This window comes from Grus americana, chromosome 7, assembly GCF_028858705.1.
Source record: "Grus americana isolate bGruAme1 chromosome 7, bGruAme1.mat, whole genome shotgun sequence".
NCBI classification, from domain to species: Eukaryota; Metazoa; Chordata; class Aves; order Gruiformes; family Gruidae; genus Grus; species Grus americana.
In genome coordinates, this window is record NC_072858.1 from 30627166 (window position 1) to 30770331 (window position 143166).

The 143166-nt window shown below is 42.1% G+C and overlaps 4 protein-coding genes across 10 annotated transcripts; 2 read left to right on the top strand and 2 right to left on the bottom strand.

Moving 5' to 3' along the window:
* Nucleotides 1–7506: 7506 nt before the first annotated feature.
* GHITM (growth hormone inducible transmembrane protein) lies at nucleotides 7507–19577 on the top strand. 3 transcript variants are annotated; one of them, XM_054832828.1, is made up of 9 exons: nucleotides 7507–7648; nucleotides 9637–9796; nucleotides 11373–11472; nucleotides 12724–12835; nucleotides 14181–14322; nucleotides 15404–15512; nucleotides 16624–16812; nucleotides 17390–17561; nucleotides 18373–19577. In XM_054832828.1, exons 2-9 carry the CDS (start codon nucleotides 9668–9670, stop codon nucleotides 18458–18460), a joined length of 1041 nt encoding a protein of 346 aa, XP_054688803.1. In that variant the 5' UTR covers nucleotides 7507–7648; nucleotides 9637–9667; the 3' UTR covers nucleotides 18461–19577. The 3 variants fall into 3 exon arrangements, with proteins under 3 accessions (XP_054688803.1, XP_054688802.1, XP_054688804.1); XM_054832827.1 differs by lacking the exon at nucleotides 7507–7648 and adding an exon at nucleotides 8073–8219; XM_054832829.1 differs by lacking the exon at nucleotides 7507–7648 and adding an exon at nucleotides 8101–8200.
* A 141-nt stretch (nucleotides 19578–19718) lies between these two features.
* CDHR1 (cadherin related family member 1) lies at nucleotides 19719–102720 on the top strand. 5 transcript variants are annotated; one of them, XM_054832826.1, is made up of 23 exons: nucleotides 19719–32959; nucleotides 35403–35465; nucleotides 38010–44551; nucleotides 45416–52556; nucleotides 52633–52792; nucleotides 54803–55192; nucleotides 55959–56054; nucleotides 64802–64947; nucleotides 65758–65808; nucleotides 67146–67235; nucleotides 67734–67820; nucleotides 69525–69641; nucleotides 71322–71465; nucleotides 74284–74362; nucleotides 77238–77338; nucleotides 79059–79262; nucleotides 81998–82150; nucleotides 86090–86254; nucleotides 88275–88342; nucleotides 90938–91166; nucleotides 92102–92356; nucleotides 100027–100561; nucleotides 101628–102720. In XM_054832826.1, the coding sequence occupies exons 6-23, from the start codon at nucleotides 55132–55134 to the stop codon at nucleotides 101639–101641; spliced, it is 2595 nt and encodes an 864-aa protein (XP_054688801.1). In that variant the 5' UTR covers nucleotides 19719–32959; nucleotides 35403–35465; nucleotides 38010–44551; nucleotides 45416–52556; nucleotides 52633–52792; nucleotides 54803–55131; the 3' UTR covers nucleotides 101642–102720. The 5 variants fall into 5 exon arrangements, with proteins under 5 accessions (XP_054688801.1, XP_054688796.1, XP_054688798.1 ...); XM_054832821.1 differs by having other exon boundaries at nucleotides 19719–29196; nucleotides 100027–102720; XM_054832823.1 differs by having other exon boundaries at nucleotides 19719–29196; nucleotides 44429–44551; nucleotides 100027–102720.
* Nucleotides 102721–106162: 3442 nt separating this feature from the next.
* Nucleotides 106163–109731, bottom strand: LRIT2 (leucine rich repeat, Ig-like and transmembrane domains 2). Its single transcript, XM_054832446.1, has 3 exons — nucleotides 109619–109731; nucleotides 108453–109234; nucleotides 106163–106968 (listed from the first exon to the last, which is right to left on the bottom strand). Exons 1-3 carry the CDS (start codon nucleotides 109729–109731, stop codon nucleotides 106163–106165), a joined length of 1701 nt encoding a protein of 566 aa, XP_054688421.1.
* Nucleotides 109732–116979: 7248 nt separating this feature from the next.
* On the bottom strand, nucleotides 116980–128783 carry LRIT1 (leucine rich repeat, Ig-like and transmembrane domains 1). The gene is made up of 4 exons (XM_054832170.1): nucleotides 128662–128783; nucleotides 125625–126091; nucleotides 121818–122123; nucleotides 116980–119329 (listed from the first exon to the last, which is right to left on the bottom strand). The coding sequence occupies exons 1-4, from the start codon at nucleotides 128781–128783 to the stop codon at nucleotides 118344–118346; spliced, it is 1881 nt and encodes a 626-aa protein (XP_054688145.1). The 3' UTR covers nucleotides 116980–118343.
* Between the last annotated feature and the right edge of the window lie 14383 nt (nucleotides 128784–143166).

Below are 143166 nucleotides of genomic sequence, written 5' to 3' on the forward strand. Positions count from 1 at the left end.
ATATAGTTAAATTTGCATTTGAAAACTGTTTAACCGTAATGGCCCCTTGTCAGTATTCTCATTCAGAAATGTTCTTCTGATTCCTTGGCATCTCTTTCTCTCCCAGTTCATGGGGATTTTGGTCTTTAGCAGAAACCAGCAGAGAACAAACTAGCTAACAGAGGCTAGTGGAATTTGAGTTGCATAGGGATGTTAAATTAATTATGCATAAAGTGTCTACTCCTTTTTTTCCAATAAGTCCATATGTTCTTTTAAATATACAGAATGATGGCATTAGATAGGTAATAATCCTTGATTCCTCTCAGTAGCCTTAACTGAACTGTGAGAGAGAATTGCTCCTCTGGAAGCAAACTGCCTATTTTAGCTTGGCAGAAGGAAGTACGTTGATCCAGTCAGGCAACTGCAGGAGCAGGACAGAACAGGAATTTGACCAGTAGTTTCAATAGTCCTGGTTTTTAACATGTAGAAACTTCTCTTTTCCTTTACACACATCATCAAAACAATGTCTCTAGCTTGGAATTTATGTTTGGTTTTTTTTTTTTTTTTTTTTTGAGGGAATGAGTTTTGGAAGTTCTTATGCTATTCTGAAAACTGAGAGAAATATTTGTAGTGCATCTTTTTTCAAATTTAAACATTTTTCATTTGTTAGCAGTACTCCTTAGAGCCTGAGGAGAAAGGCGTATGTGAGCTAGTCTAACACAAGTTATTTTATTCCTACATATCCATAACGTAATCTTGTTCTCAGTTCAGGTGACATCCCTGTTAATTGTTTTGCCCCAGTGTATCAAGCTATCAGACTTTCAGTGTGGAGACCTCAAGAAAACGGATATTGGTCAACAGAAACTTGATTATGTGTATGATGTTTATGTGGCTGTGCTTAAAGTTAAAAAAATTCTTTAAGACAGGATAATGCCCACGTTACGGGGAAACTTCCCTCAGTAGTGATGCTTGGTTTACAGTATTTTGAGAACATGTGTTTCTTTCCCTCAGTCTTCATTAATAGCCAGATGTCAGGGAGTGCTGGAAGCAGATAGCCAAGAGTAATTACAGGTATCCTGGTGATAGTCCCTGTTACGACTCTGATTGTAAGAATATTTGAAATTTTCATCAGATGTATAACATTAAAAGCATGCTGTATAAATTATGAAAAGAAAAATGGAAAGTGGCTGACTGGTTTAACACCTTAACTAAAAGGAGAAAAAGTAAGTGCATCAAAGAAGCCTAAAAAGCAAATGTGTTTGCTGTTTTTTCATCAAATATTAACTGGATCCTGAGAGGTTTTCATCATCCAGATGAAAATATTTGGCTTATTTATCAGAGTGCAGAGGCTTACATTGAAATGATAGTCTTGTATACAATCATACGGAATGGTATACATCAGAGACGCTGAAACTGGTGAGCTGACTGAAGCCTTACATTTGGCTGTGATCCTGGAAGCCCTGGTAGCATGTGTTCAACTCTTCACACTCTGTTTCCGCAGCACTTCACTGAGAATAGGGCCTTTGTAAACTCACTTTGCCAGGATCTTTGATTCCTTGCATGCACCATGTGGCTGCTATCAGTTTACAAATAAAGAAAAATTAAAACTGGTTTATGAATTGTTGTTATTATAACTGAGTTCTGCTATTAGCTAGGTCTAAATATTTTCACATATTCCACACCTCTGTTGCCCTTTGAGATTTTTAACTGCTGTTTTCTTGTACGTTCATAATTTCCTGGTGTAATTGTTCCCAAGAGAATGCGCTGAAAGAATTATGAATTAATTTGCATCTTTTAATGTACTAATAAACTTCCCAAGAAGAAAATTTCACTCCAGCCAGGTGGAAACCAATCACTTTAAATCAAAGCCTACTGAATTTCAAAGAGGTTGGGTTTGTTGTATTTTTTTTTCTCTCAAGAAGTTGCAGAAGAACAGTGTCGTGCATATTAAAAGTGATTAGAAAGCACAAACAGCAATTTTAGAAAAAGCCCTCGGTCATTTTTTTGCTGCAGTAGAGTTCACAGGCATTTAAGAAAATTAGTATTTGTTGTATTTAAACAAAATGAATAGCAATTTCTTGGCAGTTGAGAGGTCTCATACTATAAATGTAGATTTCACCATTTCATTGAAAAACATTTTTAAACTGTTTTAGCTTTTTTATTGTCTGATGTAAATAAATAATTCATGCTATAGACTCTAAAACATGGATCAAGAAAAAGAGATGTCCTTTTATGTACAATTTATTCAAATAGAATCTTCAGTGAACAAAATGTTCTATCTTATGTATTCATTTAGAACTGTACAATGTCAGGTCCTTGTTCACCAAAGCACTCATCTTCATGTATCTCTGAGCACTTGAGTAGCCAAAGCACTACTCCTGAGTAACTGAAGCAACAGTTCTGAGCATGTGCTTTAAGTTAAATACAGAGTGCTGTTCCAAGTAGTATCAGTATTGAACTTACTTTTGCTTAATGTAAAAATACATGCGAGTCCTCAAAATACACAAGCTGCAGTCCAAATTTCAGTACAATGCTCTTTAAAACTAACAAGGTGCAAACTTTGTAATGGAAATGAGTGAAGACACTAACCTCAGTGTCAGCACGGTTTGGTACCACTGTAATGAAGCAACTGTCTGAAATGTTTTGAGATAAGGCTGAATAAACCAAGACCCCAAAAACTGTCATACCTGTAGAAAATATTGATGCTGCTTCACTTTTCGCACATCCCAGCCTGTTCTTGCTGCTCTGATTCCTGCATGGAAGGAGCTATATCCAAATACTTTATTCTTCCATGGTAAAGTAATATTCTGTTTAATGGCATTTTTTTCTTACCAGGCTTTGAGAAAGACATCAGTAGTGTCTACCTAAATTCCCTCTGCACTGTTTTATGATATCTAATCTAAGAGCATGATGCTTAATGAATGTGTTTGTCACATGAATAGCAGGAACAGATTAAGTCCAAAAGTCCCCTGTAATCTGCTGGGAGAGATATCTGGAGTGCTAGAGTCAGCACAGCCAGAGAAAACCTTCAAAATATTTTTCTTCAGATCTAATTTGAAAAACTTCAACAGCAAAGTTTACCCTAAGGAGAAACTGTGGTAACCACAGATTTATTTATTTTCTGCCGATGAACACAGCCATGTGAACAGCTGACAGAAATGTCTTTTTCTTGCAGGAGGATGCCAGAGCTGCAGAGTTAATAGCTTAAGCTTCAAAATTGACACTGACCTTATTTATTAACACAGTAATGGGCTTGTTGTGGCTGATGTGGCTTTCCAGGATTGCACTGGGCTAAACATAAGTTTTTTACTGTCCCATTTCAGGTGGCTGGCAAGGCAGAGCACACGGCTGAAAATCTCATGTGGCATCTCCTGGAAGTGATTGCATTGCTTGCAATCCTCACTTTCATGGTAAGACAACAAAATCCCTTAAGAAACCTTTTATCTATAAGAACAGACTGACTTTATTGTTTGAAAATATATGTTTCTCATACAAGACTTGAGGAGGGGAGCTTGGAGTAGTCTCTTTGGGAGTCAGATCAGCCTTCCCCCTGGGGCATGGCAGCCAGAGACCACCATCCCTTATGATCTGGCAGCAGCCGTTTATGGGAAATTTCACTCCCGGGAACTAGCAAGGCTGGGAAGCAGCAAAGGGCTGCTCCCTCACCTGGCTCCTGCCCGGCAGAGAGGCAGGGCTTGGAGCCTGCCCCGCTGCCTGCCATGCAACTTCCTTTTGGGATACCCAAGTCCCTTCACAATGCTGTTTTCTGATCTTGCAAAATTTCTAATTAGACATTCACCCTTTTAATATCAAACTGTACTTGATCCTGCCTAGAGAACTATAAGATTTCCTGCAAATGCAAAACGTGTTGTAGGTGAAAATATGGCCTATTAAAATTGTAGGAAATTTTTATGTCAGTACAACTTTTCCTGTTTATACTTTTCATTTCTGAGGAATTGTTCTCCTATTATCAAAACCCAGTATCTTTGTGTTTCTTCTTTTTTGGTATTTTTGTTTCTTTGGAAATACTGTTTTTTTACATACCACCTGGAGAAAATGTTTACTGTTTTCCAAACACCTCTTACTGGTGCATATCAGTCCTGAAAAACCAAAAGTGCTTCAGCCCCTTCAGGAATCATTATGTTAATACTTCATACACTGATAGAATAGCTGAGGCTGGCAGGGACCTCTGGAGATTATCTAGGCCAAACTCACTGCACAAGCAGGTTGCTCAGGACTGTGTCCAGTCAGCTTTTAAGAATCTCAATGGAAAAAAAAAATAAAATATATTAAAAATTCTTTCTTATGTTTAAACAAAATATCTTGTATTTCAGTTTGTGTCTATTGCCTCTTGTCCTGTCACTGGAAATCATTGGGAAGAGTGTGGCTCCTTCTTCTTTACTCCCTGCCATCAGGTATTTATGCACATTGATAAGATTCCCTAAGCCCTCTCTTCTCCAGATTGAACAGTCCCACCTCTCTCAGCCTGTCTGCATATGAAAGATGCTGCAGTCACTGAATCACCTCTGTAGCCCTTTGCTGGTATCTCTCCAGTGTGCCCACATCTCTGGTGTACTGGGGAGCCCAACACTGGACACAGCACTCCAGGTGTGGCCTCACCAGTGCCGAGCAGAGGGAAAGGATCCACCTCCCTTGACTTACTAGCAGCGGCCTAACGCAGCCCATTGATACTGCTGGCCGCCTTTGCCGCAAGGGCATGTTGGAGGTTCATGTTCAACTTATGTCCACCGGGACCCCCATGGCCTTTTTAGGGGGGTACTTTCCAGAAGGGTGGCCCCAGCCTGTGCTGGCGGATGTTCCTCCCTAGGTGCAAGGCTTTGCACTCCCTTTTGTTGAATTGCAAGACATTCCTCTTTGCCCAATTCTCCAGCCAATCAACGTCCCTCTGGATGGCAGTGCAACCATCTGGTGTATCACACACCCCTCCCAGATTTCTGTCATCTGCAAACCTGAGGGTGCACTCTGTCCCATCATCCAGGTCATTAACAAAGATGCTAAAAAGCAGTGGACCCAGATCCAGGTGTTGGACACACAGTGCATTTGAACACGATCCCATGAAGGAACAGTGCATCAGAGTTAAAAAGCAAATTTTTGTGTGTACATTTGGCTGCCATCTCACCAACGAGCCTCACTGTCATGCTGTTATCCATGCTTGAACTATTGCAAAAGTACGGCCAGCTACTTTGAGGCTCTGCAGTGGTGGCACAGTGACTGAAGCTATTGCCTTCCTGTCTGAGAGAAACGGTCATGTTACAGCGGCGCCAACAGATAGGATCCAACATGCTGGGTTTAACTCAAAAACTCTTACGTGGTTTGGGACTTCTTTACGTAAGAGGCGACTGTTTTCCCACTCATGCACTGATTTTGCTAGCTAGAGCATTTACATGTTGACCATCTAGTAGAAAAGGAGGATCTGCTAGCAGGCAAGTTTCTGTGAAAAAGCCTCAACAGCTGAATTTGCTGCAGTGTGGGCCCCGTGTGGATTTAGGTTGCTTCTGGCAAAACTATCTATTTAAGAAACAATTTGGGACGGAGATGGATTGAGGATCTCATTTGAAAGTCCCAAGAGATTTTTTTACATGATTACATGCTGTAGTAAAAGAGGTAAGTTTGATTCCTTGCATAAATTATGGCTATTAATAACTGAATTACAAATTTAAATATTATAATGAATCCTTTAGTACCTAACAATTATAAAGTGTTGCAAACTCTGAAATAAACACTAGAAGTCTCTAAATAAACAACATATTTGTGGCCTGAAATGGGCATTTTTTTCTTCCATTGTAGGAGACCTCGGGGTAATAGACTTCAAAGCTCTGGATTTTCATTTACTCCAAAGGAAAGCAAACAAACGTCAGAGTGAGTAAGAATCAGACCTTGAATCCCATTAGATTCACCCCCCCTCTGATGGAATTGCTACCTTTCTGTCCTGTGTTGTTCTGCTTCCTTCTTCTCATTCAAATTCTTCTTCAAGACTCTATGTGCTAGTGCACTTTTAGACCTCTCCCACATCTGATCTCTCTTATCTGACTTTCATTTTGTGAACTAGCGGTTCACTGTATTTCCTTTCTTATAGTTTAAACAAGGAGGCTCCAAGATATAGGAAGGCTAATCTCACAATCCTCAAAAGTGTATCTGTAACTCTCATTCTATTTCTGTACTTAATTCTATATTCAACACCTTTTTTTTTTTTTTTGTTCTATTTGTCTTTGATCTTGCTCAAGGCTCTCACAGTCTGTTTTACTTGGCTGTGAAGAACCATGCCCATATGTACCGTTAAGGCTGAAAGAAACTACAGAGCTGTAGCTAGAGTGGGGCTGGAAAGGGGCTGCCAAAGCAAACACAGGGCTGCCAAAGAGTTCTCCTCTGAATACTGTGTTTCTCAATAGTACCTGGCTCATAGCTTGAACTAGGGTTAGGAGTAGCACTAGCATAGAGAGAAGAAGAAAGCCTGATAGGCAGCTGGGATGGGGCTGGAAATGGGCTGGCAAAGGAGACACAGGGCTGCCAAAAGAATTCTTCTCCCAGTAATATTAAAGTGCTGGACTGAGCCATGTCACAAGCCTTTGGCTCAGCCTAGGCTTAGGTTAGTGGAAAGGAAAAGCCAGAGCTGCAGTTAGAGTTGAGCTGCCAAAGGAAATGAAGGGCTGCAAAAAGACTTATCCCCCTGAGGAACTGATGCACCAGGGAAGGGCTGCTGTGTCTTTCCTAGGGCTCAGTTTAGGGTTAAGCTTGGAAAAAACTTCAGAGCTCCAGCTGGAGTGAGGCTGACAAAAGCTGCCAACAGAGAATTAGTTTAGCCAAAAGGGGAACGTTTAACCCCTGCAAGGGCTGGAGTGCCCTTGCAAAGCTCTGCCCAGGGCAAGGCTAGGTTTAGGGCTGGAAGCATCTATTTCTGTAATTTATGTACACAATACTGTATTTTATGCTTATCTGACATGCAGGCACCTGCCTTAACACAGGTAATATATCTACATGGAAGAGAGGTAGAAGTCCAAGAAGTTAACAAAGGGGGCGATTTACCTCCCAGTTCAGACTAGCCGGGTCTGTCATAAAGGGAAGGAAAGGGAAAGGTCTGGAACTTTCTGATACTTCTATTAACATGCAGCAAGCAGCAAATGTGACATGAGGGCCACGAGCAGGTCCAAGGCATGAAGACACAGGTCACAGATGCTATCGGCAGTCTGGCACGCCTTCAGCCACTGCTGGTGGATCACTGTGGTCAAGCCGATGTCACTGCGGCCACCACAGCCCCCTTGGGTGCACTCGCTGCCAAACGTCTCCTCCCTGCATTTTAAACTCTGCGTCAGCAAAGGGAGCGGCTGACAAAATGGAGGGAGAAAGTGCAGAGAAGAAGATGGATCGTTACACTCCTTGGAAGTAAAGTTAACTTTGGAGGCCTCGCTCGGGTATTTTCACACAGTTCGTGCCACCTGCTGGCAAGCCGCAGCAGCTGCTGGCGGGCCGGGAAGCTCACAGACCCTGCGCCCAGCCCGGCCACGCCGCCTGGGGACCGGCGAGGCGCAGCCCTGCCTCAGCGGCAGGGGCGAGCCGCCAGTGCGCACCTCGCGCTCTCCATGTGTGCATGGGGTGCACCGCGGTTACGATCTCCAGGGGGGCTGGGACGTCGAGACCGTTATCTGCAGAGGTCAGGCCCGTCCGCTGCCAGCTGCAGCTCGCCCTGGGGGTGGGGGGCGGCCTCCCTTCCCCTGCCGGAGGGACACGGGTGGCAAGGGGGGTGCGATCCGCCGGCCCCAGCGCGCGGCGGAGCCCCCACTCGAAATGGCGCCCCCGGGCCTCCGCGGCGGCGGGTGAAATGGCTGCTGGTCGCGGCTGGTCAGCGCCGTCCGCACCGTGGAAAGGGCGGCGGCTCTCCTCCGCCTCTCGGTGGGAGCGGCAGCTGCACCGCGGGCAGCGCCTGTGACTTGCAGAGTTACGTAAGGCAGAGCCCGGCGTGAGGTGGATTCCAGAAGCTTCCCTGCCGTCATCAAAGATGGCTCCCGCGCCCGTCCCGGAGACTGCAGCGCGTCACTTCACCGCGCCTCCTCGGGCCAATGGTGCTTGCATGCTCTGGAGTCACGTGGGGTTGGCGAGCCAGTCACAGGGAGGGCGCAGGGCAGCCTGACATCACTTCTGCTCCTGAGGCGTCGTTCCGGTTTTGCGTGCGCAGTGGCGGAGCGGGGTCGGTCGTGCTGAGCGGGTGAGAAGCAGCCACGCAGGTGCGCGGGGACAGGCGTGGGGTGGCCGGAGCTGTGGGCGCTACGCTGGGGCGCAGCGGGGGGCGGGAACAAGGCCTTGGCGCGGCCCAGGCCTGAGGTGAGCGCTGGCCGCTTCCCTGCCCCCTCAGAGGAGCCAGGCCGCCCTGCCTAGGCTGGAACGGGTTTCCTTGTGCTTTGGAGCAGTGGTGACCTCGCAGTGTTTTCTTTCTGCTGTGTTTGCCAGTTAACGTGCTGGAATGTTGGTGTTTTGTTTTCTTTTTGACGCTCTGCTGTCATCCATCCTTGTTCTTAATCTAATCCTTGAAGTTGTCTTGCTTTGAATATCAGTTTCAAAAAAATAAAAATCACAGAGTTATTGCTGTAAGTTCCTGCAAATGGTATCATCCCAGTGGAAGAGTGGGATTTTGCGGCAGAAACAGGCTGTGTCTCTGAAACTACTTTTCTGTATAAAAGCAGGATTTCATGACTAAGCTGCAAAGCAAAGTGACTTTTTCTAGCAGCAAGATTATTTTTTCACTTTCACTTTGTTGTTAATGCTAGCAGCCCAGTGCTGTCGGTGCTCATTTCTCATGCATGTTTAAAGTTACCTTTATTTAGAATGCTCTCAAGTTATTTTGGGTACTGTATATGTAAGCTCTGAGCAGTTGTTTGAAAAAAATGTATTGGTAGTTGGGGTGTCTTGGATATCGTAGGTACGCATAACTAAAGTGTGTGTAACTACAAGGACTAGGGTTTTTTTATGTGTGACGTGCACTGTTTGTGGAAGTAAGTTAGCGTTTTTAATATTACCTATAGAGTACGCAGGCTGATGTCTGCTTACGCTGTCAAATTACCCATGATTGGTGTCATCGTTCTCTGGTCAAACCTGCACAGGTTGACCTGAATGTGTTTTCTGGGTTGTGACCTTGACTGAATGCTGTGTCCACGAAGCTAATTCTTCAAAGGATAGCTTAAAACCTCTCTAAAACCTTTTTCCACCATGTGTGTTATGCTATTTACTCATTTAGGTTTATACTTAGCTGAAGTTTATGTAAATTTGGAGCATTTTTCTGAACATCTGTTTGCAGGGCAGAGTAGTTACGCAGTGTTATGTTTCAAAAATAAAGTTAGTTGCCAAAGTAACTCAAAAATAAGTACGTAAAGAGTGTTGATATAATTTATGTGTATGAAGAGTGGTATATCCTCCTGTTTTCAGGAAAGTTTTGAGAAAGAAGTCTGCTGGGAATGGGAGACAGATATAGATAGAACAGAGTTAAGCTACATATTTAAGAAGGTTCTAGCTCTTATTACAGTACTCTAGTGATAACACCATTTCTATTACAGGCTGTAACATAGTTGAGAATAAGTAGTAAGTATATATTGTTGTCTGAAAAACATGTAACAGAATAGTAAAGCATATTTTCTTGTGCATTTGCAGGAACACAGTGTATTAAATTACCAAAGCAACCATGCTGGCTGCAAGGCTAGTATGCCTGAGGGCATTATCATGCCAGAATATCCGTCCCACCATTACTCAGGCTTCCCCAGCTTTGAGGAACTCCAATATAAAAGCATATAGGCTGTGGCAGCCTAACCAGGTATGGTAATTCTCTTTCTAATGGTTCTGAGTGTTTTGCAGAAGAATCGCTTTGCACAGAGTACCTGTTTTGAATGATCACAAGCCTTCTGCTTGTTTGAGATACCTGCTCTAATTTATTGAAAGAAGAGCATTAATCAAAAAACAGGAGTTTTAAGAGCAGTTGAAATAACGTCTTCTGTTTCAGTGATTACTTCCCCATTGAAATTACTGGAAAAAAGACCTTAAAGGAGGTAGGTAGGTAGTGATGGACAAGCCTTACCTGTGGGAGGAGCAGAAATTCCTGTCTGACCTCCTCCTAGCTCCCTGTTTCCAAGTAAGAGCCTTAAATATCATAAAGTGAAAACTTTCTTTTCAAAGACTTTAGTCCCAATACGTATTCAGAGCTGTAGCCTAGGTTAGAGCAATTTCTGAACTATGGTAGAACTATCTAGCAATTTTAAAAACTGGAGTGTTGTTATTGCAAGATACTATCTGTTTATTCTTTGTTGAGAGAAAATGTTTCATTTTTGCTTTCTGCCCAGGTAACTCACAACTATTAGGACGTATTGCTGTTTTGTCATCATTTTGGTGAAAGCGCTAATAGAAAATTTTTCACGTCCTTTGTGTTTTCCTCTTAAACATAGAAAACCATTTTAAGCATCCTAAGTTTGTAGGTGTGTTGAGGTTTTTTGTGCATATGCGTGTTTTCTTGGGGTGGCTTTTTTGCGGTGGTAATTTTATTTCTGTGGTGAGTGCTACATAATTACAGTGTTGGGCTAGATTTAATTAAATGCAAAGCACAACAAAACTGAAGTGCTGTGGTAAACTTGCTGAATTTTGTTGCTCTAATGGCTGACAATAGCAACGCTTATACCTTACAGGTTTTAGTGTTAAAATAAACTCACAGCTTTAAGTGAGCCCTTGGTTGCTCAGGTGCCTGTATAATAATTTAGAAACTCCTGGAAAAAATGGTAAGGAAACTTCAAAAGTTGTTTCTGAACTTAAATATGAGTTTATTCTGAGGTGTTCTCTCAGCTTACTAAGACTGTGGGCAGTATGCTATGTTTATTTGGAGTTTGTCAGCCATAAAAATCTAAAGTTTATAGACCTTCATTCAAAGTTTGCTCTCTAAATCAAGGCTGGAGTTCAAAGCAAAGATTTCATGCTGCTTTTCCAAATTTAGTGTCTGTAAAAGTGTAAGTATTATACAAGTGGGGTTTTTTATGTGTTTTTGTAAAGAGTGTTTTTACATGGAAAGCAAAATTACTTTTTTACAACATAAGAGTATGTTTTTATATTTAAAAAAAAGCCTTATGGTCTTGTTTAGTATAGTGGGACTAGAGTAGAAGAAATGCAAACTGAAAACTTCAGCCTCTGAAATCCACTGCTTTGGTTCTGTGCTTCTAGAATGTGTGAATGTTATTCACAAAGCTTCCTAAACTTCAGTGTTCAGTTGTTTTCTTTGGGCACAGTTGCTTCACATCTTTGGGAGATAAGTGCAGATAAATAAGAGACTATGTAGCAAGTAAATTGATAAGAAATGTCTTCTGTTTTATTTCATTGAATCTTTCTTATGTTATTTTTTAATCTAACAGTGTTATGCTACCAGAGTAAGAACTGGTGCAAGGCGTGGAAAACTTGGCCAGGAAATTAAAGAAGCAGCATTTGAGCCATCTGCAGAAACGGCACTTAAAGGTAATTAAAGCATTAAAAGAGACCGACAGTATTGTTTTCTGTGGAAGTTTGCTTAGTGATCTCCCTTGAACAACTGGAGACAATTTCTCTGCCTGTCTTTCCTTGTAAAGTTTAAAGCTGCAAATATGTTACAGTATAGAGAAATTTCTTGTTGTCTGTACTTTAAGCTGCTGCTGCGAGCTGTTAAGTCAGAAATGGTTGTCTCTTAATGTAGACTTGGTTGCAGATATTAACAAATACACTAACACTTGCTTTACTATATCTACTTTGTATATTGTTTAAGGGAAGGATCTTTCCACAGTGTGTACCGTTCACAAAAAAAGTTTCTGGTGCTACGGTTATGTAAGGCGCTGATTTACTATGTTTGCCAGTACATCTAGTGTGGATTGTAATTTCAGGGGATTACAAAGGCGTTTTTCAGATAGTAGTGTTCGGCTGAACAGGCTTGTAAATGTCCTATAGTAGCATTGAATTGATAAATGGAATATATGTAGATAGGCTAGACAGTGTCTTGGCAATAACGCATTAGGAAAAAGCGTAGTCTTACAGAGAGTTACACAACTGAATGTATTTGGTCTCAGCTGCTCTTGCTTCAGTTATAACGATACTTTATGATTGATATTTGTATTTGTAGCAGTAATCTGACACATGGCATGCAGGTAGTATGTCTTAAAATCAGACAGAAGAAACCAATAGTAAATAATGCATGGTAGTCCATGAGCTTTGGAAATCTCTTTTTAAACTGATTTGGATCTGATTGCTACTAAAGAGTTCTTGAAGGAGCAAGAAATAATGGCAGACGAATGAGAGGAAAGAACAGAAGGCCTAGTTTTTGGCCTGTTTGATAGTGAGTTGGATAGTGAAATGGTATACTAAATGAGCTGACAGGTGAACTCTTCCGTTGGAGAACCTGTTAGCTGGTTTTGTGTTGGAATTCCTGTCATAACAGCTGGCTTTGTGTTGGAATTCCTGTCACTGTTACGAAGGTCAGTAAGCCTGGTGTGTTACTACTTGGTCTCTTATTTCTTACTCTATTTTATGAAGCTATATTGTGTTAGTAGGCTGAATCTAGAGTTTTTCACATGTAGCTCATTGATAATCGGTAACACAGTGACTTGAAGTGGAGCTTTAAGAAAGAAGCCTAACATGGATCAACTATTGCAGATACAACAAAACTTACGTGAGGATTTTATTAACTAGTAAAAAAAAAAAGCATTTATAAGAGTGAATTTTTTTTTTTTCTTTATACAGTTGATCGCCTGGGGAAATTTATTGTTGCTGGAGGGGCTGCTGTTGGCTTGGGGGCCCTCTGTTACTATGGAATGGGCATGTCCAGTGAGATTGGAGCTATTGAAAGAGCTGTGTAAGTAAGATGGCTTACTCTTTTAAGTAAAGAGTGCGTTAAGCGAATCTCCCTCTTTATATCCATCTCTTCTTTAGCTGGTGTCACCCAGTGTACACAGAGCTTACTTCTTTTTTTTAAGCTCTGAACAGAAAGCCCTTGCCTCTGTGCAGCATTTTAAAAAGTATAACTGAAAACGAGTTTTAAATTACCCAAGTGTAAACGGATATTGACTTAAGTGACTTCCTTTTTTTTGCTAAATTTGAAATTTATTTACGAAGAGTATATAAATATGTCTTATGAGGTGTGCCACAGATAATTTATAAAGGGTAGTCTTCTGTAAAGCATATTGTTAAGACCACTTTGCCTGGTGTTCTTGTGAGACTGTTCATTAAACTTTAATACAGCATGTTGGAAAAAGCATCTCCTTTGATCACACTACTTATCTTGGCATAAGCCCTGCTCTAATAAATATGTTTTGCTTAAAACTTTGATGTATTGCTTTTTGGCCAGCAAAACCCTGACTGATGGCAAAACCTTGTAGTTACTTCAGCTTAAAAGGTGGTTAGTGATAAACACGGGCTTGGGAGAAATGAGTGCTGAGGACATTTTGCTTTACTTGCCCTGCATTTATATTTGGAAGTGACTGTCTGCATTCATATTGATACAATATACATATTGATACAGTATTCATATTGTGTCTATGAGAAGCTTTTCATTGATATAGCTATCTGTATTTTTTTTTCTCCACAAGCCTTGAAGTAGTGGGTCAAAAGAGGAAAATGGGAGAAAATGTGTGCACTGTGTTTAAGTTTGGTATTAGCAGCAAAAGCTTCCTGTCCATAGTATGACCAAATCATACTGTAGACACTCATTCATGTCTAGGTCTGTTGCTATTGTTAGAGCTCTCAAAACGACATTTGTGTCTTGGGATGTCATATAGTCATGTGTACTGTGACTCAGCAATTTGTGAGCTGCTCAGCAGGCTACTTAGTGCCCAGTACACATTCTGTAAACATTTTTCCTTAAATCAGTTTGTTGACCGTCCTCTATTTTTTCATAGTTAAAAAACATTCGTTATTCTGTTTCCTATGTATGCTTCCTCCTTAGAAGTGAACTATAATTAGCATTATTTGTAATTTGCAGTGTTTTTGGAGAGTTACTTTACATTAGACCAGCAAGGTTTAAAAGTTCACCCCCCTGTTATAAGGTAAACTCATGGCAGAAGTTGCTAGACCACACCATTATTATGAAACTTCCCTTATATCTATAGCTATGAATATATTTAACAGCTCAATTGTGTTTTAGTTTGTCTTCGTTCTGATACTGGTAATTGCACAGCTATGTATGACTGCTTATTTTTCAGTATTTGGCCACAGTATGTGAAAGACAGAATTCACTCTACTTATATGTACTTTGCGGGAAGTATTGGCTTGACAGCACTGTCTGCTGTAGCAGTAAGCAGATCTCCGGCACTCATGAGTCTTATGACAAGAGGCTCCTGGCTGGTAAGCTTATGTTAGAAAAATAAAAACATATACTGAGAAAAGATCCCAAAGGTGATGGTTGATATAAAAAATGTGAAATGTAAACTACTTGGTGAAAAGTAAGGCAAAACCTCACTTACACTAGAGTACTTATCCATAAAGACTACTTAGGTATCCTAATGATATTTTGTGATTTAAGATTTAGTGATTCTAATTACATGCTGACTACTTCTGTACTATTTTGATAGTTTGTCAAAGACAAACTGCATGAGCAAAAAAAGTGCTATGCTATCCTTACCAGCTATGTGCAAGTAAGAACCTGTTATAAATAGCCGTCTGAGGGTAGCGACACTTTCTATCGCTTTGTACAAATGGTAACTGAGGTCTCTACGTACTCTTAGTCCTCCCTGACCTCTTCTGTATAGCTCCTTGAAAGCTGTCTCCTGTTTGCCAAGGCTGAAACAATACTGGTAGGCAAATGATCTAGGCACACTGCTAACAAAATGTGTCTGCTTAGTACATATTCAGTGTGTTAAGTGGAGTGGAATGAGAATAGTTAAACGCTAACACCTACATAATTTTATGGAGATTAATTTAATAATGCATCCTCAATGATAAACCAAAGCTGTACATTTCTGACCAGTTTGCTAGCTGCTGGATGATTATCCCCGAAATCATCAGTGAGAGGAGACAATGCAGTTTAAAAATCATTGGTAGCAAAAGCATATGAACTGAGTATTGGCTTTGGGTGGAGAAACGTCTGAGGAAAAAATTAAGGCTAACATTTCACATACCTTAATGAGAACTAGAGAAGGGGGTGGAACTGCATGTTTTCCTTCTCTTACCTTACGCAAATAAGAGATTGTTGTAATCTTACCGCTAAACTTGGATTCCAGGAAGACTGAGTAAAAGTAAAATGGGAATTACTACAAGCTAGGATCTGCAAAGATTTGACTGTAACCAGGAATAAAATTGACAAATGCTCCAGTTACGAATTAGGTTGCTCTTTTCAGAATTACGCTATTGACTTTTAGACTAGGAGGTTAGAACAGAGACTGTATGTCCTAATGCTAACTTGAGCCCTATGATGCTGTTTTTACAGGCAATAGGTGCAACTTTTGCAGCTATGATTGGTGCTGGAATGTTGGTCAGGTCTATATCATATGAAAATAGTCCAGCAGCTAAACATTTGGCTTGGATGATGCATTCAGGTATGTGATTTCAGTGTTCATTGTAGTGATGTCTGTGCTTCGGTGTGACCAGATTCTTACTTTAACAAAACTTTGACTTTAAGGTAAATTTTTGTATACTGTAGGAGAGTTCAGATTTTTCAGAGACCAACGAGAAATCTTGAATGTCAGGACAATTTCTTAAGTGTCCTTAACACAACTCTAATTTTTTTTGTAATCTTCTAAAAGCTGTGCTTGACTTAAACTTGAGATACGTATATGCCAGATTGGATAGAACTAATTGGTTTCATAGCTGCTTTGGTTTTGTGACTGCTTTCTGGCACTATAGTTTCTGTAACCACTATTGCCTACACTTAATGTTCTTCAGCTGTACAGGACAGGAAAGTATTCAAAAACTTAACTAGAAAAAGGAGATTTTAGTATTAAACTGTAGTTTCTTAGATACATGTTCACATCAGGTATGTAAGCCGTGAGTACAGATCAGTTTCTCTCTGATGATACTTACTTCAAATAATGATGGCTATTATTTTTCAAAACTGTTCTACCAGAAATAATTTATGTTTCAGGAAAGACACATGGATGTTGGGCACTAGAATCACATTTGCCTCTCAAGAGCTAACATTTCTACCAAGAGGAAATTGTGTTTATTGATTGTTATTAAGTTAAAGAACCTAATGTGATATTAATGAACTAGATAGGGGTTTCATACAAGACTCTAACAAAAAGTCAAACTTGCTTGCCTAACTGATTATTGTAGCAGAAGTCTGTCCTGCTTTTTAGTGTTGACTGCTCCTGTGGCTATTATGTAGTTGATTAGTCCATGCTAAGTATCTCTCACCTGCTCTGTTGTGCTGGTCAACGTGTTGACTTTTGTTACTCTGTCTTCCAAAGCCCAGCTCCCTGAAGTACTCTTCAGAGCTAGATAAAAGTAGGGCATGGAATTTAAGGTTGCCGATTTATTGTGCTCCCTTCTAGATAAGTGCACAATCAAGTGCATTGGTATTTTGTCATGTACGTAGATTAGTTTGAGCCATGTTATCTGACTGGGGAAAAAAAAATTGTTTTGGTGGGCGGTGTCTTTACCAGAACTGTTCTAAATCTTACAGGTTGTGTTTTGTTTTCCTTTGGCTAGGTGTCATGGGTGCAGTGGTGGCTCCTCTAGCCTTCTTGGGTGGTCCTTTGCTGATCAGAGCTGCCTGGTATACCGCTGGAATTGTCGGAGGACTCTCAACTGTGGCCATGTGTGCTCCAAGTGAAAAATTTCTGAACATGGGAGGACCACTTGGAATAGGCTTAGGCTTTGTTCTGGCCTCTTCAATTGGTAAAATACTATTTTAATACTGTCAGATAAAGTAGGTTATAAGCTTAAGCTGCTAAGACAAAGCTTACGTTTAATTGCAGACTGGTCTATCCAGTTAAGATTTGCCTTAAATAGCCCTTGTAACTCTAGCACAGCAGAAAATACCTGTTAAATTTATTCTTGAAAACAAACATGAGGTTGCAGTTCTGGCAAGTGTTAATCTGACAAATGGCCGGTAGTGGTGGCTTGTATTTTTCATTACTGCCAGTGACTAGGGAAGACAGTTAACGTGATCTTAGTTCTTGAGGCACTTGTTCCTTCTCCTTTATATGTTTCTAGGCATTTTTGTAGTCCTAGGGACAGAAGTACTTTCACATGAAGAAAAGTACATGATTCCCTAGGGTGTTCAAAGTTACTGCATCAGGTTGTATATGTGACAGCTTCAGCTCATGTATTGAAGCTCTTGGTATCAAAAATGCACCACAAATTGAGAACTGAATATTCGTTGAAAAGCGTGTAATACAGTAACTGAAGTTTGACCCAGTTCAGAGCAGATACACAGTAGCTTTCTTTAACACTATGGTACATTCTTCTCCAGGATCCATGTTCTTGCCTCCTACTTCTGCTTTTGGTGCTGGCTTGTATTCAGTAGCTGTTTATGGTGGATTGGTACTCTTCGGCATGTTTCTGCTCCACGATACACAGAATGTTATCAAGCGTGCAGAAACTATTCCATATTATGGAGTAACAAAATACGATCCAATCAATGCGTAAGTATTCTATGTTAACACAGCTGATCTCAGTGTCTGTGTAAGAATTTGCCTCAGGCTATATCAAAGTATGATTTAAAAACAGCTGGACCTTTTGTTTACTGTTGAAAAGTGTATTGCTGTTAAATGTGAAGAGTGACAGGGTTTAAAAATACAATGCAAAAATAGCTAGTGGAGTTAAAACTGAAACCATCTGCTTGAAATGAGCATGGTGTCACATGCTTCCAACAGTACTTTCTAAAATATTTTTGTTTTCTAAAGCATTGCTGGGAGAATTTATAGCTGCTTTCTGAAAATTCCTGTCAGTATCAGCTGAGCCAAAAAATCTTAGCTCTTTCATAGTCACTTAATATTCACTAGTCTTTGTCACTAAATAAAAAAAGCTTCAACAGTGTGATAGATAAGGAAAGAAGGATTAATTGACTCAGTGAAGACCAGGTCTGACTAACAAGTAACTTGCTTGTAAATGTTGTCTGTCTGATCTTAGGTGAATTGTTTACTTCCTTGATTCTGGTTTTTGATAATTAGAATAATACTGACCTTCTTCAAAATTCTTGGAGATAAACAGATAGAAGCACAGCATAAAAGCAGAGGGCTACTGTATGAGAACAGTATGCTGTCTGTTAAGACTTCTGTAAGTAGTTCCTGCTGGCAGAGATGGTAGAACAAAAATACAGGGTTTTTTTCCTATCAAGCACTGAGGACAGTCATAGTTGGGTTTTTTAAAAGCCTTCATGAAGCAGAATGGTGTGAAACACTAAATAATACTATTTGCGTTCAACAATATTAACTTTGATTTCCTGTTTCCTAGATGCATGGGTATCTACTCAGATACACTGAACATCTTCATTCGAGTGGCCACCATGCTTGCCGGTGGTGGAGGTGGCAGGAGAAAGTAAACGAAGACTCCTCTTTGCAACTGTCTGACAGCCTATCTAGTGCACATACTAAATAAAAATTCATGGTTACAAGCAGTTTTGCTGCTAGCTAGAAATTTAAAGCATTTCAGCATATTGTTTAAGTGCAATGTGATTCAGACTTAGTAGTTTTTCTTCAAACACTTTCCAGCTCTGTGTTTAAAATAGTGTGAACTGCTTCTAATTGTACATTGTTTTGGGAAAGTAAATTATTTTTAATATATGAGTAAAATAGTCTATCTGCTTTTTAATGGGTTTGACAGCAGTTCAACTTTTTTTTACTGTTACTGCGTAGTAAAGGTAGTAATTTCTAAACTGGTATCCTATATGCAGAGAGGGAAACAAGCTACTTCGTGAAATGCTGTTGAGATGCATCACTTTTCAGTTAAGATTACATAAATGATATTTTACACACATTAAGAAGAACTGAACAAATTGGATATGGCACTAAATACAGTAATGACTTCTATCTGGGCAGAAATTTCAGAAAGGTTTAAGCAATTGTCAGAAACGCATTGGATTTGACAGGTGAGGTGACCAAAGAGTATAAAGGAGGCATTTGTCCCATACGAACTTCGGTCTCTTTCTGGAGTACATATCAGAACTCCTTGCTTTAATGTTGAGTGGACATAATAGCCAGGTTCTTTTGATACTAGATTAATTGAATTGTTGAATAGCAATAGAGGTATATGTTTCTTCCAGTGACTACGTTTCAGTATTGCGGATGAAGCCTCATCCTTCAGAAGAGCTCCTAGTGCTCATCTCTTACAAGCTTGTACAGTTGGCACAGAAAGAGGGGTTTGAGGATGGCCTGCTGTAAATCCAAGTATGAATTTACCATACTGTTGTATGCTTTAGTCTGTTTCTAACTCTTCTCTAAAATGATATGTTTAGTTTGGTATAAAAGAACTGTTCCCTGTCAGTGAAGTTGATTTAAATTTAAGAAATTTATACTTACCAAACTCTGTGTGGAATAAAAGGTGAGTTCTTGGGCACAAGAAGGTTTTGAGCTAATGTCAACAACTCAGACTTTCAATTTCTGGTAAATATGCTATGTTATGTACTGACTGATGGAACAATAAAATTCTAGCCTCACAAATTGACTGCTCTCACTTTCCCTGTGTTAATAGAAATATTTTAGTACCCCTGCACTAATAACATGGTGAAGAGTACTATAAATATTTTTTTTTTTGCTACGATTTCCTTTGTAAGAGAGTGTATATTCCTTTGTTAAAAAAATCCACACAGATGATTTCCAGTTCCACTGGCTAGCGTCTTTTTGGGGATGTTTCCGAGAGGGAAGATGCTGATCTACACTTAATTCAAATGGTTCGGTTAGTGTAACCTGTTGCCTACTGAGTACAGCCAGTGTTGCTTTTATGTCTGTCATACTGTAATATTTTTAGTCCCTTCAATCGTAGGGAAGAAACAGTGGATTGTGAAGAACCTTGTTGCAACTCCTTTGTGCCCAAAGGTAATACGGCACAATCTAGCTCCTGTCACTGTTAAAGCTGAAGGAAAATCTGTAGTACTTAGAAGAAATCTCTGGGTCACGTAAAGTGTAAGTAGCCTGTTTAGAGGTTTTTATCTTTTTAAGCAATTTCATACCCTTAATCAATTTCTACGTACTGTTGCTGTAGCTGAACAAATTCTGAAATCTACAGGCAACTGTCTTACAACAAAATTCTAATACTTGTCTGTAATTAAATTGGTAAAACTCCTTTTGTCTGTATTCTGAGCAAAGTTTTAGAGGTTGACTGTGAACCAAGAGAGAGATTCTGGACTGTTCTAAACAGTAAGGTGTAGAACACAACATTCTACTTCAGGGAGGTGTTTGCATGGAAAGGGAGACCAACAGGAAGGTCTAATGACCTTTTAAGAAAAAAAAAAAAAAAGGCCAAATAGTGCCTGAGGAAGGATAAGCATTCATTGTATCAGTAGGAAAATACTGTTAGTGCTGTCTAGTGTGGATCTCCAAACAGGGAAGAACAAGATTAAGAGTTGTTCCTTCACGTTTGAAGTCCTAAATGAAAAATTAAGATTTATCTTAATTAAGACAGCTCTAATTTGGGGCAGGGGAAGGCATGAAAATCTAAAATGTCATAGTTTGGTAGGCACAAGAGTGCACGTTTTTTTCAGGGAGAGCATCTGTGTGAGAACTTGTGCTGGGTTACTGTCAGGCTACTCTTGGAATGTGAACAGACAACTTGAAAACTTTCTAGAACTAAAAAAAATGTTTAGATTTATCAATAGAACTTACTAGGGTGATGTTCCTCTAAGCAATTTATTTTGGGGTTGGTTTTGTTCCTCAATTGAGAGGTCTAATTGTAAAACTTGGGAGATTCTTTAAGTAGGTATTAGGGTCCATTTAAGTATGTTTGCTCAGCAGCTTTGAGAGCAAATACAGCTGAGGAAGCTGTATTTTTTTTGATCGTCTAAACACTAAATACTTGCAGAAGGAAATGAGGTGCTTTATATCCTGAATTTCAGATCTGAAAAAGCTGATAAACACTGTGGTTAGACTTTTAATGCACTGTTTCATACGCTCCTCTAAACTAGGAAGGGAAAATGGTTGTTATTGGAAGGGTATAAACTCATAGAAATCCAAAACTAGCTGAGGAGTAAAACTTGGGGTTTTTTTTCTTGAATAAGGAATGTTAAATTTATTTTGTCCTGTCCCTAGGGGGCCCTTCATTGCCACGTTTTAACAGTTGGTTATAAAGTCCTGGGTTTTCCCTGTTTTGATTCACTGTTGGATCAGGTTGAAGAGGGTTATATGTACTTGGATTCCCTTATTGACTTTTAGTAGACACTACAGAATTTTGCTAGGTGTTTTTAAATAACTACTTTTAAGGGGATTGAGAGAGAAATGGGTCACAAAAGCAAGCGAGATCAGATGTTTTAATGATTTTTCTCTTTCAGGTAAATTCGTATTTAAGGAAAACAGTTTTCATGTTTTCAAGTGAGATTTAAGAAGTTTGGTATTGTTTAGTGAGAAGAAGCTTGAGCAGCTACTTAACTGACAACAGATACAGGAGAAATACATGTTTGTGTGTAAGCACAGCAGGAAAAAAATGAATTGTAAGTTTCCTTAGCCAGAAACAGGACCATATTAAAATCATGATAAAATAGGATAACACCCAGGAACACAGTTCAAGGGGGAAAATTCAAAACTTGCTACAGGTTGATGAGGGTTGTGGTTATTTCAAAGTCTTCAAGTCATTGTTGGATCTCATGCTATAGTGCAGTGGTTACTAGGAATAACGTTTTGGTAGAAATTATGCAGGATGTTGGGCTGAATGGTCAAGTTATGGCCATTTTTAGGCTTGAGGTATGAAAGTCTTTAGTAATTACATAGTAGTGGCACTTGAGTGTCTGTTTCATCAGATAAGCAAGGCTGTCAAAAACTTTATTCACTTTGACTGTAGTTGCGTTAATGAATTACAAGGGAAGAAAGTGGGGGTGAGGTGGAAAAGATTTTCTGGTTGTTTTTTTTTTTACAGACAGTAAGACTGAGAATCTACAATTTAGTGGCTGCAGTGGATTCAATCACATTGGTAGCTCATACCAATAAAGGTGGACAAAGATGTGTGCCGTGTTTCCAGGTTGGTTAGTCAGGTAATCCAAGGCAGCAAGAATTGCTTCAAGAGCAACATCTTTTGCCCGTGCGCCCTTTCATAGTGGAGTATGTGTGTTGGTGGCGCCCAACTGGGGCAGTGAGGCAAGTGTGGGTGTTGAGTGGGAGTGGTACTTTGTGTCCGTTGTGCCTATTCTCTGACAACTAAGAGCTCCACAAAAAAAAGCCAGCTGAGAGTGTAGTATTTGCAGCACACACATTGGTTACAAAGCCAAGAGCTCCTTTTGTCCTCAGGTTCTCTGTGGTTCAGGGAATTAGGTAAAGTTCACTGTAAATGCTACCTAAGATACAGTGGGAGAAGTGGGAAGGTATAAAATGTTCTTAAGCAAACTGGAAATGGAAGACTAGAAGCAATGAACTAGGGTCATCTTCAGGCTTGCCCAGAAGGAAAAGTCTTTAACAAATAAGGTTGAAGAATATACAAAATTTTGATACTGAAGTGTGTCAGGGAAGTGGTTGGACACAGGAGATGGAATGAAAACACAGATTACTATATAGCCTGCTAACCTGTGTCTTTAGAGTCCGTCAGCTGGAAGATTGAGGCATTTGTACAACAGTAATTTTTAAGGCACTAATTTTATGAAAGGAGCAGTAAATGTATTGCGTCTTTGCAGTCGAAAAAAGGGTGTTGCTGTTTGCCAAGGTGAGTTGGGGGCTGGGAAGGAAATTGAGTGCAGGGGTAAGTATTTCTGAATCATCCAGGGAAATAAGGGATGCATCCTTAGATTCGTGTTACTAATGTTTTATGTTCAAAAGCCATAAAGGATGTCTCTCAAATCTTGAAAAGAGTAGTTTGGGTTCTTATCAATAAATTAAGGCATGCTCCAGAGTGTCTTTTTGCACTTGCCAAAAAGAAACTAGATAAACTCTTAAAATTGCTGTCTTTGAGGAGTCTCATTTCTGGAGGCGTTATGCTAATATAAGATTTGTTAATATTTTGTTAAACACTCATGCCACTCTAAGAAGAATCTGTATTTTGTATGTGAGAATTTCTTATAACCAGGTTGAAGCAGCTGCTTGTGGCTTAAGGAGAATAAGACAGTTGGAACAAATGGTCTTGTTAAAATTGGAGAGAAATGAGCTTTTGAGCTGTGAGAAGGCAGGGAGCATTAAGCACTTTCAGGATACAAAGTTAATTTAATTCAACCTAGACTATTTACGGTGAACCAAAGTAGTTGTCTGGGAATATGTGCTGATCTCCATTTTCAAAGGGGAAGGGTATGTTGTGTGAAAACTGCAGGCTGTAGTTGTATTCACTGTATTAAAGGCAGTAATGACAACTTCTGGGATATAGTAGCTGCGAGAGACCAGAATGAAGAGCAAGGCTGAGATTATAGTTTCTCCTAGCAGTTTATGGTGAGTTGATAATCACTTAGGAGACTGTCCTGGAGCAGGGTTTAAAACATCTTTTGCAGAGCTTTTTCAGCAGGTGTCCTGCCACTACTCAGTTTGTGCCCTACAACTAAAGCCTCTGCAGAGCTGGCAGCTAACATGCCTGTGAGTTTTGTGTGGTGGTTGTGGTCTCTAAGCTCTGTGTGTTCCCTCTTCTGTCTCTTCACAGCTCACTCTTCTGGATAGCCTTGCTCTATTAAGTTGGGGCTGGTAGCTGTACTTACTTTGCTTAGTTTTAACTTTCTTCCCACAGGCAACATGGTGAAGGTAGAATAACAGATGTGTCCCTTTTCTCCTTGGTTTCTTACGTGATTTCTGTTCCCTTGTCTTTCAAGGCCTTGAGTGTGATGATGGACAGTTTATTTGGTAGCTGTAGACTCCTAAAGAGAGAGTGCGCTGAAACAAAGTGAGGCTTCAGTCCAAAAACATTTACATTGGATGCAGTGTGAAGTACACTATGCGTGAAGGAAATGTTTTCTTCTTGTGGTATTCAGTCCTCTAGTTCAAGCAAGATGTGATTTAGGAAAGTGTTCTTGACAACTAATCTGCCAGAGCTCACACCTCTGTGACAGGGTGATGAGAGGAGCTGCATAACAACCTCGTTATGGAAGCAGATCAGTTCTCGTTCCATGTCCCCTCTTCTTCCAGAGTGGGGAAAAACATGCCTAAACAGGGAGGGTTATCCGTCTTGCTATTTACCATGGCTCTAAAAGATTTGTCCTTCTTTCGCTCTCAGTTGCTGCTTGAGGAAGCACTTTTTCTTTGGTTTTTTCCTTCTTTCAGAATGATGATAGAAGAATACAAGACACTATTGGGTCTTTCATACAAAATAACTAGTCTGGTTGCCCAATGCTTAGTTCCGGAAAACTTAGTATGAGGAAATGAAGTGATACAATGACACATGTCTGGGCAGGCATTTCACTCTTCTTTTTCCTGGATAAGGTGTTTAATTCAGCTGGCAAGCCTCCAAAGCAGAAAATACCGTGCAGCTGTCAGCCTTTAGGGCTTCTGGAAAGATTTTGTGATTGATCTGTGTATTGATATCTATCTTAAAAACATAGATAAACCCTGCCTGTACTGATCCAATAGGAGGTGGTTTCAGGGATATCAGAGGGAGTTTGTCATTCTGACTGGGTAAAAATGCTCTTATTTTGTGGCCTGTTCCTGGTTCTGTACCTTGTGGATACTCTGATCATTTAACACAACCAAAATAAGTTGGTAATACGAAGTCCAGAACTTCAACTAAGTCGTTTAGAGGCTAAGGCTGTCTGCATTTCTATAATGCTACAAGTTTCAGCATCTCTTCTTCCTGCCACCTCGTACAGAGAGACGTTTGTCCAGAGAGAATGTTCCATCATTTGATTTAGTGTCAGCTACTTGTGTCAGCTTGTACAAGCTAAAATCCCGTGATCCAGTTCACTGGGCACCATTTCAATGCAATGAACACAGTCTGTCCCCCAAAGCATTTATGGTCGCCTCAGCTGTATTTATGTGACTAGGAAGGAGTGGAAGAAAAAACACATACTTCATCAACAATGGTTTTACTTTTAGCTAGAAATTTGGTGGGGTAGCAGAACTCAAGCTTTTATTGAGAGCCCAAGCTTTGTCTGAATCCGTCTCTGTAAAAGACATAAGTGATGGGAGAGTGAGCTTTTTGCATTTCAGCTCAGCTTGTACTTCTCATTCCCTTGGGGCTCAAATATAACTTGGAAACATACCTGGAATTTTGTTTCCTTACATTATCTTGGGCGGGGGGAGGAATCTGATGAGTTACTTTTGCTCTTACAATTTCTTCAGAAATCCTGAAGGGATTTATTGCTTTAAGAAATGTAGTTGTTCTTGTTTGGTTTTGCAGTTTGGAGATTTTTTTACTTTTTTGTGGTATCATTTTTCTTAGAAAAGATGGTGATAGATGATGGTGTATTTGTACTGCTGAGGAGGAATAAGTGATCTTCATCCCTGGATGGACCATCACTGCAGTCAGGAATAAGATGAATACATAATATATCGAAGTAGGAATACATAATATTTTACAAGATTACTCATTCAAAAAAGAAAAAAAAAACAAAACCAACAACCCATTGTCTTTCAGTTTAGCTCCTGTGTACAAGTTGGTAAAAAGAAATATCTTACAATAGCGCTAAAGATTTGTTCAGAAACGTAATGACAATGTCTGCAAGAGCAGACCAAATGGCATCAAAACCAAGTGAAGGAATTAACAAAGATAGCATGTCTTTCTGAACCTATTCCCATTCATCGTTGGCAAAGGAGAGGTTGTTAGATCTAAAAGTCATCACTCTGAGACAAGTTGGGCATGTGTGAATGAGACATTTGTGTTTCTAGAGTGTGTTGGTTCTGCGTTATACTTGTGTTCAGAGGCTGTTCTTGCTTGGTAAAATGGGGGTGGGTGAATGCTGGGTTAGTGGCTGAGCCTTGTGCCAGTGGGTTACTTGCCTTTGTAGCAGCTGGCCTCCCAGTGCCAGATTACAGGTCCAGGCAGCCATCCTCACTGAGGGTTGCCACAGACTGATGTACTGTTTCTTGTGTTGCAAGAACCCATCTCCTCTATTATGATGACTAAAAGTCATAAATAAAAATCCAATTCTTACTTAAATACTATGTGTAAGGGTTATTTAAATGCATTTTTCTTTTGTCAAAATAAGTCCATTTCAAAATTTGAAGTGAACTTATGGCAACCATTTTTAAATTCTAAGATTGCTGTAAACTGAACATCATTTATCAAAGTAAAAATAAGCTGCCTTACCAAATTCTTATCAAATATTGAAGAGTTAAAAAAATTGTCCTGCTCTTTAACGTCAGCAGAAATAGGGAGAAATCATCTTTGTCTTCTGGAGTGCAATTCAAGTTTATAAAGGCACGGTAAGTGTTATTGTTTTATAGGTGTGCTATAATATATTGGTTTCATGAAGGCCAGTGCATATTACCTCGCACCTTCCAGCAGCGGTACAGGTGGGGCAAGTTGGATGAAAATTGTAAAGCTGATTACACTAAATATTTTCATAAGGTAAGAACTAAATTTAATCTTGTATTCTGCTGTGCGAACTGAAAATACATGCATGAGTCAGGTCTGGCCTTCTTGCTTATACCAGCTGACTGTAAAGTATACTTTCTTAGGAAAATAACCGATTTATATGCTTGTTAACAAAGTTGAAGTAAATGATGCAGCTGCTTATTTAGATCATGATTTAAAGTAGAATTACTTGAAACATAATGGAAGTCCTTAGAAACATCAGCTGTAGTCAATATTTAGGATCAGATTTTAATTAATTGCAGGATAAGCATATGCTTTGTCTTTAATGTTCTTTGACACGCATAAAAAGGAATTCCTGTAAAAGGTGGGGAATTTTTAGCCATGGTCTGTTTACATATCATTGAGTCATGCCTGGACCTGCAAAAAATCCCACAGTTTCACAGTCATAATCGGGTGTGCCAGTTGTCCTTTTTGTATACGCATAAGTACAAACACAGAAGCGCTGGCTGTAGTGCTGAAAAGAAGGAAATGGAAAATTAGTAGGCATAAGAAAGGAGCTGAACGTACTTCCAAGAACAGCAGTTACAGGACTAGGTAGAGCAGGATTGATGGCCAGCTGGGTGTGTGCCCTTTGGGAAAGAAGGCAACATAGTCAAGGGCGTAAGGCAGAGGAAGAGCTCTGACAAAGACTGAGTCAAGAACCCCCCCGCTACCGCTATTCTGTGACTTATGAAGGAGCAGCAGGGATAAATATTGGAAGAAAGAAAAATCAGCCCTTGTAAAGGCAGGCATTTGTCCTATGGGTAATGGATAACCAACACCTGTATAGGATCTTAGCAATGGAGGGAGGAAGGAAGGGTAGAGCTGTTAACATCAAAGAATAAGTCGCCTTACCACAGCAGCAAGGAATTCATGAGTGCCAGGGAAATGAGGAGACTGTCAGCTGTATTGGCAGGAGTTACGTGAGCAGAGCCTAGCAAAAGTCACAAATTTAAAACTTACCTAATTCTCTAGTAGGTGAATCTAGTGTATTAAAATGATGAATATTGAAAGCAGAATAAGCATGTACTGAGCTCTGAATGTGAAAAGAAGTGTTTGTACCTTCTTTGGGTATGCAAAAAGTAGTAGTGCCTTGTAGGCAAGGGCCATATTTCGTAAAAATTGATATGGCAGTTATGGTTATATCAACCAACTTTGAACCTTTCCTTAAGGAAATAATGTGTACAAATATGAAATAAGATCAAGAGTGGATACTAAAGTCTCCTTTTTAAATCATAATTTAAAATTCATTATTTGAGGCACTTTAAATCAATGTCTTCCGTAGTGCACACATACTACAGTTCCATTGTAGTCCTAGTCTATGAAATGCTAACTTAATTACAGGCTCAAGTTTTGCCATAGCTGTAGTGTTCCTTAGTATATTTGTCATACTAAAAGTCCCCTTGAAAAGCAGGGGATTTTAACGAACACTTGAGTAAATAGCAACAAAAGCCCATGTTAACTTGAGCCACTTTTGTCCTTCTGGCCATAATTAGGCATGTCAGTCAGAAATATGTGGATATATTTGTTAGTGTATACAGAACACAAAGCTTGCTTATACAGGAAAGGAATGGAAAACTACAGTCATGAGGAGGGTTGGGGAAGTAGTCTTGGAATATATGGGTTTCAGGAAGGCAGTTGATGATGGGAGTTGGCATGGCTACAGCAAGGTGAATGTCATGATGAATAGGCGAGGTAGCAAGGGTGTGCTGTGAAATCGAAACAGGGCTGTCACTGCAGCCAGGGAGGGTTTGGGCTTCCTGGCAGTGGGCGAGAGCTCCTTCAGCTCAGTGGGGAGACTGGTGATGGTAAGACAAACCCGTCTCTCAGTGGAGGGCTCCAGCTTCTTACAAGATTTTGAAAGCTAACTTGTTTCAGCTTGGCATATGCATCAGCAGGTTTCTAGCCACAACGTATTATGTGAAATTATCCTGAATGGGCAATTTAGCCCATGTGACGAGTTGGAAATTTTATGCTTGAACTTTCTCTCCCATGAGGAATGATGGTTGAGTCTAAGCATGTGTATGATTTAAGACTGGTTCAAAAAAAAGAACACTTAGGTTTTCCTGCACTTGTATTTTATTGAAAAGTCAAAATATTTCTGCCAAAAAGCAGACTCATTCCTTGGGAAAAAAAAAAAAAAAGCTTAAGTTGGGGGGGGGAATTAATTAAACAGTTGCAATAAAAAAGATTGTTCCCCTATTACCAGGTTATAATAAAGGAAAAAGGACAGTGGGGCAGAACTGGATGACAGAGAAAAAGGCATGGGAGTGACAGAAGGGAAAAAAGTAGTGTGAAAAGAGAACAGACTAAGGGAAAAAACTGGAGGTGACTACAAACAGCAGGTGAGGAGATATTTAAAAAGCTAACCTAAATAAGCGTAATTACTGGCACAGATATGCTAAGTAGGGGACACAGGCAGCCAGCAATGGCAAAGGTTATGTGTAGATTATGTGCAATAAAGATTAAAAATCAACAAGACTAAGGATAGTTTCTCTTACAGAAGGTGATGTGTATTCAGCAGAATGGATGAGAGTATCTAGGCTGCAGATGCTGTACACATTGGAGAAGAGAAAATACAGAAACTGACTGTTCTGCCACTCTCTGGAGTAGCGATCACTGATCCTCTCTGGTCTGAGGGCCAAAAATACATTGCAGGTAACATCTTCTATTGGCTCAACCAAAGCTTTGGAGATAGTGGCGGCCTCCCTTGGCAGCAAGCAGACTTGGAGGTTTGTGAGCAATACTGCAGACTTATCTGGCGAAATCCTCCGTGCTCTTTTTGGCACAACAGCTTTTAAGCAAGTAGTTGGTTTGGCTTCTCCAAATTCAGAATGGGAAATACAAGAGCAGGCTGAAAGGCAGAAGTGTAAACCGTGTAAAACTATTCCTCTGGGCAGACAGCAGAGCTTCCCACCACCTGCTCCATTTCCCCTCTGAGGGGTATTTGGGCATGCAGTGATAAGTATACAGGTTTGCCTCATTTCCCATCACAGTAGCTGCAAGGCTTGGATTGCTGTAACAGAGGAGACCAAGTAGCAGCCTGCCTCTTCCAAGCAGAAAACAGCTGGGGCTTCCAAGTAGTACGTGCTGCTTTCTTGCTTGGGGTCGATGGTAAAGTTACAATGCAGTTATCCATATTTAGAAAAATAAGTCTTTGTAAACACTCTTGTCAATATTTTGTTGTAAATATTTTAGAAGAAAAATGTTTCTTTTTTGAGGTAGGTGTTGGCAGCAGCTGTAACGCATTTAACATTCCAACACTTTTTCAGTTTAATTAAATGAACATAGCTGGAAATGACAGTAGCCATCATGTGATGAGGTTCTCTTACACAACTCATTTCCCATCTCACCTGCTTACCTTTCTCTTCTGTATTCATTTTTTATTTCTTATTGTGCACATAGGAAGAGAAGGCAATGGTTCCATTCAATGCTAAAAAGAGATGAAAAATTCTTTGAGTATAAAGTCTTAGTAGGTTTGAGTTAATATGTGCCTTTTATGAGATTTTTTTAGTTTTGGTTGAACTTTATGTTTGAGGAAGAAAGCCAGTTGGGTGAGGCAGCTGCCATTTTAGGAGACAGATGAGATACACACAGTGATGTGATTTTTTTTTTTCCTTTTTTATTTTTCTGTTATGAACAAAGATATCTTAATATCAACAGAGTCATTCTTGGTGAGGGGAGAGAAGGGGAGAGGGGAAGATATTAGTTTTTTGTTAACAGAGAAGCATGAGAAGACCTTGAGTGTAAGTTTCAGAAGTAACCACCTTAAAATCGGTGAAATTAAAATTGTTTGAGTTTTTTTGGCATGAAAGCTTTAACCATTTATCCCTGGAGACACTATGTCTTTCGATTATAAACCAGGGGGTCTTTTTCTGGGTTATCATTAAAACATTCTATTCATGTGGTTGCTACCTATATATGGTTGTTATGCTAAGTCACAAAATTGACTTGACTGCAAAACAAGACCTTTCCTTGGTTTTTTGGTTTGGGTTTTTTTTTTCCCCTCCAGGAAAACAAAAGCAACACAGCTTTTGGAAGAAATCTTTCAGTCATGCTCAATGTACAATTTTTGTTTGTAAAAAAGCCAAATTAATTCAACTAGAAGCATATGTAGTGATATATCTTAAAACATGTTATTTCCTTTCCTGCTTTCAGACTCCACACATGCATCCCTTGTTGCCCCATCTTTCCCAGATATTTCAGTAGGACCTGGGATTCTAAAAAAAACATATGGAGAATTTGGTTTGGGGTCAACTTGGTAGAAAAAGCCTCACTGACCAAAATTTAAGACATTGTAATTTTCTAGGTTTTCACAGGCTTAAATATGTAGGACAATTAAAGACTTCAAGATTTAAGTGATATTTGATTCAAGATTTAAAAGTGCAGTGGGTTGAATTCTGTGGAATTAGGCTTATATTGTTTTTTACTTTCTTAATTATCGTAGCCATACTGAGAATCTCTGTTAACTGCTTATATCTAGACTCCCTTGCGATGATAATTATTGTCCTGTATTGTGGAATGTCATCATGTATACGTCAGCTTGCCTAGAACTTTTCTGAGAAAGTGTAATAGAGATAAAATACTGTAGTCATTAAGTAAGATAAGTACTTGCTTCAGTGCTACTACTATTCAGACAGCCTGATTGAAAGTTGCGGAAAAATTACTCTCCTACCTGTCCTTTCACGTTCCTTATTGAGATTTCAGATCTTCGGCAAACCTTAGCAAGTAGGCTGACTAGCCTGCTAAATTTCCTAGTTCAGTTTAGGTTATTTGTTTGTTTTTTTCCTTGAAAACAAATCATGTCTACTTATTCTACGCTATCTGTGCAGGTATTTGGTAGATGCAGTAAGATTGTCACTGCTCAAAGTCTCTCGCTGGATATTTTGAAAGAAAAGACGTAACAAAACCAGCAGAAAACTGTCTTGCTTCTGTTGTCTTCAGTCACCATTAAGGAGATAATTGCAAGGGCTATATGCTGTGCTTAGACCTTCAGTACAGCTTGCCTGCCTGTACCTTTCCTCCTTATGTTTTGGAGTGGCTTTGCTGGCAGTGAATTACTATCTAGCCTGCTTTTCTTCTATTTAATAACATTTGGCTTAATATGTGTAAGAATGAAAATAGTTTGTAAAGTCATATGTCCGATCTAAAATCTCATTTTCTTCCCCATGCCCCCTCTCATCCTTAGCTTTGTTGTCAGGTACTACAGGAGTTAAGGGGTAACTACCACATCTTTACAAGAGTATTACTTAGCCAAGAGAACTGAGAATTTCCATCTTGAGATCTTGTAGTTTAACACACTGTAGAGGAAAGTCGCTTGCCATATTGTTAAAATCAAGTGAGTGTTTTCCTGAGCAAGACTGGACAGGAATACAGTCAAAGGTTTTACTGAATTGTGGTGGGATGGAGTGCACCATGTAACTGACATAAATGCAAGTTTGAAATTCTTTGGTACTAAATCAACCTTGGTCTGCTAAAATGGAAAGTTGCTGATGAAATGGAAGATTATTTCAGGAAGGCCAGGCTGAAGAGATTCTGCTGTTACCAGCTTAGATTTCATTCTGTGCTCAAAGCTGTACGAGCCACACTTTCTTCTCCGTTTTGAGTTCATCCAAAGCAATGTAACATTTCTGTTGGTACACTGAAGCTGTAAATTTGATTCCGTTAATAAAGTGAACTTCGGAGATGTTTCTATGTCAGAAAGTCTTCCTATAATGCTTCTAGTTTATATGTTTTATGTAACTAGTTGTCTTTATAAAACACTTAACTGATAAAATCTACTTTGGTAATAGTAATTACTGTTCCCTTTTTAGAGGGGAGAATAGAACTTTTCTACAAATTAAAGGATTGATTCTGTGTTAACCAGCAAAAATGTTGATTTTAAAAGTACAAGATGAGGGCTCACATCCATGTTTCAAGTGTGACAATTAGATGCTGCCAAACCTAAACCTTTGCTTTATTTAAGAGACTCAGCTCTGCAGCTGATCCCTGCTTGAAGGATCTTTTCTTTTTCTTTTTTGCATGCTCTCTGAACCTTGATACTGTGTTGAATTTGATGGACTTCTTAATCTTGATAGTTAACTGGAATATCTGTAACAGACTTAATTATCCAGATATAATAGATTGAGAAGTTAATAATAAACTCAGAAATCTGCTGTTTAACCAGCTGTCATGTTAATTATGTTAACAATACATTGGCAATTGTGTGGTTGGTTTGTTTTTTTTTTTTTTTAAAAACACTCTGGGTTGAGTTTGGCTTTTTGGTTCCAGTTCACTGTCCACACCACTGAAATGAAGCTGTGCTCTCTGCCTTTCCAAGCAGCCAAAGGAGCACACAAGGTCACCTAAGGAGGCTGCTGTGAACCACAGGACAAACACTCTGCATTGGAGCATCCATATATACTCTTATACTCAAAGCCAGGTGCTGCTTTTTAGCTGGTAGGACACTCTCTAATGCAGATAACTGCTGCCTGATTTTGAGTAAACTGCTTCTTGTAATAGGAAGGGCTGTTTCTTTTCATCTCTTGAAGTGCAATACAAAGGCCAAATCTCCACCCATTCTGAACACAGCATTCCTTTCAATCTACCTTATAAAAAGGTAAGATTGCGCTGGAGGCAGACCAGAGTGCTGCTTCAGCCTCCTTGAAGACATCTCGTGACTAGTTGGAAGGATGAAGCTCCTGGCGCTATGTGGCTTTTTGTTTGTCTGTCTCTTGTGTCTCAGTGCCTTTACTGCAGAAGGTACAGTATATCCTTCTAACAAATTTGTCTCCCTATTTTTTGCTTATTCTCTGCGTTGATTTTAATTAAAGAAAACAAACAGAGCTTGACAACCGGAAAGGAGAGAATTAATTTAGGAAAGGACTTAGACTGCAGAATGTGGTTGCATATCAATTCTTCAGTTTGTACATTAGTGTTTCTTCTCTGTTACTGCCTGTGGCATGTAGCACAGAATGATTCATTTTTACCTTAATCAGTGTTCTGAAACCCATTCCTCTGAAAAAAAATTTCCTGTTATATTTTTCCAGTAGATAACTATCTGCCAGTGTAAAAATAATATATTTTCTGAATGGTGAGAAGCGCATTAATGGAAAAAGTTTCTACCCTTATGGAACAAGGGAATATGAAACAAGTCACCAGAACTGGATTAAATGCTAAGTTCTTTGTAAAGTAGTGAAAGTAGCCTTTCTGACCTTCAGCCAGTCTAGACTTTTCTTTAACCACTGATGTTCCACACTTTAATTACTGTATTACTTTATGGCACCCAGTTAACATTTTGCAGTATTTCATAGCACACAAATTCACAGAGCAGTTTAAATCTTAAAAAAGGAGGTTTTTGCATCTGTCTGTAGCCGCATCTCTGTAGATGTCATTCTGGGTTTGCAGGGAACAGTAGGATTTTAAAATTGAAAGGTGTAACTTTTAGAGCTACCTATTCAGACTTGATGTTTGATATTGTAAATCTCAGAGACCCACCATGAGTGTTCGGCGGTGATTATTTTACACAGATGTAGAGACTGAATATGAGATAAGGAAAAACAAATAAGCTAAATGTCCAAAGGTCAGGAGCAGCAGATTTGTCATACTTCGTATTGTCTAGAAACCTTGTAAGAATCACTTTTTGTGTAAATATGAGTGTGGAGAAACATGTGGAAGCTTTCTTTCAAACTGGTCAAGTCAGCTGCCTGGTTTTCTCATTTACCAGAGTCTGTTCCAAGTGGAAGAGCTGTTTGCCAGAGCTGTGGTGAGGGGGAGTGAACACTAGAGCAATGTCATCATATACCTGAAGTCTTTCTGCTCCCGTTGCATTTTCTATTTCTATTTATTCAGGGTTCCTAGGCCCCTTGAGGCAAACGTAAGGAACAGTGCAAAAGGAGTGGGAGAATCTAGATGTGTTTTCAGGAGCATAGCAGAAGCCTGTCCAGGAAGTACCAGAGACAGCAACACCAAATAAAACCCAAATGAATACACATGGGATCCTGTAATAACATTTCCTTTTGTTAATGTGAATCCTAGAGGTTTGGTGCTTCACTTGGTCAGAAGGTGGGGAGGAAGTGTGCAAAAGATGCTGTCCCTTATCCATAAACACACTGATGGGAACAAAGTGGTGCCTGGGTGTGCAAGATGAATATACTTTTTTTATATAAAACATGCTACATCAGAATGAAATGATGGTGACAAGACACCTCAAACCTCTTGGATGCTAGAGCAGCTGCCAGCACTAGCCTTGGCTGTAGAACTGTGCCACAGGGATTTCCAGAAACATTGAGCCCATGTGAGATTTTGTTGATGATAAATCACCTACTGCTGTCCTTTCTGCTCCAGGGTCAACTTTTCTTCTCTCTTTAATGTGTCCAGCATGTAATATGTCAAGTGCAATCAACAGCTCACTTATTTAGGTCTAATAGGGAGGGAATATTTAAATGGCTTTGCCTGTCCTTTGCATATGGACACAGAGATACTCTTCCCTCCCCCTTGGTAATCTTTTATATTCTCATTAAGTGATGTAACGATAAAGAGTGCAGAGTCTCTGTCTTAGGTTAAGACACCTGGAATTTGCTGCTTATATTGCCTGCTAACATGTGACACTTCAAAGGGTAAAAATCTTCACATTGTATCTGGCATATCTGCTAGTAATGATGGAAAAGAACAAATTAATTTCTGTTCTGTGGCAGGGACAAAGCTATGTGCAAACGTAAAAATCAGTCATGATGATCCTTTGTTTGATAGCTTTTTTTCCATTCAAGGATTTCAACAGTAAACATGGTGATCAAAATGTCTGTGGACTCTAACCCATTTGGTATATATGTACAGCTATTTGCATTATCTGTCTCCACTGGTAATGTTTTATTTTTCACCCTTAGGTTGGAAGGTTAAAAGAGTCTGCTGCCCAAAACTACCTAAAATCAACAAAAAAGCGCATAAAGGTAATAAGATTTACAGTTTCATTACATTAATTAGGTAGTCATTATAGATAAATCACAGTACCTAGACATTTTTCCATCTGCAAACTTGACAGAATTTTTCCATGTGGGTGAATATTATCTTCATTGTACCACTGAGAAATTGTTCTCTTTTCTCAATCACCTTAGAGTAGAAAAGAATCCATTTAATGCTCACAGTGTAAAACAATCAAGAGAAATACGATCTAGTCTAATCAAAGCATAAAGTGTTTGTATCAGTTCCTGCTTTGTAGGTCTTACTCTTTGTTTTGAGGACAGGAAGAATGGTATCATAGCGTAGTTCCTCGCTGATAAGAACAGAGGCTGCAAAAAAAATGATAGTTTTAGCAATCTTGTGCACTTTCATATATCCTTACTATGGTGATTCCACACTATCACTAGTCAGAAAACACCCAGTTTGCTTCTTTCTGTATGTCCATACTATTCCTGGTTTCAGTGAGACCCCAGTAAAAAAAGCTAAACCATGAAGAAGTCTAGGATAAGGGGTTAGGTATGCTCTTTAGAATAACAACATTTTAAATCTTAAAGTTTCTAAATTCATTAAAATGGCCAGCTGATAAATTTCATTAGATTTTAAAGGTACAGAATTTGATCTAAAATAGTCTATTTCCTATTTATATATTTACCTTCTAATCTTTTCATCATAAAATTACTAATTTGGAGTTCCCAGCAAATTCATTCCAGCTGATAAAGTACCGTAAGTGCTTTATTCCTTTTTGTATTTAGGTAGCCTAGGTGGAAATCTGTGTGTTTCTCTGCAGTTTTCCTTTAGCCTGATGCTTTTCCTCCCTTTCCAGTCTCCCAGTGCTGATCATGGACTTTGTTTTATAGGCAGAGTCCCATTGGTATCAGGAGCAGTGAACACATTGTAGAGTTATGCCTGTGGGTCAGGGGTTTTATAGCTGTTTGGGGGCTTCTTATTTAATTGACAGATGTAGTAGCAGCTGAGGACTTCAGCTATAAACGATCCACAGCAACAACAGTGAGTTCCCAGCGCATCCAGAAGGATCGGGAAATGCAATGCTGAACACACAGAGTTGGCTCTTGTTACTTTTGGCCTGAGATGGATTGTGTGTCCTCCCTGGCTGAACCTATAACCTTTCCAAAGTACTGAGATTTCAGGTGATGAGCATAGCTATTACTTTTCAATCCAAGGTACCTATTGCTATCTGACAAAATAGCAGGCATTTTAGGCTTTTTTCATGCAACAGGCATGAAATCTCTCTCATTAAAAAGTGCTTCCAAAGAGAATGTGCCTTTGAAAGCAGGCTGCTGTTTCCTGTGGGTAAAATACAGTGATACTGGTCTCACAGAGCAATGGAAAGTATTATGCTGAGGGCGAGAAGGAAGTACAAAGGAAGCACTCTAATAAAACCTGTAAATTCACCACAAAGATCTCCTACAAAGGGAATCTGAAATATCTCCTCTGTTGCAAACCCGATAATGCTTGATGATCTTTGCTTGTCCCCTGCTAGATGCTTCCCTGGTTCTCTGAGTACTCCAACCTGCTTACTGTAATGATCTCCTGTCCCCAGCTGCAGCCAAATCTTTATTTAGGTCAGAGATTGCTGTTTATTTGCTTTTCTAGAGGGCGCCCCTGTCTGCTGCACATGAGTGGTTGTCTCTGATAAAATGCTTAATCTGAATCTGTTTCGACTCTTACTGAGAGGCAGATATAAAAGCTTAGGGCTAATGAAGCAACTGCGCAAAACTAAACACTGTTTTGTTTCATGTGCAGTTCTGGACTGGAGTTGTACAATGTTTGCTTCGTTTTGTATTGTTGTTGTTAGGAGATTTCTGGGTGACTCATGCTTCCATGTTGCTGTCTTTTCTAGGGTAATGTTACTGGCTTTATAGAGTCTGCAGGCAAAGCACGCTGTTTCTCAGTGGTGCTCTGCGCTGTTCTTTGTGCTGGGCATGTGCCACGGGGAAGCTGCAAAGGCACTCAGAGGCTAACTCAGAGTGGCTTAGGAAGGGGGATAATTTAACCATACTGGCTGCTACTTTTGAAGCAAACCCACTGATTTCCTAGAATGTTCTTCCATCAGAAACAATTACTGTCTCAGAAAGCAAATGTTTCAAGCCAATGCCAGCCTGTGGCTTCTGTCCAGGAAGGATGGTGAACGTGAGGAATAGTAAGGGGAAAATTTTGTGTAATGTGTTGATTGTGGGACTTGAGCTCTGGAGAGACAGTAATACTGCCCCTGTGTCTACGAAGACCTTCATCTGACTGTGGAATCTTCCAGCAGCAGCAGTCATACTTTCAGTGATTGTGCACCCTTGGTACAGGGAAAAAAAGGCTGCTGGGAATGGGTGATCTTCAGCAATCTAATGAAGGGGTGCGGGGGAAATTGCCATCACATCCCTTTTTATTTTCAGATCACTAATAATCTAAGCCTGCCCATACAAACATGGCTTAGCTTCAGGGATTAAAGTTTTGTATCATTCTCCACACTCCTGATTAAACAACACTCTCTATTTTCTCTCTTTTCCATCTTTGTTTTAAAGGTACGAATTTCAAAAAGGCTCCGATGGAAATAAGGAAGTACTGCAAGCCTTGTCCTCAGCTTCTGGTGGTTCCTGGACCCCTTCCACAGTTAAAATGAGCAGACTGAGAGCAGAGTGAAAAGTATCTGCCTGCCAGTGCATCTCACAGTGCTTTGCTTGGTTGAGGGGCCTCCTTTCGCAGATAGGGCATGAGTGTATATTACTTTTGTTTGTTTGTTTGGGAAGGGCTTCAGTCAGTACTGTTCATTCAGTCAGTACTGTTCATTCATTCACTCAGGCTTCTTCATCTTGTTAATATTAGCCTGGCAGCTAAAGAGTCAGGCAAAGCTGTCTGGCTGCCATGGGACTTTGTGTCACTTGCATGTTCCTCTACACCAAGTAGGGATTTAACCCCTCAAATTAGAGGAGGAGAGCTGGCTGAATCACTTTGGTTTGCATTTTTGGATTGCCTGAAAGGTGGGAAAGGGCTGATGTTGTTTCTAGTTATCAGTATATATGCATATTTAACCTTTTCTATGAATGATTTGTTTTATATTGGCAAAAGGATTTTGTTTGTAGCTAGGCACATGATGATTTTTCCTGCAGCCTTTGCTCTCAGTGCTTGAAATCCACTTGGAAGTAGATTTCTAGCAAGCAAGAAAGAGCTCATAATTTAGAAAGCACTGAGAAACTAGATAAGCAGGTTGTTAAAATAGTAGTAAAGGACCAGATTCAAGTACAGTTGTAAGCTTTTCGGTATCTCCTCTGGGGGTTTAAATCTGGCTTTAAAAGCAAAGAGGCTTGTTCTTTAACTTTGTAGAAGAATGTCATCAGGTAGCTATTAAACAGCATACTGAAAAGGTGTTAAAGCTAATCAGATTAAAGCTCTTCTTCCTGAAGCCAGAAGGCAGCTGTTCTTTTAAGACACCTGAGTTGTGTGATCACCTCAATAAACAAAACTTACTGGAGTGTGAAATAAATGCTAAGAATAATACCAAAGGGCTGAATAACAGAGAAGCTGAAGCACCCTCTACTGATACCATTAGCAGTGATTGGGGTCTTCACTCATGTATCTTTTGTCCTTTCCTAACTGTCCTCTACATATGTTGCTACTTCTCTGCCTGGGGGTGAGCCCTTAAAAAAGAATTACTTGGTTGTTCATAAATTCGGTTTTCCTTCTAGTGAATATGAGGAGGAGTAGAAAGCTTTTCTGCTGTTGAGCGAATTGCAGATTGCAAGTAATTTTTCCCTCAGTACCCATAGTACTTCTGTTTCTCTTAACATAATTTTCAGTACAATAGAAATGGTCTTGTTGCCCTTCAGAATTTGGGGGGGTTGAATGGGGACAGTCAGAGGCCTGTGGTAAACCACACAGGCAAATGCAGTTGCCAAGGGTCAAGTTCATGGGCGCTTACATGTGGCCATTCTCTCCTTGGCAATGTTTCTGTTGTGTTGGGCAATTGAACCTATTTCTGAGTCTTCTGTGTGCTTGTTATTATTTTCTTATTGATTTTGAGGTTAGATAGATCTGACTTCTCAGCTTCCTATTTTTGAAGAGCTGGCCATGCATAACATTTTTATATCAAGGATAAAGGAGCTGCCAGTCCTCCTCGCAAGATCTGAGTCGGGAGGTTGTTGAAGGAGCTGTTTGATTGTTCTGCTGCTGATCACTGGGCCAACATATTTTATTCCTATTTTGTCTTTTTTAGCTTGCAGAAGGAATCTGTAGAATACAAATGACAAGTAAATGTAAAAAGCATTTTTGGTATTAAATGTGTTTGCAGCAGGGTTTTACTTTGTAAAATATGGCCATGTGTGTTTACAGCTCTGTAAAAGCATTGCTAACAGGTATGAAGATTCTGTTCTCTAAAGTGAGCATAAGCCCACTTCTTTTATATCTGAAAAACACTGTATGATTTTTCTGTTTGCCCCACACCCTCCAACCAGCGTGCTCCACACTCTCCAATCCTCCTTCGGGCAAAATGTTCTCTCTGATAGCAAAAATATAAGCCCCGAAGACCATTAGCACAATTACAGAAATACTTTGGGTCTCTGAAGGGATCCCAGGAGATCATTTAATGCACTTCAGTGTTTTTACTCACTAAGTTTCCCAGACTGGCCTCAACCTAAGGTTCAGGGCTATTCAAGTTAAAGATGGTACTTGTGTGAGGTCCTAGTCGTGGCTGAACAAACTAAAGCAAGAATCCTCAAATTATTTCAGTTTGGATTGTGACCACTGCCCAAACGTGCTTTTTTTGCTTCATCTAGAGGTATCAGGATGATGTGTGTCAGCCCTCGAAAGTGATTCTTCAACACAGTTTGACTCTTAGGTACCAGGCCACTTTCCTCATGTGGTAGAACAGAGCTACTGTCTGATCATGGCTTCACTTAAAGGAATCTGTTCTTTTGTTTTCCTTTCACTTCTATGTGTATTTGTTTGGCATTACCTGAGGAGAAACGTATTTGCTCAGTGGCTTTTCAAAGTACACAAGCTGCATGCTTATATAAAGTAGTAAATTTAGCTTGTCCAAGCTGACAAATGCATTTTTTTGTATCTTGTTTTTACGTGCATTTGGCTGTCAAGCAAGAAAACTGCACAGCCTTTGAGTTCCAATAAAGATGTTTCTGAAGTATCTCTATGCCTGCCAGAACAGATGTTGGATCCTGGTCTGACCTAGTCAACTACGTGAGCCAGGCCAGGTGGCCCCTCACTTTCTTTAGAGCTTAATAAAACCAGCTAATACCAAATCAATCATATTTGGCTCTATGACTGAATTGTCAGGAGCACGGGAGAAATGATCCCTGCTGACAGGGAGTGTTGGCACAGATGCAGGTTTTGGGATCTCTTCTTTCAAAGTGGGTAGTAGAAGAAATAAAATTATGTATTCTTTATGCAAAATATGATCCCAAAAGGTGTAATGGGGGCTCTTGCTGTTGACTTTTTAGCCCTCTAGACTGTGTGGCCCACAACTGATTCAAGGGCCTGGGTATAGTTGAATAATTCAGGATTTTAGCTCTGGAGAAGTTCTGTTTATCCGAAGCATGGACTACAATGGCAACTTCTTGTGATGGCATTTGCCAAGGAAATCTAAAATCCTGCGTGGACAATGTCATTTCAAATAATAAACTCAGGTGAAACAAAAGCGGAGGGATAAATACTTCCTGTTGTATATGTAGGATATAGAAGATTACTCTTGCCAAAACTGAGTGGAAGACTTATGGTGACTTCAGTATTCATTGGATCAGGTCTGGACATCTGTTGCCTGATTCTATTTTGTCCGACATTGTTGCTAACTACTCCTTCATGAATAGCTTTAGGAAAGTGTTGTCAGATGGTGAATGCGGATCAGATGCATATTCACCTTTTACTGAAGTTTATTCTGAAAAGAACTTGTCCAAAGCTTAGCACTGACTTTCTCCTCTTGTAGGTTGAAGGTGAGGGGAAAGTCCCCTTACACATTAGTCTTTTTTTGCCTCGTATCAACCTTATTAGATGTAAGCAGTTGTCTCTACTGCTAATTTCTCAGCAGGACTCATCAAGTATTTTTTTAATTGGTGATGGGGGAGCAAAGCGAGCTTCCTACTCCTAAATGAAATGACATGAGCAAGGATGTTGATTCTAACCCATGTATGTCTCTGGTTCCCAGTAGCCCTTCGCTGTTATAAGACTTAACGGCAGCCATTGGATGACCTACATTGGTTTTGAATGCACAACTGTCTTACCATGCTTTGCCTTTTGATCTTAGAGCAGGGCTATCAGCACTGACGGAATTCCCCAAAATTACTACTGTTTTCAGTGTCTCGATGGTGGGGGTCTCTGCTAGAAGAGTTCAGTGTCTGGATATGGATTTGTCTGAGTTGTCATTCAACCTTTCTGCCGACATTTATTTGTGTGTTTCAGATGTGCTGACCATGAATATCTTCAGGTGTGGGGGATTTAATTCCACATTTTCAGGTTGATGCTCCACAAGGGAGTGGCTAAGGCCAGAGATTTGCTGTAGGATAAGCACCTTACATTCACAATGCCATCTGGTCAGCCTCTGAAAGCATTATCAGAGAAATCAGGTCACTATGTGCCTACGAGAGATCCTAAACCGAACGTGATCCTAACCTGGACAGTCTGTCTTCTGCAGCCTGACACAATCAAAAAAAAATCTCTGTAGTAGCAAGAAGCTGTCATATCAAGCCCAATTTCTGTCGGAGACTCAAACTGTATCCAGGATGTTAGTTCAAGAGCTGATTAATTCCAGCTGGCAGTATGGCACAGATGATCAGAGGTAATGATTTAAACCTTATATAGGAGGCATTCGAGCCCAAGTATTCAAAAGTTCAATGCACACAAAAATGCTTGTTCAATATAGATGGCTGTGATTTACTGCCCGCTAGGCACTTGTGCAATCTCTTAACTATATTAATGTGCACATGTGTTTGTGATAAGTGTAGTGCAGTCAAAGCAACTAATATATCCTGGCTAATAGGAACTCTAAGTCCAAAAGCTGAACAGCAGCAAGGTTTCCCTCACCTGCCAGGCAAGATGGCCCTTAGAACTTAGGTCAGTGAAGAAGAGTGGTTTTCTTCTGGGTTCTGTGATGTTGTTTGATCATCAACACTGATCCCAACCTTGGGGAAAAAAGGCGTATACCTGAGGCAACATTCAGTTAGTCTGTAGCCAATACAGCTTGCCTCGTCTCTGAAAATCAAATCTCTGTAGCATGTTCTTAAAATCAACTCCCAGAACTGAAGTGCACTGGAAAAGGATATCTTTGCTAGGTAGGTTATCAAGACAAACGTTCCTGTTTGTGGTGTTGCAGAGCCCTGTGTCACTGTCAGTGCCAGCTGCGTGGAGTGTTCACTGAACAATGCTAAAATCTGTTTGCATCCCCAAATTTTCCCCAAGAGATCAGTATGCCTGGGAAGAAAGATGTTTTCATACAAAAAAAAAGCATGAACAAGTCCATCTGTTTACAAATGCTATCAAAGAAACAATGAGATGGTTGAAAACAAGATTCTGAATAAGATGATATAATGCAGCAGTGTCTGCAAGTCCCTCTTTAAAGCTCTTTGCAACTCACTGGTTTTCCAGTTGTTAATTTTTCATTACTTGGGAAGCAATAAATGATGGCAGTTGTCACTGGGCCCTTATCTTGAAGTTCTGTGAATGTACGAAGGTTAAACAATTTAGCATTGTCCTTTGACTTAGTTAAATATATACTAATACTGTTGCTTTTTTCTGCAAAACTCTTCAGGTGAGTGGTGGATGAGAGATTTAGAAAGAGCAAAAATTGAGCTGAAGGTTATGTCTAGCAAAGCACTATGTGCATGGTTGACCTTAACCTCACGAGCTCCACTTTTGATGATCTTTGAAGGAACTCCCCTAGATTTCTGTCAATTTAAGTCAAGACTCAACAATTTTGAATATAGCTCCTTAAGTTTGAGAAGTAAAGTCAACCTACTTTTTGTAATTTTATTATAAAATGTGCTTTGCACCTTTTCCTGTCTATTGAACAAAACTTTCTCTCTACTTCCTTCTCCAGCTTTCTATGTTTTCTTCTGTTCCTCAGCATGATTTTACACTTTTTGATGCCAAGTTTTCCTTGTTGGCTCTTCTCACTAACTAGAAAAGTCATCTTTTGTCTCTTGGCGTGATGGTCCCACACACAATCTTTGACTTTGTGGGATCTTATCTCAGAGTAATTCTTCTGCTGTCTGAATTTCCTCAAGTTTTAATCATTGCACTGAACTGTTTTAATTTGATTCCATGAGTTTCTGTCCATGACACTGACTGGAGTGCACATTGTCAAAAAGATGTTGTATAAAATGGTGCTGCATTGCATTTGTTGTTTGCAGACATTATTTTTGTACCAAGGACAGTTTCAGTTACAGGATTTGAGCACCCTATAATCATCTTAAAGTCACAGTATGAGTAGGGATTTTTCTGTTATTTAATTTGTATTTCAGCCTTCACTGCGATAACTTTGGATCATGTAATCTCAGTTACCAGATGTGGAAGTCTATTCCCAGATATTTTATTCATTCCTCAAGTTAGCATCTGTTGTTGAGATTCTTGCTATGGTTCTATTTATTTTATTGGCAGATTGTTGTAAAAAAAAAAATAAGCACAGTACTTTGAGATAAAGTCCTTGAAGGTGTGGGAGGAGACAGTAAGAGCACAGTGCTCATAGGTAGACCTAGTAGGCATGAGGAGCAAACTTCTGGGCTCTAGCCAGGTTCAACTACTTGTTTTGAGACCCAACATACGTACAGGACTATTGACTGTAGAAATCTCTCCAGGCAAAGGCTAGATAGTTGCTGGAAAGTGTATGTGGGAATAGAGTGATAGTCCCACACATTTCTGAGGTAAGGTAAATTACCTCAAAGCTGAATATTTAGGCCTCTTGTTATAGATGGAAAATTTTGTTGAAATACACCTTGCTTTCTAGGTTAAGGACAAGCACTGCTTTGGTGTAAGGCTGCCTGGATACTCAGATTTCCTCTTGATACAGTAATCAAAGGCAAAGGCTGAGGCGTGCCATGGGCAGTTGGATCTCCCAGATCCTTACAAGGTAAGTACCCCTGCACTTAGTCCAGTTTGAGAGTTGCTGAGTTGTGGGATTCCCTTCTAAGAATGGGTAAGGCACACGCCTGCGTTCCCAGCAAGAGAGGTCATAGGAAGACTGATCTGCAACTGCTGTGCCACACATTTACCTGAGTAAAATTCAGGGACTGCACCAACCCCTGTGGCTGAAGTGCTGCTGTGGTCTAAAGCTGATCTCTAGCAAAGGCTTTAGTCTTTGCATTCATGCCATTCCTGTACTGAACAGCTGAGTTTGGTTTTACATGGCAGTGAAAGGAGAACGTTTAATTTTCATATATCTCCTGGTTCAACAAGTCATCTATACAGTGATGTCCATGGCATGCATGTCAGCCAGAAGATTTATGGGGAGAACACAAGCATTTCCTTGCTCTACCTTGACAAGTCTTGTTATTTTTCTCAGCCACACCAAGTAAACTATAAAGTCTTGAGTCATTCGTTATTCGCACCCCAACGCTGAGTTATATGTGTAATTTTTACAGGCAAAACAATGAACAGTACTAGTTCTTCCATAAATAACTTGGACTGTTTGCTGCTAAATGGCATTCTTCACACAGATCTGTGTCATGCTCCATGGCACCACATCCATCAGAGATCATGCTGCCAAAGTGAATGTAGGCTGTCTAAATAGACTTGGATATTCTAGGGACTATTTGTTCTTTTTCTATCCCTGTCAAAACAAAATGAGGAGAGTGTTATGTAGCTTCCAAAGAAGCAAGGTTACTGAATTGTAAATGGATTTTGCAATGGTCTTTAAAAGCCTCTAAGCTAGTAAAATGGCTTAGCAGGAACTTTGATTACTTAGCAGCTGTAGCAAATGTTCTTCTTTCCCCAGTTACCTGCAGCCCCTCTTTTGCAAACACTAAAACACTCTTTGGTGGACTACAACCAGGAGGAGCTGCCTCTGATATGAAGCACTGGGAGAGTTACTTCTTTTTCCCAGGAATTCCCCAAACCTCTGCTGCCACCCACAGTGAATAACAATAACTCATGATAAATCATGCAGGCAAGTGCTCTGAGATTTTTGTTTTGCAGCCTAGCATTTTTTCTGAAGTGATGAAAGCACCGTCTCTTTACCTATCTGGAAAAAAAACCCAACCCACCACAGTTTGTTGGGAAGCACTTTGACATCTGTTTGAAAGTTACTGTGGAAATGCTAAAATTGCTAGATGTTTGGTGTCTGCTCTCCCTCTGTTTTCCTCCTGTTGTCATTTCTTAATTCCTTTGGAGATAGACATCACGGCTCATGACAGCGTTGTATAAAACTGTGGCATGGCATTAAATGTATTGTGGTATGTGAAATAGCAGGGCTGACTGACCGCACAGAATGGTGTTACTCGGTTTTTAAGACCACTTTGTCCTAAGGAGCCCCGAGTACTTCCTGTTCCTAGACCATTATCTTGGCATGTTTGCTCTGCTACCGAGGTAACTTTTATTGGTTCCTGATGTGGTACAGTGAGTCATTTCTCACCGTTTGTGCCTAGCAGAAATGCTATCAGATGTCTGGTAAACTGGGGCCCACAGAGAATGAAAATTGGTTTGATTTAGATATATGTGTGGAGTTTGGCATGCAAAATACTACCCAGATTCTGGTCTGACTCAACTATATCAGGCCATTTAAGGAGTTAGGGACAGGAAAATCTGACATTATTTTTGCCTTATGAAATACTGACCGTACATACCTCCATAACTTGGTCTCGGTCTGTGCATGCTTAAACAATAAAGTCAGTATTTCCTCCTTCAAGGTCGGTCTTGTAACCTCACAACAACACTTCACTAGCAGTTACTGGAACAAGACTTGATTTCCTTCTAGCTTTTCATGGCAGTGGGAGTGAACACAGGTAAATGTTTTTACTGCAGGTAGACTTCCACTTTTGGTTCATTTTTTAAAAAGCTCTCACCCTCAGATTTGGTCATGATTGTAAAGTGTATTTTCAGAGGTATGAAATTGTGTGTGGATACAATTGTGTACCTGCTCTCTTAGAAAGCCTTGCTGTCCATTTGGAAAATATGAGAAGTTTCTTGCTATATTTATTGCTTTGTATGTCAAGTATATATGGGATACAAGAAAATAAAAGAAATTTAAAACCTGGCATGAGGATGTTACATGTATCTAGAGATGTGAGTACATATCTTATGTTCAGCAATGGGGGCTACTCCAAAACAGTCGGGGACAGAAGAATTATGATTATTCTGGGACTTTTTTTTTTCTGTTAATTTATCCAGGAATCCTTCATCAGTGTCTGACAGTATGAAGCTTTCTGGGCTTATGAAGAGCTGGGTATGGTGCTGATGAGAGCGCCACGGGTGCCTGGGCTGGGGACAAGCGTGCCTGTGGAAGGGAATCTGGTGTGCTATCTGCAGCTCCTCATGTCCCGCTGCCCTCACTGCCAGCAGTTTCTGCATAATCGTGTTTGACCTGATGCATCCAGGCTGTGACAGTACTTCGTCAGAGGGGCAACGGGAGAGGTGCTTGCGAAGAGGAAAAAAGGTGCATCTCAGAGGATGAGGGAGACTAGCTTTGCACTGGATCAGATATGAGATTGGGCTGTGAGGTGGGAGGGTATGTGCAATGAAACCTGTGCAGTACCAACTGGAGATGGCAGTGCTGGGAGGTTTATGATCTTGATTTCTTTGGCTTTCCTGCTTATTCCCAACAAAGTTGCCACCTTCTCTCTTTTCTCCTCTGCTTCCATTCCAACAAAGAGCGTACCCACTCCTCACAAATGGCTGGAGCAGGAGGTTCTGCCAGTACAAATCAGTACAGCAGGACGGAAAACAGAGTTTTTCTCCCTGGGAAGGGCTGGAGGGAATCCATGTTTGCATTCCCCCTGAAATTTTAAGTTTCTCTGTGGAATAATATCAAGCACAATATTTATGTAAAAAGTGACAAGATTTAAAATTGGAATATGGTTTTACTGCAACATGAACGTTTTCCAAAGAAGGAAGATGAAAATGTTTAAGGTCAAAAACTGATTTCCATATTAGAAAAACTGCTGATGAATGGAAATTTTTTAGTGATCCTAATTATTAAGATACTTTGTGAAAGCCCAAGACAAAAGTTGCTAATTTTAACGTGTAAGTCTTAATTTATAAGCTTTTCAATTTATTTATAGGCACAAGGGAGCAAAAGTAGATCACATATGATGTAAAAGTGTATGAAATTCCTAAAAAAGACAAATAAGCCAAACCAAAAAAATTGCCTTCCAGCACTGAGAAGGAACCAAGTATCAGAAAACCTAGCTTTTGCCAAGATTTTCTGCATTAAGGAGGAAAATAATGTGCTACGTGATGCCTGAAGAAACTGAAGTTTGTGTGCAAGCTTTAATTAGTTGTTTGCCCAAACTTTGTCCCATAATTTCAAAAGCAGCCAGCCCTGTTGGGTGCTTCTGTTCTTGTTATCCATTTTAGGACACTCCAAGTAGGTTCAAGTTGACATAATGCTTGTGGTCAGATGCTTGTAGTCACTTCTCTAAATCTTGGGTTTCCTTTCCATGAATGAGGAATGTTTTTCTTCTTCTGTTTTGTGGAGAGTATCTTCCTGAATCAGTTGAGTTACCAGTTTTCTTCATGGTATGTGTTTCATCACGCTACCTATAAGGAAGAAATTTTTTATGATGAGGGTGGTAAAACACTGGAACAGGTTGTCCAGAGAGGTGGCAAGATGCCCCATCCCTGGAAACATTCAAGGTCAGGTTGGGCAGGGCTCTGAGCAGCCTGATCTGGTTGAAGATGTCCCTGCTTATTGCAGGGTGGTTGGACTAGATGACCTTGAAAGGTCCCTTCCAACTCAAACTATTCTATGATTCTATCCTGGGTTTTACCATTCTCCTCCATATTGCTGAGGTTTAGCATAGCTGCTCAGTGGAGCCGCAATATAAAAAAGGGTGTGTAGATAGCTGCGTTTGCTCATGTTCTTTAAACTTCTCAAACCAAACAGTACAGTATTGCTTTCAGCTTTCTATTATTGAGCTGAGAGAGGTTTATAAATTTGACCAAGATCATTAATCATCACTATCTTTTGATTACTTTAATTTGAATTTAATGATCTTGGGCTGATTATTTATAGACTGACTGTGCTAGAGATGAAAACTGAACTTAGACCCCTGTGAGTCAGAACTGTAACAATGAGATCATTTTCCTTTCAGATGTAAAAGTGTTAAACTCATTCAATTGATAACAGGAGAATAACGTAGTGAGAGAGACAAGTGTTTATTGGCTTGCATTTGAATCTTGCAGGACTATAAAAAATTCCAAGTCATTTTAACAAATTTGCATATCCCAAGTGATGAGAGTATGCTGTGGAGAGATGCATAAACTCTTATATAGGAAGTGGCATATTTGTTCTGGCAACAGGGAGGATCAGAGTTTGGTGATCATGGCCAAGTGCTCAAGCACATGTCTCTGATGAATCCACCAAAAACACAGGACTGTTTCTCTTTTGCTGTTCAGTACTTTTGCTGTGCAATCGTATTGTGAGTGTGCTTCCCTCTTATAGTTGGTAATTCAAAACACAGAGATAGTGATGGACGGTGGAGACATCTGAGGGACTTCAGATTCTTCTCTGCTGCCATCAGACTAGCTTAGATTCCTGTGCTTCCCACAGTTTCTCTCAGCAGCCAGACAGAAGCAATGGTGCTGTGCTAGGAAAGCACAAAGGATAGCTCCTGTAAAATTCTTCACCAAAAACACTCATCTGAAATTGCCATCAACAGTTGTTCCTGGATTTTCACCATGATTTGTACTCTGTAGTAATGGGAGTTGGTGGAGAGTGGTGATGTGCCCCAGTATAAATCATCTTTCAGTCCTTTGTGGGGAGATTTTGAGGAGAGGGAATGATGTGGTTTGGGCAGGCAAGAGTGTTGTGTTTTGGTTTGGTTTGTTTGTGGTGGGAACTGCACATTTAACTTTGTCTCAACTCTCTGCTTATACTGACTCAGCTCTGCTGAAAACAAAGAGCACTATGACCCACCCCCACCACCACCCCCGGGTCCCAGCCAGAGCAAACATACAAGCAACAAGTGTGTTTGTTATGTTTACTTTATCTTAGCAAGTCCTGCTGCTGTTAATATGTTTGGAGAACAGCTTGGACAATTCTTGCTTGCATCATGCTGTGGGACTTCTAGTGAACTGACCCTTCGGAGTGCAAGGAACAGCCCCAGCTGTGGTTACAGGGTTGTTAGGGTGTATGTCACAGGCCCTCCTGCTCCTCTTCCTTTGCTTTCAAAGCTAAATGAGAAATTCCCTATCACATTCAAAGATGTGAGAATAGGGATAGTTTTGAGAAGGATCTTGAAAATGGCTGAGGCCCCACTTCTCTCCTTCATGGCTACTGCATTGATAGCAATTCTGAGTGAATCCTACTGTGCAGAATGCTTCCACAGCCCCTCTTATCCTCTGATTTAGAGAGGGAAGGCCAGAGTGTAATTTGGACTCTTTCCGTACGTGCTGAGGTTTATATAAAGTTTGCAGTGCTTTTTACATTGAATTTATTTACACACACAAATGCACACACAAAGAATGCTGAATATTCCTCTCCAAGGTAACAGTGTCATATGCACCCAGAATTGGAAGATGAGCATAGGAAAAAGAGTAGCTTGAGCTGTTGTTACATGAATGTGAACTTCATTACTTATCAATACTGTCCAAGGTCTAGAACAGAGGGGTTTTTAACTCAGATGGAAGCAGGCATAAAATCTGAAGACTGTTCATAGTTAATATAAAGCAAAGCAGGACTGTGGAAGATCATGTCTATTATTTCTTTAGTTTTGGTTTTCTCCCTATTTTTAAATTGTGAATGCATGTAAGCACGCGAAAACTGATTGAAATGCAACTCATGAAAACCTCACATTTATATGCCAAGCAGGCATTCCCCAGGTAGGCAGCTCTAATGTGATTGCCCTGAGGTGGAAGGGCCACCCACAATGTGGAAAGAGTAATTTATCTCTATGCCAGCTCTGTCTTTGCCCTCTCTGCTTGGGCTGCCAGCACGGGTGGCAGTGAGTGCCAGCTGGGCTGCTGGTGCCCGAGCAGGGGCATTTGCTCATCGCTGGCTGTAAACAGGCCTCCTCCCACCCCCCTGCAGAGGAAACCCTGGGCTGGTATTGATATTGCTGCGTAGTGTGAGGGGCTGTGGTCTCGTGGCATTTTATGTGCAGTTTTAGTGTTGCCATCTGTTGCCAGTTCTAGTCTGACCTACGTTTTAGGTTGGGCTTTGGGATTGGGCTCAAGAACAGCTGTCTTGGTGGGGCCTGTGATTCCCATATTCAGGGATGAGGAAACAGAAAAAAGGGCAGCTCTCAGTACTGGTGGAAGCCCATCTCTTGTTAGCCATATTTGGTTAAGGAAGGCTACTAGTTTTAGACTTAATTTAGGGTTTAGGGCTAAGAAAAGTAAACATGTTGGGGCCCAGCTTTTTCGAAGGTTCTCGAAGGCTTGGAGAGATAAGAGGTCAGGACCTGGCAGGGGCTTGTGTGTGATCAGTTTTGTGTCTGGCCACTGTGCCCTGGAAGGTTCTGGTTTTGGTTTGGGATATGGGTTAATGCTGGGGAAAGAGAAGCCTCCATGGCTCAGGGCATCCCAGGGGGCTTCCAATGCACAAAACAGCAGTTACAACCATGCTGCACCGGTACTGGTATATCCAAGCTGCAGTCAGAAGGGGCGAAGTCTGCAAAAATTCTCATTGCATTATTGTAGAGTCCTTCAACATTTTAACTTTTATTTTGTAAAAATTCAGGTTGTTAATATTGCTAATCAGTGACCCAAACCCAGAGCTTTTGTTCTGAAAATAATGAATCTTCCTAGATTTGTTTTCATACTGAATAGTAAACAAACAGAACAACCTGCGAAATTAATTGGTTCGGATCAGATGGGTATATTTCATTCTTTTGTGTTTCTTGCTACTTGATAGGCTAAAAATATATGAAATAGTTTCTTCTACATAGAGAGAGAGATCCTTCCATTCCTAAAACTGTTGGGACAGATATATTGCTCTCCTGAAACCCCTCCTGCCCCCTTTCTTCCCAAGGAGAAAATTCATCAAAATCAGCCTGGCTCCACAAGCTGTATTGGCTTTGATCAAGGCATATTTTCTGAGAGAATACTCTGTCAGAGTATTGCTGTGTTAGGTATGTATCTGAGTGTGCATAGACTTGTATTAGCTAGGCTTTCAAACTGTAAGGGGATTAAGAGCTCAAACTCTGAAATTCAGGAGTGAGACATTTTGCTTCCTTGGAGATGCAGGCCCTAGAGATTTAGATCCCCAGGGGAATGCAACCAGGGGAACAGACAGCTATTAACTTTGACAAAAGCTCTCCATCACTTTTTCTAGGAAAATACTCTGCAGAAAAAAAGTGTGTTGTTAGTTCCAGATTGAGGAGGCAGGTGAGAGGACATTTAGGTGCTATTTATGTTTCCTTTTGGGCACTATATAGATGCATTTCTGTGATTTTATCAGTAGTTTAATATTACTTTTGATAGTGGTGGCATGGTTAAATCTGTAACAGGGATTACTTTTATATCTGTCTTCTATATGTGTATCTACTCCCACTCAGTTTTCAGCTTTGGATCCCCATATTGTGAATTTAAATGCACTAAACGTATATTTGTTTTCCTTAGTTGCCTGCTGCAGGTTCCTCTGAGCTTTACAGGCCCCTGCTGAAGTCATGCATTGGTTTGACATGGAGCCTTTGCAAACACTGCTCTACAAGAATAGTCATACAGAGTCACACCAAAGGTCTGATCTTGTAGGAGATTGTTGGAAAAAGATCAAGATGACAAAGAGCCTTCCCCTGGTTTAGCTTTCGAGCTTCCAGCAGGTGGTAATTTAGTGCCTTACTGAGCCAGGGTTTGCATCTGTATCATCACATTTGCGAGTCACCGACGAACTTAGTCTTCATTAATATTTCTAATCCATTTTGGAGCCTTTTTAGGCTTTTGCTCTCTGTACCATTCCTTGGCAAGTTCCACTATGGATGGTGAGTTTTGTTAATATTGTACACAAGAGTTTTACTTCTACCCTTCTGGGAGTCTTACAGTTGATTTGTTCTGCAGGCAGAGTTGACCTCCCAGCAGCACCGTAGGTCCAGGGGAATCTGAAGGTGCAGCAACGCCCCGTCCGCAGCACGAGAGCATCACAGCACTCTATCTGCAGCAAAGACTTCTCTCCCACAGCCTCCTCCATCATTTGTTTACCCTGCAGTTTCAGCTACTGGTGAGTAAGGTACACTATAAATATGTGGCAGGATCTAACTGCCAGCTCCCTCTGTAGGAAAAATACAGAGAAACTGCCCAGCCTGTCCCTCCCCTATGTGCGTGATGAAAGCTAGCCTGGGAGCATTGCCCACTGTTAGCTCTGCACCCTGCAGGCAGGCGCTGGGAAGGGCGACTCTGAAGGATTTTGTCTAGGGAACACTTATCTCCTCTCTTCCAAAACCTTAGCAAATAATTGTAAGAACACATGGATGAATTAGGGAGCCAAAATTCATAGAATCATAGAATCATAGAATGGTTTGGGTTGGAAGGGACCTTAAAGATCATCTAGTTCCAACCCCCCTGCTGGGCAGGGACACTAGACCACATTGCCCAAAGCCTCATCCAACCTGGCCTTGAACACTTCCAGGGATGGGGCCTCCACAACCTCTTTGGGCAACCTGTGCCAGTGCCTCACCACTCTGACAGTAAAGAATTTCTTTCTAACATCTAATCTAAATCGACCCCCCTTCAGCTTGAACCCATTACCCCTTGTCCTGTCACTACACTCCCTGATAAACAGTCCCTCCCCATCTTTCCTGTAGGCCCCTTCAGGTACTGGAAAACCGGCATTAGATCTCCCCGGGGCCGCCTTTTCTCCAGGCTGAACAACCCCAACTCTCTCAGCCTGTCCTCATAGGAGAGGTGCTCCAGCCCTCTGATCAGCTTCGTGGCCTCCTCTGGACTCGCTCCAACAGCTCCCTGTCTCTCCTGTACTGGGGCCCCCACAGCTGGATGCAGTACTCCAGGTGGGGTCTCACGAGAGCGGAGTAGAGGGGCAGGATCACCTCCCTCGACCTGCTGGTCTCCACTGTTGCTCAGTCTGAAGCGCTTCCTGGCTCTGCACTTGTTTGTCTGTCTCAGGCCTGTTCTCAAGGGAGCAGTGGTTGCCTGCCTGCAGCCCAGCCAGATGCTGCAGGACACACAGCATCCCACAGAGTTACATGGCCCCATGCACTTAGCATGGCCAAGAGGCACTGCTGTAGCAGGAATGGCCTCCAGCTGTGAGAAGACCCCGACGGGTTGGCAGCACCATCGGGTCCTCCTGCAGTGAGCTGTGCAGCAGCAGCGGCAGCTCTGCTGGAGACCTGCGTGCAGGCATGGGCTGCCAGGGTGCTGGTGGCTGCACCCATCTCGGCAGCACCCGTGCTGGATGTAGTCGGCACCAGCATCCAGGGGCTCTGCCAGGAAGAAGGTGTAGCTTCAGTCACGTTTTAAAGCATTGCAATGGAGAAGTCTTTGATTAATTTCGTAGACGTTTCTTTCACGCAGGCTGTTAATTAAAAACCAGAAGACCCCATTAACACATCCATAAGGGCAAGTGCTTTGCCTCAGCTCAAGTTTAAACAGCTAAGCCACTATGTAAACATACCCTTGATTGGAGCCTAAGTATTACTACTGATGAAGTTCCTTTTAAGCAGCCAAAAGCTTTGTCTACGGACAACTCCCCAGAGTGGCTGGTTTTTTAAACATATAATTTATTGGATGATATACAGTTTAAATCAGTGCAAACACCTTTTATGTGCAGAAAACCAAAACAAGCAAATAAAAAAGCTACTTTGTTAACTTTTTCCATGCGTTGGTGGTTTAACACACTTTTTAGTGTGTTGGTTAAAAATTACCTGCTGAATGTAAAAGATGCTTTCAGAAATTCATGCAGTTTAAGAATTAAATGATCAGGCCAGCTCATGAAAATAACATTTTGACTTCAGCATTTTTATTATCCAATTTTATGTATTTTTTCTATCATAAATGTGATTGTTTCCTTTAAAACACTAACAATCACGTTTACTGTTTGTTGCTAATGTTAGATTTTCTTCCTTTGTAGTTTCTCAAGATCAACAAAGCTAAAATAGAGAGAAACCTCTTTTAGCTCTGAAAAATAGAGGATTGCCTTAGAGAATTAAAGACAGAGTTCAGAAAGAAAACAACTTTCCATTTTACCTTCTCTCTCACTTTTGTATTTGGACAGCACAAATACAGTACTAACAGCTGAACCTATGAGAGTTACACTGATTCCTCCAAATCTTGTCTCAGAAATGAGTCCCACAGCTCCCTGCAAAGTAATTGGTCTAATTAGGTGGTAGGAAGGAGCTTCTTTAAATTCCTCAGAAATTAAGACGTGTCATCCGCTTAACATCTTAGCATCTGTTACTGCCTCTTGCACATTTCTCCACTACATCAGCCTGAAGGACACTTTCCTGGACCTTTCAAAAGCAAAAAAAGAAAAAAAAATAAAAAGAAACCACCAAAAAAACTCAAGCCTTTGAAACAGAAGAAATTGGCCCTTTCCTCAGTGGGATGAAGCACGTAAGGCATTTCACCCCCTCCTTATTTCTCAGTTTGATGCACATTTGCCTGGGTGAGTACAATAATCACTTTGTTAAGTAAAAATATAGCAGTATACAAGCATAACCTTAAATCCTGTAGTAATCCTTACTGATATGGTAATGTTGTTCTGAAATATTTTCCTTGGCAACTGATCCCTGTGCAAATGTTACCCTCTGTGTTTATATATTTGGAGTTTTGTTTCAAATGGGCTATTTTGAATCTCTAACAGTCAGTTGGTAGAATGACAACTAATTTGTTGTTTCTTGTTTTTTTTTTTTTAACTTTGTTTGCTGTTGTCTGGCAGCAAGTAAGTAACTATTTAATTATGGCTAATTGCTCATGCAGTAGGCATAATTTTAAGACAGCATATGCTTAGAATACTTGGTAAGGTACCGAGGCACTGGGAAAGTTTAAGACTTGCATGTGTAGAGTAGGGGAGACATGTGCAGTCATTGCAAGCTGAAAAGATTAATTTTGCAATGAAGCTGTCTGGAACTGATGGAGATTTTTTTAGAGAGATCCTGCTACTTGATTTGTTTCTGTTGGATTTTTTTTTCTTATATACTTTCTGTCTCTATTTGCTGCTGTGTGAATGCTGGCACAGTGGCATGTAGAAGTAATTTTATTAAAAATATCTGTACAGATACAGTTCTCAAAGTCCATTGCAGCAACTGGGTATGTTACACACCTGTAGTATTCCCAAAACAACTCATGTTTGCTGAGAGTCAGGTAACAAAGCCAAATAACTGCCACCTACAAAATGCTTTTCTTTGGCTTTTGTTTTGTTTTAATTACAGTTCAGGCAAATTATGCCCCCTATTTCTTTGATAACGGAGCCAGAAGCACAAACGGGAACATGGCACTTCTCAGCCTTTCGGAGGACACACCTGTTGGTCAGTATTAAAATTATTATGTTTAAATTGTGAAACTGGAGCTGCTTGCTCTTTTGTTCAGCAACATGTGTTTTGTTGTAGGTTTTTGTTGTATACCCTGGTCTTTTTTTTTTTTTCTCTCAAGCTTTTAATTGGCCTCAATTTAAAATGACATGTTTGAATTGTAGCTGTAATTCAAAACGTGAATTTTAGCTCCCCTTTTCTTGGTCCACCAGTCTATTCACAGCATCAGAGCGCAGACCTTTGCGGTCAGAAATAAATTCATGGTGGTGAGGGACTTCTTACAATTTCTGTAAATGCTTATGAGAAGAAAGCCTAGTTGCTAGTAATTAGCCTTGGTAAAAGCAAGCTGTACATTGAAAGGTAATAGAGGCATGATTTTCTTTAAACAGTTTTCACATTTTTCATGTTTGGTGGAAAATGTTTCTACATGGAGTGAAAATTACTTTGTCTAAATAACTGATGTTTTTTAAAAAGGTCTAGTTTTGTTTTATTGAAAATTCAAAAATTGATACATTTTTCAGCTTTCAACATTTTGAGGCAGTCTATTTATGCTTCTTTTAACTGTAGTTGCATTAAAAAAATTAAATAAGAACAAAAAGGTGATTTATAATCAGTATTTTCCAGGGGGGAAGAATAATTTCCTAACATTTAAAAACTTTTATGTAAAATATGTTATAGCAATGAACAACAGCTTTTCTTCAAACACTGCACTGAGGTTTTGTTTAGGATTTGCTCCTGTTTGTCTGTAGCTTTTTCAGGCTAAATCAGAAAAGTATTTAGCTATTGCAAATTGAGTACCAGAGCACCCATTTATTAGCTGCCTCGTGCATAGAGGAGGGAAATGGCTGTGCTGCGTGGAGGGGTGCCCCCAAACCCCTCCCCAGGGCTTAGGCAGCTGGGGGAGGCAAGGGTGAGGGAAGGATCCAGAGGGTACAGCCTCCTCTGCAAAACTGATGCTGCTGCCTTTGCCTTCCTAAACATGAGCAGGATCACTCACTGCTTTGGGAAGCAGCTACCTGAGTTTGCTCAAAGTCTCCATTTCTGGCCCAACAGTGTTAATGCCAGCCAAGATCCACACTGGGCATGCTAGGAGAGGGGTGACTGAGAAGCAGTGACTTCTCCTTTGCCTGCTCAACCAGAGGAGAGGAAGGGGAGAAGGCATAGAAGTGACGCATCTAGCCGATGAACTTAAAAAGAGCTTGCTTATGATGCAGCAGGGATTTGCTATAAGCTTGGTTGAGCTTAAGTGGAAACCTCAGCTGAAGGCCAACAGTAATGTAATGGCACTTGCAAAAGCCAGAGGCAGACCAAGGAGCTGCAATTTTTGCTGTACTTCTGCCCAGATTCACATGGAAACCCCACTTGCTCAGCCTTGGTGATCCGGACAGCTCTGCTGATTGCTGGAGCAAGATTAGCCCGTGGAATTGCTTGTCCAATAGTGTAGATAAGGTTTGTAATGCCAGATAGCCACAAAATGGGACCCTGACCCAGTTTGTTTGGGGCGGTGTTTGCCAACCCCACCACTCAAACCACAGGCAGCACAGCTCACTTGCTTGCCATCAAACTTCCATACCCTGGTGTGGTGCCAGCTCGCAGATGTTTACAGAGCATCAGCCTCTCCCTGCCACACTGGGAGCCTCTAGCCACCTGCCTGGGGATGGGGAGCTAAAGATGGCATAGTGCCGCAACACAATCACAAATGTCCGTCCTATCAGGACTGCAGTGCCACGCGGTCTCTCAGATGACAGCGCTCCCTGCAGCAGCAAAGTACAGCAATAATTTTCCAGTGCTGGGACCCAGTGCATCTGATCTGGGGCTCCAGGCAAAAAAGGAGAATGTGCATGCCTTGACAGCAAAACAGCAGTGCGAGGGATCAGAGCTTGTGTTAGCGTTCTTGTAACTAGCCTGAGTAAGAATAATGACAAATATGTGATGGGGTTTTGCACGTGCTTTTGTAACACTAGCAACCAGACTAGGTGCGTAGAGGTCCCTGGAGAGTTTATGCTTTGGTTGCAGCAGTGATAAAGCTCAAGCTGCTCCATCTTCAGTGCTGCTGTGCCTCATGTGTGCTGGCTTCATCCAGAATGTGTTTATGTGTGTTTACATTGGCTGGCTTGTACCTCTAATGTGCTGTATAAATGTGCTTTAAAAGACAAGAGAGAAACAACTTCTGGCTTAAAGCTCCAAAGGTGCCACCAAAAGCATTTCTCTGAGGTGAAAGGTTAGGAAGTGTTGAGTTTAGGCTTTTGCAAAGGGCCTAGAGAAACCTTTGCAAAAGGGAGATAAGACCTTACTTTTGAGAAGTCCAAATGTGGTAGCTTTGCCACACAGCTGCCAATGCTTCCTTAGGTCAATTCCCAGAACACCTTGATGGAAAGCTGTGACTACTGCAGGGTCCTCTCTTCTGATAGCACTTTGAGATGTTCCCTTGGGACATGGCTGCTTGGGATTTGCTTAATGCAGACTGCTGCTGCTATCCGCTGCCCACATCAGCACAGCCACTCCTCAGGGATGCTTTGGCAGGGAGGCCCCCAGAGGAGGGCACGAATGACACCAGCACTTCGGTGCTGCAGTGCTGGGTGCGCATTCAGCTTTGCACAGGGCAAGAGGACCAGTGTTTGCATCAGACCACAGTCAGAGCTTTATGCCAGAGCTCAGTGAGGGCTCACATACTGCCCGTGCTAAATGGCTGCCAGGCTGGCCCTTTTCAGTGGCCCCAGTGTCGGGTCTTGCACCGCAGAGGAGGCTATTACTCTTCATCCATCTGCTCTGATCTCCAGAAGGAATCTGGTCTCCTGTGTCAGAGTGCAGTCCCGAGCATCCACAGTCCAGCAGTCATCTTTCAGTTTGAACAGAATGATCAGTGACAAAACAGGGGAATTAAAATTTCCATATGTTTGATTCTGGATGGCTTCACTCAGGCTTAGGTGCTCAAAAATGGGCAGGTTGCCATTGGGTCTTCCAAGTGCTTACATAAAATTTGGAGTCATAGGCAGGATGCTTTTCTTGGCAGCAGCCAGTGTCTGATCTGAGCAATGCCATAGACAGCAGCTTTAATAAACCTCCAGGAATTTTACAGTCTTTGGCCCCACTGAGATTACAAGCAGTTGGCAAAGTAGTGCGTGTTAGTTATATTCCGACATCTGTAGGCAAGGGACATGAAACATTTTGGAGCACCAAAAGGAGATGATGGATTCTCTATGTGACTGTAGAAAGAGAAATTGCAGTGCTGCAGCTGCATGAATGCATCCAATTCAAGAAAATCACATTATCGTGCTCATACCATCCTTAACTTGACCTTCTCTTCCCTTGTGCAATTTTGCTTACTTACAGATAGTTGTGACCTACTAAGTTACATACATTGTGACATAAATTATCATAAAACCAGCAAATACTATTTGTGTGTGAAAGCTTGGAAGTGTCTGCAGATTCCATTTATTGCTGCAGAGCATGAAACCCCGTGAGGTAAGAAGGGCCAGAACAGCAGCCCCTTCCAGTGCTGGATTTAAGAAGAATGGGAAAAGTTATGAACTGAAATAGCAGTTGCAGTTTGTGTGGCTATTTGGCAGGGCAGGGTGATTAGATCTTTGCAAAGAGTTGCCTGTGTACATACAAAATGTGTGTGCTCCTAAACAACGTCTTAAGGCATGTGTGGGATGCTATTTCAGGTTGTTTGTTTCATCTTACCTCATTAAGCCCTCTGAGCCCTCATAGTGGGGACAGAGAACAGCTGCAGAGCAAGGGATTTGAAGCATACTCGGAAGGCCTAAGTTCATTACTCTCCCAAAGCCCAAGCATCATCGGTGCTCTGGAGATCTTCGCATGCCTCTCATACTTATGTTTTTCCTTTCTGTTTTTCCCCATACCCCCAAGTACGCATGCACACGCGCACACACCCCCATTAAAAGCCAGTTTGCAGTGGCAGTTCTTTGATCAAAGCGACAGCTGCCAGCAGTGCTACCTACCACTGGCTGACTGACCACTTCGGGTCCCTCCATCCTTCAAGCTTCCCCTGGTGTTCCTACACACTCCTGGTCTCATTTCTTCCCATCATTTACAGCTGTCTGTGGGGAGCCCTCTGGTACCCACTGTTCCTTTCCTCTTTCTATCACCCTGATCCAACTAATGCTCCCCAAACTGCTGTGAGTTCCTGCTAATGTCTTTCCTGGTCCTTCCTTCAGTGCTCAGCGACCCCACCCTGGCACTCTGCCATCTCTCTGTATGTGTTTCTGTATTTCACCTACCATAGACATAGTAGCTGAACCCACAAGGAATTTTTTCTGCCCACACTATATTTCCAGCCTTCCTTATCACAAAAAAATATCTGAGTGAAAGAATTAACATGCTTCTTTTTTAAATGATAATTCCTTTCTGACCAGAAAGGACACAGGCATGAACAATTTAGCCCCAGCTGTGTCTTGAAATCTGGAGACCGACCAAGACCTCATATTCAGGTGACTCCAGAAAGGCTAGATTTTTTGAAGGTGAAAAAATATTCAACTTTTCCCAGAAATTAAAATCTCCCCGCTAGAAAAGCCAGGAGCTGCCAGAGCAAAACTGTTAAACACAGCCTGCCTTCTGCATCACTGCAGCGGAGCTAACACTGCACAAAATGGAGCGCCCCTGCAAAGCAGAGCACTGCACAGAGATGCACTGAGGACTTGCAGGTGTTACAGCCTTCATTTTTGGTTTTATTCTTCTAGCAGAAACTGCAGATACATCAGAAAATTGCCCTCAGATGGCTTCTCCTTGGAGCTGGTTGCTGTGAGTGCCAGGGGGACAAATTGCTGCTGTCCATGGGATGGTGTTTTGGGCCCCATGCTGAGCGCTTGCCGCCGTACCCCCCTCTCCCTGCCACAGGTGCTTGCAGCTGTGGGGCCTGTTTTGGCTGTTGTGCTGCTGATCCTGGCTGTGTCTCTGCTTTGCCAGCCAGCACAGTGTGCAGGGGTGCAGGGAGGGAGCAGGAGTCTCCTGGCTGTGCTCAGGAAGGAGTGGTAGGTGGTAGTGAATGGGAAAGGAGCCATGTTTGAGGTAATCTTGGTGTGTGGTGCACACCTTCCGGGAGCCTGAGCTCCCCTTTGCTTGAGGTGAGCTTGGAGTATAAAACAGCCGTCTGTAGGCTTTTTGTGTTAACTGTCCATCACCTTTTCTAGTGGGGAAATGGGCCTTTGGCTGAGACAGGTGGAAAGCAGTCGCATAACCCCAGGCGAGATGGTATTTGCTGTGACGTTGGGAACAGAGGTGTCCTGTCCTGGCAGCATGGCCATGTATGTCCCCCTCAGCATCTTGTTAACAGATGTCAGCTGTGGTGGCAAAGGGCAAGGGGAGAACTGAGCACAAGTTCCAAATGTGCCTGGCTTGTTTAACTTGGCAGGGAGGGGATTTGATTGCTGAGTGACACACAGCAGAGAGGGAGAGCCTGTCTTCAGTGAGAGGGCAAAACCAGCCCCAAAGCACATGGACAGAGGCCGATCATGAATAAATCTGTCAGAAATGAAGTAAAATGGAGCAGTGGCATCATGGGACAGCTATTCAGCCTGAGTGGCGGGAGCAAAGAGCAAATGACTTTTAAGATGGAATGGGAAAATGGGGTGAAAGCCTGGAGTGGCTCCTGGGAAGCAAATGTAGCAGGGAGCAGTGTGCAGCTCCCCAGGAGGTCCCCGTTCCAGCCTGCTGCACCGTCCCCTAAGTACTTGGAGCATCCAGCTCTTCCAACCAGGGCCCTTACATAGCGTTTGCCATATCCCTGGGCAAAGGCTTTTCTTTTACCTTATCTTCCTGACATGGAGAGGCTGTTTACTTGGTACTCACTGATAAGATTTTAGCTGGTTTTGCCATTTATTTCCTTTTCAGCAAGTGGAGGCAGCACACTGAGAGGAGATTTTTTAATTGGCATTAACACTGAGCTGAGAAGCGTTCCCAGGGTGTTAATGATATGGAGAGTATTGTGCAGTGAAATTACAATTCAGACAAAATTAGGAATTATAATGAGCTAGAAAAGAAATTTTGATCCACAATCCAATTTAAAAGGCACACGAGCGTCCTGTACTATGAAAAATGAAGAAGTATCAGCTTTATCTAGGAAGCAAACAGTCCAGCATTAAAGATCAATGATGTCCTTCATTACTTGCTCAGAAACCTGAGTAATCTGTACCAATATCAATGTTTCTTCTCACATTTAGCATCAAGAAAATTCCTGTTTTCCTTATAAGAAAATTCCTAGAAAATGTAGGAGAGAAAATTGGAAAGACTGCAAGAACAAGCCCAGGTTCAAATGAATCCACTTTCACAGTCTATTCTTCTCCAGCACATGCCCTGTGATCCCCAAGGAATGGTTTGCAGTTCATGTACTACCCGTGTTGGTAGCTCGGGGCGGCCCCAGTCACAGCACTAGACCATGTGCCTGGTGGTCGCCTGCATGCTCCAAGAGACCCCAGATGCAGGCTGTGATGTCCATCCTGTTTCTCCACTGCGCAGGCAGCACTGCTCAGCAGCTGCTGCAGACATCCACATGAGTTAGAAACAGGCAGGGCAGGCAGCAGTATATAAAGTGGAAGGGACATGAAAAGTGAAGAAGGAGGGCAGAAAAGCACCTAAGTAGTAAAAACTTCTAATGACTGAAAAAGGCTGAAGAAAAGCACTGCATTGATAATGGTGTCAGTGAAGTGCTGACAACTGACACCTTAATTCTCCATTTGGCCCCAGCTGTGATATTAAGACAAAGCTTAGACAAAGCTTTTGAAAAACAAGAATAAATGCAGTCAGTGCTGGCACTGGAGAACCTTCAACAGTCTTGAAATCTCTGTCTCTTGCTAAACAGCTATATCAGGAGGCAGGTGTCCTTTTGGGACGCTATTTTATATCAACCCCAGTTTATTCCTCTCCTTGCACTTCTTTGTACTTACACAGTTCAAAATCATCATACCACTCATTGACTTTCCCTAATAATTTTTGGGGATCTCAGCTAGAGATGTGTTGTTATTTTCTACTCTGTTTTGTGGTAAAAGTCCAAGGAAAATGTGGAAAGTGTTCTGTAGTTTTATGAACCTGTTTTGCAAATCTTGACTACTTGTTGGCTGGCTGAGCCAGCTTGTAACAGGATCTGTTGCTTGTGCCTCTGTGGGCCCATTGGGTTTTGCAGTGTGAACATTTTTCTGGACAAAGTTGCCCAAATACTGCCTTGGTAGTTATGACAAGAGAGTTTACTCATAAGTGAGCACAGATCCCACATGGTGTGGCATAATCTCTTGCTATGCAAAGACAACAGCCATGTTTTCTAAGTATCACCACTGAGGCCTGGATGTTGCATGTCCATTAAGCGCACTCATCTGTTTGCTTCACATTTTGTATGCCAAGGAATAAGCAAAGGAGAAATGAGAGGTTGTATTGCAAAACTGAGCTTCCAGAAGCTGACCTTTCAGTGCTGTGGGCAGGACATCAACCAAAGCTCTAGAGTTAAACAGAAGCTTATGGATCTGGTCAGTGAAGAACTCCACTGCCACTGCAGAGAGGGTGTGAGAAAAAGGTTACAACTTTTGAGTACAGAATTAAAAATCTCTCAAACTCAGGGTCAGAGTAGTTTAAAACTGGAGTCTTCTGGGTTCCCTTTAACAGTCGTCTTCCTTAACTTTATGCTAACTTTCTTAGCAGGGACCCTTCCATCATCTCTTTGTGTCCCATGCACAAGCAAAACTCACTACTAACCAGTGAGTCACTTGGCTACAGTATTTCCAGTGCAGAGGACTTTGTAACATGTAAAGCAGTTTCTGTTCTGAATCTCTGCAACTTGGGTATTTTAGGCACAGCGGATTGGAAGGAAACAACAATGGTGTTTTATATTTCAAGCTCAGTTAACTGATATTTGTAAAGTGCTTGAAGTTATTTGGATGAAGATATTAATGCACAGTAGAATGACAACATGTAAGTTTAAAAAAATAATACTAATAAACCCTCACTATGTTTTGAAAACGTGGGTGTTATAACTCCCCCAGGAAGTATCACTTCTGATAAACAAAGTCAGTTTACTGGAAAAACTGACACCAACTTCTCAAATGTTTAAAAATAGAAATAACAATCTCTTTACCCAGCTTGTGAAAGAAATACATTGATGAGTTTAGAGAATTTATTCATTGGTGTGAGTGGGTGTGTTAAGTAGAGAATTTAATGAGAGGGAGCTAATGAGGGGGAGCAGTAGGAAAGACAACTTGCATCTATAAGTTCTATAAGTGGAAAAGTCTGCAAATGTCCTTGCATCTCCTGAGCTTCAGAGCCTGGGTACAGTCCTGTGGCAGTGCTGCCTTCAGCTGCCGGATCCTCTGCCTGCTAGTTTGTAGTTTTGTTGTTCCCATAGAGGGAATATAGGTGTGTGAGGGCCTTTTGGTACTGCTGAGATTGTCGCCCAGTCGTATAACAGCATTGCTTCTGAGTCACCTGGGCTGAGACTTAGTCAAGAGCTTGTCATCTATGTAAACACTGATGTGAACAGTATTGATCTAGGTGCAGTTCCACAGGAAAGGACCTGCTGTGAGAGAAACCAGCCTGATAAAACTCAGTTTAACCAGTAGACTAAAAAGTGGCAATTAGGACTATTGAGCTGTCTACTTATCCATATTTCACAGTAACTGGGTTTGATTCACAAAAGCTTTGCCTGCCGCAGGGGAGCTAAGTTCCAAAGGAACAGATCAATGAAATATTCACTGATTGAAGTAACCACAGGGAAATGCTGTTGAATGCCAATTTTTCAGGTACCCATGTGTACACTCTGAATGGAACTGATCCCGAAGGAGATCCCGTGACGTATGGCCTGGCCTACGAAGCTGGATCAAGACGCTACTTTTCTGTTGACAAGAACCTTGGAAATGTTACGCTGATCGAGGAGCTTGACAGAGAGGTACAGTGAAATGGCACCACTCTGTTTTCATGGAATTTCCTTCAGTTTAGTTTGATCTGTGGCTTTGAGGGACAATGCCAACTTATTTGCCCTTGAAACACCTAATATACTTTGCAATTCTGAGACATTATACTTCACCCATCATGTTGTTTTCCATTTGACTTGAGCCACTGATACTGCTGTTAAATTTTCCAGCAGCTGTCTGTCCAGCTTTTGCCAAAAGAGAAGTTTACTCTTTATTCCTATCTTCCCACACCCCATCAAAAGCTTAGGGGCAGTTACAGTCCTCTAATCCTCAGACAGGGGACTCTCCTGTCATTAGGAGGAAGTAGAGATTTGTATAAGCAGTGTTCCAGGACACTTGTCTAGTAAGCCCACATGTAACCAGCAATAGTGGCCTAAAGGCAGCCTTATTCTGGGAACACAGGCACTGAACACTTCACGTCTCCTTTGCAGGGAAGGGTATGCAGTACTTAGTAAACCCTTCAAAATACTGTATACTGAGACAGAAGAATTTTGAATTAGTAGTGCCTTTTTAGGGAGCGTTTCTTGAAAAAGACAACTGATTTTCACTAGCACTTTGTGGACAACAGGGATTCCTAGACCAACCGTCTCTGGAGAGTAGCCACGGAAAGTCCAAGGAGCTCCACAGCTGGAGCCTCTGAGGGGTCTTGCTAGCCTCTGCTGTGGTTGCTTTGTGGTATTAGTTGTTACTTTCATCTATCTGCTGAGACACATTTAAATTTGCAGTCCCTTTTCCAGTCAGGGCAAACATCATCTCTCTAACAAAGGAATTTTCTTGGCTTTCAGAAGGAAGATGAGATTGAAGTTATTGTTAGTATTTCGGATGGCCTGAGTACAGTAAGTATTTAATTATGCTGTAGCTTGTCAAAATGTCTGTCCCCACATACCTTCTCTTATTAAATTACCTTACAGGGACTATCTCATTTTACCAGAAAACATAATCTCATTAGAGTCTTACCTCCTGTTTCAAGAGCCACTGAACTCCCAGTAACTCAGGTCTCACTCCAGCTTCTTGCTCAGCTATTTGAGGATAATTACAATGTGGTGTGAGCTGAAAGACTGACTTAGTGGCCTGCAGAATTACAGCAGCTTCCTATGAAGTGTCACTGTCAGCTCAGTAGGATTCATACCTAAAAAAAAATCTAGAGGCTTTTTGGAGAAATGCATGACTTTATAGGAACTAGTGTTGGACACCCAAGGGCTGACCGTCCCTCCACCCCCGCAATGTTTCTGTAGCGTGACATTAAGAAGATTTGCTTAGGCTAAGGTGGTGGGGGTTTTCTTGTCTGCTGTTGAATAAAGCTTTGATCACGTCTAATCATTAAGCACTTATCTGAGTCATTGCACAAGCATCCAATCCTAGTCCTAGAAATTTCCTTGGCATTTTCAGTTTACGGACAGATGCTGTCACAGCCAGGATATTAGTCTGCCAATAAGATGACCTGGGCTTCATTCATCACTAGAGGTGTCACAAAAGTGGGATCCTCTTACTATTCACCAGACAGAATGACTCTAGAGCTCTTCCTCGTCTCAAGCAAATCAATTGCAATTACTGCAACATATGTTTGGGAGGTGCCATCATCCTACAGGCACGACTGCCCTGACAACCTCTGTAAACAGGAAATAATGGGATCATGTTCACATGTCCACTTGCAAACAACTGGAAAGTTTTGCTGGTCAAATATCTTTTTAGAAAGAGAACACATATTTTGTTCAAGATGGATTATTACGTACTAGTAGCGTGCATTTGTACATCCAAATTATGTATGCTATTAACCTAGTGTCATGATATCAGATGAGACATTAATGAATGCTCTTGGCTGTCAGGAACCAACTTTTACAGTCTTTTCTGTATTCTCATGCAATACATGACAGTATTTTGAATGCCATAAAGAAGAAGAAAGACTTTTGAAAATTAGCCCCAATCTGTACTCTGAGACTCCTTATTTAGTTTGGAGATATCTGGGTCTTCTCCACAAAGCAAATTCTTCTGGATTATGAGATTTTCTGTATTTTCTTTTATGTGCTCAGTTTTGGTAGTGCAGAGATATTCTATTACAACATAATTTTTCATTGCCTTTGAATACACCTTAGTAGGCAAATGAACAGGCTGAAACCAGGACAATGTTGAAAATCAGTTTGAGTCATAATATATTCTTCATGTTCTACTCCAGGTTTCTGAAAAAGTCAGGATCCTTGTAATGGATGCTAACGATGAGAGCCCTGAGTTCATCAATACACCTTACATAGTCCAAGTCCCAGAGGTTGGTGAAGTTCCTTTGCATACTGGAAATATATTCCAATAGGATGTAAAGAACAGCTAGTATGTAAAATAGTAAAATAAGATGTTCAGGACTAACTTGCATTCTTTTGTTTTAGGGTTAGGGTAGATATTTAATATTCACTGCAAACTTAGGGAATAAGTCTGCAGGTACTGAAGGTGTGCTATTTTGTGGGTAAGCTCCAAGATGTGAGTCATTGGGAGTTTTTAGAATTTACTTCAGCGGGAATAGGATGCACTCTGTCTTAGCTGAGATTTCCTGTCATTTTTATTCCAAAAAGGTTTTTTTTCCTTCTTGTTCTTCTCCAGTTTGCTCTGCTTTTAATCTCTTTCCTCTTTTCTTTCTGCTCTTTGGTTCCTTCAATGCATTTATATTCTTTCTACCATCGCTCTTTCTGCCTCCTTGCATGCTCATTTTTCATTTCTTCTAACTCATCTGGTTTTCCACTTCTGTGTGACTGGTAACTCTTTCTGGTCACAGAACGCTCCCTCTGGCAGCAGTATCTTTAAAATTGAGGCAGTGGACAAAGACACAGGTTCTGGAGGAAGTATCACCTACTTCTTGCAGGTAAGGTATTTCCTGTACCTTCAAAAATCCTCTCTTATTTACTGAGATCTCAGAAATCAGGCTAAAAAAAGATTTTGAGTGTTGTGCTTGCTGCTGGTGTCTACAGGACCGGTTTTGTTTCGTGCACAAGAAAACAAGCATCGACAAAACAGGTATTGTCTGACTGCAAGCAGCCAAGGGCAGTCCAGCAGGCAAGAGGAGGAGCTGGAGTTGCCACTGTCACTACTATGCTTGCCAGCAGGACTCCTCGTGGCTTGGCTCTTATTGACTTTTCATTTGGAGTGACGGAGAGAGCAAGCCTAACTTGTGATCTTGCATGCATATAGGATTTCTAAAGCATGAAATAGCTTTCTTTAGAAAGCCAAATGCACTGGAAGCCAAAATGTGCACATTGGTGTAGCAGGCTGGTGCGTAGCTGAGACCTGGATCACAGTGTGAAATATGAGGTACTAAGTCTTTTCACTGACAAAGCTGTGCCCACTTGAAACCAGCCTTTTGCATATTGCCCACTGGTCGAGAACAGAAAGGGTTCTGTATTTAAAGCTGAACTTCTCTATTACAGACCTCCTGCAAGCCAAAAGGGCATTTTTTTGCATTATGTCCTTAAAATTCCTTCTTCCTACAAGCAGCTTTGTCCAGATTACCTGTAGTTCCCCTGATTCTAAAGGCAACAGAAAAAAACCCAAAACCAGTTTGTTGCAATATTTACTTTGGATACAAATATGGAAACAAGTTGGAAGATATTTACATAGCACTAAAGCTAATCTTGTTAAGAGCTTGGGCATACTGTGAAATACCACCTTGAGTGCCTTGTTGAAATTTAGTTTTGATTTCACCAATTATGATCCATTTAAAATACATTACATGCAGGATTCAATTTTGCACAGGGCTTTTTCCAGTAAGTTGATAGACTAGGAAGCCAAGGAACAGCAATTTCAAACTTGTCTCTAGTTGATGTATTTGTGTGGCAAAAAGGTTACTAAATACATGTTTTTGTTGTAAAAATGTTGCCGTGTCTTTTGGCGCAATCTCTGGGAATTCTCAAGTTGCACGGAGAAAAAAACCTCTCTGAAAGTCTGATGTGGGTGGGTGGTGATGTCTACTGAAAAGGCCAAGATTATCTGACAGTGACCATTGTGTATGGATACCCAGATGGGAGTGTGTTCGTAGATATCTCCAGTCCAGAAGAATGGAGGGAGATGGTTTTTAGGCCTTTTTGGAAATCAGATGTCTTTTAGATTTTATTTGTATATCACAAAAATCACCAAAACACAACTCTATTGACAATAATCTATGCATGCAAGCTTCCTGCTTTTTTTAAGCTGGAACTTTGAAACACTAAGGGATAACACCTTTTTTCTTCTTCCTTTTTTCCACATCTTTTTTTTCTGTTAAACCTCCCTACCTCTTTCCATGCAATGAACTGTGTTAACCAAAGTTTAAGATTTCACAATGAAATACTAAAAGATTAAAAAAATCTACCTTGAAGGTAACTGATTTATTCTGAATAATGAGACACTCGTGGTTGGTTCATGAATTGTTCATAAACACGCAGAGGTGAAATTCATCAAATGCATTATTCACCCAAACCATATCATTATTCTAGTCTTTTCCCTTAGCAGATGAAATAAAAGATGAATCCCTACGGCAATCTTATTTCCATACCTGTAATCTCTCGCTGTTTCTTCTTTTCTTTTCTTCTAGAACATCCATGCTAATAAGTTTACAATAGACCGTCACAGTGGTGTCCTGCGCATCAAAACAGGGGTCACCCTGGACTATGAGAAATCAAGAACACATTTTGTCATTGTTGTGGCCAAGGTATAAAGCTTTTATCTGAAACTAGAGGAGGCAGGGGGTTGTATTTGAGTAGGAGTGATTAGTTTGAATACAAGTGTGACTTAAAGGGTTGCTGAAACACGAGGCATAACGTTGAGGCAGCAGAGTCGGTCCCTCTGGAACATCTGGAGGTGTGTGGGGTAACATGGAAAAGTGAGGCAGGAACGGTGACCTGTGTCTGCTGCTGAACATCTGGAGGCATTTAGGAGTGGGTTTTCTGCATTTTACTCAGGCCCCAGTGCCAGGGTAGTGAGCCACACTGCAGAATGTCACCTGCGTTTTTTAAGAGTCACCTAAAGTGAAGGGTTGGTGTATGCAGCCCCAGCTTCAAGAAGCATCAGCCTTTGGGCAAATGCAGGTGCCCAGGGCTCCCCCGTGCTGCCTGCGGCATGGCCTTACCACAACAAGGGCAAACCCCAGGCAGGCAGTGCGAGTTGCCGTCATTAGCCGCAGTAAGACACAGGGCACAGCTGCACCCAGTGCAGCACGAGTGACGGACTTCTTTTCTGGAAATACCTGTGGATGTTTCTTTCTTTCAGTTCTCTGCTGCCTTGTGGCAGGAGCTTATTCAAATCCTGCAAATATTGCTGCACATCCCTTCTTGGCACTGTCATTCTCAACAGTGCTGTGCCTGTGGCATGGCTTACGATTCATAAAAGGCATTAAAAGTTTATGGATTCTGAAGTAAAGTCTCTCGGGATCCTGTGGGGACCTGTCACATAGACAGGCTCTCAGAGGTGGAAAGAGGACGATTTTGCTGCTACTTGTGGGGACTTTGAGTTTCTCATGTTTTATGAAAAACATACAAATCTTTTTATGTATTTATTCAGCCGGGGTTCATTTAAGGAGAAGTAACAAAATCTGGTTTAAATGTTGCCTTTGGGGAAGTAAGGAGGAAAAAACTGAGCATATCTTTTCAAAAAAATTTGAATTTTTAGAATTGGTACAGTACATATGCTGAAGAATTCACACTCTTATACACTGGCGTGACTGCTGACCTCCAGCTGGTGCTCTGAGACTGAGGGTGTTAAAAGCTTCTGAAATTGCGAGTCATCTTTCTAATTGGCTCTGCTGTAACAGTAGCACAGATTTGATTGTAGTCAAGTCCCCAGAGACTGTTTATACACCATGGCTATCTAACAGTTCTTGGCCGCAGAGCTCCTCCGTGCTTTCACTTTGTCATGTAAGAGTCCCTAGGAGACTTTGATCGTGTGCACTGTTTAATTTCCCCCTAGAAATGCACTGCCTGCCTACTGCACATTTTCTTATGTTTGCAAAGACTATATGTGGGATGAAAGGCTTAGTGACCTTAGTCGCTAACTTTTTGCATCAGTTTCTAGCATTCTTTTTCCAAAAAAACCCATGAATTCCTTGTCCCCTGTGTTGTTGATAAAAGATCACATATGACTGCATATATTGGCACAACCACTTTTAATATGAGAAATTACTTCTAAGACACTGCAAGCTGTCTTCCTAATCGGAGAGGGAGCAGGACAAATGGAAAAGAGAAGGGACCAGGGCAGCAGAGGTGAATCTGTGTGTTGAGACAGAGAAGGTATTCCTGGGGCTGTGCTTCTGAATGCTTGTGAGGTGCATGCAATACCATAAGCTGATTTGCAAACATGTTTTGGCAGACCGATCTGATGGTGACTTGTCTTCTAGGATGGTGGTGGAAAGCTCAGGGGAGACAACAAAGTGTTTTCAGCCACAACAACAGTTACTGTCAATGTGGAAGATGTGCAGGACACTCCTCCCATGTTCATCGGGACTCCCTACTATGGATACGTCTATGAGGATACACTCGCAGTAAGTACTGCTTTTCATCTGTAGGAGACCAAATGCAATCTTTCACATCTCAGTCAAGAGATGCCCTATGGTTTCTAGCACAGGCTTTATTGGAAACTGGGACCCAAGCTCTGATTTGACTCCTAGGTGAAATGAGCTGACCAAATCTCAGACTTCTTATTTACATCCATTGCAAATTTGTCATGCAAGGCTTTCTGTTGCTGTCATTAAAGTCAAAAAGAATTCTGCCCATTTATGTTGGTCTAAGTCTAGACAATGACTGAGCGCTCTTCTGTAGCTGAGACCTGCAGAGACACCTGGCTGAAGGCTTAAGCAGGTTGCAAGTTACTTCACCTGAAAATATCATGCTAGAAGCCTTTGTGTGTTTGTGTGCTGTGTGGTCTCCTGGTGCTTTTATTTTCTAGCTGATCAGTCTGGTACCCACAGCTGGTTGTGCAAGGGATGGGGAGAATTTAGGCCCAAATGCTCCAGACTCTTTGTGCTGTCCCATTGACATCACCTGGGGACAAGCAATCCTGACATCCCCAAAATGCAGAATACTTTCTGCTCAGTGATGGCTACATAGGCAGAATGGGCCAGGAAGTCCTCCCAGGCCTAAACCCCACCAGATTATCAAGCAAGTAGGGACATACTTAGGAGAACCACTTACAAGTGGGGACACTGCGTTTGTCAGCATGTGTCTGCTGCTGAAGATACCACTTCGTATCTATCACAAACACAGAATCCAAGGAGTACACTGAGCTTCTGGCTGTGCCATCACCTCAGAAATGCCTAATGCAGATTTGCTTAAAAGGGAGTATACAGTTCGGCAGATTATTTATTATATCCACCATGATGCTTTCAGCCACACATTATTCTTGAAACTGCAAACTAATGAGTTTTCTCTTTATCTAAGCAGTGGCATATTTATGTATGGATCAACTTTCACCCTGATGCATAAGATTTTTAATTAAAAGTTTCTTTATACATAGGACAAGAAATGGTATCTACCCATGAAATTACCCAACATTGGACTATTGATCTCTTTGGCAGTGTGATTGCGCACTGTTCAGCTGATCTTCCCTTGAATTTCAGGGAAGATCGTGTCTTTGCTTTCTGTCCAGAACTCCAATGTGCACTGCAGCCCTTGCGTGACTGTACATTGCAGTTCAGTGCATAGGCTGGTACATTCCAGCAGGGCAGAGAAGTAATGCCTGCGTACTTTGCAGATGTTTGGAATGAATGATATTATGTATATCGATTTATTCTGCATAGTTACATATAGATCTTGAAATAACTATCAGGTGCGCACAGGAGTTAGTGTTTGCCATGGAAATGGGAGTCAATATATGTTAATTACATCCAGCCTGAGCTCATAACTTCCACTATTATTGTATTATAATGTTGGAAGCACGAATTGGTCCTTCCTAGTGTGGGTTTTGCTATTAGAATGAATTCTGCAGAGAGAGATGCACTAGCTGATTTTAGTGTTGTTTACATGTTTGGTGTTAATTTTGCAAACTTGCTTCTTTTCTCCTTGGCGGAGTTGTCAGGATTTACAAGTACTCTGTCACCTTCAAAGGGACTGCACTGCATTTTGCCCAGTAGGCAGATTTTATTGCAGCTTCCAGCATAAATGATAATAAATACAGTTCTGTATTTCCAGCTGCTCTAACAGATCTTTGCTCTTGTTCGAAAAATTCACTCAAGGGTTGTCATGAAAATGTTCCCTGTTGCCATTTGTGATTAACTGACAGTTACTTCAATGTTCCCTGTTTTTGCAGCCCCAAACAGTAACACTTTAGTTCAGAGGCCTAAATTGCACAGTTCCTTGCCACTTGGGTGAGCATTTTAATGCTGACAGTCATCATCCTTCGGAGTTGATAGGAATAGTCATACAAGCAAATGGTCTCCAGTACCCAAGTTCTGTACCTATGGCCCACAGCCATGTTACTTGCACAGAAAGACAGACAGTGAAGGTTTAAGGACAGTTAAATCACCATCATTTTCATCACAATTTTATGCCCTAAATGTTCTGTGGGCCAAGTTACTTTGTGTTTTCCTGTTTGCTTTCGCTGCCTGTCCAAACTTAATTAGGTAGGACCAAAATGAGCTGCTGACTCCTCAGTAGCTGCCGGTGTCTCAACACGCTGTGTGACCATGGGCCGTGCAGCAATGCTGGGAGCCTGCACAGCAGCTACTGGGGGGCATCTTGATAGTGACTCACAGTTTAATTTGATTGATTACTCCAAGTCTTCTGTCCAATCTGTGGCTCGAGGTAGGTGTGTCTGACCACAGTTTCCAACTGCTCCTGCAGCCAGCCAGCCCCTGGGGCTGAGGTACACGTGGCCACACAGGGTTTGCAGCTGTTTCTTACCCACGCGTCAGCGCTGCCACAGCAGTGGGCGTGAGCAGCCCGTGGGGAGCAGTGTGGTGCTCCTGCTCATCCCCTGGTGCTCACCCAAAATGGAGTTGGAAAAAAGGACAGGAGGGCAGGGTGCTGGGCAAACTGACACCAGTGTCTTGGCAGGGCATGGCGTGCCCTGAGGCTGCAACATACCTGGGAACAACTAAAACTATCAATGTAGGAACAACACAGAGTTGGCCCAAGGAGTAGCATTCAGCTCCTGCTCTGCAAAGCCAAGCACTGATTTTTCTTCTGGCTGGGAGTCAAAGGCCCTTGCTGTGTTCCCCACACAGCACAAGCAAAATTACCCACTTTCCCCTCCAACACCTCACTGCAAAAAGATTTACAGAAGTTTAGTTTATTAATACGTGGTTGCAGTTTCACTGCTTTTTGATCTCGGCACATAGACGGTGATTTTCCATTTCTCCCCAGGGCTCTGAGGTCCTTACTGTTATTGCTCTTGATGGAGACAGAGGAAAGCCTAACAGTATTCATTACTGCATCGTGAACGGTGAGTAGACTTGTGTTGTAGGAAATCTGAAGAGCAGTCAAAACTAGATCTGACATTAAATTAGAATGGGATATGCTAGAGTTTAATAAAGCTGAGACAAACTCTCATGAAATAATGTCAGGTACCTTGAACAACTCCAGGGCCCTGCCTACCAGAGAAGAGCCAAGACACGATTCACTGAATTTTAGTATCTGCTTCACAGAACTACGCTTGGAGTTTTTAATGTTGCTGATTTGTTAGGCATCAGTAGCCTGCTTGTCATTTAAGAAGGCATAAAGGGAGATGCATTCACTGCTACTGAGCATCTCTATCTTTTAATCTGGGAGGTGAGAGAATGCACTGGGAGACCCAGACATGGTATTTAGAGGGATATTTTTATTAATATTGTGATTAAAGTGACTGAACTGTCAAACCTCTGGTTTCTTGGAAGAAATTATATTTACCAGTGAGGAGAGGCTGGCTGTATGCTGCACTGAAGAAAGTAGGTGTTATCAGAAGAGTAATGCTTTTCATCAGCTATTCTGAGGGTGTCTGTCACACGTCTTTTAATAGCATAAATGTGAGACTGAGCTGAATTGATGATTCATTAGCTGGTGAAGTCAACAACTTAGCTCAACTAAATTTCAAGCTACAACTTTAATTTTCTTTGGTTCTCTCTTCCCCCAAAATGAGACTTCCATGGCAGCTGGGCACCCCAGCTCCCAGGTGTGAGAGATCCCCGAATTTCATTAGAGAAATCTGAGGGGTAGATGCAGAGCTATGCAGTAAGTTCTTCATTGTGTTACGTGATCTAAACAGCAAGAGGATGGAGAGGATTGTAGTTGAGGTTTTGCCTGGATGTGGAGTGGGACCCATGCTGAGATTCCTTCTTCTCAATGCAAGGGAATAGACAGAGGAAGGTAAAAAGAAGGTAGAAGCATTGAGAAAAAAGGTTGCAGAAGAGAATAGGTGGAAAATGAGAAAAGGTTAAAAGAAAGGTGGAGGATGAGGAGAATGACAAACAAGTAAGTGGGATGAAAATATGCTAGACAAGGGGGAAATTGAGAAAGGAAAGTAAATGAAGGCAGATGAACCAGGGAAAATGTCAAAGGGAAACAGGATTAATGAGGAAAGATACAAGGTTTCCAAAGAAAATAGAGGACCAAAAGCTGCTATGGGATAAAAAAAGTGATTAGGAGAGAGTGGAAAATGAAGATGGAAGAGGATGACAGATAAGTAGCATAAAATATGACTTAATGGAGAGCAGGCTTTCCTCATACACATTAACACAGGATTTTGTTAGCATGAAATGGAAAAGAGGGGAAGGGAATATGCTTTTAGCGCATAGAAAGTTGAAGAAGTAGAGAACAAAAGATTACAACAGATTTCTGCTGCTGCACCGCAGACGCTGGCATTACTTGTGACAAGCCATTATTCCAATACCTGCAAGCTGGGTTGTCAAAGGGCAAGAAAATACTAACAGCAAATAGGCAATTATTTATTCTTTATAAGCATTTTTTATCCAGGGAGTGTGGGATAATTTTAGAAAATACTCCAATCCTCTGAACATGCTGTATGAAGGAACACACATAATGCTACGTGCTCTGAGTTACTGATTTCCCTGTGATAACTAGACAATAACATGAAGTATGGCGACTTGAAGCCACTGTTGACTTAAGCTTCTTCTCAGTCAGGATGTACTTTCCAGGCCAATGTATCTTAATAATTGACCATTGTATGAGTCGATATCTGTTCAGTGTTGTGTCTGCTGTACTTTAATGAAGTTGCAGTTATTGCAGGTATTAGCAAAACAGGATACTATGAGATGGTTTAAAAATCAGCATTGGAATTGAGTTAGAGAAAAAGAAAAATGGCTGAGTTTTCAGGTCATCATCCATTATTTCTGAAGGTTTGATCTCCTTCGTTGTAAGGGTTTTTCTCTCTTTTCCTTTCAAAGGTAGGCTCTGCCACAAAGCATAGGTTGTGGCCAATACCCTATGTGAGGTAGCATGCAGGGGTGCCCCTAGCCCCTCGGCAGAGCAGGACAGGGCAGGATCCCCTCCCTGGGCACCAGCCCGCTTTTGGCCATGACAGTGAGATTGGTGCAGACGTTGTGATGAGACACTGCTGCCTCTGTGCAAGCTGGCATTTGCTTCAGCACAAACTCACCAAGTCTCAAGGGACTGCGGCCCTGTAACCGTTATGTTCGGATCAATGGAAGTTAGGTCAGCTGTAGCAAAGTCAGCTTGCAGCCCCGTCCTGCCCATGTCAGACTCTGCCTCAATGCAAAAAGCCTGGGTTTTACCCCAGATCCTCCGAAATCCCCCTTGCAAGAGGCTGAGTTTTTTAACAACTGAATGTCTAAGGCCAGAAGATGCTTCTCCAGAGATCCTGTCTGCAGAAAGGGTGACTGTTTCTTTCAGACAGATTGTCAGACTTCTCACCTTGGCTGATATTAGGGAGAGAAATGTTCTTGTTTCTCAGAGACTTCATTATGCATTTGCTAATTAAAATGAGAAATGTCTATTTTTGTCTAAACCAGCACAGAAAGAAGACAGCATAATAGAAATTAACATCAAATTTGCATGGTTGCTGAGGCTTGAAGGGAACCTGACCAGGGTGGGAACAGGAAAGTGAGGGCAGCTGCCGAAAGGGCCAGAGCCCCACTGAGTTGTTCCTAGGGGAGGAAACCCTTTCTAGCCCTCATTTGTGTTTTCATCTCACTGTAACCAGGCATAGAAATGCCTCATTTTTGAAAAGCAGCTTCAGATCTACTCATAGATATGGATACACACATGGACAAAGATATGTTTAATGAAGTGTACAGTTGATTACACGTGCTTGTTCAGAAAAAGGAAGTGTGGCATCTAACTAGAGCATCTTGGTTTTATTGCAGGAAGTGAAGGTTCATTCGAAATCAGCAACACAACTGGAGCCATTTCTGTTATAAAAAGCCCAAATCAACTCAAGAAAGAAGTGTATGAACTAAAGGTTCAGGTATGTTCTGTGGCCACTTGAAGACTGTTGGTCTTAAATGCCATGAGTAGGCAGGATTGTCTAAAATAGCTCAATTTATAGCTGACTTTACCTGTTTTAGAAACCACCTCCTATATTTGAGCAGAGTGCCAGATAGTATAAAACAGAACAAACTGCTTTTGTTCCTTGGGATATTTAGTGTCTCAAATTACTTCTTTCAAATGAAGTCATCTTGTCCTAATTTCATCTCTGAGTCTAGAGTATCAACGTCCTTTACAGTATGTAGATAACTGTGTTTTCAGATTTTATTGCTAAACTGGGAATTAATGTCTTGTAACCTCTGTGTGATGAGGTAGGTAACTGTCAAACCGACTGGGGTAGATCATGCAATGTCGTGTCAGTATCCACTCCTGACATGTTGATCAGACACATACAAATACAGGCTAACACCTTGATGAGCTAGTATCAGTGTGACAGGCTGCATTATTTTAAGCAGTTTCTAAAGACCAAGAGTTTAAAAATGTGGAGTTAAATTGTGAAGACTATATAATTTTCTTCAGCAAATGCATATTACAACCACGAGAGTTTGCCATGGTAAGGACAATATCGTCTGTAGGCAGCTTTGAGGCCTTGCACGCTGCCGGAACCAATGTAGCATCCCCGAGGGCACTTGCTAGTGGGCTCAAGCAGCTTGCTGAACCTGGGAGATCATAGAGTTCCCGTTGTTCAAGTCAAACTCAGGCACCATTTCTTCCCCTAATCTCTCTGGTTTACTGCAGTCTGCTAGTGCTTCCCAGATACAGGATTAGTTAAGCCCTTGCAAGCTTTTCTGATCTCTTAATTACGTCTGTGGCAACCTGGAGCTCGTGCAGGCTACAAAATCTGCCTGAGGAACCAAGAGAGTGTTGTATTACCCAGCGTAGGTAGTGACAGGTGCCTCAGTTACCAGACTAGCATCTTCAGAGAAATTCAGCAGTCTAGTGCCTTTCGTTTTGAGTCCTTTGAGCAAAAAAGCATGTTAGAGCTGTTTTGTTACAAAAACACTAGCCAGAGTTTCTGTCCTGACAGAAGAAATGTCCTAGGTTCAATCCAGTGAATTAGGCTGCATGTTGGAATTGTTGAAATCCAGTCAGATTTGATCTTTCAGTTCAGAAAAATGCCAGCTAGGTTTGCTTGTCTGTCCAAACTATATCCAGCTTAAATTAAGCTCATCTAGACAGCAAAGCAGAATTGTAAATCAGAGACTAAATCTTTTTTAAAAGTGTGTCATTTTTCTGTTTCAAATATTTGCCTAAATATGGCAAGTACAGGTTTTGTCGCAGAGTTTTCAAGGCTGCAGTCCTTGTAGCAATGTGAAAATCAGCTGCCTGTAGTACCACAGCAAATTTAAATATTGTCTTCCTTTTCTATTCTGTAACACTTTAGGCAAGCAATTATCTTGTCTCTAGTAGATTATCTGTCTTCAGAGAACCATTTTCACCTAGGGTGAGGTACTAAGCTCACAAAATGAGGAGAATTTTTTCACTGGGGCTTTATTGGGGCTGCTTTATTACCATAATCTTCTAATTATCATAAAATGCAGTGTGAAATGGACTGAGATTTTGAGAGAAATACAAGGCTGTGAATCTTCGTACAAGTTAGTGTGTTAGGGTGATTGGTACGTGCAGAACAATACCTGAACATGGAACTGAGGAAAGAGAGTATTCCCTCATCATTCTTCCCTGTCTTTTACCTGCTGCAGGCATCAGAAGTCAGTCAGGAAGGTGATGTGTCAGTTTATGCTTTTGCCATGGTGACTATACGAGTGGTCGACCTCAACAACCATCCACCAACATTCTATGGAGAAAATGGTCCCCAGAACAGATTTGAACTGACTATGTACGAGCATCCCCCAGAGGGTGAAATCTTGAGGGGATTGAAGATTACAGTCAATGATTCAGATCAGGTAAGTGGAAACTATGTGTACTTTCAGTTTTCCTGCCCTATTTTCCCAAAGGCTAGAAAGAGCTGTCAGATGGAGAAATGTCATTTTAGGAACTCAACTGTTTCACCTGCATTCCCCAAAAGCCTGGGGCAGACAAAGTAGTAGTAGGGTCCATTTCCACAGAGAGTTTGGACCTAGAAGTATACTTGGTCTGTCATATACCGTTATGTCAATGAGAAGGGCGGTCCTAAATCTGCAGCCTAGTTCTTGTGGCGACTTAAGGTTGAACAGTCCTTATGAACTTCCCGTAACTACTGGTTACATTCAATTGTTGTCAGTGTAATTGTCCAAGAATATACGCCCTTTGGAGATTTACTTAGAGCTTCCAGTCACTTCAGTAACTTCAAGTGCAATTGCTGTCTGTATCTTCTTAGCCCCTGCCGGAAACAATACAGTCCGTACCCTTATGTTGGTTTTATTACAATATATTATCCTTCTGGCCCTTATGTTACAGCCAGAGCCTGCAGTGCATGCTTTGATGAATCATTCCCACTGGAGTGATATTTTTAGGTAATCTTAAAAATTATGCCAGAGCCAAACTAAGTCTAACCAGATAAAGGAAAAGGAAAGAAGACAGCCTGCTATCCAACTGACCTGTGATGCCCGTAGATACTATGGTGATGGTTGCTATAGGGATCCCTAAGCTAAATACTGTGTGAATGGCATCCATCTGAGTTAGCCTGAGGTTAGGCAGTGACAAGAGAAAAGCTTAATGCATCTGAGAATGGTATTACTATTGGAAAGAGTGCTCTTATATAACTGTGCTCAGTATTGTACTGTTTTGACTGTATTGTACTCTATCAAACCCACTAGCTTCTTCCCCCTCCTTCCTGCTGCTCTGCAGCAAGCAGATAAATGACTGCTTTCAAAGCAGTGCTACGTCTATCCTGCTATTGTCACAGGGGATGTTGCTGCAGAAGGGAAGAAACAAACCCCATCTCTTCTATTTAGAGACGAAATATATATGTATCATATGTAGGCTGACAAAATATTTAGGCTGCAAGTTAGGCTATAAAATAAGCAGAAAACATTGCTAAATACACTGTATAGATTTCTCAAGAAGCTTCCTAGTGCAGTGTAAGACATGACTCTAGGAGGGTTGGGTTGCTTTTCTTTTAAGGCATAGAATGCAATGTTTTCTCTTCCGTACAAGCGGACTATATAGAGAGGAAAATTAAACATATGTCTGCTTCTGTCATAGCCATTAGTGACTCTTTCTTTTGGGAGAGTGGATGGTACAGGTGAGGAGGAGAAAGCAAGGTCTGGTTTAGGCCTACAGTTTGATGGAAATGCCATCTTTACTTGCAAGAACTTTATGCAGAAATTTCTCCCCCAGCCCTCTTCATCCAACAGACACAGCTTAGGGCTCAGTGCTGGTGTTTCTTTAGTCATTCTTTTGTCCCATGGCTGTCTGCTTGGAGACATGCAGGAGCGTGACTTGGTCTGAGCAGATCTGGTGGACATCACTGTCAGAAATCACTTAGCTGTTGGAGGGAAGCAGTTCTCTCCCTGCTCCATGCCACTGTCCCTCCAGTCATGTATAGTTCCAAGTGCAGAGGACTTGGTATGGTTAGATGTCCACTTTGCCCATCAGCACTATCTTCCATGGTCCAGCACCTCTGGCTTTGTGTGTTTCACTTTACTGCCAAGCAAAAGAGAGCCTGTTGTCATCTGTGTAGCTGTGAGGGTTTGTATGACTGAACAACACAGACCACTGAGTTTGGATCCAAGATCATTCTGGTTCCCTTGGGGAACTACTGCTGAATACTTTTCCTCTTGACATGAGCTAGGGTTGTAGCAAGAACTGCTCATAACAAGTCCTCCAGGGATACAGCTGAAAGTAGAGTTATCCTGTATGAAAGTTATTATTAGAAATTCTTCATCTCAAGATTCATGCAAGGGGAGAGCATGACACCAGCCAGGCAGAGAATCTGGCCATTGTCACAGTGTAACTATGACATTGTTTCAGAAATTGATGAACGAGAGAGTTGGTTAAATGGGTTAATTATTAATCTATATTATGGGATTTGGCTTCTAACTTCACCTGGAGCTGTCAAATTTGTGTCATATTTTATCCTGCACAAGTGGAACTCCTCTCTCCCCCCAAGTGCATCAGCTTCCAAAAGGTTTAGTGTTTGTAACTCTGGGCTAGCTTAACCCAGTCAGTGCAAACCGTGGAGTACTGCCTGCGTTTGGAAACTGCATGTCTTTGTGGCTCTGCATCATCATCCCAGGCTGTGACCTCTTAGGACACAGGCTGGGTTTTTGAGGGGTCCATTGTCCTGACTCGGGCAGTTCAGTTATCTTTCCTTGGCAGGAACCAGGAGGAGGCAGGACTTGCCTGCCAGTGTGCATGTGGCGTCATCTGTCACCTGCGCTAGCTCACAGTGTGTGGCACGAAGCCTAAGGCTGCTTGCCATAAGAGTTCCTCTGTTAGCCAGTCCTGCTGCAGGGTTTTTCCATTATGACTGAAAGAATAACCCAGCTTGTCAATCTATTTTAAGAAAAGCTGTGTCTGTCTTGTGACCAGGGCTGGAGGGATTATATAACTAAGCTTCTTAGCAGTCTCTTACCCAGGGGATGGACAGCAGTAAGATTCATTCTAATTATATACAGTGTGAAGAAACAGAGCCAATCTAGGCTGTAAGAAATGCATCGTTCACTGAAAACAATGCTGTATCTGCTTTTATTCACAGGGAGCCAATGCTAAATTCAACCTCCGTCTTGTTGGACCTGGTGGCATCTTCCGAGTGGTTCCCCAAACTGTCCTGAATGAGGCTCAGGTGACAATAATAGTGGAAAATTCCGCTGCTATTGACTATGAAAATTTCAAGGTGTTAACCTTCAAGGTACTGCTGCTTTTCGGGTGCTCTCTGCTTGTATGTATGATATGTGTATGATGGCTTATGTATCTGATGCGGTTTAGGTTCTTAACCAACCTAGAGCTACCTGATGCATTGTCAGTGACATTATAATCCATGTAAGGGAAACTCATTTCTGCCCCTGGTTCATCAGCTTCCAAAGGTTTGATGGATGCATCTGTGGACTAATTTAGTCCAGTGAGTGCAAAGTGTTGAGTATTATCTCTCTATGGAAACTGCACGTTGGTGGCTCTGAGTCATTCTAGATTGAACCCTAAGGGTGTTATTTCTGTTCTTATAATGATAAATTCACAGGGTGAAATCCTAATTTCTCTGGAGCCAGAACTTTACCTGCTTAGTCCTAAGTAATTTGGTTCATGATCATGCTTTTGAATGTTGGCAGGCTGAAGACTCCAGCTGACTGGAAGATAATTTCCCAAAATTGCTCACTGCCTTTGTCAGAGTGTATCCATCCCTATGGCCTTTTGCAGACTGACCCGAGGCTGTCTCACCCATGCTGCACGCCAGCCGTACAAGAACCAGCTTTCATCCGAAAGCTGGACCCTTGCATTGTCACCTTCCCTGATGGATTCATTGGCTCATCAACAAGATAATTAAGTAGTCTGGTTTTGTGTCAGCTGCCTCTGAACATGAGTATAGATGGTTCAGTTCTGACTGCAAAGAATGGCATTGACAATCCCTCTAATAATTAAAAAAAAAAAAAAAGCCAAACCTATCTAGCTGAGTATTAACATATGCTACTTTTGATTTTGTACAGAAAGTGGCACTTTTTGCACAGTCCAGAAGCCAACTTCCTGGATTTTGTTCTCACCCTTGCTATACGGTTTGCTTTGTGTCCTTAGCAAGTCATTTCACTGCAGTATGCTTCATGTCTCCTCTTGTAATGTTCCTTAGTCATTTTGAGCTTCATAGATGCTACAAAAATATGAGGCGTCATTACTGTATTAAAATGGAAGATTCTGAAAGGGCTATAAAGTGCTACCGAAACTAATTACAATAAGTGCACATTTATTCAGGTTAAACTACCAAAAGACCAGTAAAGAAGTTACACATGGCCTCCTCATGAATACTAATAGAAATCAAAGTAGTTAATGTGATTGCCATGAACACTGAAGAAATTAATTGCCAGGAAAAAGGATATATATTTTTTTAGCTTAAGAAGTTACTCACTTTTTTTGGGGGGATGAAATTATTTCTACTGGAGAAAGACCATAAGACTTTGCTAAAAATGCGGCACCTTTGTCTAGATTCCAAATGAAGAAGGTGCAGCTGGATGATATGGTAGTAATATATAGCAGCAAATACTTTATAAAGACCTCACTGCTGTCTCCATTTCCCTGAAAAGTTCAAATTGCTTCCTACTCAGTTGTAGTTGCCAATGTAGTCATTCTGGTTAGAATTTTGGATGAAGTATATTCTCATTTCTATTTAACATGCATCCCACAGCAGCTTTGAGAAGCTATTTTCAGTTTGTTGGGGTTTTTTTCTGTAAGCAATGATCCCTCTCCTCTGGTGTGTTATTGAACAGTAAAATATCAGAGAGGAATTAAAGCTCATTTGACTGGGAAGTGCACTGAGAAACTACCTGCAGCAAATGCTACTAGAGAAAATCTGTCTTCCATTTAGGGCTGGCTCTTAAATGTAGTTGGTAGTCAGGACCTTCTTCATTTTCAGCTGTCCAAGAGCTAGAGCGGGTTTCCCAAGGTATGGCAGCTGGGGTAATTTGTACACCTCCAGCCTGGCCTCTTAGATCTGAAGTCCCTCTGCCACAGGGGCCAGATGTTGCTGCCCCACCTTGTCATGGGCTGACATGCTTTGGGGGCCAAACCTCCTGCCTCCACCTCCTTTGGCTTAGAGTACATCCTGCCCTGAGAGGAGCCTGGACCTATCCCTCACATTCTGCAGATGCTCACATCTACCACAGACGGGGACCAGATCAGGCTGCAGTTATCTTTAGTTGCCAAAACCAAACTCTATTTAAAAAAGAAAAAAAACCCTGCCACTTTTAAGATTACATCTCAGTTTGCTCTTCTGGCACTTCTATTAATTGTTGATAAGTTGTCCTGTGAAGTAATAGTTTTATGCTTTTTTTTTTTTTCTCTTTCTGCATAAAACAAACAATACAGCTCTATATAAGCCATTGCAGGCAAGGAAGCTGATGAAAATCCCTTCCTGAAGGAACATGTTGTCAGCATGTTGACATAGCTGGACTATGGCTGCTAAAAGGAGAAGGAATAAAAAAATGAATGTAGAAAACGAAGTAAAAATACTAAGCCTTCATAAGATATTCTAAGACAGGCTGATTCCAGCAGCAAAGATTATTTCACTGCAGATGTTAAATTTAGTTATAGCTCCACATGTACAATAAGCAATAAGATTTTATCTCTGTGCTGCTTTAGAAACTGTGATTACTCACAAGCAGGTTTTTGGTGATGTTTGTATGACTGTCCCTTCAAAAATTTGTTTTGCTGTACCACCATCCAAGACTCCCAAACACAAAAGTTAGCACAGAGACCCAATGACCAAGCTCCCCTTTTAGAGCAGATAATATAGTAATTACAAGCAATCATTCGAGATTAATTTCTTCAAGGACCCTTTCACTGCTTATTTCCAACCATTATGTATGTTCACAGAGTAAGAACAACTCCAGGAGATGACACTGAGATAGCCTTTTCTGTCTGCTTAAACTGCTCCCCGCTGCTGGTGTGCATCATGTGCTGCCTGCCCCATGGGGAGCTGTGACCAGGCGGGAGAGAGGCCGAGCACCCAGCAAGCAGGCATGGGAAGGATGAGCTCCCACAGCCGTCGTCCCTCCTCTCCGACAGAGCAGGAGATGCTGTGGCAGCTCTGCTCCACCTTCCAAAGCTCGCTTAGGTGTTCACCCTCTTTGAGGGAGCTCCTGGGACATATGTCTACTGGGAATTAAAACCCACGCAGCTGGATTTTTCAGCTGAGCCTCTCATATCTCAGTTAAATGTCCTGCTCGCTATTCTATTGGTGGTGTGCTGTCCTCAGTAGGCTTCTAGAGCCCTCCTGCTTTGTATTAACTAGGTCTCTGCCCAAGCATGAAAACCAAATGGTTGGCCGTTGGTCATTGTGTTAGTCATTTGGGTTCAGCCAGAACATCCATGCCGCTGGCTTCTCCCTATCCCTGGTTGTGCTGTACGTGGTTGCCTGCCCTTTCAGATGAGCAGAGTTATGAGAACATGTTACACCAGAGCTCTCTGTTCCTCCTCGGAGACAGGCAATTCAAAAGTCCCAATGGGTATCTGATAAAAGTCCTAATCAGCGGGAGGCAGGGAGAGTAGAGTCCAAAGAAGCCTGGTGGTACGAGTTCTCACAAACTTTGTGAAATGGGATTCTGCTGTACGTACCTGAGCCCTGACTGTCCTGCATTTGGGGTGGGGATACTGCTGCTTCCAGACATCCTAGGGCATCAGTTCTCTCATCTCTTCACCCTGTTTGGTGCATTTATTACCCTGAGTTATTTCCTGATGAAGAATTTATGCTTCCTCTGCAAAGGATTATGATTCAGTTTACAAAATTATTCAAAATTCTTCAGTACTTGTGTTTCCCTAGGTTCTAGGAGCTGCCCAGGGATGGGTCTTTGCTTGCTTCTGTTATGTCCTTTTTGAGCTGTGTTGGTTAGTTATGATCAATCACATCTGTCATGTGAAGTCTAATATGTATATGCAGGTTTCAAGTCCTTTTACCACATCTTGATAGCTCATCGCAAGCATGCACAAACAAGCCTCAGCTGCACACTCACCTAGCTCATAATCTCTCCCTTTTTGAGCTGTCTGGCCCAACCAGACTAAAATGCACCAATGTGCCATGGGTAGTGGAAGGAAGCTCTTTTAAGAATAATAGCTGCTTTTGGGTAATTTCCTGGTTTTCTCTTCTTAGCTTCTTGCAATAGAGGTGAACACACCGGAGAAATTCAGCTCGACGGCTGACGTAGTGATACGCTTGCTGGATACCAATGACAATGTCCCGAAGTTCTCCTCCGACTACTACATTGCCAGGATCCCCGAGAACTCCCCAGGAGGCTCAAATGTAGTTGCTGTTACTGTAAGTTTCATTCGTCTTTTAAGAAATGGTCTCTTTTCTAGGTGTCTGTGGAGACAGTTCAAGCACCTTAGAAATAGTGGACAGAGGCAAGTAGCCAATCTTACTTGCCATTCAGCTTCTGGACTGAACTCCAGTTCCTTTCCAGAATCAACAAAATAACCCCAGTTCTGATAAAATAAAGTTTTAGGCAAACATTTGCAGAACAAATTTACTTTGTTTTTTAATTAAAGGCCATCTACTTTTAAGTCAAATCACATGGTCTGCGAGTACTAAGAAAGCCCCAGTCAAATCAGTGTCCAGCAGGAAGATTCAGTTATGACTAAGTGGAATGGGATTTACTGGATTTGCTTGCTAAATACAAGTAAAAAGAAAACAAGATGGCCACTTAGTAGGTATTAGCGTCCTCCTCCTGGGAGGCATCTGGCTGCTAAATGCATAATTAGGCAGTTGATGAAGGCAAGAATATAATATTAAAAGCTGGGAAAGAAAGATCTCCATGTAACTATCTTCTCGCAGTGGGAAAAATATGCCTATAGATTTTCCAGTATCTCACGTTTTTGTAGAAAGAAGGTCAGGGCATTACATGGGCTCTGTGTGCTGGAGAAGCATTTCCAGCCACTGGTGTGAGCTGTACTTCGGCAGTGCAGCTGCTCAGACTGGAAACAGATTTCATGTCGCAAAGAGAAAACTCTTGGCCACGTGGGGCTCGGTGGGTGATGCCAGTCACTTTGCAGAGGCCTCACGGGTTAGGATGATGGAGGGAGGTTGCCAGACATCTCCAGCACAGACTGGCTGCAAGTAAGAAAGAAAATTAAATAATCAGAATAATAAAGTGCTGAAGGCAGATTTTAGGGATGGAAGAATGAAAGATGAAGTGAAACATAAGCAACACCAAAAAGGTTATTAGAGGAGACTAATAGGAAAGCTGTAGAAAAGGGAGACTTCCAAACATCACTATCTTTGCAGCAAGAGGAATAAAAGATTCTAGAAGGTGGACAGCAAAAAAAGAAATGTAAAGAAAGTTTGCAAAAGCAACAAAACTAGCCATTCTGAGCCAAGGTGAACAGGACAGCATAGCTGAGGAGTCCATGTAAAATTTACTGTCATATGCTGTCAATTCAGTGCTTGACCCAGATTCACAAATATACTTCATAAACTGAGATGCTCCAAGTACTCAGGATGGCAATTCTGGCAGAAGTCCCAGGTGTGCAAAATGTTTTAGGAATAGTTAGGCAGTCCTAAAGTAGACCGCAAGCAAAATTATGGGGTGAGAGAATCTGACAATCTCATGTCAAAGCTATGGAAATAACTGTCACCAAATCAATAGCTTTCCTAATCCTAAAATAAGAAAGGAAGCTGACAAGAGTCCAGAACAAAGACATCATCTGGTGTAGTATCTGCATTATTAAAAGTCACACAGGCACAAGAGTGATTAAAATATAAACAAAGCTGAAATATTGTGTATAGATTAGAACATTTGTTGTGCATTACTTTGGATTTAGAATCATAGAACCATAGATTGAATCACTTAAGCAGAGGCTGAAAAAACACTCTATATAAAGTAAATAATTTTGTTTAGGGAATATACATTAATATTTAACAGATCGTTAGGAAGGCTTGAGAGTGGGCAGTTTGTACTTGTCGTTGAGATTAGCTTTGTCTCTATTGCAGGAAGGATGTGTGACATGTCAATAGATGGAGCCGTCTAGTGGCTTTCTCCCTCCTTTCTCCTCTGGGCACCAGCCTGGCCAGGAGACAGGTGACATCTTTGCAGCTTCCCTGGGACAGCCACTGACATTTCCTTATGTTAGATTTTTCAGTTTTCTAGGTGCACATTTGTTTATGTGATTTTCTACTCATCCACGTTAAACAATGAATATCCCTCAGCAGCCCTCTAAAAATGTGATGGTAAAAAGAGAGAAAAGCATTTGGGTTTTTACATGGCTTGTTGTTAAATAAAAATGAAACATTTCTTTTTGCAATTTAGTAAAGGATGACTCTTTTATTTTCTTTTCTTAAGGCTACAGATCCAGACTCAGGGCTTTGGGGAGAAGTCAAATACTCTATCTATGGAACAGGAGCAGATCTGTAAGTTTAAAAACAAACAAACAAAAAAAAAAAACCCAAAACAAAAAGCATCCTACATAACCTCTAAGCAGAGTTTTAAAAGAATTATTTAAAAAAAAAAAAAGACCTGCTTATTTTCAAGGACATTTATGCCATGTTCTTTGTAAGCTCTGTGAAAACAGCAACGGAAAAACTAGTGTGATCATTAAACATCTGCTTCATGAACCCATGGAATTTTACCCACAAGGCCCCAAAGAGACATAAGGTAGCTGAAGTATCAACACACAGGATCTGTTCAATCACCATCTGAAAAATGCTTGTAAGAGGAAGAGGAGGTTTGGGTCTAGTTGTTGTGAAAAGTCAGTTCGGAGGAAAAAAAAAATCCCTTGCTCTTTCCCCTTCCTTTTCCATATAGCTGGACAAATAGTTCAGTTTCAACTCTTGTCAAAATGAATCAAGGAAGACAAGACTTTCAAGAATACAAATTTTAGCTTTGGAGGCCAGCTGCATTGGGTATTCAAAGCATTTTATATATTTAAACCTAATAGTCATGCATCAGGGAAGAAGGGAATCCAATGCTTACTTGATTTTGTAATGATGCCTAGCTTCCTCTCCCTGCCTTTGGGGACAGTGCTGGGGTAAGAACATCGTGAAACACTGGTTTCTCCCACACCGCTTCCATCCCAGCAGTTGCCCTGGCCCATTGGTTGGGGCTCCCAGCCATGGCGAGCAGCACTGGCCATCACAGATACTGCTGCTGGAACCTGCAGCTCCTGGACACGGTGGGGCCGCAGGGCAGAATACGAATGAGCTTTTCAGGCACTCATCCCCAAAATCCTTTTTTAACTCTACATTATCCACCTGGAGTTAAAGCTGAACTCTTCTTGCTAAGGTGAAAGCCATATAGGAGGCACAGTCCAAGTCCAAAATCCAAGATGTTAAGGTCGAACCTGTTCTGTAGCCATAAGGATACACACATGGGAGCATTTCCAGGATGGATTATTTTGAGCTCTTCACTAAGTACTTAAGCTAGCTGCTAACTGCATAGAGGGAAGCAGGCAAAGGTCATGTTGTGCAGGCAGACCTCTTAGGTTTAAAATGTAGCAGCTGGTGCAAAGAAGTTTGTGAAGGTTGTTGATGAAGGATTTAGAAAAAAATGTGAATGCAACTTTATTCTGATTGGAGTTATGGGGATGCTCAGACTCACTGTTCTTATGCTGTTGAATGAGGAAATTAAGATGTGAAGACTTTTTTTACCTTAAGTATGATTATTTTTTTTTTATTATTTTCCTTGTGCCAGAATGGCATGGCTCTGCGAGGCTGGATTAATTTCCTGGCCCTGGGATCTCCAGATCTGCTGAACACAGAGTTTGATGCAGATTTGAAAGTTTCAATTAGAGGCATGCTTTTTTCTGTCTCAGGGGTTAGAGCAGTGGATGTGCAGTGGCATTGACAGAAAGATGAGTTGTACTGGAGTAAGAGGAATAGCGTTAACTGTTGAAGATAAAACCGTTATGCTGGTAATCCTACATCCAAGCTGCCAGTGGGAGTAGGGTATGCTGCTGTAATCTCTTCACATCTCAGTGCTTCTATTCTTCCACTAAAATGGGGGTGATGAGTCCTCTCTGCATGGTTAAGCTGGGTTGGATGCTAAGGGGGCACTCAGCACAGGCACTGTCTCCTACCAAGAGTTTGCACAGCTCTTTCCACCTCCAGATCTTGGACTTGTATTTATATTTAACAGAGTAATGAAAACAATTGAAGATTCTGGATTATTAAGTGCCCCTTTTATAATCACTCTCAATTGTGCTTGCAGTTGGAATACAGAAAATTTTTGGTATCCTGTACATTAATTAAAGGTTATATAAAACCTTGCAACTGTTAAAAACCTTACGGCTTGGAGCCTACACTGGCACTCCATTTTAAAAAGACACTGTGTTGGTATCTTCTCTATAAATCCAAGCTTTTGGCTGACACTTTTGACAGTGTCTCAGTAATTACAAATGTGTAGAATTGAACTTGCTACAGATAAATCTGAACACCCACTCCATCCCAGTGCCAGTCTATGGAAAAGTGATTATTTTTGGAGGAGATAATTTGCCCTGCACTTTGAGGGATTTGAGAGCAGCCATTTTTCTTGCCCATTCCGAGAAGTTAAGAGCTTAAATATGATATGCAGCATGCTTCCTTTAGCTATTGAAGTGATATCAATCAATCTTAATTTATGCAGGACATGATCTAATACATTGTATGGAGAAAAAAAAAGGCAGTTCTTTAATGTTTTAATGCAAAGAAACCACTCTGAGCGTTTACTGAGGCCATCATGCTGAGCATTTACTGAGGACAAAGGCTTTAACAGAAAATGCAGCTAAAATGGTCAGCGTACAATAGATAGAAAAACACCAGACACTGATAGTTCCCTGGTTTTCAAGCCTAAAGGAACTAGCGAAAAATAGGTAGCGTGAATGATTTGGAAACGTCAGCCAGACAGGAGTTATGAGAAGAGTGCCAAACTTTGGGCACAGCATTTCAATGTTTAGAGCCCACCTTTGCCACAGGCTGTAAACACACGTTGAGTGACCAAAACACCCAAGTCTTACCATGCTTCTTTTCCAGGTTCCTAATCCACCCATCAACAGGTATAATTTACACCCAGCCCTGGGCTGTATTAGATGCTGAAGTGAACTCAAAGTATAATTTCTATGTGAAGGCAGAGGACACAGATGGGAAATACAGCTTGGCTGAAGTGTTTATCACTGTGCTAGATGTCAATGACCACTCTCCAGAGTTCAATGAAAACATCCAGGAAAAGACAATGATCGTCGGGTCACCGGTGAAGATAGAGGTGAGAGAGGTCACAGTGTGTCACAAAGCAGAGTGCTTTGGAAAAGCCCCAGCTCTGCTGTTTATTGCTCAGGGATCATGATGAATGTCTGAAAGTTGGCTTTTCCTGGGGCTTTATTTTGCACATCCACTTGTATGTAACAAATGGATTAAAGCATGGAATGTATTTACAGACTGCTGAGAAGGAGAAATAAATTCTATAGGCAAAAGACAAAGTTCTGTTACAGTATTTGAACCATCAGCTGGTGGAGGATCCTGGATTATATGATGATCATAAGAAGCCCAAATAAGATGAGTGAATGAAAGTACAGGGCTTTGAATCCTTAACCTTCCTGCCATGCCTTTGTGCTTAACCACACAACTTCTTTCCCTTCCCTTTGCAGAATTGTATTCATTGATCCAGTGTGGAACGGGAGGTAAAAAAAATGCAGTAACAATTCACAGGCAAAGGAGCAGAACATCCTGTGTTACACATATTTGAATGCATATAGTGAAGCCTGATTACACAACATCTAATGTTAGTAGAATAAATACCACAGCACAAAAATTAAGGCAGTGATAGTTTATGGCATGGAGCTAATCCCATTGTTCTCTATTCACTTCACATTTGTCCCCCACACTGTGTAAGAAACTCCCCAGCAGTGGACCATTTCCATTCTACAGATAGGTTATGGGTCAGTTTTTCCTCTGATTTTATTTAATCTCAAATAGAAATCGCTTATACAAAAAGAACCCTAGTCCTGCAATTTATCACTAGAAAATGTAGCATAGCTGATAGCAGAAAAGGGGAAATTGTTTCCAGGATGAAACAAAAACAGCCCAGTCATCTCACAGCATGGATATTATGGGAAGTGAATGCTCAGAAACTTTTAGAGCTTTGTCTTCAGGCAAAGATACAAACAATAACATCTTTGTTCTTTACACTTCCCCTACCAGGCTATAGATCAAGATGCAGAAGAACCCAACAACATTGTGGATTATTCCATCATGCAAGCAGATCCAGCCAATGTGTTTGATATAGACCAAAGCACTGGGGAAATCAAGCTGAAATCCTATATCCGTTCCCTGGACATCATACACAACATCACAAAGAACAAAGACTGCATATGGTCAGTGGTGGTGCAGGCTAAAGACCGCGGCTCCCCATCCTTCAGTACCACGGCAGTTCTGAAGATTGATATCACAGAGGAGGTAAGCAAACAGTTTAGAAAAATCCTTATGTGAGATGATCCTTGAGAGGCACCAAAGAGTAGTCACTGCTTGCTCCATTTCTGAGACTGTTTTGAAAATGCTTCAGGAGTTGAAATCAACAGCCAAAAAGTTGCCAGCCATTGCTTCTCCTTTCTTAAAGCTCCATTTTGTAAAGTGTTTCTAGAGCCTTGTGGTGAAGCTGAATTCTACAGCCACAAATGTAGAAGACATTTTGATCTGAGAATTGCAAAGGTACAAAGGTAGGACCATAACAGAGTTGGGAGAGGAGTTTCTTGCATCTGATTGTTAGAGATAGATGCAAATTAAGGCCTGTAGGCTCCTGAGAGTAAAGGTAAATCCTGACTGCTAAATTTCTGTTTTGTTTTTTTTTTTTAATTCAGAAGAAAACAATCTTTTTCCCCTACAAAAAGTTAGTGGAAAGTAACTGGGGCCAGAGTGAAATATAAGTGACATAGGAAAAGTGAAAAAACTATAGAAATACTTTAAAGTACATAGAATTTTGGATGTGAGTTCAATAATTGCAGTATTATTAGCAGATGAAACAAAAAGACGCTAAAAGCACATGTAGGTTGAGAATTTCCTGTTAGTCCAACTTTTATATCAACCAAAGAACAAGCAGCAATTTATGGTGAGCAGCACATGCTTGCATGATTCTTATTATAACTGCCTTGCCATGCCTTTAAGTAGGTACCAGCAGGGAGGAAATGTGCTTTAAAGTAGATGAGAAACACATCATTAGCCTGATAGTCTCTGGACCACACACATACTGGGCAAAGATGCAAATCTCTTCCTACAGACAGTAACTGGCCTTCTCTTTGTTTGGACAAAATGCATCACTGCTCCTTCATCTGTTACAATCCTTCTCTGTTTTCACCATCTCCTCTTATTCCACTGATACTCCTTATCAGGTGCATTTATATGATACTGCTTGTATACAGTTCAGAGCCTGCTGGAAGTTAAAAGGTGTCTGCAGACAACACTTGTGCTCATCAGCAAGGTAAACTTAGCCACCAGCAGTACAGGAGTAATTCCCAGTCCCTGTTGTCAGCGCCTGCCCCACCAGGGCTGCCAGAGGACTCAGGTCTGCCCTAGCAAAGGGGCTGCCCGGCGTGAGGCTGCCTGCTGGGGCTGGCCAGCCCTGTCGCAGGCTCATGAAAGCTGCTGTGTGCGGCGCTGGGGCTTGGCATGGGCAGGGCGTGCCACTTCAAGGCACTGCCATGTGGAGCTCAGGGACTCTGCATGCTGGGTGTCTGCGGTAAGTCTGGAGATTTAGCCATTCTTACTGATGTAAAGGAAATAAACAGCTTAACACTTTGATTTCCTACGCAAACCATAAGTTTTGGTGGGTTTTATACAACAAAGAAGAATTGCTACCCACAGCCAATTGCTTCCAGGCTTCTCAGAGGGCACGTTTCAGGAGCACATGGCACCAGGTGGCCTCAGGCAGTGTCCCCACTGTTGGGCTCCAGCTTTCCCTCCTCTCCCAGGTGAGCTGGTAAGCTCTCTGTTAGTGTGTGGGGCTAAGGTACAGGGCTGGGGGGTGTGGAGGGGAAGGAGGATGCCCCACACCTCCTCTGCTGGGGGAGAGAATGTGCCCCTGAACCAGCTGATGAAGGATACCTGGAAGGAAAAAAAGAGCAGCTGATGCTTTGGGATAGTTTCCTGGATTTCCTTCTAGTGCTTGAAGCAACATCAGCACCTGATGAAAGAAGGCGTCTTGTACAAAGTCCCCTCTCTGCTTCCTTTTCTCCCCGTCCAGGGGTACAGATTTGGCAGAAAGTGAGAGAGTGTCCTTCTCGATAAAGTCTAAAGGGGAAGCAGAGAGGGCTGTGAAGACATGGATTCCTCTCAGACACAGTTTTTCCCTTCTTCCGATGCTCTTCTCGATGTCAAGTCCCAACACAGAGCCTGAGACAGCAACAGCTTCTTTCTTGAGTAGGTCTCTTCAGCAGGATCTGCACTGCTCATCTGATGTCACATCCTCCATAAGCCTTTGTACATTTCTCCATTACCTCTTCCATTGTTTGCAATGATTTCAGTTGTGGTTTTTTTTAGCCAAGAGCATCACATTTCCGTGCAAAAAACACTCTCAAATTTCAGCTTGCGAGTGCCAGCGTACAAAACCCTTGGTCACTCCCTGTGTCCCAGAGACAGCACAGTCACTGCTAACCCTTTGTGAAGAAAACAGTCTCTTGGTACAGGGACATTGTGTACACACACAGACACTCTCTCACACACACACTCAGAGGCTGTTACAAATGTACATTTCATCCCTCTGTGCTCCAGCTGTACAAAGTCTTTTTTAGTTAGCTGTTTGGTGGGCATTTATGTATTACTGATTTTGGATATGGGGGATATTTTTGAATGCATCCTCTAGAGGTTTCCTGCAGTGTTAATCACACCAAGTAATTAAACAGGCATATTTTCTGATTAACATTTACCATTGCAATTAGCGCAAGGCTGTGCCCTTCGAGATAGATGCCTTGTGGCTAAGTTCAGCAGTATCGCACATCAAAAGGACCTTTTACTCTTGGAATAATACAGTGATAAAAAAAAAATCCAGAGGCCTTTTAATTTAACTGAGTCTGGTTTTATGGAAATTGGTATTGAGTGGCGTCTGTTCATCTCCTATCCTTTCTCAACAGAATAAAAAACATACTCTGAAAAAGCCACTCTCTTTTCACCGTTATGTCTTAAAAGTCTATTCCTGCTGCCCAGGATTTCATGGAAAACTGATTTCCACTCCTGATCCTGAAGCTTGGCCTGATGGAGGGGATCCGTCTGCCTCTTCATGAGGGTCTGCAAACATATGGGGGCATTTATTTACACCTCTTCATGGACTGAGGCTTAAGTCCACATTTAGCATAATCTGTGATTCTTAATAGCTTTGGCCACTTATTTAGACTTCTAAATATAGCTGGTGAGTCTCAGTTTTAGATTCCCCTAATTGAAAGGTTCAACAACTACCTTCCTGAATTAATGTGGATATCTCCTCCTCTCTCATACTAACTCTGCAACCATGGGAGCTGATGGCACTGAACATCTTTTGCCAGATTCACAGAGCAAAAAAAAAAAATTGTTCAGAGAAGGCTGGTTTGATTTGAGAAGTCTTGCCCCATGCTCATGTTTATATTGGAAAGCGATGTAAATGCAGCCTTCATATATGGTGATAGCACTGCTTTGGGATAACCACTGGAGGGGGCCGTTTGTGTTCTACCTCACATCAGAAGTTCTGAAGCAAATTTCCTGATCATCCCCACATACTGTGGGATGGCTGATCTCTCAGGTAGCTCCAAGCACATAAAGTGGACTTCTTTCAGATGAAATGTGTTTGGGGAGCACGCCTAGTGTGCTTTGGTACTAGCACGCAGTCCCGTCCCTGCAACCAGGCCAGAGCAATCTGGAGCAAAACCCCAGAAATGCCAAATATGTGCAAGTGGGCTCTCTCAGAACCAGCTGGTTCATTGTACATATCCACGTGCTCAAGTTGACACAGCCTGAGTTGTGTATAATCTGCAATAGCTTGGGCTCTTAACAGCTTCACCCACTTAGACTTCTAAATATAACTGATGAGCCTTAGCTGGTCTCGTGGTTCAACAGCTCAACCACACGTTCCCATTGAGTCCAACTTCTGCATACATGGCCTGCTTGTTCTGCTTGCTGCAGCCCATACATTATGAAATGTTCCTGAGAAGCTGCCAGGAGGTGTGGATGTCTGCACGCTGCGAACCGTTGTGGCAGGAGAGAGAAAAAGCAAGGAAGTAAGTCACCATTTCAGTAGCAGAGACGTGGGCATCTTCTTTGGTAAACTCAGGGTTTTGAGGAGGAGGCCACAGTGGAGGAAGGATGGCAATAATAAGCCCCACATGCTGCAGCGGGGTGTTTTCTGCAGCCTGCCCTTCAGGTACGCAGCTTGAAAGCATCTATCTACGCTTAAATCTGCATCTACAGTGCTGGGTCTTACGAAACCGGTTTCAAAGGCATGTGGCAGTGTTAGAGCCTCTCAAAAGCTGGCGAGTCCCAGTGACTGCTTGGATACTTCAGCACCCCGCGGGACTTGGGCTGAGGAGCTTCTCTGCAGGGGACAGTCAGTCACAAGAGTTCTGCAAGGGCCCATACTTGTCCGTTAAATAAAAAAATAGGTGATGACATCTTTTAATCCAAACAGTTGCTTTTAATCTTTTTAATTGTATTCTTGTCCCAGGATTGACTTCTCCTTTCTCAAAGCTGATATGAACAGCTTAGCTACTTCCAAACTTCTGCCATGGTTCAGTAACCCTCTAATGGTCCCCAACTCTTCTCTGGGCCAGTGCTCATTATAACTGTGAAGTCACAGCAAAATCCAGAGCATTATCTTTTGTGAGCAGTGGTATTTTAACTCGTTTGATGGCTATTAAGATAGTGTTTCTTCCAGGTTTTGGGCCACAGAGATATGACAGTGCTTCCCATACCAGTTTTCATTTCATTGTGTGTCTGCTTTTGGTTTATGTGTACAAGAAAAATCAGTACTCTTCAAAATGCAGAATGCCTCTTAGGAAAAAACAACAGCTAAATAAATTACAGAGTGGCACTATTTGTTGACCCAGTGCTGAGGCACTGTTGGTAATCGATACAATGACTTGAGGGTGTTTTGGATGTGCTGGGTAGCACTCGGGGCCAAAGCGCTTAAACTTAGGTGTCCTAATGCTCCCAGACTTCTGCTGTCAGAGGGTGCTCAGACCTCTCTCAGATCTAGTCTATGCGTTAACTGACTGGGCCACAGTGATGACACGGACGAAGCTGCAAAGCTTCTTGGTGACAGCATCTCTGCAGGCTGGCTAAGATGATGACATTCCAGGCTTGGTTTGCAAGTTATTCCTCCTATTTATCCTGTGAGTGTCATGGCCACGACACACAAAAATTCTCCCGCTATATGATTACAAAATGCCTTATGTTTTTGTGCAGACATTACAGAAGAGCTATTATCCAAGGCTGATTCTAGGCAAAGCTTTGTATAGTACAGACCGGTAACTAGAACACAGGCTCAACCTGCTAACTGTTAATGGTTTTAGTTTTGGTATTAATCACCTCTTCGTAACTGGGAGCTCTGAACAGGTGCCACACTGGGTGAGACACTGGGGAGATGAACAAAGCTGAATTCTGAAACTCCCCATACGATTTCCATCAGTTTTTACCCCTGCAACTGTTGTACACTGGCAACATAGACATGTACTTCTGTCTAATCCCATTTAGTCAAGGTTTTCAAATAGCTAGTCAAATAATTATTACTGAGATGTAGGATCTTCTTAAATGTACGTCGTCTTTTTCCTTGTGTGGGTCCTGTGCTATTTAGCCATCAGTGCCTCGCTACAAAATAAGTCTTGACAACACTCGTAATAAGTGGACTCATTTCAGGTCAGGTACTACTTAGTAGGGCTTATCTGACACTTAATTCAATAGACTTTCACATGAAGTTAAGTAAGCCAGGATAGAATTTCTGTCATCTCGTGGGATTTAAGTACCCAAAATCCATGTAATGCAGAACAGCAAAGGTGATGTGAATCCAAGCTCCACCAAAGTCATGGGTTGCTCTGGTTTTGGTTTCTAGCTAAGGTCCATTCCTAATTAAATAATGTAAAAACTCTTTGCACGGCAGAATGATGAAAATTGGTTGCTACCTCTAAGGTAATGTGGTCCATGAGTTTCAACAGTATTTCTTTGCCCATTTCTCTTTGGCAATAGGAAACATTCAGGGTAGGGGAAGAGTTGTCTTGGATAATGTGTTTGAGGTAGGTTGTGAAAATACAGAAGTGAAGTGAAGACAATGGGGTGTGTATTAATGAATTTATATTCTCTAAGCCTAGGGATGTGATTTAGAAATAGTGTTCCTGTGTAATACATGACAAGAGGTACTCTGAAGTGTCCTTTGGGGATACTCTTAGTCATCTCCCTCCATAGACTGGGGAGGGTAAAGAGATGGGCATCCCAGTTTACAGTCATACAGGGAAACCCATCTGATCTCACTTTAAATGTCTAAAAGTCAGTTTGAAGTCCAAGCTAGTCACATGGCTCTCATACTCACTATCTTTGATACCTATTTTAGCACATGGTGACCACTACTCTGGAGGTGCCCCTTTTTCCCCATTGACTAAAAGCTGGGAGCTTAGACTGTTGATTAAAATGTAGATACCTTGTTACTAGACATGCCAGGTTTGATGATGATTCCCTCCTCGCATCCAGGCCAGAGGAGTGGGGCATGGACAGCTCTGTCTCTCCACAGCCGCACGCAGCTTTATGACCAGCTCTTGGTAAACAAACCTGCTTGTGAATGTGCCATTTCTGAAGGATCTCCTGGCCTTGCACAGCACTACTGTCTGTCCAGGTACCCTTGGAGGAGCTTGTATTCATTATAAACCTCTCTTGGAAATGTAGTCCAAGGGTGGACCACCATGCCATGAATAAGAGTGATCTATGTGCCATGCTGCTACGCTTTATTCCCTGATCAAAAAGGTGTTTATACAGGCTTCCTAACTTCTTTTAGTGTTTCTGGATTCAGTTCAATGTCATTGCAACTGTCCCCTCTCCTGTGCCTACTTCAGCACTTAGTACCCTTTATTTTACATGCTTTCTATCCTGTACACATTTTACCCTAGTTACCTAGTTTTATTTATAATAGATACTGGCCTCTTTCAAATATAACTATGTGAGGGTTGACCATTTCTCTTATTTTTGATATTTCCAGATCAAGTCCAGGGTAAAATCCTATATTTTAGGCCTCAAGAAGCGTCCATGGACAATATTTGGAATTTGCATGAGTGGCGTCCTTTCCACCATTTCTGTAACAATGGTGATCTCCACCATCATGTACTGGAAAAGTGTGAAAAGATCCAGGCTCCACCCGCAGGGCAAAATCCGCAAAATTATACGAGGACCTCCGAGACGCAGAGTGTGCTAAGCTGCAAAGGGAACTGGCCATTCATTTGTCCTTAATATGCCATATGTAGCTTATGTTATTGCTTATCTCTTTTATTTCTAAAAACAAAGCTCTTTAGCTCTACTCACATCCCCTACCTCAAAGAGTTTTGTTATGTCTGTAAAAGAGTACTTGAAAACAGAATGCAGCACGTACCTGCTAACTACTCATTTGTACACTGTAATTTTATAAAGTGAAGTTTTCTCATAATCTTTTTAATGCCATGCTCAGGAATAGTCCTATAAACTGCATCACCATATCACCTGCAAATGTTATTGAAAGATTATTTTCTACTCATAAATTTCTGTTTGGGTTCAACACTATTATTCCTAGGAAATTAACTCTGAAATGTAGTACAACAATACAGCTGCAGATCCCGGAGCCAATTGTTTCTTGCTCAGTTCTTGCAAGTTAAACAAACACTATGGTGACACTCAGGAATTGGTCCTAATTTGGCGGTAATGCTCCTGTAAGCTTTTGTGTTCGGCAGTCATCCATCTCACAACACTGTAATGTTTGCCCAGTCTCCTGCTCCATCTAAATTCTCCAAACCTGGACTGGCTCTTTGACTCTGGTTTTTTTAGAGACAACTGCCATTAGTCAGCCCCGCTTGTTACATATTTTGGACAAATGAAATTTCTGGGTCACTGTCTGTCCCATAGAGTAAGTCATGTGTTTTCTTTGTACTCTTTTACAGACTCTTCACAAAGGGCCTATGGCCGCCTTTTTGATGCAAACTAAAGATAACCCCATGAAAGCCTTAGGAGTGCTAGCTGGTGTCATGGGCATAATGGTGCTGATAACTATCATGATCTCCACTGCCATGTTCTGGCGCAATAAGCGGTCCAACAAAATCATGCCGGTAAGAAGGATCATAAAAAAGAGACAGACCCCGCAGTCCCGCACAGTCAGGATGGAGTGGCTGAAGTTCAAGAGGCCCAGCAATGCTGCAGAGAAGTTTGTCGTTGAGGATGATGCCAAGAGCCTACACAATGAGAACAGCAACAACAACATACATGTTGCCCCCATGCCGCCGACTGCCCCCTTGCCCCCACCGCCCCCCACCCTGGCTCCCAGGGGGGACTCCCCAGGGTGCTGGGTGCCAACTGTGTCTGGCTCCCTCACTCCCAAGTTTATAAACAAGCAGCTGAAGAAGAGAGGTCACAGCAGCACCCACAACGCCCTCGTGTCAGAACTCAAAATGAAGTTTGAGAAGAGGAACGCAGCTGTCGGTGAGCCCCACATCTAGGTGCTCTTGGCAGCCCCCAGAGGCTGCAGATTATGGCTGTGCATGGATATATTTATGTGCTGTGGTCTTCCCCGTGTCTGTCAGCACCCTGTGAACTGAGAGCAGCTTCTCACTATGATAGCCACCCTTCACCTAAGTATTACATGCTACAGAGTCACCCCACCCATAGCAAATGCTGCAGTCCGTGTCCGGTTGCGAGTGCAGTTCCTTCGGCTCATGTCCCAGTGCTGGTCCCTCCCTGCAGCTGTCTGACTGGGGTGCTGAGTACCATCGTGCTGACCACAGTCTCCCCAAGTGAACAGGGGTTCAGGTTGCCCCTGTTTTGGAGGTCCCTACCCAGAGTCCCAGTTTTCAAACGAGGCACTCTGCAGCCAAGGCACTGGTGGATGCCACTTCTGACCTGGTCTGGCAGGAGGGTTGAGGTGTCTAAAAATCACTTCAAATCCCAGACCCGCTTTTGAAGTTGTTGGCCTGGCTGTGGCACCAGCACTGAGTTGACATGCAGGCCTCTACAGCAGTGACACTGCACGCTGCAAGAGGGTAGCGCATAGCTGGTACCTGGTGTCCTCAGGGTGCGGTGGCTGCTTTGCAATAGCTGGTGGAGCCAGCCACCTCAGCCTTCCCTAGACCAGCTGGGCAAGATTTGTGTACAGAAGTTCAATAGCAGCGCTTGCTCAGTACTGCCTCCTCCTGACACTGTGTCCCTTAATGAGGGGGAGGCTGGCAGGAGAAGAACATGATTAAAGCAGTAGGGAAGACAAGGTAAAACCAAGAGCAAAATGGTAAGTGAAAAATACAGACAAGTGCTGGAAAGTCACATATGTTGTTCAGGGAAGTGTCTGGAAAGGTCATTTGGTTTTGTACACTGCTAGCAGGAGGTGTTGGGGAATGTATTTCTTCACCTCTCCTGGCTTGCTCCAGGGACTGGTGAGTGCAGAAGGAGGTTTCCATAAAATATTCTGTTCTATCAGTATTTTTGAGTGAATTATGCAACAGTTAACGGGGAGGGCAACAGGCAGCTGATGCTTTTTTTTCCTGTTATGTGACAGTAAGAAGGCACTGAAGGCAGAGCACATCTTTTCACTGGATCTATCCCACAGTTGCTCCCTCATGTTCATTTCTGAGGAGATATTTTTCAGCTGGGCCTGGCTGTTTCCCATCCCTTGGGGAGAAGGCAGCGTGCACCAGGCTGGCTGGGGAGCAGCACCCTGCACCCTCTGCCTGAGCTCTGGTCATGCAGGGCAGCTGTGCCGTCATGGATCGGCACCATGAACATCAAGAGGGGGAGCAAACCCCACAGGACAGGACACTGTTAATTCAAGGGGGTCATGAGACTCTTCTCCAGCTGTCATTTCAGCTGGCCAGCAGACCTGCCCCTTGGGGGCTCCTTTTCCCTCACCCTATTAGCTGGTCTAATTTCCTTTGTTTGCAGCAGGACTTCATCAGTTTAGGGGATGGCTGGTTGAATGAGAAGTTACCCACTTATGGGAAAAATCTTGTGGTTTTTAACTTCAAGTCACCTAGAAGCCAGAGGGTGACTGTGGCTCATGTCACCTGCAGGCTCAACTACGAGCCATAGCCGAGAGGTGCAGCAGGGTCTCGGCTGGGGGCCATTGCAGTAGCACTGCTCCCAGAGCCTCTCCTGCTGCCGTTCTCATTTCCTCCACTGTTTTCTTGGTTATCCCTCCTCCTGGGGCTGTGTGGTGTGGGGCCCAGGCTCTTGTGTTGTGTGCAGTCACCTCATCCTTGTCCTCTGGCTGCAAACTGGTGGGAGGGAGGGCACGTGCAGTCCCTGGCCCCACACCTGATGCCCTGCATGAGCACACACCTTCTGCTGGTTGTGTCTCCACCAGGTTCTGCAATGTTGCCCGAGGTACCAAAAGTTCGTGATTTATTTACTACTGTTTTACCGATGTTGTGTTGAAGCCAGTATTCAATGTTCATTCTCCAATGAGGAAAGCCTATAAAGACCATTCAATTAAGTGAGATTTAACAGGAATTATAGGCTTATAGTCTTAGAGATTATATTTAAAAGGGAATAAAGATGTTTTATTACTATGTTGTGAGACTGGTTTCCAGTTACTCTGTATTTCAAATTCAGGGTGGTTTTTTTTTATAAATAAAAAAACCCTGCAAAAGGTGCTTCTGTGCATGGTGTGCTTCTGCTGGCAACAACGCCTTGTCATTGCTTGTCGTGTGACCGCTCGGGCACAGGCAACCAGACAGCTTTCCAGGATGACCAAATGGCCCCTTTCACGGGCCGCAAGTCAGGAGAGGGGCTGTGTGGGTTTTGGGCAGCACCAGCCTGGAAGAAGAGGCGAGAAGTGGGATGCCATGGGGTGCAGAGGACGGGCAGGGTCACAGACAAGCCCCTGGCTGAGCGCCTGTTGTGCTCTGCAGCCCACTGTGGCACGGCCCCGGGGGCAGGAAGACTCCTCGTGAGGCGGCAGGTTTAGTTTGATGCCAACACTCTCTGGGTACATGATTGTGTTGGGTTTGCGTGGCAAGGTTTTGGTAGCGGGGGGGCTACAGGGGTGGCTTCTGTGAGAAGCTGCTAGAAGCTCCCCCTGTGTCTGACAGAGCCAATGCCAGCCGGCTCTAAGACGGGCCCGCCGCTGGCCAAGGCCAAGCCAATCAGCGCCTCTGTGATAACATATTTAAGAAGAAGAAAAACACTTAGAGAGAGAGAGCTTTTGCAGCCGGAGAGACGAGTGAGAAGATGTAAGAAACTCTGCAGACACCAAGGTCAGTGCAGATGGAGGGGGAGGAGGAGCTCCAGAGTAGAGATCCCCCTGCAGCCCGTGGTGAAGGCCATGGTGAAGCAGGCTGTCCCCCTGCAGCCCATGGAGGAAGGATGAGGGGGTGTAGCGATTCCACCTGCAGCCCATGGAGGACCCCACGCCGGAGCAGGTGGAGACACCTGAAGGAAGCTGCGGCCCGTGGGAAGCCCACACTGGAGCAAGTTCCAGGCCGGACCGGTGGACCCGTGAAGAGGGGAGCCCACGCCAGGGCAGGTTTGCTGGCAGGACTTTTGACCCCGTGGGGGACCCCATGCTGGAGCAGTTTGCTCCTGAAGGTCTGCACCCCGTGAGAGGGACTCCATGCTGGAGCAGGGGAACGATGAGAGGAGTCCTCCCCCTGAGGATGAAGAAGCGGCAGAAACACCATGAGATGAACTGACCGTAACCCCCATTCCCCGTCCCCCTGTGCCGCTGAGGGGAGGAGGCTGAAGCCGGGAGTGAAGTCGAGCCTGGGAAGATGGGAGGGGTGGGGGGAAGTGTTTTAAGAGTTGATTTTATTTTCTCATTCCTCTACTCTGTTTTGCCTAGTAATAAATTAGATGAATTCCCTCTCTAAGTTCGGTCTGTTTTGCTCGTGACGATAATTAGTGAGTGATCTCTCCCTGTCCTTATCTCAACCTACAAGCATTTCGTTATGCCTTTTCTCCCCTGTTTAGTGAATGAGGGGAGTGAGAGAGCGGCTCTGGTGGCACCTGGCCCCCAGCCAGGCTCAACCCACCACAATGATTTATTATGAACTTTCTACACATGGTGATGGGATGTTTTCTCTTTCCCTGCCTGTGTCCTCACTGTGATTCAGCAGCTCTTTCTACAGTCTCTACAGCTTGCAGTTGTTCCTCTGTGTTGACTGGGGTGAGAGAAGGCCAGTTGTTACAGGCACTGGTTTGTTTTTCACTTGTATGTGGCCCGGTGCTGGTCCTCAACCAACATCAGCTCATGCACGGACTCCCCAGTGGTTTCTCCAGGACACAGTTGTCTCCCTGCTTGGCCCGCCGCTTCTGCCCCTTCCTCACTGCTCCAGACCCCCCTTCACACATACTGCGACTGCTCAGCCTCCTCCGTCCCTGCAGCCAAACCCTGGAGATCCTTGGCATTCATGTTTCTTTGCAGTTTGTAACTGTAGGATAGAAATGAAGCAGAGGATCTCTGCGTATTCTGAAAATCCATCCTGTTTATTCTTCGACACTAAAAGACTGACAAGACTAGGAAGTCCCTTGAAGTAGAACACCGAGAGTCAGCACTGACAAAACAGGCCTCAGTTCAAAAGCTGCGCAGTAAGGAGGCGCGTGGAAAACTCACAGCAAAAAACAAACTACAACTAGAAAGCCAAACTGCCACATAGTGAAGCTCACATTAGGCTTTATCACTGCTTACAGCTGAGGTTTCTACTCTAGTTTTTTTCTTTTTCAGTCAGTCTATAGCAACACACATGACAAGGGCTGCGGGTCCATCAGCCACGTGCTGTGGTTGTGCTGGAAAGCATGAGTCCTCAGACTCCCCCAAGAAATGCAGTATGAGCTGCTCCATGAGTAGGGGCCATTTGCTTTTACCTGCATATTTGGGGGGTTGCCTCTAGAAAGGAGGCAAGCTTTGGTTTCAAAGCAGCAGGATGGGCAGGCAGCCTGTCTGCATTTGGGGAAGGAGCCTGGCTTGCACCTTTGGCTCCCAAACCCTGGCTCCACCACACTCTCTGCCACTTGTCCCACCAGCCTGGTTCAGGCCAAGCGTCCCCGTCACCCCACAGCCACTGCACCATCGTGGGAAAAAGGAGACAAGCAGTGGGGAGGGCGGAAGGGGAAACAGCAGTTGAATGTTTGCCTGCAAGAGAGAAACTGTTCATTTTTCACCAGCTCTTGTTTTTAACTTTAAAAAGAATGTATTAACACTTTGGGGGGGTGGGTGTTAGTGCATTAGTGTTAGAGAGACCTGTGCGCGCGCGTGTGTGTGTTAGTGTGAAACTAAAATGGTCCTTTCAGATTTGTTTGGACACAAGTGAAAGGCCCTCCCCTCCCCCCCCCCACCAAAAAAACAACCCAACTCAAAAAAACCCCCAAAACCTTGTGCTGCGACTACATTACACTGGTGTTCAGTAAGCACTTGCACTCATCGCCAAAGCTGTGTAAACCTTAAGGTGGAGTAAGAAAAGAAACAACAAAACAAGCAAAAACCCACCCCCAACACCCCTCTGATCAAAAAAAAAAAAGAGTTTTTCGCCAAGTGAAACAAAACAGCTCCATCAGGCTGACCCAATCCCACACACACTTTTTGTTGCTGGTTATGACCACAGCCCTGCCCTGGCTCCATGAGACAGCACCCAGGAGAAGCCAGGACAGGGCAGAGCTGCCACCAACCCTCCCCACCCATCTCCCTGCCTGGGAAAACAGATACAGACATGCCTGTGTGAGTGAGCAAAGGGGGACCTTTGGCCTTTTGCCGCACGCGTTGCTGTAGGGTTGGGGGGGGGGGGGGGGGGGGGAGTTTTTATGCTTGTTTCCTTGTGCGTGTCTGTGTGTCTGTGTGCATTGCTCTGTGATAGTGCTGTGAAAGCAGTCCGGGGCTGCAAGGGCATAGCCACACACCCAGGTTGCACATCCTGGGCACCCAGTTCCCAGGGCTCCCCAAACCTACTGTGAATCCTGGTCATGCACACTGCTGTGCCCTGAATCCTTGCAGCACAGAGCCTTCCTTGCATGGTCCTTCAAGAAAACTAGCATGTGCTGTAACTCAAGGTCATCTGTCAAAGTGCCACTGCGGCTGCGTTCGTGGGGCAGGCGGGGGCTGGGCTAGTAGAGGTCGGCACTGTTCCTGTGGGGCGGCCGGGTCTTGCCAGGCTCCTCGCGGGCTGGAGGCCGCCAGGTGCCACGGCCGCCCTCGGGGCGGCAGAGCCCATCCTCGCTGCCAGCGGGTAGGCTGTCCAACGTGCTCTCCTTGCTGCCGGCAGCCTGTGCCTGGTCCCCACGACGGCGGCGGGGGCAGGCGCCAGGGCAGCGAGCCAGGCAGCCGGGGCGAGCCTCGGCGGTGCAGGCGTACATGCCAGCAGGCACTGCCAGCACCATGGCACATACGATGACAATGATGTGGATGAGCTTCTCACGCTGCTCCAGCTGGCTGACGTCGCTGCCCGTGACGAAGACGACGCACTGGCCCTTGCGGGGTGCCTGGTTGCGCACGGCCACGCAGACCTCGTACTTGGTGGCCGGCAGCAGGTCAGTCACCGAGTAGGTGTTGACACCAGGACCAATGTAGATGGCATCCTTCTGGGCGGCATCATAGCGGCCTACCAGGAGGGTGTACCAGGTCTCTCCTGGCTCTGTTGCTGCCGCCACAAACCACTCCAAGGTGATGCCATAGACCGTCTGCTTGGTGATGCGCACTTCTATGTGGGCACCTGCCTCAGCAGGGGCAATGGGTGCCCAGCCTGGGGGGGTAGTGGATGCCCACGGGGCCCCCACACTGAGGGTGATGGCCACCGAGGTGTTGCCCAAGAAGTTGGCGGCCGTGCAGGTGTAGTTGCCGGCATCCACTGGCCGTGCCGCCGGGATCAGCAGCTCTGAGCGGACAGTCTCCTCGCTGATGGGCTCAGTGGACACTGTGGGCAGAGGGGAATTGTGTCAGCAGGCAAGGGTCCCTCCTGCCCGTGCAGGCAAGGAGCCACCATGCCCTTGGGGCAGCCACAAGACTACTCCAGTGTGGGATGGTGGCCAGGCCAGACCTGCCCAGGGAAAGAGGAGGAGAGGCACTGGAGTGCAACAAACCCCACAGACCTCATCAGCAAAGCATTATCTAGGCCAAAAGGCAATAAATGCACAGGGACACCCGAGCATGGGAGACAGGGAGAACATCCGACCCCATGTCAGCACGAGCAGCTGGGGAGGCTGCTGCGGGCAGAGGCCAAGCCACCCATGTGCTATCTGCCATCAGTGTGCTCGGGTTAGGGCAAGCCAGGGCAAGCCACTGAGGTGCAGGAGACACAGCTGCATTTTGGACACATACCCCCATCCTCAGTTAGGATTGAGTGTGGAAAAATGTTGGTCTCAAGGCTCAGGCCAAAAAGAGGCATCTGGAGCCAGGAAGTATTGTGCTGGAAGTGAGATGCTGTTTTAAGAATAGTATAAAACACTCTATTCTCTACCCAAAGAGGGGCACATAGCTGTGCTTGGGAAAAAGCCTGTGTGTAATTAATTCAGCATCTGCTTATGTAAAGATGCGCAAGTGCTGCTGCAATTACAGCAAACATCAGCCCAGGATTAAGGGCTAAAGCGATCTTATTTAGCTAGCTGGCTTATTAGGAACATACATAACCTGTGTGGTGCCCATATGTATTATTAGCTTACCTGATGAAAATAGCAACTTGTCCTATTGAAGGCTCTTAGTAAAAATAAATGTGAGGGAGGATATGTAAGAGCCATGCTGGATGGGGAGGAAGAGGAAAAGGCCTCATATTACAAGACCCTCAGTAAAGAAGATGATAATTTAGCAAGGCTCTGTTTTGGTTGTTGAATGTGAATGGAAACAGACAGGCAACGGGGCTTCAGGATTTTGTGGTTTGTGTGGGTATGTATTGAGAAAACTTAGGGGAATAGTATATAGGTATACATGCACAAGTATGTGTGTGTGGACTCCTACAAACACACATACATACAAATATATAGTGTGTGCATATATACGTAGTATATAATATATAGTGTAAATATATATGCACGTCTAGATTAACTATGTATTTATTTTATATATATATGACTGGTGTATTATTAATAGTTCTTACATCATGTATCATAATGAAAGAGTTACTACTCAAAATCCACACATAATTGTGTAAAAATGAGGCTGTGCTCCTTCATCTTTGACTTATATCCTGCGTGACGCAGCTCTTCTCATGCTGGTCTGACATGCTTAGATACGTAGGATGATTAAGATCATTTGGATTATTGCCACCACAATAACTGTGATGCTCTAAAGGGGCTGAGACCTGGTGTGGTGACTAGATGGCCTGAAGACCTACGTAAGAATAGCAGAATGTAAATTTTTAATTTTTTTTAAAAAAAAAAAAAAAGAAGAAAAAGCTTTGCTTACCATTAAATGCCCTTAAAAGTTTGAGTGCATAGGTCCACCAGACAGCTGGGGAAGGGCTGGCTTGCACAAAGCAGGTCAGGGTGATGTTCAGCCCCACCGGGACTGTCAGGTTGGTGTCAAGGGCTGAGGTCAGGGGCTTCATGCAGCTTTTGAGCTCCACTTCATGAAAAAACTTCCCTGCCCTGAATTTTGGGCTTGAGCAAGTTAAATAGGAATTCATCAGAATAATAGGTGGGCTGACTGACTTGATAAACTGGACAAATCCCCGCAGGCGACAGTCGCAAATCCAGGGATTGTCATGAAGGGCCAGGACAGCATTGGAAATAGCTTCTATCTGCCCCTCTGCCCTCTGGCTTCTCTGGTAGACGGGCCAGCTGTAGAAGACATCCCTGGATATGACGGTAAGCTGATTTGAGGATAGGTCTAAATAGGTCAGGTTGGGCAGATAGCGGAGCGCATGTTCTGGAAGGACATCCAGCCGGTTGTGCTTCAGATCCAGGATTTTCAGAACCGGAGTGTCTTGAAATGCTGTCCATGGCACCGAACTTAATTTGTTCCCTTGCAAGCGCAGCTCCTTCAGAGCCGGCAGATATTCCAGGCTCTTGATGTGCATCACTGTGATGTTGTTAAAATTGAGCCAGAGATACTCCAAGGCACTAATGTTCTCAAAAGACCCACGAGGCAATTCTGTTAAGTGAGAATTTTCTATTCTAATTTTCCGGATGTCTTGAGGGATGTTTGCAGGGATCTGCCTCAGCAGTGCAGACATGCAAAGCAAACTCCTAAGGAGGAAACCAGAAAATTCTCCAGGTTGCAAACTATGTTCATGGCTAACAAACCAGTTCCCCATACAGGTCTACAAGCACTTGAATAAGGTATTGTATACAGAGCATGCATAAGCCATACATCCAGCCTTCATTTTGGTTTTGCACCCATTTTGCCACCAAGGCTACAAGAAAGTCATCAAAATTGCTACGTATGCAACTATATATCTCAGGGAAATAAGATAAATCTCATTCTATGCTCAAGCTAGTACTATTCAAGAACTAGAGGCATCATACCATGCAGCCATCTGTTTGGTTTTGGTGCGCGTAACTGGCAAGTATCTATTGGGAATCTCTGAGCTGCTTTGCTGGTGCTACAACTAGGATAATTAGCATTCTTACCTTCCAAAGCTGTTTTGAGAACAAGAGCATCCTGTGACACAAGACGAAACAGAAGGGTTTATCTTGTGAAAGGCCAGAAGAAGAAGAAAAATATGACACATCATTGGGTCCATATTCTCCTTTAAGAAAGCACTGTGCAGGGTTTGCACCAAACAAGCCAACAGCCTCCAAGAAGCAAATCCTATTAGCTGTAATCTTCCTTGACGCAGACATAAATCCTGCTGGGGACCCGACCCTAAAGAAGACATATATGGTTCATAGCCTGTGTCAAAGTGCAAAAAAAATCATCCCTGGGACCACGCTTGGCATTTATTCTTTAGCTGCACGATTATGACAGACGTTTATTTGGTTGGTAACAGAAAGATGGAGCCAAAAACACTTCTGTTCCCAAGTCCTTGCAAGTAGTTAACCAGGCTATTTACTTTTTTATTTATTTCAAGGGATCTGTCTCAATCTATCATCTCCTCTATTTTAATAGCATTTATCAAGGCAGAAAACCACAGACTTCACAGCTGTAATTTGGTAGTGCATAGGGCTGTCTTGCACAAACCATCAGGACCCAAAAACCTGCCCACAGCTCTGTGCAGGGTGTACAGTTGCACATGGTGAGTGAGAAACCAACTCTCTAGACTTAGTTGCTCTGTCACAGAAATATAAGAAATATGGCACAGTTTTTCTCTTAAAAACAGCTTTCCCCCCCCACTATCTCCATTCTTACGCACTAGTAACGAAAACAGCAAAATAGCTGTAGCCAGTCTGTGGGCTGCTCTGAGAAAAGAGTAGCTTTGAAATTAATCTCTGTTGTATAAATACAAAATTTCAGTGCTATTTCAATATTTTAAGTTCTCTGGCCTCCCCTGGAAGACATGCTGAAAAATTCAGTCTAAATTATTCTATGAAAGGGGATTTGGAGTAACCAGATTTTTAATTTTTTTTTTAATTCCAAAATAGCATTTTGGTTATGATTTCCAAGCCACACTGCGTTCTCCTGGAGCCATCTAGTGTGTATAGGCTTCATTACAGCCCGCAGAAGGCAGCGTGCTGCCGGAAAAGGGCTTAACCTCACTGCCAACACATGCAAAGCTGGGTCACAAATCAAGATTAGCCTGACCCTACTTAACCTCTAACCTATGGGACCAGGATAGAAAAATATTTATAGTGTGACGGCTTAGATCTATACATGACTGTCAGAGCATGTGCAATAGGCTAGCTGCTGCAATGGTACAGAAGACGGATTGATTCTGCAGCTTTTAAATCGTCAGGCGCTTTGATTTCAAGGCAAATCAGCAAAATGAACTGGTGGAGAAACTGCTGTGGACTGTTGCAGTGCTTCGTGATTGCCTTCTGTGTACAAGCAGCAGGCTGTGAGCAGTGGGCCTGTTGGGCTGCCATTGCTCAATATGCTCAGAGTCTTAACCATGAGCATATAGGATTTAAATTTTTTTTTAAAGTGAAATGTTGCTTATTTGTCCATGGTGCAGTATTTGATATTGCAATAGCTACCCTACATTTTAACATGTCAGTAAGCCATGAGTGACGGAGCAAGGCTGCTGGTCTGTAGCACAGCAGATGCAGCAGCTATAAATCCCGCACTTAACTGTGGTGGCTGCTGGGGACATTTCTTGGTGAAGCTGTTGCTGTTGCAGTGAGAGTGGCACCAGCACAGACCCCATGAGCTGAGGCAGATACTCCTTATGCAGTTTCAGTGTCACTCAAGCAGCAAAAGGACCACTCATCAACAGGGCTGGCTGGCTAAACTGAGTGCTGCAGGAATGACATGCTGCAGCCACAATGGGAGGATGTGTCCTTCCTGGTCATCCCTCAGCCACGGAAGCAGAGGCCTCAGGGACTCAGTGCCCACCGTCCATTGGCATAGGCCTCTGGGGAGACAAACACCACACTCACCAATGCCTTTGGTCCTCTTCTGTAGTCTGCCATGGAAAGATTCCCTAATAAAACATCATCATCATCATTATTATTGTTATTGTTGTTATATAATTTTACACTTTATTATAACACCTGATATTATTACTTGGTAATAACAGCAGTAAACAACATATGACACAGTTAGTTAAACTACAGCTGGGAGTCAGGAGCAAACCTGCGGTTTGCCCCTATGTGTGCTGCAGGGACTGGGAGAGAAAAGCTTTCAGCAGAAGCAGAAGAAAACCAATATTTTGATGATGGTGTTCACCATTAGAGGTGATGCAGCACCTTCTCGTGATGGAAGAAATGCCTGAAGTCCACCTCGGTCATTGGCTTGTCCAGTCATGCTGGCCAGGTAGTCATGAGGTGATGGAGATGCCCATCAGTGCATGGGGTTCATGAGGGAAATGTGCTAGAAAACTATCCACTTTGTGAGCTGCACACATGCCACCGGCAAGGCTGCTGGTTCAAGGAGAGTTCAATTGTCTCCAGCATCAGGTGGATCAGCAAGAGGGATTCACCACTTTTAAGGCCCAACCTTGCACAAACATCCATTGCTCGCAAGGAAGGCACCTCCTTTGCCACTTTCACATCCTTCCTCCATGGCCTGCAGGGAAGGTCTTAAAGTATGTGGCAGCTATGTCTTCAAAAAAAAAAATCTTTCATGAAAAGCATTATTTATTAACAGGTTTATATACAGAGTAAAAACTATTGGTGGTTCCCCCATGTACATCTTTGGGCACAGTACAGGTGCATAATAATGCCCAATGTCCTGGGATACAGCCAGTAAAATTTCACCCAGGCTTCTCTGTTAGAAAGAAATACATTAATTTAAATAAATGAGTTTTGATTAACAGAAAAAAAAGAATTGTAGTTGAATTGGGTTTTTTTCCCCACATGAGCTCTCCTCCCAGTCCCACCTATCTTCTACGAGGCCAGAAAATGGCTTTCTACAGAGTGGTGTCAGTTAGTACCATGGGCCAGTGCTCCAGCTGTTTTCAGGCTGATATTTATTTGCTGCTTGAGAGGCCATTTCTCTAAATATTCCCAAACCCCAACCGTACTTACAAGGTCCAGTATTAACCTGGGAAACTAGTGGTGAATTACTTATTAAAATTACATGAATTAGTGGGTAGAGAGTCTATCCACTCTTTAGGGTAGAGACAGTGGGGAAAGAGAAGAAAAAAGAAAAAAGAAAAAAGAAAAAAAAAAAGAAAAAAAAAAAAAAAAAAGAAAAAAGAAAAAAGAAAAAGAAAGAGAAAAGAAAAGAAAAGAAAAGAAAAGAAAAGAAAAGAAAAGAAAAGAAAAGAAAAGAAAAGAAAAGAAAAGAAAAGAAAAGAAAAGAAAAGAAAAGAAAAAGAAAAGAGAAAAGAAAAGAAAAGAAAAGAAAAAGTAGAGGAAGAAAATCCCCCAAACAGTGTTAGCTGCAGGCATTATGTTTATGTTTCCTACTGGAGTGGGATTTTGTTGCCTTTTTAATTCAGCCCAGTTTATGCCTGCCTGTAAATTTAATGGTCACTTTTGTGACAGCAGATGTCCACTCAGTTCAGCTGGTCTTTAATGTCATGTGGCATCCTGGCCAAAGCCAAAAGGCAGAACAAGCTGTCTAAAACCCAAGCTGTCAAAATAAATCTCAATAGAGACATTGTCTGCTAATCTATGGGAAGTGGAATTTAAGAGACTGCACGTATTGCCAAAGCAAACGCCAAAAGGACGCCCATTGTGTGCTCCCAGCAATGGCGAGGGAGTCGAACACCATCTTGAAACAACAGGCACACACAGGTCCGTAAGAAATCAAGTCCAGGCTGATGCTTTACAATTACAGTCCCTCTGCCAGTGCCATCAGCGTTAGAAATCCCTGCTGGGGAGACCAGATGAGGTGAAGGCTGAAGATGAGTATTTTAGATACGGTGCATGTAACACCAAATGGTACAGGCTTGAAAAAGCAGCTTTGAAAAAAGAGGGGGGGGGATGTGAAAAGAGGTAAATAAGACTCTTCCTTCACAAGCCTTCAACAACAACAGCCGAACAAACTTGCAGGTTTTTCCCCAATTTTTTTGAGTAACCCAACGCCCCTGGCAGGGTCCCCTGGGGCACTGCAGCTCCAGCTCCACCACAGCAAGTCCCATGGAGAGCTGGCAAAGGGGCACCACCTGCCCCCTTTCACCCTCCGGAGGAAAGGAAAGGCTTCCTCTCTTGCTCAGGGCACCTCAGGGCAGGAGCAGAGTCCATCTCCCACACCGAAACCAGGATCCAAGGGCCAACACATTCCCATGGGATGTCACCACCAGCAGCCTCCTGCCCCCAGGAAACATGGGCACCACTCTGAGGCTGGCTGCCGCCTCTGAGAAGCTCCTAATCCTGCTCTCTGGGGTGTACACACTTATTTCTCATCAGTTTGAACCTTTGCTGGCAATTGCTAAATTCTTTCTTTTTAATTTTGATTAATAGGAAAGTAAAATGGGGGGGTGTGTGTGTGTGTAAATATGTTCCTCTGTTTTGGGCCACAATTTGTGTCTTCTATTCATGGACTTTAAAACTGGTGAAGTTCCCACTAAGCCACAGTACTGTAGCACCAACTATTGATTAAATACATCCTGAAACTTTTCAGACATTCTCAAAACACTCTGACATTGAGGGACTTTGATGCCAGCTTCTTCAGGAGCTTTTTAACCTTTAGATTTTATTTTACTATTGGAATACTTTCAAAGCCATTCTTCAATGTCCATTCATTTTTGAAAAAATATCTTGAAAAATGTTTTCCTGTCCTTCTTGACATTTTTGGGTTCTTCTTTTTTTTTTCCCCACAAACTTCTATATATGCACATGCACATTTTTTAATCATTTAAAGACCTTTTAGTCTATTCTTTCTGGGCACACAGAAATAAATGTGAAAGTGACCACACAATGCAATTACAGCCTTCAAAAATATTTAAATTACATTGTGGAAATAAGGTGTTTGTCAGCCTAAACATTATTTTGCATTTGTGGAATTTTTATATATACATGGAACTAAAAATATTGCAGAGCCAGTATTAGCTTTTGTCTGGATCTACTCACCAAATAACCTGGACACCTTATAATATGTTTGGAAAAACATGTTTCAAAGCTTCAACATCTTTTTTACATTTCTTCTTGCACTTCAACTACTTGCAGTACTCCTTTTTAATTACTTTGGGCACATTATTTCATTTATATTCTGCTCAGTTCCCTCAGTTTGATAGCTGGTTTTCTCCAGATCCTTTTAAGAAAAAGAAATAATAACAATTTTTCAGTACAGTTCAGAGCTATTTGGATTAAATTTTAAAACACTATTACCTTCTTTCTAAAACCTTATCCTTAATTTTTCAATTTGATACTAATCATATTTCCAAAATAAGTATAAAAAGATACTGTGGAAAGAGGAGCTTGTCTTTGTTATATATCACATGAAGTGCCCATCAAGGAGTGGCTCATTCTGCTCTCCAAAGCACTCAGCCCAGGCAGCCGGCGCATCCTCCTGCCTAATGCAGGTGGACAGTTACTTTACTCCTAAGCATTGCTGAGGTGGTCCAACTCTCATCTGAGAATTAATCTTAAAATGGTTTAATCGTAGGGAACATTGTACTCCAAGAGGTTCCAAAATATACTGCGTGACAACAGTACCAAAAAACTTGAAATAGACTGCAAAAAGCAACAAATTGGTCAAAATTTAACACAAAGAGATTATTAACGGAGGAAACATTTTCCAGAGAAAAACAACACTGAACATAACAAAGTGTCAAAAAAACCCCCAAACACACACATTTAAAATGCTGCTAATGCAGTAATTCCAAAAGATATTCAGGTGTTCATTTTGGTTCTTACAGCACATGTTTGTCCGAGGACTGACGTTAATCAAGTAGGAAATTGTTTCCAGGGATGAATCTTCTCCTTGCCTGAACTCTGAGCCAGCTCCATTCACATGTCTTATGAGCAGAGAGGGAAGCTTGCCTGAGCTAACCCTGCTGAAACTAGGTGCCTAATACCCCTTCAGTTAAAACAACAAAAAAATCCAGAGGTATTTATCTGCTTCTTTACATGCCTCATACCACTGAAAATCTGACCCAGAGCCTTGAAAGTCACACTCAGCACAAAATCATTTACTTAATAGTTTGAAATTTCACCCACAGTTTAGCAAGTATAGGGTTTCTCTTCTGACCAGCACCAGATGACACAGAGTTTATAGAAGTTTCTATCTATTGCCTATCTTGTGTGAATCACCAGTGCAGGAGAGAGAGCGCCTTGTTTTGGAGCAGTAACAGTTGAGATGCTAAACTGTGATGCCTTGCCTATGAGACATAGCCATAGGAAATAGAAAAGAAAAATCATGTTTGTTCTACTCGGGATTGCTATTTATTCAAAGTGCAAAAAATATCCAACAGAGTCTGTAAAACTTAACACATCCACAGTGAATGTCACAGGATGACCTGTCCATCCTCCACTCCCCGCAAGCAAAGAGCAACAGCATTGGCCCAGCCGGTGCCTTTTTCATTGCTGACTCACAGATCGTGTGTCGGAGCACGCACCGGAGGAGCAGGCAAGAGCTGCTCATCGCCAGGGCTAAATGCAGCAAATTACCCAGCTCGTGCCTCCAAGCAGCCAAAAGGTAAATACCTCTCGTTCCCAGTCAGCTCCTGCAAACCTGACTTACAGGAAAGTCCTTGGGCAGTAGATCCACTCCATTCACTGCAGGAGAGCTTTAGGACAGCTTTGATTCCTCGGGGCTAGCTTATCCATCCAGGGCGATGTCAGGCTGATTTCTGCACAGCACAGTGACACTGTTGCAGGTGTGGGCAGGAATCAGGTTCAATAGACAGCAATCCTTGCAACTTATCCCAAAAACTGCTACTGGAAGAATATTTTTGTTCTGCCGTGGAGAGAGAGAGACTCTAAAAATCATCCTGGGACATGAAACTGTACAAATAAGTAATAGATCTATTACATACTACATATTTCATCAATTAATTTGTTGTATTAAAATACATAACTTTGCACAATGATTTTTGTAAATCTAAAAATCTATGCAGGCCAGTGATAGAAGTAGCATATTTTAAACAGGATTGACAAATTCTCCCAATACAAGAGAAGGTCTTTATCATTAATGTAAGAAATACAGGGAGTCCTACCAGAAACTATTGTATCCTCTGTTGCTAGTATTTATGCTGAGATGAAATGACTTGCTTTTTCCATCAGGCCAAGTAATCTAACTGAAACCCTCTGTACAAGAAAGACTTGCAAAATCCATACAGGGCTCCATTTCAACCAGTGAATTTTGTTAACCTACACTGTATGTACACATCCAGAATGTGAGTGCAGATCCTTCCAATACATTTACAAATACATATTTCAAAGCAATTCAGCAAGCTTTATCAGTTATCATTTCAACTTGGCTGGATCCCTTCCGTTCAACATTTGGCAGATCATATATAATTTTCTTCATGAAGAATATTTATTACAAAAAGAAAAACATTATATACAGTATTACTACATGAGGGACTGGAGTGGAAAATTATACTGCTGGGAAGTTCTTTATGATAAGCACTCAGATCCAGATTCCAGTGGAGCTGCAGGACTTAAATAACTGATTAGCTCACCCTGGCTATGAAAGTACATTTAGATGAATATTAGACAGTTTTCTTGAACTTGTAAAATGTTTGTAACCCAAAAGTTTGCACTGAGCTTCTACCACCACTGATGCCATGGTGCAAGTATGGCTGATGTGTGCCTGGCCAGCAGTCGACCATCGACTGCATTGCAGACCCCTGCTCTGCACGGAGCAAGGTATTATCATGACCAAACCACAAGTGCCTGGCTGAGCCCTTTGGTCTTCGCCACCAGTTTTGTCAGGAGAGCCAGCAGCAATGACAGGGCTGGTCTGGGAGATTTTTTGCAGAACTGTGTAATGTAGGTTTTTCAGTATGATTACAAAGCATTACAACACCACACACAATTTGCAGAGTAGGATATTGTACGATTTTTAACTAACACAGCTGATACAAAACATACTCTACTAATTACAACACAGCTAGAAAACGCCAGCTAGGTGTGATACTGAAAGACCTGTGCAGTACCGTTGTTCAAGAAAATCTTAAGAATAGTGTTTAGGGCCAAAATGCAATCACAAAATGCTCTCTGTTAAGTATTCTTAGGGATGGATTGGGTTTTGTCTCTTCATTTCTATCTCACTTGTACATTTCTCTGAATTCAGAGCATAGAGCCATTATCATGTTGGACAAACTAGAAAGAGCTGCTGTACATCTGCGTTTAGTGATCTATTAAGCATCAAGCTGCATGTTTCATGCAAACATGGGGGATGTAAAAGGTGAGACTCTCAATCTTCACCTTCACAGATATTTATATTTAAATTACTAAACACTCCCCTGTTTGTCAACCATAAGAACACCAAAATAGCTGAGAATAAAATACTTAGCATATTGCAGAGCAGGTACTAAACAACACCAAGCAGAGCGCTCTCAGAAATGTTGCTTAATGTCCTCACACTCAGTGTGCACGCTTCATTTTACGAAAATAAAAGTGGTCCAAGAGAATGAGGCCATTATCATAGAAGCTTTTGACTGGGTACAAAACAGCACACCCCAGGTGGGATGAGCAACGTGTTTCTGTAAAGCTTGGGAACCATCTACCCTCTTGCATGCTCCTCCAGAACATGTTGGAGATACAGAAGCATTGACAGGGTGGCCTGCCATGCTGGAGCAGAGAGTCATATATACAGCCACATGCTTTCCACCTGGAGAGCCGACAATCAGCAGAGTTACTATCAGCAAAAGTATTCGTTAGGTTGTCCCTCTATCTTTGGTATTGCTTCTGAGTCCACACTGGATCTAGCAGACAGCAGCCTGTTCGACTCGTCGGGGGTATGTCTAGTCAAGTATTCTCCTTCCACACCTTTTGCCTTGGCCCCAGGAGACAGGCTTTCAAAGGTGACATAGGACTCCTGAATTTCCTTTGGTTTCCGCACAAAGCATTTTTTGCAGCGCCTTTTCAGTGCGCCACAGCAGACCACCAGCGTCAGAGGAACAGCAATGACACAGGCCACGCTGATGACAACCACATTGATGAGTTTCTGGGTCCCTCCTGCACTAGCAACTTCGTCTGTGGAAAATATGATGCATTGCTCCTTCCTGGGGATCAGCCCTTTCACGCAGACGCACACAATGTATTTGGTCTTTGGCAGCAGCCCATAAATGGTGACCTTGGTCTTCCCTGGCTCCACGTTGATCCGCCGCATGTCTCTCTCTCCAAAGATAGCGTAGAGGACACTGAACACTGTCGTGTTCTTTGCCAGAGGCGCCTTCCAGGCCAGGGTGATACTCTGGTCAGTGTCTCCTATCACCCTGACGGACCTCACGATTCGCTCCGGCTCCTGCTGACCGGGAGGCGAGCTCACCAGCAGGTTTCTGGGGTTGCTATCTTGTGCCACATCTGGGAGGAGGAGGCCCTCTCCAGTGCCCACTCCAGCCCCGAGGGTAGGCACGGTGGAGGTGGTGATAACATACCTTGCCACTAGCTTGTCATTGTAGGCAGCTGCCTCCATCCCACTTGCCTTCCCGCTCCATGCACCTTTGGCATTAGAGTTGGGGTCATCAGTGCTTTCTGAGTCTGTGATGATGAGAGATATGAACGCCTCTGTTGCCCCCAGAAAATTCTTTGCTTTACAGATGTACTCGCCAGAATCGAGATAAGAGACTACAGGCAGGCCCAGAATAGACCAGCTCATGCCATCACTGGAAATCTCTTGATGAACTGCAAAGAAGGAAAAATGTAAAATAAATAGGCAATAATCAAAAGAATTAATAACATGTTTTGTAAAATATTGATTTGATCAGCCGAATGTCTGCTTGATACAGCAGAATCATCACTTCATTTTACCACCAAGAACATTACAAAATCAAAGTAAATCCAGGAAAAGGACATTAACACCAAAATTAGGTTATGTTGGGATTCACACTGCTTCAGACTGAATATATGTGAAGCATTTGATGCTATTTCCTTTCAATTGATGTACAGTTTGAAAACAAAACAGGCAAGGTTCTTTCATTAAAAAAAAAAATCTTAAAAGCTCTTACGTAGGTATAGTACTTAAAAGAGTGGAAGGAGTAGGCAGTAACATGACCTAGTTGAACATTAGATGCAGTCCTCTGAGTCACAGAAAATAAAAACAGTGGAGATTTTCTTCTAAAAACCATATATGGACTAGTCTAGAATATATGGAGAAAAATAGCTGAAAAATAATATCCCTTTTACAGCTAAATTAGTGCAGGTTTTTATATTGAGCCAAACACAGGGAAGTCTGATCACTTTACCACTGAACGATATGTACACAGCTGAGTGTTGATTTTCTCACTTGGTTTACCAGGAGGCTAAAACTAGCTTTTTTTGCCTTTTTCTATTTGTGCAGAAAAAGAGCCGGGATCGTGCAGAAGGGTAAAGCACCTTCTTCATTATTTAACCAGCCTCCTTAGGATGAGCACGTACTATCTCTGCCCTTTCCCACTGAAAGGTAAACCAGGGAGATGTCTGAAAGGCAAAGGTAAGACAGGATGCAAACTTCTCACAAGCCCTGGTGGGGTCAGGATCCAGCCTTGGCAACCAGGGCACGTTCCAATGGCAGTGAAATACAATGGCAGCAGAAGGTACTTTTTCAGTTTAATTATTTACTGAACGGGTATATTAAAAACCATAAAGCTACCTGTCTTCCTATGGCACTTTCTCATACATACAGACTGTGGGCTGTTTCTCATTCCTTTCTACTCAGAGCATCAACATTTCGAACAGTCATATTATAGCATTGGCACAGAAGCTGCATTGCTGAGAAATAATGTATATTTTCAGCCAACTTTTTATCGAAAGGTGCTAAAGTCTGATTTAATGGGGCACAAAATACATCTTTCTCAGTTGAAGCTCAAAGTAAACTCAGCATACACTTTCAGGAAAGCATTCTCTGTTTTATTTTTTGTTGTGGTTCTCTTTCAAGTGTAGGACGGATGTTCGCAGCATGATGGGTAGACATTATCATTATGAGGAGCAGCTCTGCTACATCCTGCACAACAGAGCAATGACTTATGCAGATCCAAAAAAAGGATATTTATTACAAGTGGTTCTACTGCTATGAAAGAAAAATGCTCTCTCCCCTGTTTCTGTGCACTGAGGAGCCCAGTAACACTTTGAAGATCAGACACCATACTTAGCGATTTATCTGTTGAGTTTAGACCCTCTATGAAAATCAGGGCCAAGAGACAGTAACATTCAGGGGAGGTTGGAGGTATGAAGGCTCAAGTCCTGATCTAAAACCTCTAGGGCAAAAAGCTAAGGATGACTGCCTTGAGTGCAGCGAAGGTTTCTTTCCTAAATTCCCCAAACATTAAAGTACCAACATTGCAATTTGGGGTCCAATCATTCTTGTGAATGGAAATGAAAACATGTCACATGATTGGTCACAAAAACAGTAGTTGTTTGAAGGCTTCCCCCACAAGAGGGGTGAGCAAAGAAGAGAGACCTGGTCAGCATTTCTCCCACAAAGCATTTTCCCAAGACACCTTGTCAATCCATCAGAAATGAATCATTTCTTGGAAGCATTGTCACTGAAGTATTCTATCCTTCAGCAGTTTAGTGGCTCTTCTCTCTTTTAATATACCAGTAACGTTGCATGTTTGCAATCTTTTCTTTCTTTGCCACAGCAGGTTTGAATCCCAGTTGAATTCATGTCAGACATCTCTCTGGCAGACATGTTTACTAACTGATTAATAGTAGCTCATCATTACTCTCAAAGACCCATAAAATAATTCAGTGGGAAGCCTTTTCAGTGACTGAAAAATTAAATAAATAACCTAAAAAAGCCTCTTGCTACAGCTGGACATATTTCATTTCTTCAGCTCCAACAGATTTGCAGAAAACCCTTTGATTCGTCTCACCACTACCACAATTGTTAGGAAACAAAGCAGAACCAACTTTTTACACGTGACAGTATACATTTATCTGATGATATTTACATCAACATCTAAGTAATTTTGTAGTCTACAGAAAATCACAATGCTATAGTGAATTACATGGGATACTATTGTGAATTACAGTGAATCTTAATTTTGCACCATTTTCTTTTTTTGGGTCTTTTATCAGTAGGAAAGATCTGTTATCATAGAAGCTTCCATTTGCTGTACAGTCTGTAGAAAATAAAGGTGCAGGTCTCCCTCATTCATTCCATGTGTATGAGAAAAGCTTAAACCAAACCCACCTGTGCCATTCAATTGAGCACCATCAGCCCTTCTCCAGCTGAGCTCAGGAATGGGCACCCCTGTTGTTCCACATCGCAGTAGCACAGTGCTGCCCAGGATGGTCTTTACTTTGGCTACGGATGTATGTACGACGGGACTTTGACACTTCCTTAGCTCGACTTGGCTGAAGAAGACTCCTGCAAGGCTCCGGGGGGTGAAGCATTTCAGCCTGGGTTCAATGAATGCTATGTTAGGAGACTGGAAATTTAGGAAATGGACCATTTCATACAGACTGCAGTCACATGCCCAAGGATTGTCTTGCAAGCCTGTCAAAATAAAGAAGAAGACTAAGTGACTCCAATAGCACCTTTTGTTTCTGTCACTTTTCTATTTTTCAGCAAAATAAACTGTGACAGGGTCCTAATCTGCCTGGCAAGGGCTGCCTGTACATATGCAGGGATATGTGGGGGGAGCGGCTGTCCTGACAGCCCTTCGCTGCTGTTGGCTGAGCTTGATGGATCCTATAGTTACCAGTTAGTAAAAGAGAATAAAAATGGCTTGCTAAGGTATCTCAAAATCTGGAGCTGAAATCATATTCTTTAAGTTCAAAGCAGGATTATTCATATAATGAAAATATCACCATTTATGCACGTAAAAGAAGCAAAACAAGAAGTAGTTATAAACACACTTGGTTCCAGAATGGAAAAAATAAGTAGCCATGGGGTACGGTTGGTTTGTTTTGGGGTGTGGATTTTTTTCGTATGAAGAGACTATGGAGTCTCTTCCTTAGACAGGCTAGGAAATTCTTCTCACTGGAGATTATTAAAATATTAGCCAGATTATCAGGCCAACTGTCAGGCCTGCAATATATGTAGGTGATCCTACTTGATTGTAAGAGTTCTCTTCCAGGCCTGTTATTCTAAGTTTTTTTCATTATTTTAGTAATCGGTGGTTTTTTCCTGAAATGCTAATTTGCATTGATAAGATGAAAGAACTGTTTTTAAGGAGTAAATTGAAGAATATACATGTTATGGTATATAAAAGAAATAGACAATAAGTATATTAAGAATATACACATAGAGAGGGGTATATTGAAGAATACACTCCTGTTTTGGAGTCCCAGAATGTTTCTCTTTTTTCTACTATCTCAGTGAGTGCTTATTGAACTCAAATTCTGGGAAAAAAAAAAAAGAGACATTATTAAAAATAGATCTGTGAAGATGATACTGAAAAAGCAAAATCGGAACTAGGGCAATGCAGGAACAGAAGCTGCATACTGATTAAATCTGTGTCATCCTACTTACAAATATTCACATTCACCTGACAATTTATGGTCTCTAACAACTTTAGCTAGCAGAATTGGCACTGGGGATATTTATACCACCTAGGCATGCATTTAAAGCCTAAGCCAGGAGCACAGCATCCCAGGCCTCTTGCCTGCCATGGGAGTGAGCTCTGCTCCCTCCAAGGGGGCTTCACCTCCTCTTTTCCACAGGCAGTTCAAGGACATGGCTCGGGGCTGGCAACTGCCTGGAAGTAAAGAGTACTAATATTCCCTCAATTTCCAGCGGGAGGAAACAACAGCTGCCCACCCTGTGGTGCCCACTCATGCTGGCCCCTGGCACACTGCAGCAGCAGTCATGCAAGCAGCAGCTTTCCAGCAAGAACCAAGTTTTGACCCAAGCACAGAGGGTGCACTACAAGGCTCCAGGAGCATCAAGGAGCTGCTTGAATTTTCTAGAGTCAACAGAAACACAGGGTCAATCAAAAGACCCTGACACCTCAAATAGACCGTTTTAAAGATTGCTGAAAAATCTCTTGCTGAGACCATGCTACCCAGGCTTAGAAGGGGATCTGAAAGTTGTGGACCTTGGTGGGAGGGCATTTCTTATAAATTAATGTATTAAAGTTAAGGGGACTGTAAAGAATGAAAGTTCAAAGCTTGGCTTTGGTTTTTTTATGGCATTTTTGCTAGCAGATTACTTCTGACTTCATGCACTAGATAACAATTTATTCTGGATTCCCTGGCAGGTGCCCCAGCCCCAGTCGATGGTGTGGCACCCACACAGCCCCAGTGAGGCCTTTGCAGCCCTGCATGGCACAGTCCTGTGGGCTCACATGGGCAATCCTCATGTGGAAAAGCATACTTAAAGTCGTCTACAAGCCAGGGATCTGAAGAGGAGTCACACTGATGCACTGTAGACAAAGGAAGGGACTGGGCTGACTCTTTATTATTCATGGAATTTTTTTATGCCTCCATGAGAAACAGTCATGGGCAGAGTGAAACGGAAACATGCAGCTGTGTTCTTCCATTCTGCTCCTGTGAGGGACATGCTTTTCATATACCTGGTCCCTATGGGTGTCAGCAGGACAGGACCTAGGAGCTGGAGTGTCTATACCTTACTCATTTATTATACTCATTTGCCTACATGAATTGTTTAGGATCCTGGCACAAGCAACCTGCACACAGCTGGCTACATAAATACTCAGGTTGGCCACGAGCATCAAGGCATGATCTGTTCTTCTCAATAAAATACTGTCCTAATCTATTTTGAATAGAATAACATTTTTACATGTAACTTGATTCTAAAAATAAAGAGTATGATCTAGGCAGTGTCTTGTCATGTCACAAATTAAATGGGCAATCCCGAACAGCGAGCTTTGGCTTAAAGAACTTGATACTGCATCTGGCAAAAGAAGATGACAAAACACCTGCTCCTCTCCTGATGTTAATGAAAATTTAAACAACATCTGCTAAGGACACTAAAAGCTTTGTAGGTGGCAATTTGAATCTTTTTAAAGTCTTGTGTCTCTTTCCACTGCAATCTGGTTTTAAAAACTTTACCCCCTCTAAATTTATCCAGAGAACAAAGAGCAGTGGGTACTTCCCACTGATGAGATTATGAGCAAGTGCCTGAACTCACATCTGTGGCTGTAGAGGCAGTACACACAGATACACACCCCCCGCAGATCAAACACAGTTAGTGGAGCTAGGTCAGCTCATAGCAAGTGAAGACAGCAGATGGCAACAGCTCTGAACCATCATCAACCTGCCACGGATTTGAACCAGTGCACGATGGCTAAAAGGCTGAGTAGTAATCCCCTGAACTAGTAAATGTGCCCGAAACTTCATCTGGGGATGCTGCAACTGAGAGGATTCAAGACAGTCATTTGTAATATGCCCTCTGACACAAAAATGGACAATTGCCCCAAAGCCATACTTCTGAGGAGCCCAGAACTGTCACCAAAAAGTGGATTCTTGTAGCTTTATAGCTGCCCTTGAAGGCAGCACTATCTTGGTGGCTTTGCAGAGGCTAGGGGTTAATTCTGTGTGAAAAGATAAACAAGGCTCTGGAAAGAGACAAACTGGTAGTCCTGACCCAGATTTTATGCTCAGTGATGGCTTTATTCCTCTTTAGTTTGGACATAACAAATATTCATCTTTTTATTTAGTGCTGCTTAAAATGGATTGATTCCATAGTAACTGTTATTAGAAAAGAGCACATGAATGATGTGGAGCTCTAATCATATTTGTATTTCTGTCAAAAATGGCAGTGTCAATAAATAAAAAGGGCTTGAGCAAGAGTCACCAGTTTTGTGTTACAAATACTCAAGCAAGTGATGAAGTTTATGGTGTAATAAACTGGATGTGAGGAGCCTCAGGTGAGTTTGTTAATATGTAAATGAATTTGCACACTTTATATGGGGTATTAAATTGTACACAACAGTGTAATTGTTGTGGTAACCACAGTGGGTAAAAATGCTGCAATAAGATGTAGAGCTCTTGACATTTGTGTCCCCTGCAAAATGACAGGCACTTCTCTTACCTAGGATGATCTTGGAGTTATCATTGGGGAAATAAGGAACAGCCTGGAGGTTGGCCCAGGTGGCAATAAGAGCCTGAGGAAGAGTCATAAGCTTATTGCTAGACAGGTCCAGGTATGTGATATTCTTGACATAACGAGCAGCATCTGGAGGGATTGAGGTAAGTTCATTGTTGTGTAAATCCAGAAGCCTTAGCTGTGGCATGTCAGCCAGGGTTTCCCAGGGGAATGATATTAAGTCATTCCCATCCAGCCTCAGCTCCTGCAAGCGACGGAGACCCTTGAAGGTGATCCCACTGAGGCTTGCCAGGGAGTTATAGGGCATCCAGAGGTACTCCAGATTGTGGAGCGCATGGAAAGCCTCTCCTGGCACCCTGCGGATGGCTGTCTTTTCTATCCGAAGCTTGGACGTATCTACAGGGATGTTCACGGGAGTGAGGGTCATCTCTGGATCATTACACAGCACTGTCCTGGTAGGGAAACACAAACACAGGGGTGACTTTCTTGTATTTTGAAAAGCTTTTGAAACTTTATTTTAGTGCAAGATTTTGATCTGCCTTTCTTTCTTCACTAGCTTTCTTCTTGTGATTTCTTACTTGCTGCTGATCTCTACATCATCACCATAAGCACATCAACTTGCAGTAATTCGTATGTACCTTTTGACTGCAGAGATTGCAGTGTTGTGCCTCTCATGGAGTGGTGTAAGTCTGTCTGGCCTATATAGTGTTCCTGCCTTTTTTTCTTTCAATTTGTTTTATAGTACTTATGATAGACAGCAGTGACAACATTCATGCACAACAGAGGATTCTAGTGCATGTTAAAACAAAAGGATCCATAAATTGAACAATAAAAGACATACGAAAAGAAGCCTTACTGACGTGTGGGATGGCAGAAAATAATATAGATTAAATACAGCACAGGATCTTTGGTTCGTGAAATGAGGATAAGAAAGTCAGCTAACAACTCACTGGAAATACACTACAGTATTTGCTATGAAATAGTCTGGAAGGTGTGTACAGATGGTAGTAGTCACTGCACCGCAGGCATGTACAGTTATGAGAGTAAAAGTGCAGAAAATTAACACTTTGGAAAACGCTACATTAAAAGCAAGGCAGACTTACGTGTGTTAATCGTTCCTTCCCATTTCTAATCTCTAGAGGTCAAATCATGAAAACTCTAAGCTGCTGCATTTTCACAGCATTCGTACAAAAAATTGTGACTTTGACTTTGCCAGGATGTGGGATCGTAGATAGCCATGGGGAATGAAGGGAGACAAAATAGGGGTGTCAGACTGCACTTTAATTTGCCTATCAGCAAGGAGAGAAAGGCAAGTTCTTAACAAAATACAAAGCCACCTTGCAAAAGGTAACAGGTTAGATAGGCATGTCCCACTCCACATGCTAAACAAGATACCGCAAGAAATGTAATGTGATCTGTCAAGTAACATTTTCTTATCATGCTGCCTGACTGATAAACAGAACATTACAAAGCTGCCAAAACCAGATTGGTTTTGACTGAAAGCAATTACTCCTCTGCTATCAACAAAAACAAATAACATCACTGAACTGCTCATGCAAATTTCCCAGAGTTAAATGTTATTTGAGCCTACAGTTAAATTGTTAATTTAGAATCAAAGCATAGCACATTACTCTCATCCAGCACTTTTATTGTGGCATTAAATTCTACCCACCCTCTGCTGAAAGTTGAGATTTTGAGGAAGAGAAAAATCTATCAAATGAGAAAAACCTATCAAATAAGAAAAATGCAGAAATCCTCTTTCAAGATTTTCTCTGTGTGTGTGTGTGTAGGCATGAAACAATATGTTTGGTAACAGAGACACTATGGCAGTAGAGCAGTGTGCTTCTCATAGTGTCCCTAAACTATGTCAGTGAGCATGAAACAATCTATGGGATAATCTCCTTCTACTAGTGAGAAATATGAATCGTAATGAAGAAAAAAAGGTGACATTATGCTCCTTAAGGGACTAATGGATATTTGCTTGATTATGTATCTTAGCAAAACACATTACAGCTTTTTCCAGTCACTGAGAGGAAATTCCCCTGGGAACTGTGACATTTATGGAGCAATAATTGGCTCTCCCGCTATTGCACTCCCTTTTAATAATTGCAGACTACTCGTGTCTCTACCACGCTTCTTACTGGCAAAGTTTCTGGTATTAAATCTATAGCACCATAAAAGAGATAAGAAAGTAGATCTATTTCATGGGGATCCAAAATACAGGGGACAGCCTTTCATTTCAGTACTGTGTCTTGTCTAGAAAAAAATTATTCCAAAGGATCTTGCAAATACTGTATCTCTGTCATAAAACCTCCTCTACTGTGAACCACACCTTATAAAAATGTAGCCTGTATTTCATTAAATCAGATCATTACTTTGTGATTACCCCTCAGAAAGACTTTTTTATTAGAGTCTTCCAGAGAAATGCCTGCACAATGGCATTGCATTCAAAAATGGATGCCCTTCTGGTCTTGTCTTCTTTTTTAACTGAAAGTTTCCAGCCTGAGAATTATCTTATTTTATTTTTATTATTATCTATTTTTTTTTGGTTCATTCTCATCTAGAGTCTATTGCTTTGACTAAAATCTCCAACTGAAGGATTTTTTAAGTAAATGGAATTGCAGTTTTTGGTACCACAACATAAACCAAATCTAGTTCCACTTTAGAAACAAACCAGCAGAGCAGAATAAAGCCTTTTAAAACTAGCATTTTCAGCATAAAGGTAAAAAAAAGAAAATGTTGTTTAAATTTTATTCCCTTTTGCCGTTGCACCAGCAGTAATTATGTCACTTCTGTTCTGAAAGATGAGATGCCCAAACGCTTTCTCTGAAATCAGCTTACCGCGTTTTCAGAAGCTAATCCTCTGCAAATAAAGCTAGAGCGTAAAGTGACTGGAAAAATAATGGACACAAAGTCTGGATGCAATATTTTCTCCTCCAAGCATCCTTGCAGAGGAGAAGAAATAAAATCCCCGACACCCAGAGAAAGAGCAGCAACTCCCCTGGGGAGAGTATCGGCATACCTGGCTTTCGTCCCTTCGCTGAGGCTGTGGAAGGCGCAGCTGCACTGCGATGGGCATGAGCCGCCTGCCCGTGGCAGCCCTCCGAGCACTGAGCAGCAGAGCAAACTCACCACGATCCACATGGCTACCTGTGCATGGGAAGGACACCTGGGCACTAAACAACGTGGAGGGTTTCGCCTATTGTTTTATCCATTAACTGGTCACATCTTGTTAACTCCCTTTCGTTTTCAGCCGCACTGTGATCTTCCAGCCCTCGCTGAGTCCATCAGATAAAAAAGGATAGGCAGGGATTAAGGATGGGGACTTGAGTTATTTTCATGAAGGTGCTTATTGCTTCCTGGAACCATACTGACAGCATTTCTTCCCTCAGGGAGCCCCATCAAAACACCATCCTCAGGCAATCTGTGGCTCTTGTGCAAGAAAAAAGCAAACACACTTTTTGGGGACCTGCATCACAGGCAAGATATCTGACCAGGAATTAGCAATAATTTACTTCCTCACAGGGAATTGGGAATACTTAAAAACAGTTTATTGTGCTAACAGAACATAAGCTTCCTATATAAGAATACTACACATATATAGTGATACTATTAAAAGGCTTTATTTTCTTTTAAAAATTCCTAGCTTTATCAAGCAATTATTGAACTGTTGGCAACATGTCTGATATTAACAAACAATTAATAACCCTGTAAATATGCACATATTTCAGTTTGTACCAGGGTTAGCACATGCCTGCAGGACTGTGCTCTGACTTGCTGATACAGCAAAGCCCAGACCAGGACCATTTTGGGGAGCACCACCTGTTGCAGGGCCATGGGAGAGCTTCAGGAATGCTAAGAAAAGCTCAGCTCTGTCTTAAGGACAGCCCAGGACCGAGTGTCAAATTATTTTTGTCCGCTCCCCTTGAAGACAGCTGTTTCCCATCTACTAGCAAAGGCAGCCATAATTGCAAAGCTGATGGAGACCATCCATGTTTTCAGCAGTCTTTATCTGACTCCAAAGAATGCAATACATGTGAGAAAAGTAGAGCCCAAATATGCACAAATATAAAGCTTAAGAAGTTGCTACTTGAGATCAGAGCAGAATTGTACTCATACTAGCAAGGACATCTCATGTTTATAAAGACTATTATTTTCTGTTGAGTGTGAAATATATAAATCACACTACAAATGTGCAACACTCCCCTAAAAGTAAAAAGCTCTGGAGAAACTGATAGATGATTACTTTCAACCTGATCAGATTGCTACTCCCCCACTTCCCAGCCATACTGCATTATAGCTTTGGCAGAAAATGTGACCCCTGTGTCAGACAAAAAACAAGAAAACACAAGGTAAAAGTTAACAGAAATGAGGAGTAACTGAATGGAGCCAAACAGCTAGAGATAAAGCACTAATCAGACACTACTCCTTTGGCAATGCTTTAGGAAAATATTTCTCTTCCAGTTCTGGAGCTCGGGAAAGCCCCGGTGCCCAGCAGAGTTACAAGCGAGAGTGCCAGACACCTCACTCCAGTGTAAATCATGAGCAATTTTACTAAAATCCTGGACCCTGTTAACTCAATAGGAACTCTGCCATCTGTTTCACCCGAAGAGATGAGAGTGTGGGATAAAATGTGGCTGAGGTAGAAACCACCTGACATCCTGTTGGCCTTTCAGCACCAGTCACTTCCTAGCTTCCCTTTTCTTCACCTAAGGTCAGAGAAGAAGGGGAAAGGAATTACAACCACAAAGATTTCTCTAAAAATTAGGTTTTCTTGGATCTTAATTATAGTCATATTGATCAGAAAAAGTGCCCATCACAGTCTCTTCCATCAGTGTTTGAAGATGCCATGGCTCTTCTGTCCACCTCTTGCAGCTAACCATTGAAATTCAGATTTCTCTAGGAGAGAACTACAGCTCTGCACCTTTTTAAAAGCCTGTTTGTATCTACAGCTGCCCTTCTGCAAAGATATATAGAAGAATCAAATCATATGAACTGCCATACACCAAGGAAGAAATATCAACAATCTAGTCCAAAAGACATTTTGAAGGTTAGAAGAAAAGATTAAAAGAAAGAACTAACAAAAAACCCCACCACAGACCATTCAACATGCAAAGCTTCCACCTGAAAGTGCTATGAGAGACAGACGTGTTTTGAAGAGCTGCTGTGGATGTTACTCCTCAGAAGTCAAATCTCTTTCATGTTTGTGCAGCCATCTCAGATCCCTAACTAGTCCAAGGTAGCTGTCGAGACGGACAGGATGTTCCAAAATAAGCGTAACATGGGCAACTTGAGTTGCCTGTTGCTGAAGCGGGTCTCTTTTCCTGTTGGCAACAGAGGGAATTAAGGGAGCCCAGTTCCCCAGATAAGCTGGATGCAGAAGGCTACATGGTGTAACTACCCTCATGGCTCCACTGCTTTCCCACTGCCCCCTGTTCTCCTGCCTGGGCTGATGATCTGTCTGTGCAAGGAGGATCCCTATGGGATAAACTGGCTGAAGTAGCTCCAGCTCCAGAGTTCACTTCCCACCTCTCCTTTCCAACACTTCTCCTTGTTGCGGACCTGTTGATTTTGCTTTTCCTTTCAAATATTTTATTAGAAGTTACCAGTCAGAAGTGCAGCAATAACATACCTATTCCTACATTGAAACTACTGGAAGGTTAATGAGTATGTTACAGCAACAGTATAAGGCATTGTTCCTAATAAAGACTGCTTACCAGGATTTCTGGTGTATAGCTGTTTTCATGCAGAATTCATCCTGTGTTCTTCAGCAGAATGAAATTACACTGGCAATTTTTCAATAATTCTGGGTAATGAACTCCCAGAGTTTCAAGGTAATCTAGATGTGGTTTGAGGCTAACTATTAAACAGACATTTTATGGTGCCATAGTTTCACATAAGCTTGTTTCACAAGTAACTCTGATAATTAATTAAGGCTTGTAGAAATCACTTATCGAGAGGATGGCCCAAAGGATTTTTTTTCCCATGCTATTTCCACATTCTACATTTATTGTTGTTCAAAGAGAAATTCAAGTATCTCATTATTTATTTCTGAAGATGCAGTGCTGCTCATTAAATAGCTATAGTTGTTCTCCCACTGACTTCCATTAGGTCCCATTTCTAGATTTAATGATTTCTCAGTTCCCTTAATGATCTCCAAGCTAAGACCAAGCTCATCGGGTTTTTTAGTGCACTCATTGGTCAACTTGCCTTGATGCCCAGACTCTGCCTCAGCTCAATACTCACAACATTGACTGAATCATCTCTCTCCCCACTGAAGTTAAATTCTACTTGAAAAAGCAATTCAATATAATTAACCTCTTGCCTTTATTTTTTTCAATGCATCTGACAAAGTGGTTTCCCTCCATTGGAGCTCTGGAATAATAAACTTGTAGAAAGTAGCAAGTAACTGTATGGTAAGATTTGCTTTCATGAACCTCAATTTTGCCTCACAAATGAAACATCTAAGTTACAACTAAATGCTGGGAGCAGTAGAAGTAAACTTAATTTATAAAAAACAACAGCAATCAATAAAGCATGCCTTAGCAGCTGTTAATGCTATGCACTTTGTCAAGAAAGCTGCTATTTAGTTAACATGACAGAGTCACTTCTGAACAAGAAAGAGAAAGACCTGGTGGTAGGCTGAGAGATTAATAAAACAAGATAAATAAAAGTAGTAACATTAACATGTTTCTCACCTTGGAGTGTATCTGCAAGTGTGTCAGAGATATGTGGAAAAGGGAGGCAAAAGGACCGGTCAACTAATAACCCAGTTCTGTTTTATCAGCACTTACACGTTTGAGGTTTTCCTCCCTATTGGCTATATTCTCTTATAATTCTTCATTGGTACGTCACCACTAAATGATGCAATGATGGGTTAAGCATCAAGCCATAGATACACCCATGTTAGGCTTGATCTGAATGGCCAAGAAAGTGGGACTGTCCTCACCATGAGGAAACTTGACAAGAGGTTCATCAGGAGGTGAGGAAACCAGCTCAGATAGGCTTTGGACCTAGGGAGCTGGAGAAGGAGGAGGAAGGCCTTGATGCTCAGGGAGCAGATATGTTCCCCTGGGGCACAAGCTTCACAGATATAACAGAAAGCAGCAGGCAAGAGAGAGAATTGGTACAACAAAGGCAATGAAACAAGATGCCTAAAACATAACGGTAGATGCCAGTAGTTGCACTTCAGGGACCGCACGACAGGAACCACAAGCATGTGCAAGGCAGCATCGGTGAGGGGGCTGCAAGAAGATGCTGCTTCTGGTTACATCCATGCTTCCTCTCTAATTCAGTGAGATGGAAGAGATAAAACTGGAAGCAAAATCTGGCTACTGTGTTCAACAGACCATGTATTCACTTTTACACACAGTTCTGGTTTGTCCTGAAGCATTTGTTTGCAGTGCAACAGCTTTCTAGATCTTCATTGTATTTTTAAGGCTTAAGTGCATTATCTCCTCCCAACTACTGAACAGTTATTCACACGTTATGATACTTAATTTAAAATAAATGCTCATTAGATAATTTCCTTGTAGGTGCAGGTGATATTTATATGAGACTTTTTAAAATTAATATCACCTTCTGCAAGTGCCAAAGGTACCGGTGCAGAGTAAAAACATTTTTTTCATGACAGCCAATTCCATTCTATAATGAAACTAGTGGGAGTTAGGCCCTTCACTTTCATGGGCACAATTCTGCACTCTAAATCATAAAAATAGTGTTCCTTGTTGCTTACTTAGAAAGTAAAGAATTTCTTCTCTGCATCAAGCTAAAAATATCAGCTGGAGAAAAAGACATACAAAGAATCAGCCAGCAAGTGTCATTCATCAGAAGTGTAAGAATTTGTTTTGCATTCTCTGAAAATAGCCAGATCCCCTGTTTAAATTTTTGGTGTAAGTAAATGCAAAGCAAATGGTGTCAAAGTCTACTGTCAGCAAAATTCAGCACATGGCAATCTTTCCTAAGTAGGGTATAATTTAGGGAAAAAAATTGGTTTGTTTTTAATAAGATTAAGCTAATTACTTGACATTATAGTTTCCATTTTTTTCCCATATAGACTTTTTGAACACAGAAATGTTTTATCAGTAGATTCTACTCACAAGCTTGTGCTGGTTTTGGCTGGGACAGAGTTAATTTTTTCATAGTAGCTAGTATGGGACTATATTTTGATTTGTGCTAAAAACACTGTTGATAGCCCAGGGATGTTTTAGTTACTGTTGAGCAGTGCTTACACAGAGCCAAGGCCTTTTCTGCTTCTCACCCCACCCCACCAGTGAGTGGGCTGGGGGTGCACAAGGAGTTGGGAGGGGACACAGCCGGGACAGCTGGCCCCAACTGACCAAAGGGATGTTCCATACCGTATGGCATCAGGCTCAGTATATAAACCTGGGAGGGAGAAGGAAGAGGAGGACGTTCAGAGTGATGGCATTTGTCTTCCCAAGTCACCGTTACACGTGATGGAGCCCTGCTTTCCTGGAGATGGCTGAACACCTGCCTGCCAATGGGCAGTGATGAATGAATCCCTTGTTTTGCTTTGCTTGCATGCCTGGCTTTTGCTTTACCTATTAAACTGTCATCTCAACCCACGAGTGTTCTCACTTTTACTCTTCTGATTCTCTCCCCCATTCCACTGAGGGGGGAGTGAGTGAGCAGCTGTGTGGTGCTTAGTTGCTGGCTGGGGTTAAACCACGACAGACCTCAAAAGCAAAACTTGAGTGACAAACTCAGCATGCTCCACTAAGTCACTCTTTTAATATGGCCATTGGACAGAATTTATTTTTACTTCTTTACCCCATATACTTAGAGAAATATGACATAAAGCAAATAAACCAGCATATTTTATCATAAATGAAAGCCATAAAATACGTCATTATCATGATTTTGTCTGAAAGGTTTTATTAACAGGCAGCATAGACTAGACACTAAATCAATTTCATTAGGTAAATGCATCTCCAAGAAGCTTCTGGCAGGGCACATCTTGTAAAGTGGAAAATCCTTCCCACTGATGCAAGTCAAGAGCATGTTAATACATTACGTCATTCTAAATTGGATCTTGTACTAATGCTGATGAAGGCAGCTCCTCCAGACCTACAGGACTGAAGACATTAATAGACCTCTAGGCATGCTGAAGAACTAAAAGAAACCCAAGCAGGTTTTGGCACAGAGCTTTAAAAGTTTATCAGTGGTATTTTTTTGTGCATACATTTACCTTGGTTGTTATAGCCAGTACAGAACAGCAGAAGTGAGTATAGACCTCTAACCTAAGGGGGAAATAAATGCATACACCTCCCTTCTGAATGCAGCATTTGACCCATTTCTGTCTGCCCAGCAGGAGCCGCTTCACAAGGCCATGTTGCAACCAGCAATGCTCAGTGAGGCAAAGTCTAGCAGAAGATGGAGGTTTACACCAATCCACCTCGTCTCTCCCTTCCTCCTCCCTTTGGGCTCATGCACCTAGGCAGGTCTCATCATGAGTGACACAAATTTAAAGTGCTGGGTATCCATAACACTGTTGTACCCAGGACCTCCAGGTCCAATAGGAGAATGATCCCCTCAGTAACCAGTAAGGCAAGTTTGGCCCCGGGGTAGAGGACGTCACACTAACTCTTGCCTCACCTTAAGGGAGGAGTGAGCCAGCCACCACGGCCATGGCTCTTCTACTCTTCTTCTCCAAAGGCCCCACAGGGACAGGCAAATGCCACTGGGGTCGGACCCCAGAGCAAAATTCTCTGGGACAAACTCTCTGTAAACTCCTCTGCAGAGGGAAAACAGCAGATGAACTATCTATCTCTTTTTTAAAAGCCCTCTGCAAACCTGTCTTTGAGACTATTAGTCTTGAGCACTAATGAGAGAGTGAACTTGTCTTGCCCACTAGATGGAAGCTGGAAGATGCTTCCACCCAAAAACAATAAATGCATAGTTCCATGTTAGTAAATGCTTTAACTACCATAAACCCACCATCAAAGTAATGTCAAAAAAATAACACAAATGTGAAAAACACAGCTAAGTTGCACAGAGTGAATCTTTTTGAGGATACTGATGTTTCTAACTAGTTTTGTTACACACACAAAAAGACCTTTAAAGCTCAAAACAAGTATCACTCATACATGCCATAATCATCTATCAGCTTTTTGCTATGCCAAATCTCTTGACATTACAGCTAGTAGTGGGGAAAGGGGGAGAGAAAAGGAGGAAAAGAGAAGCATTGCAGCAAATTCTCACTACTGGAATGTATGGTTTACAAAGTGCTTACTATGTCACATTTATACTGAAACAATGCCCAGTAGCTCTAGTAAGGCATAGGCACTCTAAAAGACCCACACCTGTTTCTCTAATGGAGCACAGCCAAAGAAGACATGACACAAAGATTAGGGAAAGAAACACATGAATAAATCAAGTCTGTCATTGACTTGTACATACATACATACATGTATACATGTACATATAAAAATATAGATTTAAAGCTTAAGTTATCATGAACAGAAAAAATAATACATATGGTCTGCTAGCCATAAGCTCTTGACTGATTTCTGATCAGAATAGTAGCTAAAGGGGAATTTTTACAAGTCTTCTAAAGAAGGAAACCGAATACACAGTGAGTAAGACTGGAGAAGGATTTATGTGTCTGTATACACAGACTCACACCCACAGAGCTACCAAAACATACACCTAGAACTGCATAAATGTAATGTCCAGTAGCATCATTCTCATAGAAGAAAATACTATTCTTCTCTGAGATGCCACAGCCACATACCAGTCCACTGTGGTCCATTTTGATGACTGGACATACCATAATCATATCTGACATAGGTATTTTAAATGGGTAAAGCTTTTTTAGGTTTATATTCCTGGGCTCTCTTCTCTATTGTACCTTCATTCCCTAAAATCCAATAAGGTTCCTACAGTTTAACAAAATCAGCTAACTTTGGCCTTAGCATCCTTAGCTGCATGACAGAGGGGGTCATGCAGTAATATTGCTGACTGCAACAACCTTCTCTGATTTGGACCTTAATAGTATTAGTCTAAGCCCTGCAGAGTCACCTCTGCTTAGGAAACAGTGCCTGTTTTATTTTGCTTCCTCAGGCATGCAAGAAGAATTATGCTTCCGGCACTGTTTATCTGGCTCCTGAATGCAGATGGAGCATAATGTTTTGCACAGCAACCCTCTGCCCTCTTTCCAGTCTGATAACCAGCAGCTTTCCTATTCTGATTTACCTACCTACAGCCTCAAGATTTTGCAGGCTGAGTACATGCCCTTGTGGCAGTTCTAGTAAACCTCTTGGAAGCTGCAAGTCACATCTTGCACACAGGGACCAAGAAACATAGAAAAAAAAAGAAGAAAACAGAAGAAGGGAGAAAAGGTAGGAAGAAAGGGAAAAGGAACCTTTTGCCCTGATGTATTCTATTTTCTTAACGTTATTTTTCTCAATCTCTTATCCTCTCAATCTGTTATCTTCATTGATGCAATGTAGGTATATATATGCATGTAGTGGGATCATAATAGGATAATTACATTGCCTGTGTGTAATTATTCTTATTTTTATTCTGATTATTCTTGGGCTAAATGCTTTATTATATACATTTTTTTCCAAATATGACTATTTGTGAAATAAGAGGGGGAGAGTTTGGGGAGATAATAGCAGAAAAGCAAGGCATGCCTCAGGTAGCCTCTCACACCCACAACTGTCCTACTGACCCACAAAAGGGCAAAAAGGAAAAACGCCACACTTTGGTCCTTCCAATTTGCTTTACCACCTATCCTTCTTTTGTTCAACCTTTGAAGATATATAACTGCCCTAATGTTGATGACCTATCCTTACCAAGATAAGAGTGAGAAAGAAACCTGGGAAGATGAGGGAAGTCTATGATGATCAGGGGCTTCCTCTAAGCACTGACTTCCCTGTCCTGTCTGCCTGCAGACACAGCAATATTAAACCCATGCAGACCTGTCTTCAGAGAAACTCAATTTACTTCAGAGGATCTTTGCTAGGGCAAAAGCAGTCCTACGGTCCCACTCAGACCGGAAGAAACATGGGGAAGGCTGATGCTCCAAGCAATAGCAGGAGGTAGCACTTGTTCTGCAGCCTGCAATAAATGTATAACTAGATGAAATTTTGGTGAAGGCTTTCCCTAAGGAATTCCCAAAGAAGTGAAGCAGAATGCAAGGTCCTCAGAAGGTTCTGCCATGTGGAGAGAGTTTAATCAGCTATCATAGGGGACATTAAACTTTTTTACCAATATATTGGAAAAAATACCAAGCTTTTCTTGTTTTCTTGACAGTTTACTCCTCAGTGTCTGTATTTTACCTCAATAATTCTAGGCATTTCTACCTTATTAAATAAATGCACCCATTAAAGTTTTAAAATTACCATTTATATTTGCTTCAATGTCTCATGCAAAGTGTTTGGCAGGTTAATTCATTTTGCTGGAGGAACATAAGCAAAACAATTTGTTTCCTGGGCATTCTCTTTTCTTCTGACTTGGTAGATTACCTGTAAGATATCTATGTAACATACAGTTCATATATTTTGTCTGTCTGAAAAGCAATTTCCTAATCAAGATTTCAACCAAATCAAGACTTGCCTACCAAAGATTCTATTCAGGAACTGATTGGGTTGTTTTTTTTTTTTTCCTGTAAAAAGGAAAACATTACCAGGACTAAACTAAGTAAAAGCTGAATAAGAGAGCCTGGAACTATCATTTTGAAATGCCACATTATGAAAACTCCTCTCTTCCTTCATTAGCTAGCTACAAAACAAACACTATTTCAGAAACATTCTCACATTAGAGATGACAACAAAAGCACAACTGAAGGCTTTGCCTTCATCATGATTAATTTTGTTTTGTGAGATAACATAATGTAGTTTTTACAAGTCTCGTTCCACTCTATTATAAAAGGCAACTCAGTTTGAAGAAATTGCTTATTACACTGGGCTCAAAGGATTGGATAACAGAAGCTAAATCAATTAGGCAAGTTTAAAAAAACAGTAACATTTATTTTAAGGAAATGTGGGGGAAAGCCCTGGTAAATTCACAGGTGTGGTTTATAAATAGTTCTGTTGATTGTCCCTAATGTGCACTAAAAAGTGCCCTTGGATTACACAAGAGGCCTTGATACCTCTATTGTAAACAGTGTATATTTGGTCAGGTTTCCATAGGAGCCTTCAGGACAAGAAAGAAGCCTAAAGAAGAGAGGAGCAGGCAATGACTGTAGTTAACTTCAAGTTTCAAAAGAAGTGGAAAGCCCCAAATCTTTTATGTTCTGGAATAAGTGATTGGACTGCTCCTTATTATAGCCACCGGAAAGGTAGGCATGGATCTCAAGTAGCCCCTGGGCTCTCTCAACAGTCAGTGAAGAGGAAGAGGTGTCTCCAGAGCACAATTTGTCCTCCCTAAGACAGGCGATGCTTGGGAGCTGCCCATTCCCTCCAGTAACAGTAGAGAAAGCCTAGCTTAGACTAGATATTTAGCACATTTGGGTTTGATATGGAAAAATTTACATGTGATGACTCCCTCTCCATGTAAACACAGATCTTATACTGAAGTCAAGGAATTCAGGCTTAAGTAATGTTTGTGAGGGAAGTACCGCAGAAATTTTGGGGAAATCCCTACAGAGAGACACTGGTAGAAGACTACTAAGACAAGCAAGATATACAATACCACAGTGACAGGAAAAATGAGGTGCTTTTGTCATACATGGCCTAGAAGGTTATTTACATGCATGGTCAGTAGCATAAACACATTGAGGAATGGTTCAGAGAGAGTCCCGTTGCTTCTTTACAAGAGCAATAGTAAACAGAAAGAGAGCTGGTGTGCAAATCCTCTCTGAATACAACTAAAGCCTGTCTTGAAAGCAGAGTTTCCTTTGAGAACTGGGTACTGGCCTTTGAACTCTAATTCACCAAAGAATTATTATTCTGCATGCTGTGGGAAGGCCTGAACCCCACAGGGCAAACTAAACAAACAGTGTCAGGTATATCCTATATTCTGTAGGACTGCCTTCTCCTCTGAAGTCCTGAAATATGCCACTACTCAGCAGAGAGAGATAGCATATTTCATTATGTTGTGCATATATATGACCCTAAAATTAGTAGGCTAACTGAAAACAAAACATATTATTAATAGGTGTCTAAAATCCATTTTGAGAGACACGTAACAGATCAAGGCAACAATTATACATATTTGATAACTATCATGACTGAGAAGTCTAGGATGCAATTAATGTTCTAGTAACTTCATTAATTTTCTAGCCTGAGTGAATACATATATATTTATCAAACATGTATTCAGTCTACTATGAATTAAGCTACCTGTCTCTAGAGAGGCAATTCAAACAGTAGGAAGGAAAGGTGACGCTTCTCAACTCTACAGCAAGTTTCATCTCTCTAATGCCTAAAGTGCAGTGGTGTGCAGGAAAGCCAGCCCCAGTGCAGCCTGGTCCTCTGCAGCCACGCAGTGTGGAGACCAGGCCATGGCACGGGTGTGAACAACTGTCTGGACCCAGGCAGTATTGCATCCTTGTGTAGACAAGCACAAGGTTAACACATGACATTTGATAAGGAGATGAGGGCGCTGCATCTTTTTTGAAGGGATTTTCACACAGCACTGCTCTGGCTCTTACTCTGAAGATGCCCTCTTCCCACTGAATTTACAGCTCCTTCACTTTGGCTCCTCATGACCGAGGAGCTTTCCCTGGATATTATCCCTGATCTTGGCTCTCTGCACTTGCAAACAAGCCCCTTCCTCTACCTTCCTCTGCACAGGCTGCACCTCCCACTCCTGGCCCCTATCCTGTCTGTAGAGATCACAAGCCCCACTCTGGAGACTGTTGCGTCCTCCCCACTGGCCCTGGGGCTGCCACGCTCACCCCCTAAAAGCACGGCCACTGACTCCTGCCTCCCCCAACCCTCCCTGGCCATCCCCAGGCCTTCACCACTACTCCTTCCACCAAACAGCTCTGGAGGCAGCTGCAGAGAACATCAGATTGAGGCACTGTTAGACCGTGGAGAACAGTTACTGCATGGCCGCAGGCTTGTCCAAAGGGCTGATGCCTGTCCACATGCTGCTCTGTGGGCTTGTCCTCCGCATCGCCTCTCCCGTGGCCAACGCCAGGTGCCTATTTATGGTCTGGGGTGTATTCCCAATCATTGCTTCCAAATCAAAACAAATTTACACAACCGTGACTAGATGCTCTCCAGACAATATGCTTTCTGATTTCCTTTCCTTGATGAGAAGCATTTCCCATGGGGACCAAGATTACCACTCATCTCTGTGATATCAAACTGAAGTCCTGTGTGGCTGTATTCCCAGCCTGCTTCTGCTGAAATGCTGCAGTTTGTCATTTAAAGGTGTTTTTGAATATAAAAATTCAAAGACAATTTGGCTAAACCTGACTCAGAAGAAAGGATTAGGAAGGCAGAGGAATAATAATACATCAATTTAGCAAAGTACTTGCTGTGAATATAAAAAAGTATGTCAGTAATCTGCATTGATTGCTTGGAGAAAATTCAGAGTGCATGAGTGCTCTGTTATCTTTGCACTGCACCTTTTTTTGTTGTGCTTGTACCAATGCATATTTTACAGAGATTAATATGCTCCCACCAAATCCAAGTCTTATGAAATCCACGGGGACATCTGGCAGCGACCTATCAAACCTTTTTTCTGTGTGTTCCTTGCAAACAGATTAGTAACCAGTGAAGTATTCCTAAGTGAGAGGGTAAAATGAAATGGATGTTTTATTGATGCAGAGAGATCAGTGGGAATTCAAAATATGAAGTTGCAAGATAACATCAGGTTGAGTGAAAGACCTTTTCCCCTGAAGCTGGAAACAGCAAGTAGCTATTGAAAGAGTGCATAAAGTAGAAAGGGAACGCTAAAGACTTCATAATTTAAGGAGTTAATAAATGTCTTTGGCAAGCTTGTTATCCTTTGCATGTTTTCACTGACTTCACAGAAATACACAATGCAAGGTTATGTCTTACATAAAAAGGAGGGAAAGGAAACAAATGCAGCTTTATTTTACCAACTGGGAAAAGATCTATCATCAGTAGATTCTATCAAACTCAATAATTTATTCCTCATTTACACCTCCTCTTGGCTTGAAGAAAATCCTTTGTAACTAACTGAATTTAGCAGCCATATTGGACCACACATCATCCCATACTATCCCAATGAACTATTAGAAATTCAGCTTAACACAGCATCAAAAATAGATATGGAGAGCTTGATGCATTAAGTCTCTATTGATACCAATTTCTCTCGAGTCAGACACTGAACCACCACTGAAATGCTTGCCTGTGACTGACTTGTGTTATTAGACTCAGCATTGATAAAGTAAGTAAGGTATAGACATGGAATTTTTTTAAGACACTTGAAGAAAAGCAGCCAACAAGTTCACAATATTCATTCTAATAAAGATCTGCTAAATCCAAAGGGGTTGTGGTAGACTTTAATGGAAAAAATAGTTTTGGAATGAGCAAAGTATACACACCACAAATACCATCAGTGTAACACATTTGGGAGGTTTGCCTGGGAGTGAAGGTGAAGTACAGTGGCAGGCAACCAAAAGTACCTGGCAGCCCTCATGAGGGCAATTCACACAGTATCTGTGTCCGTTATCTGTAGTCTAGAAGAGCTGTGCGGCTTTATGTTGACAAGCATTACAATGAGCCATCTATTTTCAAAACAATCACACTAAAAAGATTTACAGCACATTTACAAGATCTAGCACTAATTTTTTGCAAGAACACACAATGGATCACTATTAAAACACAGGCTTAGATCAGTCATTTGCCCTGCTAGGAGGCAGGGCTGTCACCTTCTTTGTCATCAAGACATGTAGGTGAGTGAAAGACAAACATAACGATGGATTTATGTGGTGCAATGTAATTTTGCTCTGCTTAAACCAAACATATGTATAGCCTAACAAATATCATGCCCTCCTGAATCCTGCTTCAAAATCCAAGAGCGTATCCATCAAGGCAATTACCTACATCAAAACCAGCTTTAAATTGAATGCCAGAAATCACAAAACACAGCAAGATCATTTCACAACAGCCTTGAAGCTCTGATCAGTTCTCCTGGGCATCACAGCCTGTGAGCACAGACTTCAGGAAAACTGCAAAAAATCCACCACTGTCTTCAACCAAGGCCCCTGACTGTGAATGCACTTCCACTGTGTAGTCAGGAGAATCATGAACAAGCTCTGGCCTTATCTGGAGCAAATTCACTCTGCCTGACATCTCAATCAACCAAGAGCCAAGTCAGCACAGTGTGGGGCCTGAGCTGGGGGAAGCCAATATCCCTTGTGCTTCAGCTCCCTTTTTGCTCCCATTTCGCAGTAGGATTATGAGGATGAAGAAAGTTATGTGTCAAAGTAGCAACTATCATGCTAGTGGCACCTTGTTGTTAAGGCAATGAGTAGGTCTGCGGAAAAGCAGTAAGGCATAAGAAGTGAAGAAAAAGGAAACAAATGTACTACACAGGGTGGAATAAAGTACGATTAAAACCCCACAACCCTATCTAGTAG

Coding starts and splice junctions, on each gene's coding strand:
- CDHR1 (XM_054832821.1), top strand. CDS start 55,132: ATGAAGCACGTAAGGCATTTCACCCCCTCCTTATTTCTCAGTTTGATG. Junction 77,339..79,058: donor TGTATGAACTAAAGGTTCAG/GTATGTTCTGTG, acceptor TACCTGCTGCAG/GCATCAGAAGTCAGTCAGGA. Junction 92,357..100,026: donor AGATTGATATCACAGAGGAG/GTAAGCAAACAG, acceptor ACTCTTTTACAG/ACTCTTCACAAAGGGCCTAT.
- GHITM (XM_054832828.1), top strand. CDS start 9,668: ATGCTGGCTGCAAGGCTAGTATGCCTGAGGGCATTATCATGCCAGAAT. Junction 11,473..12,723: donor TGCAGAAACGGCACTTAAAG/GTAATTAAAGCA, acceptor TTCTTTATACAG/TTGATCGCCTGGGGAAATTT. Junction 16,813..17,389: donor TGTTCTGGCCTCTTCAATTG/GTAAAATACTAT, acceptor ATTCTTCTCCAG/GATCCATGTTCTTGCCTCCT.
- LRIT2 (XM_054832446.1), bottom strand. CDS start 109,731: ATGGACCCAATGATGTGTCATATTTTTCTTCTTCTTCTGGCCTTTCAC. Junction 109,235..109,618: donor TCTCAAAACAGCTTTGGAAG/GTAAGAATGCTA, acceptor TTTCCTCCTTAG/GAGTTTGCTTTGCATGTCTG. Junction 106,969..108,452: donor ACTTTTAAGGGCATTTAATG/GTAAGCAAAGCT, acceptor CTCTGCCCACAG/TGTCCACTGAGCCCATCAGC.
- LRIT1 (XM_054832170.1), bottom strand. CDS start 128,783: ATGTGGATCGTGGTGAGTTTGCTCTGCTGCTCAGTGCTCGGAGGGCTG. Junction 126,092..128,661: donor AGCGAAGGGACGAAAGCCAG/GTATGCCGATAC, acceptor TTTCCCTACCAG/GACAGTGCTGTGTAATGATC. Junction 119,330..121,817: donor TGCTCAATTGAATGGCACAG/GTGGGTTTGGTT, acceptor CCTTCTTTGCAG/TTCATCAAGAGATTTCCAGT.